The sequence below is a fragment of the Pyrus communis genome, chromosome 13 (genome assembly GCF_041283825.1).
Source record: "Pyrus communis isolate YQ-2024b chromosome 13, ASM4128382v1, whole genome shotgun sequence".
In the NCBI taxonomy this organism is placed as follows: Eukaryota; Viridiplantae; Streptophyta; class Magnoliopsida; order Rosales; family Rosaceae; genus Pyrus; species Pyrus communis.
Window position 1 is genome coordinate 19,314,153 of NC_142577.1, and position 117,973 is coordinate 19,432,125.

Consider the following 117,973-nt stretch of genomic DNA (forward strand, 5'->3'; position numbering starts at 1 on the left):
CAAGGCACGGCCCTACGCGCCCCCCACGCGCGGCCACGTGCCATGCACACTGACGGCGTCAACTGACGCTGTTAGGAATATTCCGTTAAAATTGACATATTCCGTTAACGGCGTCAGGAATATTCCGTCAGATTTGACGGAATATTCTGTCACCTTCTCCGGCGAGACTCCGGCTCCGGCGACGGCGCCGGAAAACTGGGAAAGTTTCAAATCGTGTTTTCTCACTCGTTTCTCAACCGTTTTTCATGATTCAAACGCCAAAATGAAACTTAGGACTAGTAGAATAACGTTAGACTAGTTTTAAGGCCTAAAAATCACACGATCATACCTGTCTTCAAACTCAAAACTCAGCCAACTTTGAACCCAGCTTTCCCGACGTCCAAACTCGTCCAACGAAACACTCCGAGGTTCCTTGGGACCTCACTAAGACATCTACAAGCTTAGAAATTCCAAAAACACACTAGTTTAAGGTTTGCATGAATAGTAACTAAAACGGACCTCGTCGAAACGACGTGAAAACGTTAGAATTCTCACCTGAATTTGGTATGGTTGTGCTCCTCACAACCTCACGAGTTCAACGGTGTAATTGGTTTCTTGATTTGTGAAGGTTTGAGTATATGTGTGTGTTGTCCGTATGTTGAAGAAAGAAGAAGAAGAACTCGGGGAGAGAGAGAGAGAGACAGAGAAGACAGAGAAGAGACAGGGAATGAAGGAATCCTGGGAGAAAAAGAGAGGGTATGAGTGTGTGTGGTCCTACAACACCACACAACACAAAACTACACGTAAAGTAACGAACTAGGGGGTAAAATCGTAAATTCATACGTACGTTTCGCTAGTTTCGGGACGGGATGTTACAACCTACCCACCTTAATAGAATTTCGTCCCGAAATTCAAAATAACTAAATACACCCCTAATGGTCAAAGAACAATCTAGGATACAAATCCCTCATCCTATTTTCTGTCTCCCATGTCGCTTCCTCGACTGAATGATTCCTCCACAGAACTTTCACTAAATTCACCGTCTTGTTCCTCAGAACCTTCTCTTTCCAATCTAAGATCGTTAACGGTTCCTCGTCATACGTCAAATCTGGATTTATCTCCAACGGTTGAGGAGGTATCACATGCAACGGATCAGCAACATAATGTCGGAGCATAGACACGTGAAAAACGTTATGCACTTTAGCCAACTCTGGAGGCAACTTCAATCTGTAAGCTACCTCACCAACTCGTTCTGTGACCAAGTACGGTCCGATGTACCTGGGACTCAACTTTCCCTTCTTTCCAAACCGCACGACACCTCTCTATGGTGAAAGCTTCAGAAACACCCAATCTCCGACCTCATACACTCTGTCCGTAGCATGCCGATCTGCTAAACTTTTCTGCCTGTCATGAGCTGCTTTCAGGTTAGACCTAATTACCTGAACATTTTGAGTAGTCTCCTCGACAATCTCCGGACTTACTAAGACTCTTTCTCCAACCTCTGACCAACATAACGGAGTGCGACAAGATCTACCATCCAAGGCCTCAAATGGCGCCATGCCAATGCTCGAATGGAAACTGTTGTTGTAAGCAAATTCCATCAAATCTAACCGCTGGTGCCAAGCATCACTGAACTGTAACACCAATACTCGCAGCATATCTTCCAAGGTCTAAATAGTTCTCTCGGATTGTCCGTCTGTCTGTGGATGATATGCCGTACTGTAAAGTAGTCTCGTACCCAAAGCTTCCTGAAAAGCTACCCAAAACTTCGATGTGAATCGTGGGTCACGATCCGAGACAATACTCACAGGGACACCATGATACTTCACAACCTTCGAGATAAACAATTCTGCTAACCGGCTCAAAGAGTACTTCTCTCTCACTGGAATAAACTGTGCTGATTTAGTGAGCCGATCAACGATCACCCAAATGCCGTCAAAGCCATTATGTGTACGCGGCAACTTGTACACAAAATTCATAGTGATATTTTCCCATTTCCACTCTGGAACGGGAAGCGGCTGTAACAATCCAAACGGCTTCTTTCTTTCTGCTTTAACCTGCTGACAAACAGCACAATTGCTCACATACTCGGCTATCTCCCTTTTTATACCCGGCCAATAATAAAATGGTCGAATGCTATGATACATTTTGGTTGCCCCTGGGTGCATGGCATAAGCCGAGATATGTGCTTCATCAAGAATTTCCTTCTTCAAATCCGCATTACTAGGCACGAACATTCTACCCTCTAACATCAACATGCCATCAGAATCACGAACTCTGAGATCTCGCCTTCTTCCGTGATCTCGAGCTCGAATTAGTTCTTGAATCTGCTCATCAGCTACTTGAGCTTCAAGCACCCGATCAACCAAGATTGGCCTAACTTGAAAATTAGCAAGTAACGCCACTTCTCGATCTTCTGCTTCTAACCTTACTCCAGTAGTACGCAAGTCCACCAAAAGAGGAATACAACTAGCGTACAACGCATTAATACGGCCCTGTGACTTCCTGCTAAGTGCATCAGCCACTACGTTCGCACGACCAGGGTGATAATCAATCGTGCAATCGTAATCGCTGAGCAACTCCAACCACCTCCGTTGACGAAGATTAAGTTCCTTCTGAGTGAAGAGATACTGAAGACTCTTGTGATCCGCAAAGATCCTACACTTCTCTCCGTAAAGATAATGTCTCCACAACTTCAACGCAAAGATGATAGCAGCCAACTCCAAATCATGTGTAGGGTAATTCATCTCATGGGGTTTCAACTGCCGCGAAGCATAAGCAATCACCCTACCATGCTGCATCAATACACATCCCAGACCATTCAAGGAAGCATCGCTATAAACCTCGAAATCACCACTATCGTCCGGGAGTGCCAAAACAGGTGCATGAGTGAGACAATGCTTCAACTGCTGGAAACTTTGCTCACACTTATCATTCCACTCAAACTTAACATCTTTCCTTGTTAACCTCGTCAGTGGCAAGGCAATTACCGAAAAATCCTTAACGAATCTCCGATAATATCCCGCCAAACCAATGAAACTTCTCACCTCAGTGACGGTTCGTGGTTGCTCCCAACTCTCCACAGTTGCAACCTTCTGAGGATCAACCAGAATACCTTGAGCAGAAATGATGTGCCCCAAAAACGCGACTTGATCTAACCAGAACTGGCACTTGTTAAACTTAGCATACAATTGGTGTTCCCTCAACCTCTTCAACACCAAAGTAAGATGTCGGACATGCTCCGCTTTGGACTCAGAATACACCAGAATATCGTCAATGAAGACAATAACAAATCTATCCAAGTAAGGCTGGAATACCCGGTTTATTAAATCCATAAAAGCTGCTGGTGCATTCGTCAACCCAAACGGCATAACCAGAAACTCGTAATGACCGTAACGAGTCCTGAACGCCGTCTTAGGAACATCATCCCTACTAATCTTCAGCTGATAGTACCCAGACCTCAAGTCTATCTTAGAAAATACACAAGCACCTCTCAGCTGATCAAACAAATCATCAATACGAGGCAATGGATAACGGTTTTTAATCGTCACCCGATTCAATTGTCTGTAGTCGATACATAGCCTCAAAGTCCCATCTTTCTTTTTCACAAACAACACTGGAGCGCCCCAAGGCGAAGTACTAGGCTGAATAAATCCCTTATCCACTAATTCCTGTAGCTGCACTTTCAATTCCCTTAACTCAGCGGGAGCCATACGATAAGGAGTTAATGAAATAGGATTAGTACCTGGAAGTAACTCAATAGTGAAATCCACTTCTCGATCTGGGGGTAAACCAGGTAAATCCTCAGGAAAAACATCAGGGAAGTGTCTGACCACTCTCACATCCTCAATTCTGCTAGGAACGGTCTCATCTAACACCACATGAGCTAGATACCCCTAACAACCTTTAGACAACAACTTCTTCGCTCGCAAGGTCGAAATAACGCCGTGTCTCACCCCACTCTGCTCACCCACAAAAGTAACCTCAGGTAATCCAGGACGGTGAAACGTAACTACTTTCCCGTAACAATCAATGTTGGCACGATAGAAATGCAACCAATCTGTGCCCAAAATCACATCAAAATCGACAATATCTAACGGGATAAGATCAGCGGGCATAACAACACCCTCTACTATCACTGGACATCCTGAGTACATACAATCTACAACACATCTCTCTCCTCTAGGCATAGCGAACTCTAAATCGTACCCTAGAGGTGTGGGGCGAGGTTGCGTCACTTGAGCAAATGTATGAGAAATAACGGAATGTGTAGCTCCACAATCAATTAAGACTCTAGCAAAATAACCAAGAATGTTTAACGTACCCATAATTAGATCCGGGTTGTTCTGAGCATCCTGCAGGGAAATATTGTGAATACGCCACTGGCCCTGCTGTCGTCCGCCGCGACCTCTGCTCGCTTGAACACCGCGACCTTGAGCTCCACGCCCTTGACTGGACTGACCCATCTGTCTCGAAGACCCTGCACTACTAGTGGCAATCTCACCCTACTGATACTGTCCTCCTTGGTACCACTAAGAACCATCTACCGGAGTTGGAGGATACGGCATGTAGCTGCCAGGATACGAGGGATAACCACCCTGTGAATACGGGTGTGAACACGAAAGATTCCTTGAAACAAGAAACCAGAATAACGTGTACAAAATAATATTTTTGTGTTTATGATTTTGGGGTTACGATCTCTCTCAAATTTGGTCCTCTGATTCTATCTTCGTAGGGTGTAGGTTTGTGGATGAGTTGTTGATCCAAAGGGCCGTCGGGGCTTGATCTAAGGATGAACAGTTGATGAACGGATCTTCAAGGGGCGTTGGGCTTGATCTTGAAGAATGGGTGTATGGCTTTCTTCAAGGGTTTTTGGGCTTGATCTTGAAGGTTGATGGATGAGCAGATCTTCAAGGGCTTTTGGGCTTAATCTTGAAGAATGATCGGATGTGTGGATTTGTTTGTGCTGTTGATCCAAGGGGCCGTTGGGGCTTGATCTTAGGATGAACGATGAACACTTTCTTCAAGGGCCGTCGGGACTTGATCTTGAATAATGGTTGTGGGGATTTCTTCAAGGGCTTTTGGGCTTGATCTTGAAGGTTGATGGATGAACACTTTCTTCAAGGGCCGTCGGGGCTTGATCCTGAAAGAGGATTTAACGAAGAACGAAGAGAGCTTTCTTGATCCTTCGGAATTCTTGGGAATTTGGATGGTTGGAAGCTTTGGAGTTTCAAAGCTTCAAGGATTGGGGGAATTCTGTTCCAATTTGGGAGTAGAGAAATGTATTTGTGAATTCCTTGATGATTGATACCTTGATGGAGAAGCCTATTTATAGGCTTTGAGAATGAATCACCACCACAAAATATTTTTTTCCTTTCCAAGCACCATTGCCTAATTTTCCCACTTAATGCAATATTGAAATTGAAGTGGTGTAACTTATGGCCTAATTTCCCACTTAATACCATTTTAAACTTGAAGTGGTCTAACTTATGGCCTAATTTCCCACTTAACACCATTTTAAACTTGAAATGTGTATGCTTTGTCATTGCCCAAATGAGAAAAACTTGTTTTGATCCTCAATGGATTGAAATGTGCTTACCTTGTCATTGCCCAAATTGAGAAGAAAAAAACTTGTTTAATCATCCAAGGGTATTTCTTCCTATTTTGTTGAGTCACATGCCATGTGTACAATTTGTACGACACGTGGCGTATGCCATGTATGCCCTGACATGTCAAAACTTTAATGCGTTGGTGAACATTTGTTTTACTGAAATTTCGATGTCTACAACGGGTCCTGGGGGTATTGATATTGTCCCGGGGTATAGGGAACAGCATCACCCTGATAGTGGTAGGCACCACCTCTACCTGCTTGACCATAATTACTCGGACCCTGAATTTGCCGAATCGGTGCAGGTGGTGGCATAAAGGTCTGCTGCGGCTTCTGCTGCTGACCCTGGGGACAATTCATTGCTCTATGTCCCACTTGTCCACACGTGAAACAACCACCGCTGCCATGCCTGCACTCGCCGAAATGTCGGTTATTACACCTACGGCAAAATGAAACTTGGCTTCGGCCACCATCACCTTGTCTCTAGCCTCGAGCGTCTCCATAAAACCTACCTCCTCGTCCCTGTCCAGAGGTACTGAAACCACCACTAGACGAACTTGAACTAATACCACCCCTCTTGAAATTCTGAGTCTGGCGAGGCCCAAGCGACATTTGACCTTTCCCTTTGTCATCTTTCTTTTCATCACTGTCGCTCGACATATTCTCAGAGTCCTCTATCCTCAATAGTATTTCATAGAAATCCTGATAGGACTCACAGTGAGTAGTAGTCGCCATAGAACGCCATCTCTTCCTAGTGCCTAAGCGGAAACGACGAAGCATCTCCGCCGGATTACCAGCAACGTCAGGATAGTAACGAGACAAATCAGTGAACTTACGATAATACTCGTTAGCCGTCATTTTTCGCTGTTTCAACTCGGTGAATTCCTGTTTCTTACGATCAATATACTCAGGGGGCACAAACCTTCTCTGAAACACATCCTTGAAAACATTCCAATCAGTCCTCTGAGCTGGAGTCAACCTACGAAGCTCCTGTTCCCACCAGGCTGCAGACTCCATCTCCAGAAACCATGAGGTTGTCTCGACCCACCTCTCCATAGGAAGGTTCCCCTGATTATGCAACACACGGAAAGTCTTCTCTATGTGTTCCAACCACTGTTCTGCGCCTTCGTGACCCTCACTACCTTTAAACTTATCCAACTTCAGATTATACATAGTCTCCAGAGGAGTCCTCTGGGGAGGGCGCATCACTGACTGAATGGCTGTAGCAATAACTTCCCCCAACTGAGCAACATCGGGGAAGCTAGACTCAGAAGAACGACGTGGTTCCCGACGAGGCGGCATGATTCTGACAGAAGACACCAACTATTAGAATACTCACCAAGACACAGGACTGCCAAACCTAGGCTCTGATACCAAGCTGACACACCCCGACCGAGATCAGGGAGTGCTGGCCGTCACACGAAGGTAACGTAGCCATGTGCGCGTGCGGAAGCTATTAAGATAGTAATATAAAAGTACGAATAATTAAAAACTAGCATACAAGTACTAAAACAAGTGCTAGCGTATGTGAGACACACTTTCAGAGCAAGTCTACAGCAGTCAAAAAGGAAAGATGCGACATAAATACACCCGAAGGTGACCCTACAATGGTGAGTGTCTGTCAGAAATGCCGGGACGCCCTCTGGGAAAAACCACCGAACTTGCTAGACCACTAGAACCTGGAGGGGCGCAAAAACAAAAGCGTGAGTGGGCAAAAACAAAGCTCTTTGAAAACTCTTTAGCAAAATACATTCTAACCCCTCGCTGTAAAACCTGTATACTTCCCAGAAAATGAACATATATACGTATGTATAGATATGCCAATCATGCTCCAAAATATGCCATTCATGCTCGAGAATATGCCACATCAGAATCTCATAACAAATGTAAATGCTCAAGCGTAATTCACATCAATAACATATAATCTGGCAGCCGGGAGTCACCTAACGTGACCTGTACGGCTGTATATATAGAGCTCCAATCTCAACTCAATAACTGAATCTGCACACGAGTCGGAACCACCTAACGTGGTCTGTACGACAGGCTTGGTGTAATATATAGATATGCTCTAGTGCTACGATCACGTGAAGCTGTGCGATAAATCGTGGGTCACCTACGAGTTGGAACCACCTAATGTGGTATGTACGACAGGCTGTGCACCTAACTTGGATCCAAGGCGAGCATGCGGTGCGGGAGGTGAACATACACGTGAAGGCTATGCCCCTAACTCTGGGCGGGAGCACTAACACCGGGGGTGCAGATTATGAGCTCTCTAAGCATCTCAAACTACTACTGCATACAAACATGAATACCACTTACCTGGCACTTACCTGTGCGTCCACAGCACCAATACACATATATAAATTTATGCCGCTACTAATGCATGTGATGATGCATAAGTGATAATAACAAAGTGCATGGCATAAATCAATTACTCTTTTTAATCTATTTCTGGGAATTTAAATGTATATAAGTATATACGGAAAACAAAAGCCCACTCACTGATAAGTGGAAGGGTCGTAGCCCCCCTGCCTCGAGTGTGTACGCTCGTCCTCGGAATACGTATCACCTATACGCGCAAAAGCTACGAAAACGTTAATTTAAAAGCACTTAACCAACTTCTCGTAATAACTTCTCATACATTGCTCAAAATGGACAATTGAATATACCAACGTGCTCTACACAACCTCAGGATCACAACCATATTTTTAGAATATTTTTCCTCCGCCGCACGCGCCCCCACGCGCCGGCCAAGGCACGGCCCTACGCGCCCCCCACGCGCGGCCACGTGCCATGCACACTGACGGCGTCAACTGACGCCGTTAGGAATATTCCGTTAAAACTGACAGATTCCGTTAACGGCGTCAGGAATATTCCGTCACCTTCTCCGGCGAGACTCCGGCGCCGGCGACGGCGCCGGAAAACTGGGAAAGTTTCAAATCGTGTTTTCTCACTCGTTTCTCAACCGTTTTTCATGATTCAAATGCCAAAATGAAGCTTAGGACTAGTAGAATAACGTTAGACTAGTTTTAAGGCCTAAAAATCACATGATCATACCTGTCTTCAAACTCAAAACTCGGCCAACTTTGAACCCAGCTTTCCCGACGTCCAAACTCGTCCAACGAAACACTCCGAGGTTCCTTGGGACCTCACTAAGACATCTACAAGCTTAGAAATTCCAAAAACACACTAGTTTAAGGTTTGCATGAATAGTAACTAAAACGGACCTCGTCGAAACGACGTGAAAACGTTAGAATTCTCACCTGAATTTGGTATGGTTGTGCTCCTCACAACCTCACGAGTTCAATGGTGTAATTGGTTTCTTGATTTGTGAAGGTTTGAGTATATGTGTGTGTTGTCCGTATGTTGAAGAAAGAAGAAGAAGAACTCGGGGAGAGAGAGAGAGAGAGACAGAGAAGACAGAGAAGAGACAGGGAATGAGGGAATCCCGGGAGAAAAAGAGAGGGTATGAGTGTGTGTGGTCCTACAACACCACACAACACAAAACTACACGTAAAGTAACGAACTAGGGGATAAAATCGTAAATTCATACGTACGTTTCGCTAGTTTCGGGACGGGATGTTACACCCACCCCCTTCCCCTTAGCGTAGATAATATCGTTTGTTAAAAAAAAAAAAAATCATTTGACAACTAATTTAATCACATTATTATCCGTGTGCGAATGACTTTTTAATAACCGGCATTACACGTCTCTTAAGATATTTTGAACATGTTTAAAATAGAGAAATTGAATCACATTATTACTAGCTTATTGTGAGGTACTAATTAACAAAAAAAAAAAAAAAAAAACAAACAAACAAACAAACAAACCACAAAAAAAAAAAAAAAATATTAAAATGATGAAAATGCCGCTGCCTTATTTGATGCATTATTTTAGAATGCCTTTGAAGTTTTTTTTGTTTTGGTGGCATTTTTGTCCAAATATTTTTGTTGAAGCTTGGTGACACCAAAATCACTATTCACCTTTTTCATTGGCTTTATATATAGATTAGCAACTAAATTAGGTTTATGAAAGTTCAAGGGACATAAATAACTGATTTGTGTACAATCATTTAACATTACACAAATACAAAGTTGTATAAATTTTTGTAATCACTTAGATCCGACAAATGCTTGGCCCTCAAAACTTTTGTAACTTTACATGTGACGTAGTTGACATGTTATCTCAAAACGGTCTTGATGCACTTAATACATCCTGTTATGAACAAGCAATTCTCTGAGTTAGGACAACTGTATTTTATCTATCCTCTGTCCTTCATCTATTAGCCAATCGATTATATGTGCTTGATGATGATGTTTCATGTGTCCCAAGTTGATACTGGCTCTCCAATATCACATTTTGGAACCATGTAATCTTAGCTCATCACTAGTTGCTCGAGTTATATTAATATTAGCCTCTTTGCACGCACTAACGTGCTTGCGAGAGGCATTTTTGCATCATGGGCGCTACGTGCCCTAAATGTGTTTTGTGTTAGTTTTTTTCCATTGTACTTGTCAATGTATATGCTTTAGAAAGTATGATACCAAGTATGGAGGTGAGGGATGAAATCTAGAAGATGGCTGCACATAATTGGAAGCAATAAATTTGAAGTTGTTGACGTGGATACTCTCTCACACCCAGCAGTGCCTATTATGGTGTTCTCACGCGCGTGCGAAAAGAAACTTTTTTAATCACGGCGCACTACGCACGACTTACACATTTTAGATGTATTTATATGCGAGGATTGGTTCAATGTATAGAAATATAAAATAAAGGCAATTATCATCTCTAATAATACAGGCATGAATTTAAAGTATTTTGTCTAGAATATCTAAAAATAAAAGTAATAAATAACAAAGAAGATCCTTATAATTTAGTTGCAAAAAGCTAAATAAAAAGTATAAAAACAATCCAAGAACTTCAATTGACCTTGATACACTTGACGGCAAAACATATCATGAACTCATATCGTTCAACATGATTGCTACTGCCTTCATCTAATTGCACTATGTTAGGGTGTTGAACTTGATCAGTATTGCCACCAAATAACATTATGTTTGAGCGATGGATTTGTTGAACACGATAATTGGATCGTTGCCGTGCTAAATAATCGTGTCTTTGTCTTGAACTCATTGAATTCTGCCTCATACGTTGTTGATCCCGCCATTTATCTCGTTGGCTTTGTCTCTCATTTGTAACATATACATTTTGTTGCTCTAAACCAAGAAACGTAATGGTGCACGAAAAATATTAGTAAGCATAGAATATTATAAAAGTACCTACATACAAAATTAATTTTTTCCTTTTGTTTTGTAATTGAATCAATGGTATACATTTCGTTTTTTTTCTTTTTCTTTTCATTTGATTGAGAAGTTCTATTTTTGAGAAAAGGGGCTTTTCGCAATTTTTAAGATTTGGGCTAGAAGGAGAGGCCAAAAAAATTTCCGACTTATAATTGTGAAATTCGAGGTCTTCGTTAAAAATTCAAATTTTTGGAGCTCAATTGGAACTGATTGAGTTAGATCCGTGGATGAGATTTATGATTTCATTTCTCTGATTTGGGTTGTGCTTTTTATTTCCATTGATTTTGCATCTGTGTAATTATGTGCTGCATGTTTTTTTTTTCCTTCACAATTTTTGCCCTTTAGTATTGATGTACTATATCTTTATGTGATGTTCTTTTTATATTTTTCTCTTGACTATTGTAGTTGAATTGTTATTCCAAGTTTACATAAATTTTTTATCTCCTATCGTTCTAGACATATTCCTTTCCTTTTTTTTTTTTTCATTTTTTTTTCTTTTGTTTGGAGTACTTGTTAAAACGTTGGTCACTATGGTAAATATATACAATCCAAATATTGAAATTGTTATAGACATAACAGAATGATTAAATGGATGTTTGCATTGATAGTACAAAAAGGCAATGACAATGTAAAATCACTTATTCGTTCAATCTTACTATATTTGTCTTAATAATTCGTACAAAAATATTCATACAACGTACGGATTTAATAGAGACAAAAAAAAAAAAATCATAATTACCCGCAGATGTTGGTCCTATGTTTTCTTGGTTTACTTCCGTTTGATTTTGTACTATATTGACCGAGTTCAATCGAGTTTGATAATTGGGATGTTGTTGTATTGAATTTCGAGCCCGCTATGATGAATTCATAGATTGTCGTCTTTGCCCTTGTTGATTGCTCCCATGATACCTTTGGTCTGGTTGTTGAGAATCATGAACATTTGTTTGTCCGAAGTGAACTTCTTCATTGCTGACCTACATTGAGAAATTGCTAAACTGAATGAATTTTATTTTATTTTATTTTATTTTTGAAAAAGAAGAAAAAATAAATCATATGTACATAAGAGGAATAATGCAGATAAGGTAACAACCTCTGACATATCGCTTCTATCAATTCCCTTCATACTTGATATGTTGAAGTCCTCTAAAAATCTTAAAACATAGCATTGAAATTCAACAATGGAAAATGAAATGAGGCAACACACATAAAATGAAATGAAGCAACACTGACATTTGAAACATTGACAATTTAGACATGGTGTTAAAAAAATTACAAAGAAAGTTAATTTGCTGTAAGAAGTCCATAAAATTATTTAAAAAATTAATTGAGTGCAAATGTGATCAAAACTGAGAGAGAACGAAAATTGAGAACATGAATTACTAACCCAATGAAAAATCTATTTGACCATGGTAGCTTATGCAGATGAAAATGGCTTCGACAGTCACATGAATCTTGCTCAGGGCACCTCTTAATCTTTTCAATCTCTTCCTGAAAAAACAATCACATTAGAGGACAAAAAGGCATTATGTTTACAGAAGTCAATAGCTCTTAAAGAAAGGAATAAGAACCTCGAGGGCCACAGAAGGAGAAATGCGACAATGAAAAAAGCAAAACTGAAAAGAAGTGGTTGGATTAATTGGAACACTACGTCTGCAATTTCATTGATCCTTCTGCCCTTTGTGAAGGAAAAATCAGAGTAGTTATAGCTTGAAATACAAACAAAAGGTTTGGAAAAATCTGGTTTCTGTATTTTTTTCTTCTTTATTTCTGCATTTGGAACTGAAAAGAACCCGATCAAACACTAAAAAGAGAGCCAACAGAATGAAAAAAGCAAAACTGAAGAGAAGTGGTTGGATTAATTGGAACACAACGTTTGCAATTTCATTGATCCTTCTTCCTATGCAACCAACTCTCACGACCTGCTAAAAAACAATAACAAAACGAAATAATTTTTTGAGAGAAATTGAAGCTAAAACTTCATAAATATTGGGAATTTGCATGATTCCGTACCTTTCAATTGCATCATGGATGAAACGCTGAAAGCCTTTGATTCGTGGAGAAAGGAAACAAAATTAAAGATACTTTGCGATGCTGCACATAGAGTTCTATTGGAGTAAAGCCAAGCCAAATCGATAGAACACCAATGGAAATATAATAACGTAGGAAATTTCAGGGAGGCTATCAATATTAGAGGCGAAAAGAAGTTATGATAAAAGGGTGATGGAGTGATATCGTGAACAAATGCAACAGAGAAGTTTGAAAACTGTATGGAAACTGCTATGCAGTTTGAAAACTAAACATGCTAATCCTGAAATTTTTTCTCCCCACGTTGGTTGTTCTCTCTCCTAAAATGGAGGAGGAGTTATCTGTTTCTTTTTCTTTTTCTGTTAATAAAACAAATTTTATATTTCTGTATTCTGACAAAAATGCCCATGAGTTTTTTAATGTATTATATATTATGTCAGTTTTAGTTTTTTTTTTGTTTGAGGGTTATTTTAGTCCAGAAATTTTTGATGAAACCTTAAGACACCAAAGTTGATTGCTAGCTTTCTAATATTAATTAAAGATTGGTCACAACTTAACCCCTAAATCGAATACATGGTTGAGCCCCAATCTCATGGACCTCCAGATGTGATGTTTTATCTCAAAAATTGCGGATACAATTTAAAGAAAATGTTATCTTAACCAATTAAGCCAGAAACTTCTATCATTCTGTTCGTACGCATGATTAGTTTAATACAACAATAATTTTTGCACACTCATTTTTAATTTGCCTTTGAACAGTTTCATTCCATAAACAGAAAGAAAAAGAAAGGAAAGCACCGACCTTTTTAAAGCTGAAAAAACAGTATTGGGACGACAAAATGGGCCTAGTGGTAGAGTAAGCCCAAAGCAAAGTGTGACACTTCTAAAAATTTGCCCGAAACTTGATTGTGTTGGTCCATGTAATCATCATCGGATTCTCTAATTCTCTACGGCTGCATTCTGCAACTATTGTTTTCCCTCGGATAATGAAAATTGGGTGGACCTCAAATTTTGACTCACCAGCAAGATAAATTTTTTATTGAGATTAGAACACGAGTGATACGTTACATGAAAACTAAAAGGATGTGCTATCCACACACCTCTTGATAATTTTTATCCGTTGATCTTCTTCAATTTATCCAATTCGACGGTTGAAAATTAAAAAGGTATGTGAGAAGTAAAATAAGGTGTGTGGATATCACATCCCAAACTAAAACCATCGTAATCAACATCTTGTGTGTCAAAAACCACTTATTCCTCAGAGAACGAGTTCCCTATCACCGTTATTATATGAAATGACTGTATTAGAGTAGGAACATCTTTACTACCATTGTGATTTTGCAATATAAATTTATATAAGTGAATCGAATTGTCACAGTAACAGCGAATTTAAACTCGTTATCATAATTGAGTCAATGACCTTGTATTAAAAACTCGAACGATAATTGTGTTCTGAAAACGTTCCACGTCGTTTTGGTTAGTCGGGGACTCAGGTGGGTGGCAAATTCATGAGACCTTGTGTTTTTTCCCAAGACGTCACTTTGCTAATTTTCCGTGCTCGTTTATTCACATCCGGGTCGACCCGACCCAACAACTCGAACGAAAATCAGTCCCACTGGCTGGTTTGGTATTGCTGTGCTTTGAAAAAAAGCTGCTTCTGTTGTGCTGTGAAAAAAAGCGGCTGTGAAAAAAAGCCAGCAGAGTGTTTGGTAAACTTTTTTGTGAAAGTGCTTTTGGAAAAAAAAGCAGTATGATAGTGTTTGGTAAACTTTTATGTAAAACAGCTGTGACTGTGTAAAATGACCAAAAAGGGTATAATACTAGATGTGCCATTAATTTAATTTTCTTAACCAATAAAGGTGAATTACTAAATATACTTTATTTGTAAAACAAACATATTTATAAACTTTATCTTAAATATTAATTAGTATGACAAACTACTTCAATTGAAATATTTTAGACTGAATAGTTAGAATTCATTAGTACAATATTGTTAATGTACTTAAAAGTAATCTAATTAGATGCATTCATCAAACTTGCCGCTATTCTATTTCTTAATAACGAGCTCAACTCGCAAATACAAATAACGAGCTCAACTCGCAAATACAAATCATCCAAAATTACAGGGGAATAAAGAGAAACTGAAACAAGTGTGGCTTCCATCTGCACTGCTTTGGCTGTAGAGGCACAAGGACGATCCCTCTCTCTCCCTATCTACAAATAAATATATCTTATAACCGCTGTTCAATGCTTGGTAAACTTCCTGAGGACTTCAAAGTAATCGGGGAATGTTTTTCTGGTACAACCGGGATCCTTGAGAGTAACTGGAACGTCTCCACAGGCAGCAAGAGAGAAAGCCATGGCCATTCGGTGGTCATCATACGTGTCTATTGCTGTCACGTTTAATTTTTCTGGCGGTGTGATTATGCAGTAATCTGGTCCCTCTTCAACAGTTGCTCCCAGCTGAAATTTAGGTCCGAAAAATGTTAGAGAAGTAATAAGCATATGAAGGTGTGGGACTATCAAGTGTGAGGGCAGCCAACTAAAACGAACCTTTCTTAGTTCAGTGCAAAGGAGCTGCCATAAGCAAAGCAGTCAATTACTGACTACTAATTGATCCAGAGAGCTTCACCTGAAAACAACAGATAAAGTGTGGATTGAATTGATTAAGTGCATCAAAACTGCAGGCATTACAGAACAACCATAAATATACAAGACAATGCAAACCACACCTTCCCCCCTGGAAGGCCTCCCTTTCCAATCACACGGACAGGAGGGCAGTTTGTTCCAAGAAAACAATCAGCATCCACACCAAGCTGCTTAAGACCATCAACTAATTTCCTTCTTTAGCTCAAAGAAAATAACGAACCTGAGCCTTCAACACAATCCGTCCATCTTCGCCATCCAACTTCGAGACAACAGTAGAGGTGCTTATGCCTGTTCCAGTATTATCGCCAAAGGATTAACCATTATGTTCATTAAAACAGTATTGGAAATCAAACACTAGTCAAATATCGACTTACTCTTCTCGACAGCAACTCCATTGCTCTTGAGACTCTCAGCACAGCAATTGTGATCAGAGTAGGAATGGCTGTACCAAATAACTTTCACAAATTAGAACAAAATGTTGAAACTTGATGCAAATTAAAACCATGGCTGCTCTAATTAACACTAAGAAATCTGCAGCCAATATTGTCGATGACGGAAAAATAACATAAACAAATATACATGGGAAGGAGGAAGATCGAACAAGTTGTCGGTACCCATTCCCAATGCAGAGAGCTCAACTGCATTGTACTGCTTGATGTACCTCTGCAACCGAATAACAGATTCAAGAAAGCTCATTTAGAAACATCCAATAACCAACAAACGTCGATTAAAATTCTTTCCCACAGTTTCTAGGCAACCAAACACGCAATAACCAAGAAAGATAGAGAAAATGTAAGGACATTTTAGTGAATAATGAACAGAATCTATGTTAATCAGATCAAGAATCAACAAAAAAGTGCAAGAAAGAACCAAAACCTTAACAGACGACGATCAATTTTATTTCCCGGGGTTTTTACTTTCTAGGCAACCAAACACGAATTACAGCCCAGAAAGCGAGATAAAATGTAAACGCATTTCCGTAGTCCTTTCGTGTGTGTGTACATACCTTGGCAAGATTGCAGTAGAAGAAGAATGGACGCTTGGTGTGCGAAACGTGAATCCGATTCTTGTTCTTCAGCTTCTTCGTCTTCTTATCCCAGCATTCTAAATCACCAAATTTGACTAAAAATTGAAACAATATCCTAAAAGAAATTGAATCCAGACATCACCAACCCATAAAAGTAAGAGATTTTCAATAATCAACAGAGTCAACAACAAAAGAAACATTAAATTAACAAATAAATGAATAATTAATCAGTTATGTACGAAATCGGAAGTGTAAAACACACCTTGAGGGGTGGGTGGGGGGAGGAGAATCGACGAATGGGAGGAGAAGAAGAAGAAGGAAGAGGAGAACAGGGAAATGAAGAAGAGAACACAGGCGAGAAAAGGGCAAAATCGAAAAAATGGAAAAACCAAAATAAGGGTATGAAATTTTACGAGAAACAAAATCTGGGATAAGAAGAATTGCAACGCAGCAAAAGAAAAGAGCAGCCAAACCCTAACCTAAAAATTTAATTAATTAATTATAGCAAAAATTGAAAGCAAGTCCAGTAGTTGGTACCTGGAAGGCGACGGCGGTGTGGCGTTGAGAGTGACGGAGAGAAACGAAAAGGAGGAGGAGGAAGAGGTGCAGCGGCGGGAGGGAAGAGGGGTGTAGAGTGCAGCGGCGGGAGTTTTTTGCAACAGAGAAGGAGAGGGTGCAGAGTGTAGGATCGGGAGAAGGAGAAAGGAGAAAGGAGGGGGCAGTTTTGGTAAATTGAAAAAATTAATTAATTGGGTACTGTAGCTCTGCGTTTTGGAAAAATAAGCGGCTTCTCAAAGCTGCAAAATGCAGCTTCCACTTTTTGGCTTTTTTTCATGTGAAACTTTGAAATAAAGCTGTTTTGGGATGTTTACCAAACACCAAAATCCTTATCAGCTTTTTTTCATGGCAGCTTTTTAAAAAATCACCTCAACCCCAAACTGGGGCTTCATCAACTACCTGCAAGCACGACGGCTCTAGCATGGCAGTTGGCGGGTCCCCTGGATTCTGGCGGGCCCATCCATAACGCACCACGCGCACGTTAGCTTATATCGCCGTCCTCACTTTGTACTCTCTCCGAGCGGGAGCGCACGTTAAATATTTTATATTTACTAAAAAATATTAAATAAATGGATATGTAGATGTACCGGAAATCATGTGGCCGGTTTTGACTTTTGACCCGACACAGCCCACCGGAAAAGAAAAGAAAAGGAAAAAGCAACAAAACAGAAAAGAAAAAGCTTTTACTTCTTTTTTGTTAATCCTGAAATTTCGAAAATACCCTTGGATCTTCCTCTCTCACGTGTCTGTTTCTCTGTCTCTTACCTGTTCAAATCCAAAGTTTGTTCTTCCAATTCGGATCAGCTTCTTCTTCTTCTTCTTCTTCTTCTTTTTCTTCGCTTCCGTCGCTGTTGATGGAATTGCAGAGGGACCAGGATCGTCCGGAGCGGAAGGGGCAGAAGCGGAAGCTGGAGGAGGAAACCGGTGGCGAGCGGGAGATCTCGGTGAAGTCCTGCGAAGCAAGAAAGGCGCTGCTGAGCGAGGTCAGCGAGCAGGTGAAGGTCCTCAACTCCACCTTCTCTTGGAGCGAAGCCGATCGAGCTTCGGCCAAGCGCGCCACGCACGTCCTCGCCGAGATCGCCAAGAACGGTTGGTTAAAACAAAATCCCCAAATAACCCTCCGATCTCGCCTCAATTTCATTTTCTTTCCTCATTTCTCATCGGTTATGGAGTTTTCGAGGTTCTTGAATTGTTCGGAATTGACGATTTTGTGTGTTTGTGTTGGAGCAGAGGAGGTAGTGAACGTGATCGTCGAAGGCGGCGCGGTTCCGTCTCTGGTAAAGCATCTTCAAGCGCCGCCGTTAAGCGACGGCGACCGGAGTTCGAAGCCTTTCGAACACGAGGTCGAGAAGGGAAGTGCCTTTGCCCTGGGCCTTCTCGCAGTTAAGGTCACTTTACTCTTACTGTTTTTCAAATTTTCAGTCCACTGTGGTCAAATTTTCTGTGGACTTGGAACTTTCCTTTTCATGAATAGATTATTCGTTTTAATATTTTCAGTGATTGTACAATTGAGCGTGTAATTTACTCACAGAGGTTCTAGAATTGGAATTTATGTTAGTTGGTTTGGATACTAACTGAAGTTGCAAAAATTCAAACTTTTGTATATAAGTACAATTAGTGTTGGGGAAATTACAATTCGAAAATCCGAAATAATATTCTCTCCCGAAAAGCACACAGACAGTGCGGCTTTATGAACTATGAATCTAAGATTTCCAAATAGCGTGCGAGTTGCGGTAAAAGTTATATTTTTTGTCTGTGGTACATGTAAGGAGGTTTACTGCGATTATTTTTTGTTGGGGTGTTTGGTAGTTTCTTAGTTGCTGGTATGTTATAGCAAGTCAACGTGTCATGGTTGCCGATATGTCTGCTTGCTTTTGATTCTTGGTGTATCCAGTATTACTCTTGACCTTCTTTATGTTGCACGGAGATTTATTTGAGACAGTCTTGGATAGGATATAATTCACCATCACACTGACAGTACGTGTAATTGCTGAACATCTTCTTTCTTGCTGTCTTATGTGTCAACAGCCTGAGCATCAACAACTCATTGTTGACACTGGTGCATTGGCTCATCTTGTGGATTTGTTAAAGAGGCACAAGGATAGTCCTGTATCTCGGGCTCTGTATAGCGTCATTCGTAGAGCTGCTGATGCCATCACCAACCTTGCTCATGAGAATAGCAGCATTAAGACCCGTGTCAGGTTCGCTTATGTCTGAAGTACCTTCTTTCAAATGAAAATTTTGACGGTAGCAACACTATTCTAATGATCATCAGGACTGCTTATACAGAATAGAAGGTGGAATTCCACCTCTAGTTGAGTTGCTTGAATTTGCTGATACCAAGGTGCAAAGAGCAGCTGCTGGAGCACTACGAACTCTGGCATTTAAAAATGACGAGAATAAGAATCAGGTAATAGATCTTTTTTTTTTTTTTTTTTTTTTTTTTTTTAAGTTGCTTATGGGAAAAGGTTGGTTTGAACAGGAACCTGATGGTGTCAATTTATGGCCTTGCAGATTGTTGAATGCAATGCGCTTCCTACTCTCATTCTAATGCTTCGGTCTGAGGATGCTGCAATACATTACGAAGCGGTAGGATCTTATTTTACTTGAATTTATATTATGCACTATTGGACATATATTGGTCAGAATTAGGTTGTCGCACTTCATGTTTCTCATCATCAGATTATTTATAATGTGATGCAGGTTGGTGTTATTGGAAATCTGGTACACTCATCTCCGAACATAAAGAAAGAAGTTCTTCTTGCGGGAGCTTTACAACCTGTTATTGGATTGCTTAGGTGTGTCCCAGTAGTGTCATGTCACGTGATATAGCTAAACTTTTCTTGTGTCATGTCCATTATTTTGTACATTGAAGAAGTTTCTGAAGTCTTTTTTGTTGGGTTACAGTTCCTGCTGCTCTGAGAGCCAAAGAGAGGCAGCTTTATTAATTGGACAATTTGCTGCAACTGATTCAGATTGCAAGGTGGGTTAGATATATTTCTTTCTTTCAATATATTTCCATGACTTGAGTCAATTTCTCACCCATGTTTTGCGTTTGGCACCACAAAAATGTTAGGAATCAAAACACCATTAAGCTTCTTTTTCTTTGTTCAAATAATGATCCTATTACTTGCTATCTTTGCTTTATCCTTGTAGATAGAGCTTTGTTCCTTCCCTATTGATTCCTTGCTTTTGGGGACATTGCCCTTGCCCTTCCACTGAAATAGTCAGGTTTTTTTGTAGGTTCACATTGTACAGAGGGGTGCTGTTCGGCCTCTGATTGAAATGCTTCAGTCCCCTGACGTACAACTAAGGGAGATGTCAGCTTTTGCGTTGGGGAGACTCGCACAGGTTATTATTTCTTCACATATGTTGTTTCTTTTGTGTAAATTACATTTCTTTGGTCAATATTGTCTTCATCTCAGTGGATGTATTCTACCTTTCAAGGATGGATTTTGATTTTGCGCTGAGAATTTACTTAACCATTGATGGACTTATTTCATGTTCCGCTAGAAATGAAGATGAATTTATGGGTCATATGTTTTTACAGTTGAGCAGTAGTTCTAGAATTCAACTCCTGAGGAGTTTCTTCTAGTCACTAATATCATTACTAGTCTCAGGTTTCCTGACAGAGATCTGATGAATTAATTTTCATGCATTATTGAAATAATGCTTTTTCTATCTTTTGGTGCTATGTGATATGCACCTTGGTAATAATGAATAATGATTCAAGTTTTTGTTAATTTAGGACACAAACAACCAAGCTGGTATTGCTCATAACGGTGGTTTAGTGCCATTGCTGAAGCTTCTTGATTCGAAAAATGGTTCTTTACAACATAATGCTGCATTTACTCTTTATGGTCTTGCAGATAACGAGGTATGGTATAATTAATGAATTTTCATGAAAATTGGGTCAAGGTAGACATTTAACACCATTTTACTCTGATGTAATTTATTGATTCGTTTTCTCTGCTAGGATAATGTCTCCGATTATATTAGGATTGGAGGTGTTCAGAAGCTGCAAGATGGAGAATTTATTTTTCAAGTATCTCTCTCTCTCTCTCTCTCTCTAAAGATTTTATTTATATTTGTAGTTCCTTAAATATATAATGGATGTTTTCAGTTCTTCCATTTTTCTTCTCTCTTTGCTACATATTATAATTGTAACCTGCAAGAATTGATGAGTCATATTATCAGGCAACAAAGGATTGTGTGACCAAAACATTGAAAAGATTAGAGGAGAAGATTCATGGACGAGTGAGCATTGTCATGTCTATTTTTAGTTTTTATTTTATTTTGTAATTTCTATCATTTGGTATGCTTAAAGTATTAAATCCATTAGATTGTAATTTCTTATTTTCTTAATGTAGGTTTTGTCCCATTTGCTATATTTGATGCGTGTAGCGGAGAGGGCAGTCCAAAGACGAGTTGCTTTGGCTTTTGCTCATCTTTGTTCACCAGATGATCTGAGAACAATATTCATTGACAACAATGGCATGTCACATCCTCTGTTTATATCATGTTTTTCATGGTTGCTTTTGCATAGGAACTTATATTCTTTATATACTTCTGCTCGTTTTGGATTTTCTGATATTGATATTATTAAGCAGGTCTGGAGTTGCTTCTTGGGCTTCTTGGTTCCAGTACCCATAAACAGCAACTTGATGGTGCTACGGCTTTATATAAGTTGGCTAACAAAGCCATGACTCTTTCTCCTGTGGATGCAGCTCCCCCATCTCCAACACCACAGGTTGGGGTGTTGTTCAATAATGGCTGGTTTTTTCATGCTTGCGGAATGAATTCTTTAAGTTTTTGAACATAATATAAAGTCAATGTGGTAGCAAAATATATTTTTTTTGTTTTCCAATTTATTCACATTTTTGTTGGCCATTTTGGACCTCGAAAACAAAAGGGAAGATAACCACACTGCTCATTATCATTTCACTTCTCTAAACAGTTCCTGAACTTTTTGAAATTGCAATTAGATTCCTTCTTAAGGCATGTTATACAACACTTTGCTTATACTTTATGATAGTACTGTAAGATTCTCTGTCCTTAAAAGAATACAATTCAAATAGTGATTTCTGATGTATTTGAAGTACCGATTAAAATATAACAAAACGTATCAAAGCGTAAGTTGTCAAACTGGAATCTTTTCTTTTGAAGTTCACATACCGATTGCAATCTAAAAGAATTTTCCAGAAAGAATTGAATTCTAAATGCCCATTCAATGGTTGCTTTCTTGCAATTAAAAGAACTGTCATCTTAAGCATTAAGTATTTATTTGGCATGAATTGCGTGTGATGGTGGATAAATCTTAATGCAGGTGTATCTGGGGGAACAGTATGTAAACAATCCTACGCTGTCTGATGTTATTTTCTTAGTTGAAGGTTTAAATCTTTTATCTTTATTTAAGCACTTTCTACTTATGCTATATTAGCTGACATAACAGAATATTTAATTAGCATGGGTGATTGTGTTGTTAACATAAATGACCTCTTTAAACGTTTGATTGTTTACCGACCAATTGCAGGTAGACGGTTCTATGCTCACAGAATTTGCCTGCTTGCTTCTTCAGATGCGTTCCGGGCAATGTTTGATGGTGGTTACCGGGTGGGTATCTGCATATAGTGATTTCATCCTAGATCACAATGTACCTAAAATTAAACACTGTAGTGCAAGTAACAGAGTAAAAATGATGTCTTCATGTTCGGTAGTGTGCAATATCTTTATAATTTCCAGTTAACCTATTACAGGAGAAGGATGCGAGGGACATAGAGATACCAAATATTAGATGGGAAGTTTTCGAGTTGATGATGAGGTAAAGTGAAGATTGTGTTTTCTTTGTCCTTCACAAAAGCTGTCGGGCGAGCTTTGATAACTCAGAAACTTCCGACTTTACACAGATTTATATACACTGGATCAGTCGACATTACTCTTGATATTGCTCAAGATCTCCTCAGAGCTGCAGATCAGTATCTTTTGGAGGGACTCAAGCGGCTTTGCGAGTACACAATAGCACAGGTGACCTGACAGACTCTCTCTCTCTCTCTCTGTGCTCATGTCTTGCTCTGAGTTGAAAAAGGCAGCCACCTAATTACAATTCTACTCTTTTTTGACTTAGGACATATCGTTGGAGAACGTTTCAAACATGTATGAACTTTCAGAAGCCTTCCATGCAATGTCATTAAGGCACGCATGCATTCTGTTTATTTTGGAGCAGTTCGAAAAATTGAGTGCCAGACCAGGGTATGTGCTCCCTCCAACCTTTCGTTCGTATTCAAAAAGATTATTTACGTATAGTCCACCTGAGTTCCTAGATTTAGTCTTGTTTTTTCTTAGTGAAAAGTAGTATCGCCTTTGCCTATTTTGGCCGAATCCTCATTTTTTGTTTTCATCTACTGAAATTGTGTCGATGCTGCAACACTGCAGGCACTCTCATCTGATCATGCGTATAGTACCCGAGATCTGCACTTACTTTACTAAAGCGCTTACGAAGCCTAACCCACATAGCTTGCGGCTATAAGTCGCTGCCTTCAACCCTTGAGTTCTAACACCCCGATGTACAGAAAACGGTACTAGATGCTCTTGCTGTTGTCGAGCCATGAGATTTTTCTAATTCTTTGATTGTAGTTTGCTTACAATCCGTCCTGATTCAATTACTTGTAAAAACGACGCCCCCTTTGTAGTACAATTCTGACATTTCTCGGAATATTTATGACCTTCGCCCGCATGGTCTCTTCAACAATCTCAAAAGTTTCTGTGCCGTTGGATGTAGCAGTGCAGTCGAAGCTAGAATGATTGAAACTCTGTTCGTATAGGAAATGAAATAGGCTGAATCTAAAATCATCTAAAAGTTATTAAAATTGCTTGTGAGTTGTGTGCTATTAACACTTTATAGCTGTAATACATGGATTCGAATAGAATGACGAGATCCACTAGACTTCTTGTCACACAAGAAACTCATTCAGAATTTGGCCGAATGAAGCCTGTAATTGATGAAAACGGGATTATATTATTTTAGTACAATTTTCATATTTTGTTATTTTTCTATTTCCTTTCTTATTTAGATACATAAGGTTACTAGGTTTAGAAACATTATAAATAGGTCATCTTGGTCTTAGCCTTCTTGTTAATTCATATTATTATGTAAGGAGGATCATTTGAATTTGAATACAAAACGGCCAACTAGCTGCCTCAAAACATCTCTAAAGAAGATGTCAAAATTGCCACATAGACATACAATAGTAAAAAATGGCAGTAAACTCTCTCCAACCTTGTCTTTAATTTCTTATGTGGGGCTGAGTCAATTGACGAGGAATTCTTATGACGTCAAATTTGACAGCTACTATCAAATTGATTTAATAATGTTTTAATAGGCGTGATGCCTCTTTACTTGTAAGTGAAAGGTTTTAGGTTCGATTCTCGTCAAATGTAAATTTGAACCATGTTGTTATGGCTAGCCCAGTGTTAGGTTTAGTCCACTCTCCCTCCTTCTCTCTTAGTCTAGATAATATCGTTTATTCCAAGTATAACAAATGTTGCTGTGTGTTCTAAGTATTTGATTGGTTGTCTTAATAATTAAAACCACAAATGTTGCTATGTGTGATGCAATATATAACAGATGTTGCTGTGTGTTCTAATTATTTTATTGGTTGGTTCAATAATTAAACCCACAAAGAGATGAAATAAAAATAATAGAATGACAGTTTTGTTTAACATATCGAGTGGAGTGGAGCAAAAGATTATACAAAATTTCAAATCACTACCAAAGTCATCAAATATTATATTGATGCTTTATTTTTGGCGGTTCTTTTGAAAATATGTTCCAACAAACTGACGCGACAACATCTAAACATAATCAAATGTTTTAGGTGCACCTACTCCAACATTTACAAATTTAGAAGTAGTTTGCGGGCTCAAAGTGCCCACAATATTTTAATTGAAAACGGCAAAGATTCACACTTTTTAAATCAAAGGCACCTCGTTTTAAAAGCCTCGGGATTCCAGGATTCACACTTCAATTCCGTATTTTTTCTGTATCTTTTACCTAAGTCTCTGCAATGTCTTCCAGCACCAAAGAAATAGCCTCGGAGTTCCTTCCCTTCATCAGATTCTACAAAGATGGCTCGGTGGAACGCCTTTTGGACTCTCCATACGTGCCCCCATCTCCAAATCAAAACCCTGAAACTGGTGTCTCCTCCAAAGATATCACCATCTCAGACAACCCCAATATCTCCGCTCGCCTTTACCTCCCAAACCTCCCTCAAAACCAATCCCAAAAGCTTCCCATCTTGGTCTACTTCCATGGTGGTGGGTTTTGCATTGAATCCGCCTTCTCATTTCTTGACACCCGCTATCTCAACAGCTTGGTCTCAGAAGCCCGAGTCCTAGCCATCTCTGTTGACTACAGACTCGCCCCGGAGAACCCACTTCCTATTGCTTATGAAGATTGTTGGGATGCTCTTCGATGGGTTGCTTCTCACTCAAGCAACAATGACTCAGGCGGTGACAAAGAGCCATGGTTAGTCAGGTATGGAGATTTTGATAGGCTTTACATTGGTGGTGATAGTGCAGGTGGAAACATTGCACATAATATGGCTATGAAGGCAGGAGTTGAGAGCTTGTGTGGTGGTGTCAAAATTTTGGGCGCACTTTTATCCCACCCTTATTTTTGGAGTTCCAAGCCAATTGGGTCAGAGCCTAAAGGTGAAGACTTTGAGAAAGCTGTCCCTTATTTGATTTGGGACTACGTTTATCCATCAGCTCCCGGTGGGGTCGACAATCCAATGTTAAATCCGGCGGGTGAGGGTAAACCGAGCCTGGCTGGACTTGCGTGCTCTCGGCTGCTCGTGTGTGTTGCTGGAAAAGATCCGCTGAGGGACCGAGGTGTTTGGTATTACGATTTGGTGAAGGAGAGTGGGTGGAAAGGAGAAGTGGAGCTGTTTGAAGTGGAAGGAGAGGACCATTGCTATCATATCTTCTGTGTGAGTGAAACTGAGAATGTTAAGAAAATGATCAAACGCTTGGCTTCTTTTCTTGTCTAGTAACTATCATGTCAAGATAGTATGATCAAATTTGTTAAATAAGTTTTTAATAGATTAATATTTATATGTAATAAATATTGTTATGTTTTCAAGTATTTGATTGGTTGTCTCAATATTGTTGTGTTTTTTAAGTATTTGATTAACCTTAAGGGTTAAACTTTATTTACTACTCTGAAGTTTTGTGGTTTTCAACATTTAGTACATCAAGGTTTTTTCGTCCTAGAGTCATACCTAAAGTGTAAATTTTGGGACAGTCCTATACATCCGTTAGTCAAACTGTTAAGTCTCCCGTTAACTGTGACGTGGCGCCCATGTGGACAATGACTGGGTGCCATGTGTCATCCACGTGGAAATTAAAAATAAATTATTTTATTTTATAAATAAAAAAATTATATAATAAAAAAAATTTAAAAAAAAAAAAAAAACCTTCATCTTCCCCAAATCCCACCTGTGCCCACCCTCCCATCACCCACCCATCTTCTAGCTTCCCCCAACCCTCTCCCTTCCTTCTTCCCTCTGCAACTCGCACCCTCTCCCCCAAAACCTCTCCCAAGCTCACTCCAACCACCAAAACCAGTTTCCCCCAACCTTCCTTCTTCCCTTAATAACCCACACCTTCTCCCCCAACCTTCCTTCACCACCAAAACTAGTCTCCCCCAACCCGCACCCTCTCTTCCTTCTTCCCACAGATCCAAGCTCACTCCCGAAACGATAACCCACGGCTAAAGATATCTTCGGTGCTCTTTTCCACAACTGATTTTCAACTATCTCGACACATCTCCCTCCCCTGATCCCTCTGTACTCAACCTACTTCATCTCCACCTTCTTCACCTCCCCTCCTTTCTTTCTCCCCACTATTTCGACCTTTGCAAAAACCTAATCCCCAAAAAATTTCAATTTTCAAAAAAATTGAGCAAACCCAGCATGAAAAACCCTAATCCCCAAAATATTTTCGACCCATTCGGCTTCGACTTCGATTTCTTGCCGTCGTGGCTGAACTCCAAACCAAATGGCGACGACAGATTCCGATGATGTAGGGGTGCTCGGAGAGGTGGCAGCGTCATTGTGTTAGGGGTGCGACTCGTTTGGTTGAAAACTTGAAGAATTTGGTGGGTTTTGATTTGAGGATAAGCTGGGATTGAATATGCGTGTTGGATTCAAAATTTGGTCATTTTTTGGGTGTTTGATGGTTTCAAAAATCCAAAACCCAAAAAGCAGAGTAGAGCACTATAGGGAAGGACAAAAATGACCACGGGTTAGGGGGTCGGGTTTTGGCAATAGATGGAGAAGTATGGGTCGATGGAAGTTCCAAAAGCATAGTGAAAGAGCTAGCGCGAAGAAGCGGTAGCGTCGTGGGTCGATGTCGGTTTTTGGCAGGAGTAGTGAGCGGAGTGGGACCCGGAGGTGCTGTTTTGTTGGGGCTTCGACGGGGAGGTAGGTGCAGGGAAGAGAATGAGGGAGGGAGAAGGACGGAGGGGGTCGGGAAGGGAGGGTGGCGGGGAGGGTGCATGAAGTTTTTAGTTGCAGATTGGACATTTTGGGGGGTTTGATTGAGGCTGGCTAAGTGCGAATGAGGGTGGGATTTAGGAAGACGAAGAGGTGAGTGATGCGAGGGTGGGCACGGGTGGGATTTGGGGAAGATGAAGGTTTTTTTTTTTTTTTTTTTATTTTTAATTATATAAATTTTTTATTTTATTTTATAAAATAATTTATTTTTAATTTCCACGTGGATGACACGTGGCACCCAGTCATTGTCCACATGGGCATCACGTCACAGTTAACGGGAGACTTAATAGTTTGACTAACGAATGTATGAGACTGTCCCAAAATTTACACTTTAGGTAGGACTCTGGGACGAAAAAAACTTGATGTACTAAATGTTGAAAACCACGAAACATGAGGGTAGTAAACAGTCTTTTGCCCTAATATTAATATATAATAAATATTTTTGTAATTGTTCTCCCTTCTATCGATCGAGAAGAGCATTTGTAGCATTCATGACTAACTACTAAATCTTGGATCTTAAAGCTGCGACTGTTAAAATGCTTGAAATAAACATGTTGGAATAATGGTAGGCTAGTCAATTTTCTTGTTCAAAGTTAGGCAAGTTACCATAGTCAAGCAAGTTAGGTAAGTTAGGCAAAATTAGGTTTATGTTCTTTTTCTTCCCTATATATATGTTTCATCTTGTAATTGTTTCATCAAGCAATTCATCTTGTAATTGTTTCATCAAGCAAATATACAAAGCCATCTTCAACACTTGTCTCTCATGGGTTAAGTTCATATTTTATCATGGTATCAGAGCACCGTTTCTGGTGACTCTGAATACCCCACCTATCTTCAATGCTTCCGCACCACAACCAACAATATCGTCATCATGAGTGATTCAGGAACCAACACAAAACCACTAGAGACGGCTACTGATCTCTCGAACCCGTTTTTACTCCACCACTCGGATCAACCTGGTGCAATCCTCGTACCACAACCATTGGTGGAAGACAACTACAACACATGGGTTTAATCCATGAGTATGGCCTTAACGGTCAAGAACAAACTTGGTTTTGTTGACGGGACGATCAACAAACCAAGTGAGGATAATTTTGAGGAGCTGCAGCAAGGGAATCTACTGCACAACGAGGTATCTCTCACTCGTCATAACAACAGTTTGCAAGTGATGCATTTGACAAGCCATAGGCTGCACAACGAGGTAACTCCTCTATTAAATGCTCATATTGTGATAAAAAAAAAAAATATCATACCGGAGATCGGTATTTCTATCTCAATGGTTTTCCACCGGGGGACAAATACCATGGCAAAAAGACGATTCTTCCTAACAAGAAGATACCTGCGGCTAATCAAACAAAGACTAGCAGTGAAGTCGCCACAGTCACGGATCAGCACCGTCATGAAACCAACGGTGACAGCCCCAAGTTCACTCCTGAAAAGTACAACCAAATCATGGCCATGCTCAAGGAAAACAACTTGGATGGTAATCCTCACCATTTTGCAAACGTCACAGGACATGGCTACGAGGAGGACGATTGGCCTGGGCAAGCGATATAATGGGCTCTATTACTTGTCGTCAACACAAAATCCTCATTTAGCTCACAATGTCAACCGTCATTCAAACCTTTGGCACCCACTAAGCTCGGCACAATTTGAGGTCTTAATTAGCAAGTTGAGTGTCATCGACATTCACACTCCAACTTGAGGGGGAGTGTTAAAATGCTTGAAATAAACATGTTGGAATAATGGTAGGCTAGTCAATTTTCTTGTTCAAAGTTAGGCAAGTTACCATAGTCAAGCAAGTTAGGTAAGTTAGGCAAAATTAGGTTTATGTTCTTTTTCTTCCCTATATATATGTTTCATCTTGTAATTGTTTCATCAAGCAATTCATCTTGTAATTGTTTCATCAAGCAAATATACAAAGCCATCTTCAACACTTGTCTCTCATGGGTTAAGTTCATATTTTATCAATTGTCAAATTTGAGGTGGTGGTTTTGTGGTTATTTTGCTCTTAGCAAATGACTATGAGGAGGAAGCTTGGTGTTTTGACTCATACGAAGATTTTTATGTTGACGATTACAAGGTTATCAAAGGGTGGTGCAGTCTTACCTCGTGGTGCTATTGCAGTGGCCTGAGGGGTTGTCTCAAATCAAGGTTTCATTATATAATGAGCATTGTCTTTTGCAAGGGTTCTTTGCCGAATGAGCATTGTTTATTGCAAGTTCATCATAAAGTGATGCAAAGTTTTGTGCTCACAATTGTTACTTTTCCGTATGATTGGATGTGGTTAATTAAGATGTTGTACTCTCTTTCAGTTGCATTGTGTAATCGAGGAGTTGAATTTCATGTGAATCGCGTTCTTCATTTTTCTGTTGCTATGGAGATTTTGATAGACTTTACATATATAGGTGGTGACAGTGCAGGTGGAAATATTGCACATAACCTAGCTATGAAAGCAGGAGTTGAGAGCTTGTATTGTGGTGGGAAAATTTTGGGTGCGTATTTGTCCCTCTTATTTTTTTAGTTCCAAGCCAACTGGGGGAGAACCCAAAGGTGAAAACTATGCCTTATATGATTTGGGACATTATGTGTCCATCGGCTCCCGGAGGTATTAACAATCCAATGGTGAATCCGGTGGGTGGGGGTGCACCAAGCCATGCTGGACTTGCGTGCTCTCGGCTGCTCGTGTGTATTGCTGAAAAAGGATGAGCTGAGGGATCGAGGTGTTTGGTATTACAATTTGGTGAAGGAAAGTGGGTGGAAAGGAGAAGTGGAGCTGTTTGTAGTGGAAGGAGAGGACCATTGCTTTTATTTCTGGCTCGAGACCGAGACTGAGAATATTAAAAAAATGTTTAAACGCTTGGCTTCTTTTCTTGTTTAATTAATAATTATCTTGCTAAGTTTCCTCATGAAAGTATGAAACAGAGAATGACTGTCTTTGGTTCTACAAATCAATAAATCAATAAGACTAAATATATACCTTGTTAGCATGCATGAAGTATCCTAACTCCCTTTTTTGGTCAAAGTAAAATAAAAAGTGACCAAATTCTGGTGCACTCTCCTAATTCTTTATGAAATATTACTGAAGCGAGCGGATTCTTTCAATCCTAACTGCTCAATCAGCAATTCAACTTAATTCTGGAGGCGATAATTTTTTTTTTTTTTTTTTTCCTTTAGTAGGGTTTAGAAGGAGGACTTGGAATTGGCTAATCCCAAAGGACCAAAAAATCCAGCCAAAAAAAAAAAAAAAAAATCCAGCAGATTGAGTTATCCTTGAGGGCGGCAGGAAGAAAACCATGGACCATTAGGGTTTTTTTGTTTGGAAGAAACGAGAAATTTGGAGTGGTTTTAAGAGAGGTTACCCGCCACCGCGAACACTGCTGGTGCGAATTTGTCTTTTTCTCCCGTTTTTATGCATTAATTTGCTTCATTGACCTTGTACAATGTTTTTTTCACACCATCAATCCGATGTATCACCCACATAATATTTGAGGGACTAATTTTTTCTTCATTATTATTGCTAATCTCGATTTTCTTTGTGTAAAATTATAAATAGTTTACACATGGTCGGAGATGGAGAGGTCGTTTTGTTTTTTTTTATTTTTTATTTTTTATTTTTTTTAATTCAAAGTTTGAATGGGTTGCGGTGATGGAGAAAGGAGGAGATGGAAATGGGGGTAGTTGCTCGATCGGGTGGGAAGGAAAGAAGAAGATGAACAACTTCTTTTTTTTTAATAAAATATTATTCTCAAAGTAATAATTAAATTTTTGTTCTTAATTTGTTTTTGTCCACTTGGTCTTCTTCTTGTCCTTTTTTAATGATTTATAATTTTTTATTGTTGTAGGCATAATATATTAAACAATTATGGAGGCCGTAAAGAGAGAGAAAGGTGTGGCAATAGTAGAGAGAAAGACATAGATGTGTAATTGTGGGTGTGTATTATTCCACCCCATTGTGCCTTTATTTATAGTAGTAGGGAAGGTTAATTCCTTACCCTTTAGGATTACAACATTTAATAGGTAATCTACTCCTAATAGGAATATAAGATACATTCACATATCTAATAGGTTTTACACAACCACATTCCTATTCCAATAGGACTACAACATTTATATAATTATAAAGTTTTTCTTTATTAGTTTCAAGTAATTAATAAGGGTAAATTACTAAATTTATAAGCAAAATTTTGACTCAAGGAGTTATATGAAGGAGAATTAAAACATGAGGAGGTCTTTGTGTAATGTATCAAACGTGAGGGGGTTTGTGAAAACTCGATAAACCTCAGGAGTGTTAGTGTAATTACCAGGGTTAAAAACATTATAAATAGGTCATCTTGGTCTTAGCTTTGTTATTAGTTCATATTATTATGTCAGGAGGATTATTTGAATTTGAATACAAAATGGCCAACTCGCTGCCTAGCTAAGAACATCTCTAGCGAAGATGTATTAAAACTGCCACATATACATGCAACAGTACAACATGGTAGCAAACTTCCCAACATTGCCTTTAATTTCTTACATGGAATTGGGTCAATTGAAGGCAAATCCTTTTGGCATCAAATTCGGACGGTTGTTGTAAAATTGATTTTAATAATGTTTTAATAGGTGTGATGCAATTTATAATAAATGTTGCTATGTGTTCTCAGTATTTGATTAGTTATCTTAATAATTGAACCCACAAAAAAAAATGCAAAAAAAAAATTATAGAGCGACATTTTTATTTAACATATCGGATTGAGCAAAATTTTTTACAAATATTAAATTATCACATAAGCCATCAAATATTGTTTTAGTATTTTACATTTGACATTTCTTTTGAAAGGATGTTCTAGGAAACTGACGCGACCACATCTACCTAAGAGTGACATCGACATCCCCCTGGCCACGCGCCGCCGCCGTGGGTGGCGGTTGGCCGCCCCATCTTGCCGGAAAAATCCAACTATTTCCAAAAATTACCAAAATTTATAGAAATGAAGATCTCAAAGAGAGGAACAACTTTCATACCTGCCACAAAGTCCAAAAGTGGACAGAAGGGGGTCAATTTTGCCCACAAAGACGACGGGTGCCTAAAACTTTCCGATGTCGATTCGTCGTCTACAGTGGTCCAACGGGGTCAAGGTTGGTTAGTATTTTCTCTTGGGATGATGGGCTACAAATCCCAAGTGGTGACATCAGCCATCGCTTTGCCGATTTGCCGGAAAATTGAAAAAGGTGGTCGGAGTAGTATTGATTTTCGTCGACTTTCGTGGCCTCAAACTGCCATATACCGTTGTTAATCAAGGTGGTTCATGGATGGGTTTTGTAGAGGGGAATGAGAGCTTCAAGATGGTCGTGGTGGCATCGAAAATCTCCACCGGAATTGGCCTTGGAAAATGGGAGCTCGCGATAGGTGTGGGTTGACGGGAAGACTACTCCCCCTTCTCTTCTTCTTCTTCTTCTTTTTTTTTTTTTTTTTGTTTTTTTTTTGTTCTTCTTTTCTGATTTCTCATTGGTCCTCCATCCCCTTTTTATTTGATTGGTCCCTTTCTTTCTTTACTTAAGGCTGATTAGTCAGTCTTCCCACAAGGTGGGAGTTCAAATAATTTAACTACCTTTAAATAACCAACTTCAAACGTCCATAATTATACCGTTATAATCCGGACTCGCAAACGGATTTCATCTATGCGTTCGTGGGATCAAGCTCTATTTAGAAATATAAATTGTGACCTTGAAAGATCTACGGATTTTAAATAATTAATTTCCAAACTTCAAACTTCGCAACTGGTTTAATTAAAATTAAAATTCAAATAAATTAATATAAATTCCCGAAAATAACATAAAATTTCAATAATAACAATGCGTAGATTATAACAATGAAATCCGGGAACGAGATTTCACAAGATATCCATGTTAACATATGTTATGTGTAACCTTGGAGTATAAATATTAATGATATAGTGTAATATTCTTACCTTGTAATTCATACATTGAATGTTAACGTCATGTTTTAACGATGTTATATGTAAAGGTAGGAAGCAAACCAAAAAGGTGGACAATGATAATGTATAATTCCATGACATCCACTAATATATCATTCTTTATTCCTCTTTCCCCCCACATACTTGTTGGTTGATGGATGAACAGAGAAAGGTTAATTTGTAGATATATAGAGCTCCTAGGTAGACTTTATTTTCTAATTTGATCTAATGACTTGTTTCCTTCAGAATCAACAACCAACTGAAACATTGTGCAGCTACTTAATACTATAGTCTAGCAGTATTTCTCTTCACTTGTAAGTAAGATGTCTTAAGTTTGATTCTCTCCAAAAGAGAATTTGAACCACATTACTAACCCATTGTGAGACTTAGCCTTTCTCTTGTTAGGAGTATTAAGATGCAATGATTATGGAATTGACATGTGTCAAGAGATTAAGAAGCTAGTTAAGTTTGTTGAGAATGTAGCTTAGAGTGCAAGTTACTATAGCTTGTAATAAACAGTTGTGACTAACAAGAAATATCAATACATTTTACAAAGATTCACTTTCTCTAAACCCTCTCAATCTTCTTCTTCCCTTCTGCATAACAATTCTTATCAAATTCTTCAATGGTTTATATGGTATATCGCCGGAACAAGCATAGAAGCTTGACAGTTCTTCGATCTTGGTTTAATTTGCTTCCGCTATATCTCAAAGTTTTCTCTACAACTCTGTGATTCTCTCTGATAAATTTGGGTGCTTCTTCTTCACCCATTCTTCTGATTATGCGTTCTACAAAGTGTGCACAATAAGTGTTTGTTATTTGTTATCTGTCATTATTACTTCAAGATTTTGTCACAAGCTACAACAATGGTAATAGCTTCTCAGTTACAAATTCTCCAATATCCTATCACTTAATTGATTTCATCTGTTTCCAGCTTGGTAAACATGAAATTAGATGATACGAATTATCTAGCATGACATTTCCAGATGCAGTTGCTTCTTGAAGGCCATAGTATTAAGAATCTTTTGATGATTCTGCAGTTTTCTTTGGTGAATCATCTACACGAGTACCATTAGATGAATACAAGATTTGAAATATGCATGATAAAGCATTGATGCAGTTAATCACTGCAACTTTGTCTTCTGCTACAATTTCCAGTGCAATTGGTAGTACCAGGAGTGCCATTAGATGAATAAAAGATTTGGAATATGCATAATAAAGCATTGATGCAATTAATCACTGCAACTCTGTCTTCTACTGCAATTTCCTGTGCAATTAGCAATACCAGTTCTAAAGATTTGTGGACTCGGCTCAAAGAACAGTTCTCTACAATCACAAGAACAAGCATTTTTCAACTCAAATCCGAGCCTTAGACCATAAAGAATGGTAATGATTCCATCACATTATATTTGCAAAAAATTAAAGAAGCAAAAGATTTTTTTATTGCTGCTGGTGTAATCTTTGAGGATGATGATATTGTGATTCTTACACTAAATAGTTTACCTGCTGAATTCAATATAATAAGATCTATGATTAGGGGTTGTGAAACTGTTATATCTTTGAAAGATCTTCGATCTCAATTACTTGCTGAAGAAACTTTGCTTGAAAATGCATTTGCATCACCTGTGTTATTTGCACTTATGGCACAAAATAATGGATTCACCCCTAAGAATCAATCTTTTTCCAACTCTGGTGGTTAATGCATACAAGTCTTTCAACAACAACAACAACAAAGGTAGAAATCAGTTCAATTCCAATTTCAACTCGAAATTTGGTAACAACAAGAACTTTCATTCAATTCCTACTCTTTGAATTCTTGGTACATCACCACCAAGATCACACAACTATGGCTTTCGGGCTCAAATTGCCAAATCTGTGGAAAACACAATTATCTGGCTTCTACTTGTCGATTCAGGAATACAGATTCATCACGGGGATGTCAAATTTGTGGTAAGAACAACCATTTTGCTGATACTTATAGATATATAAATGTAGTAGTTTCTTTAGGCTATCAAATATATGGGAATCCCTATCACAGTTCAAAAACATGTTTTCAAATAATACCACTTCTCTAATGAATGCCATGCATGCTGCCACAACTAATGGTCAATTTTCTTAATTCTCAATGTCATATGCACCACCACAACAATTAGTTTGGCTCACTCATTCAAGTGCTAATAACCACATGACTTCATAATTGAGTAATATCTCATTGGCAACCCTATACCCATTAAATGAGACAATCCAGACAACTAATGGTGAAGGTTTAGCTATCTCTCACATGGGTTCATCTCTTGTCACAACTCCAATGAAGCTTATTAAGCTCAATTCTATTCTTTATGTACCAAAACTATCACAAAATCTATTGTCCGTGTATAGGATTTGTTTAGATAATAATAGTTAGTTGATTTTCAATGCATTTTCATTTTGGATTCATGACAAAGTCACATAGAGGATACTTTATAAAGGGCTGTGAAATAATGGATTGTACCCCCATCATCTCACCAAGTTCTCATGCAGTCATCAATAAAGGGCAACCTGTAACTTTTCCTGGAAAACAAATTACAATCAGTATTTGGCATAAGAGACTAGGTCATCCCTCTAATCCAATAGTCTCTCAAGTTTTAAGAACTTCAAATGTGTCTTGTGTTGCTAATAGTATACATTCATTGTGTCAAACATGTGTAGAGGGTAAATTTAATAAACTGTCATTTTATCTTTCAGCTACTAAGTGTGTAAAACCATTTGATATTGTACATAGTGATATGTGGGGCCCTGCTCCTTGTGTATCTTTACAAGGATTCAAATACCATATGACCTTCAATGATCATTGTATCAAGTATTGTTGGATTTTTCCCATATGCAATAAAAGTAATGTTTCTGCAACATTTGTTTTCTTTTACAATTTCATTTTAATACAGTTTCATACATCCATAAAAAACTATCTAAAGTGATGATGGTGGTGAATATATATAAGTAAAGTATTTCAAAAATTTCTTTCTGATAAAGGAGTGAGCCATCAAATGTTTTGTCCCCATACACCAAAACAAAATAGGATAGTAGAGAGAAAACACAGACATATCATTGAAACATCCATCACTTTGTTACAATCTGCTTCATTACCATCCTTCTTTTGGTCATTTGCTTATCAAACCTCAGTATACTTAATCAACAAAACGCCATCCCCTACATTAGGCAATAAATCACCATTTGAATTGTTGTATAATTCATTACCTGAGATTCAACATTTGAATGTCTTCGGTTGTTCTTGTTACCCTTTGGTTAAGACCATACAACAACACCAAATTAGAATCCAGAACAACAAAGTGTGTCTTTTAGGGGTATGCATCCAAGTATAAGGGGTGTCTATGCTATGATGTATCTAGAAAGAAAATTTATATCTCTAGACATGTGATATTTGATGAGGTAGAATTTATTTACCAGTCTTTGGTTCCCAAACAACACTCTGTCACTACTTCACCACTACCATCACTCATACAAACACCAATTCCAACACCAGATCACAATAATGTCCTTGTTTTACCAGAAACACAAAATAGAAGATTCCACTTCAATATTGTTACAGTTCCAAGTTCAAATTCAGAAGATTCAAGTTACAGTCAATCCATTGTTGCACCAACAACACATCCCTTGTCTCCTACACTTTCTGTGGTACCTAAATTCTAACCAGAACAACTACAAGTGGTTTTATCTATTCCTCTAATCAATCTCCATCCCATGCAGACAAGGTCAAAGAGTGGCATCTCAAAGAAAATTACTCTACTAGCTGCCATACATGAAAATGGAGGAGTTGATTTGAATCAAGTAGAACCTGCAACATATAAATCTGCATTAAAATTCCCAGTGTGGTATGAGGCTATGAAAGATGAGATTTCAGCTTTACACAACCAAGGTACATGGTTATTGGTTCATCTACCACAACACAAGAACTTAGTAGGTTGTAAATGGGTCTTTAAGATCAAGAAGAATGCTGATGGTTCAATTGGGAGGTATAAGGCAAAATTGGTGGCTAAAGGACTTAATCAAGAAGAAGGTATTGATTATGGAGAGACTTTTAGCCCAACTGTTAAACATACAATAACGAGATTAGTTATAGCTTTATCTGCACATTTTGGCTGGACATTAAGACAATTGGATATGAAAAATGCCTTTCTACATGTCATCTTGCAAGAAAAGGTGTACATGGCACAACCACCTAGATTTGTGGATACCAAACATGGAGACTATGTTTGCAGATTACATAAATCCTTATATGGATTGAAACAGGCACCAAGGGCCTAGAATGAGAGATTCACTAGTTTTCCGCCAACTTTGGGGTTCAAATCCACATATGCAGATTTATCATTGTTTGTGAAACTGTTGGCAATTATGTGGTGATCTTGCTATTATATGTTGATGACATCATTATAACAGGAAGTGTAACACAAGCAGTCACTAAGGTTATTCAATCTCTCATTCAGTAGGTATGTCACATATTTGTTAACCAAGTCTGAAATGTTGCTGTCTAAATCATGTGTTCCTCTATGCTTGACTATAATAGATTGCTAAAAAATGATGGAAAACCTTATAATAACCCTGCATTATATAGAGGTTTGGTTGGTGCCCTCTAATACTTGACATTCACTAGACTTGACATTATTTTTGCAGTGCATCAGGTATGTCAATCTATGCAATGTCCTATGGAGTCACACTTTATGGCTGTTAAAAGAATTCTCAAATACTTAAGAGCTACTCAAGGTTGTGGAATTCATTATATCAATGGTTCACTGGATGTCACTACCTATAATGATGCAGATTGAGCAGAGGACCCTAATGATAGAAGATCAACTACTGGAATGGTTGTGTTTCTGAGGTCTAATCCTATTTCATAGTCATCTAAGAAACATAACATTGTTTCTCAATCATCAATTGAAGCTGAATATCAGGCTTTGTTAAATATAGCAACTAAAATTGATTGGATCAAACAACTGTTGGTTTGTCTGCAGGTTCCAATTTTTTATAAACCACTCCTTTTTTGTGACAATTTATCAGCAATAGCTTTTACTTGCAATCCAATTCAACATCAACGCACTAAGCACATTGAGATTGATGTGCATTTTGTTCGAGAAAGGGTAGCCAAACAGCAACTGCAGCTGCATTTTGTGTCTTTAATGAACAATTTGTTGATATACTTACAAAATGACTCTCTGCACCACTATTTCAGACACATTGTGCCAATCTGAGGCTCAATTCTATGCTCCTGAGCTTGCAGGGGGATGTTAGGAGTATTAAGATCCAATGGTTATGGAATTGACATGTATCAAGAGACTAAGAAGTTAGTTAAGTGTGTTGAAAATGTAGCTTATAGTGCAAGCTACTATAGCTATTATATATAGCTTGTAATAAACAATTGTAACTAACAAGAAATATCAATACATTTTACAAAGATTCCTTCTCTCTCTAAACCCTCTTAATCTTCTTCTTCCCTTCTACATAACAGTTCTTATCAAATCCTTCATTGGTTTACCCCTCCCCACCACTTAATCTATATAATATCGTTTGTTAAAAAATAAAAAATAAAAAAAAAAGGTCCAAACTATCACCCTTCTTTGGTCAATGGGAGAAAACTAGAGCATTAGAGAAATAAATAGAATGTTTGTAAGAGGAATGTTGATTGATAGGTAGAAATAATTGTATGAAAAGAATCCACTGTTATGGTGATGTCATGGATTATTGATAAAAAGAGGGTGTGGAGCAAATATAATGAATGACCTTGTATTAATAAATTGAGACATCACATTAAAGTGAGCCTGTTTTATGTAACCCGGCCTCTCTCTAAATCGACAGAAGAATGTACAGATTATTTGTTTTCCCTGCACTACATTGTGTGCATATTGTACGCTTTCATTACCAATGCCATTAAAACTAATTAATATTAGTATGTAGAGAATGTGCAAACAAAAATTTTAAATCTCTTCTGTGCTAACTTTATTGGTCAATCGAAATATTCGTTACAAATTTGACTACACCCTTTTTCCTCCAATTTATCGAGACAATGGATATATGATTATGCAATAAAGACCACTTGCCATGTCAATGCAATGTCTATATGGATAGAGTACCGACCAGGGCTGCTCCATATGATCGTTGCACTCTTGCAAGAGTGTGAGACCAAATTAATGAAATCTGCACTGGAGGCCTCCAAGTCAATCGGTGCGTCTTTCCTTTTTCATTGTCTTCGTCTGCCCAAGACTTCCTCTATATATATGTAAATTAGTTATGTATTCAATTTTCTCATGCTGTTGGTCTACTCCTCTTTCTGGATTTGGAGCAGATTGGGTGTAATCTTTTGTGCATCTACTGAAAAAAAAAGAAAAAGAGAGAGCGTTACGGAAAAAAAAAAAAATCGAAAAGCTAATAATAATTCTCAATGTTAGTTTAAAGATATTTATATATATACACACACACAAGAGATTTTTCTATGTGATCAAAATTCGAGTTAATACACTACATGTCATAATAATAAGTGAAAAAGTAAAGGTTTTTTTCATTTTTTTTTTTCATATGTTCTTCCACTTGTATTTTAACATGTAGTGTACCGACTCCTCAAAAATCTTTCTACATGCACTGTATATTTACGAGGAGCCATGACGTACGTATAGTTTGACTCACCGCGCGGAAGGTCATATGGCGGCTACTTTGGTTGCCATTGCTACTTGCTGCATTAGCTGTCAGCCTTGAGCTCCTCTCTTTCTCATTTTCCTATTGAAATTATAAACAAACAATCTGTATTCCATTATAAATTTCAATTGCAGTTTCTCTGCCCTCATCAATTCCTCAAAAGATTCACACTTCAACACTTCTCAAAAAGTCTCTAATGGCTTCCGCCACCGCAAAAGAAATAGCTTCAGAGCTCCTCCCTCTAATCAGAATATACAAAGACAGCACGGTGGAACGCCTCATGGGCTCTCCCTATGTGCCCCCATCTCCTCGTGATCCAGAAACCAACGTCTCCTCCAAAGACATCACCATCTCACAAAACCCTAGCATCTCCGCTCGCCTTTACCTCCCTCTTCAAAACCAAAATTACCAACACCCCCAAAATCCTATCCCCGTCTTGGTTTACTTCCACGGTGGTGGATTTTGCTTCGAATCCGCCTTCTCATCTGACCACCACCGTTTCCTCAACCGCTTGGTCTCGCAAGCCCAAGTCCTCGCCGTCTCAGTTGAGTACAGGCTCGCCCCAGAAAACCCAATTCCCATGTGTTACCAAGATTGCTGGGATGCTCTTCAATGGGTCTCTTCCCACAAACCCCACAAAGAATCAGATGCTAGCAATGCTGACAAAGAGCCATGGTTGGTCCAGTATGGTAATTCTGGTAAATTGTACATTGGTGGTGATAGTGCAGGTGGAAACATAGTGCATAACGTGGCTATGAAGGCAGGGTTTGAGAGTTTGTGTGGTGGGGTGAAAATTGTGGGGGCATTCATGTCACACCCTTACTTTTTAGGGTCAAGGCCAATTGGGTCAGAGCCTAAAGGAGAAAACTTTGAGAAGTGGCTGCCTTGTAAAGTTTGGAAGTTTTTGTTCCCATGATCAGCTCCTGGGGGTAACGATAATCAAATGGTCAATCCGGCAGGTGAAGGTGCACCGAGCCTGGCTGGACTCAGGTGCTCCCGACTGCTCGTGTGCGTTTCTGGGAAGGATGAGCTGAGGGATCGAGGCATTTGGTATTACGATTTGGTGAGGAAAAGTGGGTGGGAGGGAGAGTTGGAGGTGTTTGAAATGAAAGGTGAGGAACATGCTTTTCATATCTTGTGTGAGGGTAAGGCTGAGAATGTGAAGATTATGATCAAACACTTGGCTTCTTTTCTTGTCTAGCTAGTAGTTTTATTAAGCACTGTGTAAACACGAAAATTTTGCCACAAATGACAAGAGAACACGTGCACAAAGTAATTGTATTGTATTAATGAATTTGTAGGGTTACAATCTCTGTTTACAAGTTTCTTCTTATTTGATTTCCAGAAGATATGTAGATGTGTAGGTTATTAATCCAAGGGTCGCGATGACTTGATCTAGAATGAACGATTACTGCGAGGTTTTCGCTCTTGGCCATATGAAGGATCGACACGGGTAGTAGTGCTTGATGATTCTTCGAAAGTTTAGTGAAGAACGCAAAGAGCTTTCTGAATTCTTCTAAGTATTTTGGGGATTTGGGTGCTTGAGCTTTAGCAGCGTATGGGTGCTTGAATGATTTCTGAACCCCTTTTCTTTGCCTTGGGGGCCTTGTAGTCATGAACTTTCCAAGTCTTGCCTATGGATGGATTTGTACTTGATTCGTGACTTGGTTCATCATTTATTTCCATCAATCAATTATTTAATTTAAATAAAATCAAATAATCAATCTTACCCAATTTGGCATTTGTATTTGCTTTAATTTAAATTAATTAATTTGTTTAATCTAAATTAAAATCAAATATTAATTTCCCCCAATCATGACATGTATCCTTGTGACTTATCTGGTATTGATGAGTCATATGCCACGTAAGCCCTCACATGTCAAAATTTAATGTGTTTGGGACACAGTTATTTCATCGAAATTTCGAGGTCTACACACTGTTTTCAAATTCAATAAGACTACTCACACCTACAACGATGATTCTTGGACACCCTAATCCTATCTCTCATGACACTTGCTATTAAAACAAAGGGTCCTTTAGATATAGACCCTTACAACTCTTGTGCATTAGAATTTAAGAGTTAATCGCGATAAGAAAAATATCAAATGCAAGAAACTTTTAACTGAAGTGATTAAGATTCTTCATTTCTAGCAAAATGCATAAATACATATGTAGCGCTTATAAAAAAATAAGATAAGCATATTATACTTGTGATTGTAAAAAGAGGATTACTGGAAAACCTGCAATTTTCCAGTTTCTTACTTGTATGTAAATACAATGGAAAAATGAATGAATTGGAAAGTTTGAAAATAAGAGAAGGAAAGGGAGTAAGAATAAGTAGTTCCCGTAGACGATCCGTTTCCTTATTTTATTTTATTTTGTATTTGATTATAGATTTTAAGGGAAAATTTATACTTTTTTTTATTTTTTATGTGTAAAAAACGCATGAAAAATTAAGGAGTAAAATAATTCACTTACTCATATTTTAGTAAACACATCAAATTTAAGAATCAAAATGATTCAATTCTTAATCCTTGTAAATAAACATACCCTCAACTGAATCTTTCTTCAGTCTATTGAATATGTTGTACTGCTTATGATCGTTTTATTTTTTGGGTTCTTCAACCCTTACCGTTCCATCAGTTGATTTTTTGAGCCTTTGATGATTTTATTTATGTTCTTCAAGAGACTTTTGAATGAAAGTTTTACACCTCATGTTTTAGGACATAATTGTTGTAATCAGGCAAAATTTGTAGCCAAGGGATAGTCCGAGGAGAGCTCAACTACATTACTACATTACCACTTAATATTACGGTCTAATGATATTTCTTTTCATTTATAAATGAAAGGTATTACGTTGAATTCTTACCAGAGGCAAATTCGAACCAAATTATTGTGGTCATCCCATTGTAAGGTTTATCCCACTTCCAATTATAAATAATATCAAATGTATTAAGAAAAATATTACTACATTTAGAGCCGGCTCAAATGCAAGGCAAACAAGTCATATGTTTTCGGGCTCACTTTTTATTTTTTATTTTTTATTTTTTTTTAAATGTCTTTAGCCTTCCAGAACTCATATTTTTTTATTTCCCTTACTGTACATATGTATCTTTTTCTTATTCATCGTATTCTCAACGAAAGAGAGAAGGAAAAAAAAATTCAATTATTTTCCTTAATTTAATCTAATGTGCTTCAAATTCTTATTGTTTTTTAGATGGTTAGTAGATTGGATTGGAAATTGTAGTCTTTGTCCTTAATTTGCATTGAGAAGGCCCCATCTATATATCATCGAGGAGTGAGTGATTGCAGACGCTTACCATATATCATTCAAAATACTTAAGTATTACTTAATATTAATGAAAGATTGAAAGTCAATCATTAAACTTTTTACTTACAAGTAAAAAAAAAATATCAATATATCGTCGTATTAGTAAGTAGTGGCAATGAACATGGAACTTCAGAACATTTAATCATTCGAATTCTATACAGTGCCCTAAAGTGTGCATAGATCTTAATCATTCGAATTTTTACATTCTAACACAAAGTATGGGCCTCTACCATGGGCCGGACCGAAACAATGTAATGGCATGGTCCAAAAAAAGCCCATTTTCCACCGGATGGGTAACCATCGTACTGTTGTTTAACAGAACAATCTCAGCCGTCCAATCCACCCTAAACCCTAAACCCTCTCTCATATAACATTTCCTCCCACACTCTGTCTCGCCGCGCGCACAGACACACAGAGCCCCTCGAAAACCCTGAAGGAGACCCAAACCCCAGAGCACCAACCATGGCGGCCCCAGCTATCGAGTCCGTACAATGCTTCGGGCGGAAGAAGACGGCGGTGGCAGTGACCTACTGCAAGCGCGGACGCGGCCTGATCAAGATCAACGGCTGCCCAATCGAGCTCGTCGAGCCGGAGATCCTCCGATTCAAGGCCTACGAGCCGATCCTGCTGCTCGGACGACAGCGCTTCGCCGGCGTGGACATGAGGATCCGAGTGAAAGGCGGAGGCCACACCTCCCAGATCTACGCGATCCGCCAGAGCATTGCGAAGGCCCTCGTGGCGTTTTACCAGAAGTACGTGGACGAGCAAAGCAAGAAGGAGATCAAGGACATCCTGATCAGGTACGACAGGACTCTGCTGGTGGCTGACCCGAGGCGCTGCGAGCCCAAGAAGTTCGGCGGTCGCGGTGCCAGATCCAGGTTCCAGAAGTCGTACCGTTAAGAGGATTGCCTCTTTTCAGTTTATGTTATTTACTATCTCGATCGGTGTTTTGTTTGAATTCCTAGTTTGAGTTTTTGGTGCGGATTTTGAAAGTGTTTTGGTGAGACCTTGTTCTGGATATTTTATGCTTAGTTTTAATTTGATGCTGTTTTGAAGAATGATTGAATCAAATCCGTTGGAGTTTTGATAGCATGTGCCTAATCAAGTTGTTCTGAAATTTCTGATCAATCTTCGTTGGACCTTTTTACTACTTGTTAGCAATATTTAGTCTCCTGCACTGGAATTCGATGAACAACTGGGTCACGCACGCAAGCCCAAAGTTGCCCAGCTCTTCCCCCTTCTCCTGCACCAACCTCCCTTGCCTCTCCCCCATCATCGCCAAACCTGCCTCAACCCCAATCCGCCCAAACACCTCCACCCAACAATATAACCCACTGGCCGATGTACCTCTGTGAAGAGCGAGCATCCCAGTCGATCGAGGGTGCAGATTTCCAAACCAATCTTTTCCCCTTGACTTGAATAGCAGAGTTCAATTAGCAACAGTTTTCTGTGCACAAAAGATGTAGAGGGAACAGGGCATTCCTTTATTCATCCCTCATTTTACAATGCTAATGACCGCTTTGCCAAAACATGAAATACATTTCACTCTGCAGACAATGGCTGAAAATTCGTTTAACCAATTCAACTACAACTTTCGATCACTTGTAAACACAAAATTTGTAATCAGAACCCAATCCATGTGGACGATATCCCCTCTCGATCATAGCATGTGTCCTTTAGATCACTGAAACCCCCTTTCGTTTCTTACACAAACAATTGATTGCCTTTTGATACGTAATGTGCAGGAGTTTGGTGCAATGAAATAGGGTTTACGCCTCCTAGAAGTCTATTAGGATCTCACTTTGCCCTATTAATTTAAAAGTTACTACTTCACTACTTGAAACTTAAAATTCATTCTACTTCAACTTAAAACTTAATTTTAATATTTTTGTAAAAACATGTGAAACCCACCCTTTTCCTCTCTCCCCTCTCTCACATCCGATCTCTCTCTCCTATCTCTCTCTCATATCCCTTCTTTCTCTCCTCTCTTTCTCTCTTCTTTCTTCCTCCATTCTTTCAGCTTCATCTTTCCCAGAAATTTAAATCAGCTAAGAGAAAAGAAAAAAATTTCACCACTCCCCTCCCCAGAAAAAAGAATAAATTTTGGACCAAAAAAAACCCAGTTTTTTTTTTTTTTTTTTTTTTTTTTTTTTTTTTTATTAATAGGCGGGTCTGTTGGGTCTGGGGATGGGGTCGAATTTGGGGATCTGGAAGAAATGAGGTAGAAGGCCGAGATACAGTTGTCGAAGTAGAGGTAGAAGATGTTGTCGGCAAGGGCGAAGTAGAGGGAGTGTCTAGAGAGTGAAGTCAGAATCTTGGTGCCAGCGGGGAGGGATTTGAGGTTTTGAGGTTTTGGATTGGGGAAGATGGATGAGAGTGATGGGTTTATAGGGGGTGGGTTCAGTGGTAGGGATTTGGTGGAAGAGGAGGAGGGGAAGAGCTCCATGAGAGGGAGGTGTAGATGGACAAGGGCATTGGAACGGATCAGAAGAAAGGGGGAGAAAGAGAGCGAATTATAGGGTGGTTCCCACATTTTTTATAATAATATTTAAATCATTTATCTTTAATTTATTAATATTTAATTAATATTTTTATCCAATTGGACAAGAGAATGGGTTCCACTCCAAGCCACGTCAGCATTTAACAGAAAAATTAACAAACAAATTGACGGAAGTCTGACATTGCAATAAATTCGTAAGATGAGGTATGATATTGTAATTTTAAAAGCATGAGATATGAGATCGTGGTTTGACTTATAGTTGAAGTAGTTTTGTGTAATTTATCCTAAATTATAGTTGTTGAGGATTTCCAAATTTATTGAAATTTCTAGATCGAGAAAAGAGGGGGGGGGGGAGAGAGAGAGAGATTATGGTTCGAGAAGATTCCTAAAGAATGGGCATTAAATTTGTTGAAATTTCCAAATCAAGAGGAGATAGAGATTATGGTTGAGAGCTTTGAGATTTGAGAACCTAGAAAAAGGCTCTAGGTTGGAGAAGAAGATGAGGAACCAAACGAAGAGTTAAGGTGATAGGGAAAATAGAACCGACAAGAGAAGGAGATGAGCACAACAGAGCCGGCGAGAGAAAGAGATGAGGAGAATGACGGCATCAGGGGACGACGAGGAAGGCGAGAGAGAACCCAGTTTGCACAAGATAGAGACGAAAGAGAACCGACTAATAATACGCCCATTTTGGACAGTTTTCTTAGGCAGGTGTACGCTGTATAAAATAAGTGGATTGGACTAAATTAATTTGGTCCAATTTAATATGAGAGGGCGCCAAACGAGCGGGTCTATATTATTAGTCATATCTGATCCCTTATACGACATGCCAAATAAGGCCTTAAAAGTTAAACTCTTTATGGATTTTCTGCCACCTTATAGTTTAACGTCAATTCTCGTGCTCACATTATAAAATATTATGTCAAAAACATGAGGTGGTAGAGAATATATAGAGTCTCACTTTTGAGAGGGTCCCCTTAGCATTTCTCCTTTTTCTTTAGACGGAACACATGCATATCCAAGTGCCGACATGAGCACCAATCTTATTTCTAAGCCCCTTTTGGAGAAAACTAATTTGGAAACCTACTTCTTTTATTACCAATTTAGTATACAAAAATTAATATCTTACATCAATCTTTTTTAGACCATCTCCAAGGAGATATCAAAGTATAAATATAAGAAAGCTCATGTGACAAATATGGGTTTTGGGTTGAAAAGTACATAAACAAATATGTTCATGATTGGCCCAAAGCAAACACTATGACAACCCATCCCGAAATATGGAATATTTTATCCTTGATAGTGTGGAATTACTTTTGTACCCTTGAATGTTGAGTTGTGATGGTGTAAATGAGCTTAGGTTTTGGACCAATTCATTTTCTTCCTAAGTATTTGGACCCAATTGGAACTTAAGATTTTGTTTGTTTTGTTTGGTTGCCCAAACTTGGACCACACACACCCACACACATACATTGACCTCTCTCTCTCTCTTCCTCTCGATCCTTTTTCCATTTTCTGTACAACCCATATGGTCATTCCCTCAACCCACCTCATCACTTGCGGATCGGGGTTGTGGATGTTATTTTTGCGCTTCTTTTAAGCTCAGGAGTCGAGCTATAGCTTTGGTTGGACGTGACGATTTTGGAAAACCGAGAATCCATATTCTCCGGTGATGTGCTTTACTTTTTATAGCGTAATCGTGGATGTTTTAAGGTGTTTTAAGGCTCAAGGAAGTCTCTAACCAACTCCATAAGGATCCTAGGTAAATTTTGGAGTGATTTTGGACGTCAGAATACTCGAGTCCATTAAGTTGCAGGGTTGGCCGGTTTTCACAAAATTTCTCGGCGAGATTCCATTGGTTTTAGGTCTCCAAAGTGGTAAGATCTTACTCTCCTAGTTGAGAGCTTCATTTTGGTGAAAATTTCATGAATTTTGGTTGAGAAATGGATGAGATATTGAAGTTCTAAGATTTTCCAGAAACCGACGATAGCAGCGGTGGCCAGCGCTAGACTCCGGCAAATTAACGAAGAAGGAGAATAATATTCCGTCAATTTTGACGGAATATGCTAACAGCGTCAGGTAAATTAAACGGTATATTCCATTATTTAACGGAACATTCCCTAAAACCATTTTGGAATCCGTCAGTGTGCCAGGCACGTGCCTGCGCATGGGCGGCGCATATGACCGTGCCTTGGTTGGCGCGTGGGAACTTAGATTTTTTTTCTAAGTGAGACTCAAGAGGATGAACATAGTCAAGTGAGACTCAAGAGTTACGACCCAATCACATACCAGTGAGTGGGCTTTTGGTTTTCTATATAAGTATATATATGCTTTACGTTTTTTTTTCCCTAGAAAACGTGTTTTAAATGACGTTATATTTTGGAATTGCCATGTCAAATGTGTTATGCTTAGAATATGCATTTAGTACTTACATATGTTATGGTTGATGCTGCAGATGCTTAGGTAAGTTCCAGGTGAGTTGTAGATTGTGGATATGAGTTGCATGGTTATAATTATATTTGATGCATTTAGAGCTCATAAACCTGCACCCCGGTGTTAGTGCTTCTGCCCGTGGCCAGGGCACAATCCTTCACGTGATGTTCACCTCCCGCACCGCACGCTCACCTTGGATCCAAGTTAGGTGCACAGTCCTGTCGTACAGACCACAATAGGAGGTTCTGACTCGTAGGTGACCCGCGATTATTCGCATAGTCTTCATATGATCGTAACACTTGAGCGTACTTATTTACACCCAGTCCTATCATACAGACCACAATAGGTGGTTCCGACTCGTGTGCAGGAATATTTGATGAGCTATAGGTTCAGCCGTACATGCCACAATAGGTGGATCCGGCTGACATATTACTTTTCGTTGATTTACTTCACCTGGCTTACTTATTTCATTATGTTGAGATATTTGGCATGGCATACTTATGGATTTGGCTATTACGAGTATGGTTTCGATATAGATATGTATTCTATTTTCTGGGAAATTATACGGGTTTTATAGTGAGGGGTTACTACTTTTGATAAGTGAAATGGCTTTGAAAAGCTTTGTTTTTGCCCACTCACACTTTCTGTTTTGCGCCCCTCCAAGTTTTAGGTAGGCGTGCTTGTTGGTGGCTTGTAAGGAGACTTCGGCTGTTCTGACAGATTGTATTTAATGTAGGATCATCCTTCTGGTATTGTATAATTAGTATTTATCCTGCTAGACTGCACTTAGGCTACCTATGCTCTGATTAGGTGTGTTTACACTTAAATCTCATCACTTGCACCTATTTTCGTCTAGTATAAATTAGTTAGCTTGGTTTTTCATTACTCACATTTTTATATCTTTATCACTTCTGCACTGCGTACATGACTACGTCACCTTCACGTGATGGCCAACACGCCTTGATTTTAGGTCGGGGTGTGTCAAACACTATAACAAACTCATTTTTGCTTCTTTGCAAAAGAAAAAGAGATTGCCAAATCCCAAATGATATTGGGTAAATTACACAAAACTACCTCAATTGTGGGTCGAACGACACTATAATATCTCATCTTTTAAAATTGACAATGTCATACCTTATCTTTAGAATTTGTTCCAATGTTATACCTCCATTAGTTTGTCTGTGAATTTCTCAGTTAAATGTTGACATGGCTTGATCCGAGACCCAGGTCCTTACCTAGATGGATTCCACGTGGCACCACATCTAATGCTTTCCCGCCAAATGGCATCCACGTAAGAAAAAATATTTGATTTTTTTTTTTTTTGGTAATTTGACATTTGCTTTCCCGCCAAAAAGTGAGAAAAATGTGATCTAACATTTTAAGCACATATTATCATCCTTAACCTCAAATTTGAAAAATCTCACCCAAAAATAATGATATAACCATAACAAAACTAGTGTATTCAAGCACAAACTACTCATCATTTCCAAAGAAAAATATGAAATAGACCAAATTATGCATAAAACCTGCTTAATTATCCAAAAATTCATAAACCTATTAAAAAAACTAATTGAATTCATCTAGCACTTCCAACCAACATTACAAAACCTACTAAATTCATAAAAACATGCTACATCATCCATTCAATTCACAAAAGACCTACTGGATGCATAACTTTGCAATTCCTTTACAAAAAACAACCATCTGTGCAAAAAACTAGTGACTAGATTGCTTGGTATTTCTGTGCTTGGTGTTTTTGGATGATTCAGTTATTGGTTTGCTTGGTCTTTCTCTGCTTGGTGCTTCTAGGTGATTCAACTACTGATTGTGATGCCTAAATCCAAAGTTCATTAAGAGACAAAGCAAGCTTTTTAACTAAATCCAAATGTTTTACAACTAAAGAAATGGTTAAAGTTTCTTCGTTTTCCTTGTCCTCTTTTTAGGTGCAATTTCAGCTGAATTTGTTGATGGTAATTGTCCTTGAATTTTGGATTCCTCCAACTTCTTTTTGATTTTAGGACAGAGATCTCCAACTTTTTTCACCATTATATCCATTCTCATATGAATTCTCTTCATCAAGAGTGTGTGAATAAGGAGTAGTATGGTGACAATAGGTTTTTGTCTTGGCACAAGTATGACAGCATTGAAACTTTCATAGAGATCGTTCAACAACATGTCACACTTGGGATATGTTTCAAAATGGGACTTGCTCCAATGATGTGCAGGTTTCTTCACTAACCAATTGTAGGCCTTTTCATCCAGCTTCTTTATATCGTCAATTACTTTTTTGAAGTGGGGAACTATTGTTGTTCTGGCTATTGACCATAAAGCATTCTTCAAAATTTTCCCCTTCAACAAATTTCTGAAGTTGGTATACAAATATCCCACACAAAATCTGTGGTGGGAATTAGGAAGGACTTTTTGAAAAGCCAGAATTAACCCCTTTTGCTTATCACTGATAAATGTCCATCCCTGTTAATTGAGAATCCCAACATCAACGACCAGTAACTCTAAGAACCAAATCCAACTAGACTTATTCTCCATTTCTACCATTGCATACGCTATAACCCATGTTTCATCATTTGGGACAATGCCAACAGCATAAAGTAGCCGACCTCCATGTACACTCTTTAAATCCTATCAATGGTCTACACCCTGACTTAAACCCCTCTTTGTAAGCCCCCAAGCACACATATATCATTTGGAACCTCTGCTTATCCAACTTCACCTTCACTATGCTTCCACGGTTAGTCTTCTTCACTTATTCAGCAAAATCCCACAACTTTGTGTATTGCTCTGCATGTTTTCCCTCAATGATCTTCAAAGCCATATCTAAAACCCTGTAAGCCTTCCTTTTTGTACAACCGTGATTCCACTCTGATTTAACAGTTGCTAAAAGGGAATCCACATGCCATATGGGATTAAATTTTATCATGTCCATGTAAAAATCCGTCAGTAAAGGGGACTTCAAGTTCTTGTTTGCCCAAGTTCTCCCACATGTATGTTCATCAAGTATGGTCTTGATCTCTATGTTGTTTGAGCCATACATTTTTCCAGCATAACATTTCCCAGGGCAGTTTTTTTGCACACTTTGCTATGACTTTCAACTTCTCATTCCTAGGAAAATGGATTCCCCCATATCCATTCACTAGGGAGTACATGATGACAGCTCGCTTGAATTGCACATGATCCCTGAAAACAAGCCCTAGTGTAAGAATGAGATTCTTCATGTATGTTTTCTCATTGAACTATGGAAAGCGCTCATGTTTTTTGCCTCATTCATCTTCAGAGTGTACACTTTCCAGGACATCAGAGTTATAGTCTGGATCATCAACCACATTTTGTTCCAGAGTTGCAGTATCAAATTCTTCTTCCTTTTGCTCTTTTTCTCTTTCCCAGCTTTGCTCAGATTACCTTGCACTTCTTTGCTCAAAATCCCTTTTATATGTTTGCTTAGAGTTCCCTTCTTTTCTGTGCTCAGATTCCCTTGCATTTTCTTCCACAATACCATCAAACTTGGAAAACACTGGGTTATCAACATCACTCATATATTCACTCTCTTCAAACTCACTATCATCTTCTTCAACAACTTCTTCATTCTTTTCTTCAATATTCCCCTCAAAACTAATAGGTACATCAAAGAAGACTTCAACGTCCCCCTCTTCTACATCCCTTTCTCCTACCTTAGTATCCTCTTCTTCTACCTCAGTATCCTCTTCTCATACCTTAGCCACAGATTTCCCTTTGTTCTCTTCTGGCCCTTCACCATTTTTCTCTTTCTGAACATTCCCAGAATCAACATTTCTCTCTCCTACCTCAGTCACACATGTTTGCATGAGATGTGCAACAATCATCCACTTCTAGCCCTTCAATAGCTAGCAAGCCCCTATATCTTATTGGTTTAAGTGGTGTTGGCCCAACATCCCCCTCTGAACTACTTATCTTCTCAATTACCAATGTACTTGGACCACTAACTTCCATGGACTTCAGAAATTGCCCTTGGGTAACGGCTTCTTCTGTCGTCAATTCTTCGATGTACATCTCAATCCCTTTATTTTGGAACAAAATTGCACATCGCATGAACATCGAAATCACTTTGAATTGGCTTCAAACCATTGAAAAGGTACATGTTGGGAATCTTGTAATAGTAGTTCATGAAGCACTCACTGTATCCAACTGCCTTCACCATATCATTTATCACCGGCAGTGACATGAGGTCTTTATCACAGTTATTTATATATGTCACTTTTCCCCCAACTTAGAGGTCATAACTTATCTCCCCACCATGATGCAATTCAATAGAGAATAATTCTGGATATACTGAAATTCACAAAAACAAATCCTAATTAAAAGCCAACAACAAACAAAAGCAATTGCATTTTAACCTAATCAAAAGCCACCAAAAACCAATGCACAAGAATAAACAAAGCAATAAAGCAACAAGAATAAACAAAGTAATAAAGCAACAAACCACCTTATCCGACACACTATATGCAAACAGCCAAAGCACATTAACCATTTCTCGATAAGAAAGCAACAAACCACAACAAACCACCTTATCTTGACAAGAATAAACAAAGCAACAAACCACGTTATATCGACAAGAATAAACAAAGCAACAAACCCATTATCCAACAACTCAGTAACCATTTCGAATTAAGAAAGCATAAAACCACCTTTTTAAATGAGAATAAATAAAGCTACAAACCCATTATCCGACACCTCAGGAATCATTTCGAATTAACAAAACATAAATCCACCTTTTCAAACAAAAATAAACAAAGCTTCAAACCCTTGATCCAACACCTCGGGTACCATTTCGAATTCACAAAGTATAAATCCACATTTTCAAACAAGAATAAACAAAACTCACATTCAACTCATTCCAATAAATAAGTTCAGTATGCATTTGGAATCATCAAAAGCACAAAAAAAACTTACAATAGGTAGGTGTCGTTTCGTCGGGATCCTCGCGCACGTACCACCCCATGTCGAATCCTTCGATTTTTCTTCGAAGCCATTGGAACCCAAATGAAACCCCCTTCCAACACCAACGAAGTCAAGGAAGCGAGTCGACAAGATGATTTAGGGATTTTCGCTGAATTTCTAATTTGATTGTTCGATATTTGAAACCGCTGGTATAAGAACTAGGGTTAAGGGTTTTTTATTATTTTTATTTTTATTTTTTTTTATTTTTTTGGAATTGAGAATGGAATTGGATCGATAGGGTTTGGATGTACCGAGGGGAAAAACAATTCGAATGGCACAATTTACAATGTACTCTTACTTTTTAAATTTTAATTTAAATATATTTTTTTAATTTTAATGAAATATCCACATGACATCCAGTGAGAAAAGCCACATGTATTGGGAATCTCACGTGGATGCCATTTGGTGGGAAAATATTGGGTGTGGTGCCACGTGGAAATCATTTGGGCGAGGAACTGGGTCTCGGATCAAGTCACGTCAGCATTTAACTAAAAAATTCACAGACAAACTAACAGAGGTATAACATTGGAACAAATTCTAAAGATGAGGTATAACATTGTCAATTTAAAAAAATGTGGTATGATAGTATCGTTCGACTCATAGTTAACGTAATTTTGTGTAATTTTCCCAATTCAGTTTTGGAACGGTACCCTGTTCGGATAAGGTCACATTGCTTTTCCTTTCCAAACATCGAAAGTGGCCGCCGGAAACGCACATGATAATTGACGCAATGTTCCCCCAAGTATAAATACAAAAAACCTACACGCACTCTGCTGCCCTTAATTTCAGTTTTTCCCTCCACTCTCTTTTCCCTCACTGCTTTCTTCCATTTCTGAGTTCCGTTTGAATCTCAGATAAGTCCCAAAGTACGCAGAAATCCGGAGTGGAAAAGAAAGGTACCCATCTCTTTTTCTTCGACTTTTGCTTCGTTTTTACTTCTTTTTCCAGTTTTAGGGTAACTTTTTGTGCTTGATAATCTGGCTTTAATTTGAAATCTTTGAAGGTGTTAAACCCCATATGGTTTTGTTTCATTGATTATCTGTTCTGGGTTGTTTTGTGTTTTGCTTGGTGGGTTCAGATTCATTTGGGTTTATATTTGATTTCGAGTTGATTAATTTTTTATTAGTTGCAGATCATATTGACTGCAGAAGTTTGAATCTTTGTGGGTTTTTTATAATGGTAGTTTTTGGGTACCTTGACATTTACCTAATAAATAAGTTCATGACATTGGTCATTTGACAATTTTATCTTTAGTTTAGGAGAATGGGGTTGGTTCAATGAGATGAGCCAAATTTAAGAATCTGATTTTTTTTTTTTTTTTTTTTTTTTGTCTTAATATGTGTGAGTGTGCGTTGGTGATAAGAACCGAGAGAATGAACGAGATGGTTTGCAGTGGAATCAACCCCATGGTTGGGGACGGAAGGGATGCAAAATGTTGGATCTGTTATGAATTGGATAGTTGAGCAGCCCAGTGAGGTTATCTCTTTGGTTTTTCTGAGAGAGCATATCTGTTGCGAATGTGCTGTACTGACCGCTTTAATTTTTTATGATCCTTAAAGATGGACTGTTGTAGGGTGAAAAGTTATCCAAAAATAGTGGAAGGGTAATTTTCCGCATGGTGATTCTTTAATTGTATGATAAAATTTCCAATGTTTTAGATTATAAGAAGCGAAAGTCACTGCTTCACTCTATCGTTTTCATTTGTTGATGATACCTTTTACCAAATGGAACTGTGAAATTTCCTCTGACCTCTTTTTGATTGCTAGAAAGGGGGGAAAGAGAAGAAACTTGATTGGTAATAAAGGGCAACATGGCATATTGGGAATCTATATATATGGGGAAACAATTGCTTCAAAGTTAAAAAATGAAGGAATTGCATGATAGTAGTTTAGAAGGTTTTAGTTTAGTGCTTTTAATTTTGTTTACGTTACAAATTTTCTCCTCCCCGGAAGACGAAGAGAAGTTTTGTTGCATCATTGTTATTTTCTATATTCCAAGTTTCTTCGCAGTTTCTACTTTCTAGGTCAACGGTTATAATCGTGCATATATTAACTTAATTTTTTCTGTTGTCAAGAATTATGTTGGGTAAAGGATGTTTCTGATGTTATAAGAGCTTTATCTCATATCCTGAAACGTTCATTTGGTAAATTCATAATGGTTATCATTTAATATTTTGGAACTTTATATGTATGGCATAAGTAGGCTGCTTATCACTTTATTAAAGTGTTTATGATTGCCATTTGTAGGTTTTGTTGCAATGGATGCCACAACTCTGAATTCAGAACGCCGTCCATTTTCAATTAAACTATGGCCTCCTAGCCAAAATACAAGGAAAGTGCTTGTGGAGCGGATGATAAACAATCTTAGCTCTAAATCCCTTTTCACTGAGAAGTATGGCTGTCTGAGTAAGGAAGAGGCTGAGGAAAATGCAAAACGAATTGAGGATGTCGCTTTTGCTACTGCAGATCAAAACTATGAAAATGAACCAGATGGGGATGGAAGTTCCGCAGTGCAGCTTTATGCCCGGGAATGCAGTAAGCTCCTGCTGGAAGTTCTTAAAAAGGGACCTAGAAGCAAGGAGGACGGCGAGGTGACATCTGGTACCACACCCACTGAGACTTTGTTTGATATATCGAAAGGCCAACGGGCTTTTATTGAGGCTGAGGAAGCTGAGGAGCTTTTGAAGCCACTGAAGGAGCCAGGGAACACTTACACCAAAATATGCTTCAGCAATAGAAGCTTTGGTCTTGGAGCAGCCCGTGTTGCTGAGCCCATATTGGTTTCTCTTAAGAACCAGTTGAAAGAAGTTGACCTCTCAGATTTTATAGCAGGAAGACCGGAGGCAGAAGCTCTTGAAGTCATGAATATATTTGCAGCTGCCTTAGAAGGTAGTATCTTGAAGTATCTGAATCTCTCCAACAATGCCTTGGGTGAGAAAGGTGTTCGGGCTTTTGGGGCACTCCTGAAATCACAAAGTTACTTGGAGGAACTCTATTTGATGAATGATGGCATTTCAGAAGAAGCTGCTCGAGCAGTTTGTGAGTTGATTCCTTCTACAGAGAAGCTTAGAGTCCTCCATTTTCATAATAATATGACAGGAGATGAAGGGGCAATTGCTATTGCTGAGGTTGTCAAGCGTTCTCCCCTTTTGGAGAATTTCCGTTGCTCCTCCACGAGGGTAGGCTCCGAGGGAGGAGTTGCCTTATCTGAAGCACTTGGGACTTGTACCCATTTGGAAAAGCTGGACTTGCGGGACAACATGTTTGGTGTAGAAGGTGGAGTCGCATTGAGTAAAGCTCTTTCCAAGCATAACAATTTGACAGAGATTTACCTTAGTTACTTGAACCTTGAAGACGAGGGCGCAGTTGCAATTGCCAATGTTCTCAAGGAATCAGCCCCTGCACTCGAAGTCTTTGACATTGCTGGAAATGACATAACAGCTAAAGCTGCTTCTGCCATAGCAGCTTGTATAACAGCTAAACCACATCTGGCCAAGCTGAATTTGGGTGAGAATAGCCTTAAGGATGATGGCACTATTCAGATCAGCAAGGTGTTGGAAGGCCATGCTGAGTTGCAGGAAGTTGATTTCAACACCAACCAAATCAGAAGAGCAGGGGCTCGTGCGTTGGCACATGCTGTGGTTCAGAAGCCCAGTTTTAAGCTGCTCAACATCAATGCAAATTTCATTTCTGATGAAGGAATTGACGAGCTGAAGGATGCATTCAGGAAATCTCCCGACGCGCTTGGATCTTTGGACGAGAATGACCCTGAAGGAGAAGATGACGATGACGAAGATGAAGATGACGACAAAGAATCTGGAGAGGGCAAAGGCAGTGAGGATGAATTGGAATCCAAACTGAAAAACCTTGAAGTTGGCCAAGAGGAATAGAGGTCCTCTCTCGTATGTCTAGGTGTTTTTCTCTTTCCTGATTAGGTTTCGCAGAGTTAATACCCTCTTTAACATCAATTACTGGTGAGGGTATTTGCAGCTTTTAGGAAGACTATTGAATCTTATTATGCATCAGTTGGCACCAGCCGTTTCTTAAAGCTGTGTGATGACGGGTGTTCGTAGAATTGGGTTTAATTGTTTCTTTTATTGTCATGTTAGTCGGTTTATCTTTCTTTGTTTCAAACCTTAGGAGTGCAGTAAGCATCACCCCTGTTGTTGTGATAGATGTGGCTTTAGTAGATTTCGGATGTTTGCTATGTATGACTATGAGGGTTATTCTGGATATTATTTTATGAAACGCAGCAAAAGCATTGCTGCTGGTGTTAGAATAGAATATGTCGTTCCAGTTTCATCGGATGTTCCCTAGAGGGACGTTAGAAGGAAATGTGTGATATTACTGACTGTTAAATGACGTGATTTGATGATTCTGATTTGGCTTTGTTCCATGAGTGAAAAAGGCTTTGTTCTCTGAGAGGCTTTTACTCATGGAACACAGCCTCGATGCGCCTCCAAGGTTGTTCTTGCCCTCATTGTGTCTGCTGGTCGTTGTAGATTAGCAAATCTCTAGACGCAGGCCTTTACTGTTTAATAGAATTGTTCGCTCGTTTGGGACTACTATTGGAAGCACTTTTTCTCTAAAGTGCTTTGCTCGAATTTATTTTGTTAAAAAAAGGTTACGCATCTGACAGGTCCTCCAAACAAACGTTTCCGACCTACAAGCATTTTTAACCGTATCAGCTGTAAAAGCCATCAGAAGCATTTTCTTTTGTAAAAACGCTTTTAACACTTCTAGAAGCAGTCACAATTTCAAGAAATCCATACAAAAAGAAAAAAAGTTTACGAACTTTACGAGCAAGAACTTTCTTGTTAAATAACTTCAAGAAACAGATGCAATCTTGTTCTTAAAAACACTCCAAATAATTGCAAACCAAAAGATTATTAATTTATACATTTCCCTACCGTTATTCTTCTTTGATACAAGTGGTGCAGACATCTTAGATTCATTATCCTACCACAATGCCTACTGAGCCCGACAATGAGATCGGAAGGTGCTATCGATAAAGTTCGCGTTGCTGCTCTAACTGCCAGACTTCGCACAACCAGCAGAATGTACGGAGGTTAAGTCAACATCAAGCATTTGCTGCGCTGAGATGTAAAAGATCAGCAGAAAGCTGATCAATGCTGAAGACCATGTACAAGACCAGCAGCCACAATCATGCTCAGGTAAGAAGTCATGAGGGGTTCGCTGCTGAGCTAATTTGATTAAGCCCATCCATTACCTCTTACATTGGAATTTTGCCCTCTACCATCGGAGGAGGAACCTGGGTTAACATAGCTTGATCTCTTTTTTCGATGTATCTTGAATGTCAAGATAGGCCCATTCAAACCACTTCCTCCAGCTGCATGACTTTCATGTTTCTCTACTTCCAGCTCTTCAGACTTCTGTCTCTTCAAGCCTGGGGTCAACTCATAGGTATCTTCACTTGCTCCCTCTTTTGCCAACGGAACATTGTGAATCAATTTCGCAACTTTTTCCTCTGTTCCTGCATTACCACTAACTAATTCAACGCTATCTGATTGAACATGATTTCTCTTTGTTCCTCTTCCTGAAAGCTTCGATATGTCTGCTCCATTTTCTACAGCTTTCATCCACTGTAAATCACTAAGGCCATCAGAATAAGACTGTACTGCCTTTCTCCTGCGCTTTCCCGTGATGCTGCCACTATGAAAGCCTTTGGTAGCAGTTTGCTTATCAGGTGTTGAATATGCCCACTCGGGAACCTCATGGTCTTCCATAAGGCGAGATCTGTAGTTCTCCTTTCGCCTTCTCTCCTCATCCATTTTCTCAAACATCCAGAACTCTTCTTCTGATCTGGCAGCAAGGCGGTTGATCTCTCGCTCGCTTGGTACATCTGTCCCAAGTGATCTTGTACCCTTGCGCATGATTTCCTCCAACAGCTCTCTTCTGTCCTGAGCTGCAAACACAACGTATATCTTTTGTCAGAATACAGCCGTAGTGGAGCGCAAAATAAAGAAAATGTGTTCATCTTAACCATGCAAGATACAAGACATCTCTTCCATTCAATCTCTGATGTAGACGTGGTGTTACTTTACTGTGAGTGGGGGGAAAAGTTTTGATCTTGTGGTTTATGCAGGGTCAATAGCAAGCCCAAGATCGATAATAGTTGTGACTCAATGCAGCACTTCTAATTTGCTTCTATCATTGACTTGGGAACGACATGCATGCGTATTAAGAAACCAGATTTGTATGAACGTGATGCATGTGTAGAGAGCATGTGCAGGCAAAGTAATGAAGCAGTGAATAAAACCTCATTCTTACTAGAAGTAATGACATCATAACAAAAAAAAATAATAATGGCATGAAACTGAAGTGCAACCAACCTGTGGAAGTTGTATTAAATAGTCCGGCCTGGATGACCTTGGCATCTATGCCCATCTTCTCTTTAGCACGCTCTAAAATTACTTCTTCGATTGATCCAACACTAACCAACACAAATACCCTAACTTCTTTCTTTTGACCTATACGATGGGCCCGGTCCTCCGCCTGTTGGTCCATTTGTGGATTCCAATCACTGTCGAAAATTATTACCGTATCAGCAGTTTGTAAGTTCAAACCAAGGCCTCCAGCACGAGTGCTCAAGAGAAACATGAAGAAAGGAGAATCTGGAGCGTTGAATTTCTTTAGCAGAGTCCCCCTTTCCTCAGTTTTTGTTGAACCATCCAGTCGAAGATACTTAAAGTCGTGAAGTTGCAAATAAATTTCAAGAATGTCCATGAGACGAGTCATTTGTGAAAAAAGCAGGATTCTGTGCCCCGCTTTGTGGAGTTTTGGGAGTAGACGATCAAGTAGTTCAAACTTTCCTGATGCTCTGATGATCTCCTCCCTGCGCCACATGTTATAATCTCCCACAAAAAGGTATGGGTGGTTACAACACTTCCTGAGCTGCATTGTCAGGTTCTGCAAGCTCTTTGATTTTCCAGAACCTAAAAACAAGTTCTCATCAATAAATTATGACAGAACAAATAATCATTGCAATTTTAGACTGCTTTTTAAGGACGTTAACTGTCACAATGTTTCAACTAATTTCAGGTAAGAAGAATGGTGAACTGCATGAACAGTAATGCAATATAGAAGATTTCCAGGAAAAGTAAGGGGGAGAGGGTTGATATCAGATATGCAGATCTATCATGGAGGAAAGGAACAAACCATTATCGAGCCCAACTCTGCCCACATCTGTAACTTGTTGATAATATACTTTCTGCCATGCTGACATGTCACTTTTCAGTATGACTTGAGATTTTCCAGGAAGGAACTTCTCCACCTCATCTTTTTTCCTCCTCAGTATGAAGGGCCGTATAACCTACATCAAAAAGAAATTTTAATCTTTTTTTTTTTTTTTAAAGTCCACAACCAAAATAAACAGAAACTGCGAGCAAGACCCACTTGATGTAGACGGCGAATGATCAATAGCTGTTCTTCATCAGTAAGGGTAATACTGCCCCGATCCGCAAAAGGTGCATTAAACCATTCCTCAAAATTTTGAACTGAATTAAAAATGTGTGGGAGAAGGAAATTAAGCAGGGACCACAACTCCTGCAAGCTATTCTGTATTGGGGTACCAGTCAACAGAAGTCTTCGTCGCATATCATAACTGTGTCCAATTAAAAAAATTAATACAGCCTTCATATTATAAAAAATAAAAACTAGGAAAAAAAGAAACCAGCAAATGCTGACCCAAAACACCTTTCAAAAACTCAAGGATAATCGACCATAAAAATTATGGACCACAATTCGTTTATGTGTTTGATAAATAGGCAATAACTTGCAGTTAATCTTCATAAAAACTCAAACACTATTGAAACTATATGCAAACTTGAAACACAGAAACAGAATTTTGAAACTCCATGGACCTTTATAACTAATCAGTGTATCAAGACTTAGTTCAAAACTTCAAATATTGGACTGACTTTCTTTTACCTCTGAACAGAGAAAAGTCCTTTGCAAAGTAAGCAGTCTCAATCTTCACATTTCATCGGTGTAAGGAGCCTAGGAAGTGGGGACAAAAACCTAGGAAAGACCCTCGGAGAAAATTCGCATTGGTATTATTAGATTTGCTCATTAAAATCATATGGTGACATAACAGAGGGCAATCACCAATTTAGAGAGGTTTAGGACTGCTCTGGCTGGCTGCCATCAGATACATTTAAGATTCTTACGTGATCTGCAAGATAAACTCGTTCCTTTCTTTGTTTCTTCAGAAGTACATTGAATGATCTAAATCTAATTTTACAACCAACCTTTGACCTTAAGCACAAATGTATTATTACAGAGTTAAGAAGATTTTTTGGGTTTCCTATTCATCTTTAAAGTTTGTTCACCCAAAGGTAGGAAATAAACAGCTTTTTCTGGTCATAGCAGGAAATAAACAGCTATACTGCAGCTTTCTGCCTATCCAAAAACAAAAATTAATAAATCCTACTTATAAAACTATTAAACTACACAAGGAGTGAACAAGATAACCACAACTTGGAAAGCAAAAACATAAAATGAAGCATTAAAGCAAGTGTTCTCTCACACTTAAAGAGGGATGATAACAAGGTTAAAAAGAAGCCCTATTGAATTCGCTAAAAATGGAAAGAAGAAACATAGACCTATAATAAAACATCAAAAGAAAATAGGCCTCTATTGGCATGTAGCACATACCCTGCAAGTGTTTGTGCAAGAGCACACTCATGATTCTTCAACCTATGCCCTTCATCAACAATCAAGTAGTACCAGTTGATTTTTTTCAAAAATTGTTTATCCCTCATGATAAGGTCATAATGTGTGATCAACACATTAAATTTTCCTTCCCCTGATAATTCTTCCCTCATTGCCTTTCTTTCATCTTGACGTCCATCATAAAGAATAGCAGCAATACTGGTCAAGAAGAAAATACATAAAATGATCTGTCATAATTCTTCTTTCATGCTATTACGTATGTAGGTAGGTACATATTACATATATACATGGGGGAAGAGAGAGGGAGAGAGAGACAGAGAGAGATGTTTAAAGACCCTGTACATGTACCTAGGAGCCCATGTTGCGAATTCATTAACCCAATTTGGTAATACGGCCTTCGGAGCCACTATCAAGTGGGGTCCAGTGACACCCTTGTTTTCAATGAGATATGCAATCAATGATATAGTTTGTATGGTTTTACCCAATCCCATCTCGTCAGCCAAAATACCATTTAGATTGTTATTGAACAAGGAAACCATCCATTGTAGGCCCTCAACCTGGTAAGACCTTAGTTCTCCACCTTGAAGCATGGAGGGTTGCTCAGTCACCTGTCGGATTTAATTATTAGTAAATCCTCTGCTCCAGAGCACTCAGCAATTCCAACACTGTCACAAATAAGCTTTAAAAAGCTTTCAAACAGATCACATAGAATATGAGGCAAATGGACCCACCCCTTACACTGGAATTAATTCATACGCATAATCCACCCACCTGTATACCTATATGTATAATAGCCAAGAAAAGAATAATAAAAGCATGTTTGAAGGCCAAGGAAATTCCCAAAGAAGGCTCAATCCCCTTAAGACAAAGAACGCAAATGCCAGTCTTATAGAATAAGTAACACAAGGTATTGTGCTCATTTGATTAACACGAGCTTTCTTAAATTCATAAATTTCACAAAAAGAACTTCCACATGAGTGATTTGTGGCTTAATTTAATGCTAAGACCTAGGAAGCCCAAATTTTAGCTGTCAAGGTCTGATACCAATACCATTCAAGGAAGTAGTTAAAACAAATAAATCATAAATGTCAAATTGTACAACAGAATATAAATGGAGTGAAAAAATAAAACTATGATGGCATAGAATAACACTTTATCTTTTACCTGTTCCTCAATAGAATGGATGGCTGAGTTATACTGCCGCTGACCTTTAAGCAAGTCACTACTGTCATCATTACAATCAGAATCAATGAGGTCCACATCTTCTTCCAACTCTGTCAAATCACCTTCAGAGTCTTTCATTTCTTCAGTACCCTCTGAATGCTTAAAATCTTTCTGCCGCTGAACAGCAGCTCCCAAATTAACGAGGAGTTTATTTGTTTCTTCAAGAAGTATTGTTAGCCTTTCATTCTTACTCTCCTTTACCATTCTCATGTATGCTTCCTGATCATCAGCCTTTAAGGCCTGGAACCTCAATTTCTCAGCCCTTGTGGCTCGTTGTCTTTGCTTTCCATGCCAACTCTGTCAAAATAAGATAATGATAAAATGATTGGGCTCACACGTGACCCCTTTTGCTTATGGAATCCTCCTTTAAAGCATCTCTGATACATATGTATACATATAATATGGGTGTGTGTGTGTGTACAGTCATTGTCACCTACTCCTCAGGGAGCATGAAAATTTATGCCTGCGAACTATTGGATCACAATCCAACGGCTAACATACATTCAAAAAAGAAAAGTACTTTATCAGGATTCAATTATCAGTCGCCCGATCTCAATCAAATGGTGTTATGGTGAGCATGGATATTGTGCCTCGTCATCATTGAGTAGGAGACCAAGATTGTGTGAGCAATATGGACTGATCCTTGGTCTCTTCCAAATTAAGTATGAACATCTTTGATGAGTTTATCCCATACATTTAAACAGAGACATTACAGGTGAAGAGAAAAAAAGTAATAGTTATGAAAAGACAAAAAGCATACCAGGATATGATCATTCCTCTGTTTCCGACGTTTCATAGAAGCCTGAATTTGCAATTGGTATTCACGAACAGCATTAAGTATTTCTGTAAAGAATTTTCTTTTCCTAGTCTCAATGTTGTTCTTCTCCTCCTCTTCTAACCTTGACAAGCGCTGCATCAAAGATATGTTACTGTATCAGCAGCTTTCAGGATGCACTGATGCATTTAACACGTATTCACTTAGATCGTCCCACTGATTATTAGTCTCTTTCAAGAACATATAAAAATTATGATATGCCTCAGATTTTATAGCCTTTCTTCTCTATAAAACAAAAACCCCACATTTACTCGTTATCAACACCAAAAGAAGGTAGCCTAAAAAACAAGGATAGCAATTTTGGGAGTTCTCTTTTAGCCATATGCACTCCTAACTGATTAATTTAAAATTCTTCTGCACTCGCAGGAGGAGTGCTGAAGGCTAAAAGAGGAGTGTCAAAATTACTAGCCAAATACAATCAATCAAAGAATTCCACTGTGCCACCCCATTCTGTCAATACAAGTTACTCTAAAACCCCAGATTTTCATCATCCCCCTTGTAAGTGTGACCATTTCAAATAAGTAACGCATGTGTTAGTATATAACCTCAGCATCTCGTTTCTTCCTGAACTGATCATCAGCCTCCATGGCAAAAGCATCTCCAACACCGTACAGTGGACTGCGCAATCGCATCATGCCCCAGTCAAACAATGTTTTGTCAGGATGCTCACAATGCATACGGAGTGAGTATTCTGAACTCACTTCAGAGCGGACCTTCTTTTGCAATTCTGCAAGCTGCTAGAAAGAAGTCCTTGCCAACAAGGACATGCATGTCATCCATCGGTACCAGAACATATAAAACATAAAACTCTCCATAACAATCACAATAATAACTCTTTTTGTTGTATATTTTTAGAAAATGGCAAATGCTACTGAGTACATAAAAGTGTGACTCAAAGGCAAAAACGGAAAAGTGTCTTTCTGAAAGGGAATTTTCAAAACAATATCAGTACATCAAGTTTACCTTTAGCCCATAGAGTTCGAGCAAGCACTTTGTCTGCAGGTCCTCTCCTCTACTTGAAGGTAATTCTGATTCAAAATCAGTGGTAAGTAAGGCTAGACAATAATTGTACAACATAAAAACACTAACGAGACTCCAAAAGCAGTTGACAACACTATTCATAGTGTTGAAATAATAAATTCTGGCTGACCATTGAATTAAGTAATTACAGATTAAAACATGGCCCAAGGATGCAAAAACGATGTGGTCTTCAAATTAAGAGCAATACAGATTAGAAGACATGACCACTATGGTTCTTTTGCAAGAAAAAAATGCAGAGCAAAGACCTAGTCAAACCTGACCTTGATCCTCTTCAGCAAAGGTGGTGAGGACTAAAGGTCACATTATAATCAAATCCGTAACTTTTGCACCTACTCTAAAATGAGGGTGAGAGGACAGAAGACAACCAGACCAATCATTAAAAAAAAAAAAAAAAAATTAGCTTTGCCTTCTCTTTTTTTCTCTCTTTCCTTCACGTTGTTTGAACATAGTTGAATGTGCAGAAATTTCCGATACAACAACTGGGAGCCTATTGATAACATTATATCTCCGCTCTACCAAACATACAAAAGTGTTCTTGGACGCTGAATATATTCATAAAGTTTAGCAGGAATGGCAAATGAGCAAAAGAATGTGAAACACTAGGTGATTAGTTCTCATGAAATTGTAAAAGTTAGTCACCTTCAAGTTCGGTTAACCGATGCTGAATGTGGCTTTCATAACGTTTTTCTTTCGATTCTATTAATGCAGCACCCGACGTGAAATTTTGACGTTGTTCCAAAAGTGCAACTCCAAGGTCTGCTAATAAATCTTCTCCTGCAGCAGAACTATCAGGGCCATCCTGCAAGCATTACGTATCTCAAAGTCAATAAATTTCGAATCAACAAAGCAAAACTATAAAAGACAAACAAAAAAGCTGCAACAAACCCCCTTACACCTCCAGTGAAGAAATTCAATTGAATTAAAACATAAAGGTCGAAACTTTTCCTACCAAATCTCATACTCCACAACCTTCACCAAAGTCCCAAAATCGAAATGAAGCCAAACCGCCAATTCACACAAAGAACCAACCCAGGATGCCAAATTGACAAGAACCCAAGAACCAAAACCGACCCAAAACCCCAAAACTCAAAACTAGGAAAAACCAAAAGGGAGTGGGAAGAAACCGTACCAAACCCTCGTCACCGTCGAGAGGGGCATCCGGGGCGGCGGCGTAGATGTTGGAAACGACGTTGAATAAGTCGGGGGGGAGGGGGAGGTTGCGGAAGAGGAAGTTGAGGGCGCAGATCAGGGACTTGGTCTTGTGGACGTGGTCGAGGCTGGCGCTGCTGCTGTCCAGCTCGGCCATTGGAGACCTTGGCGGGAGAGAAAGACCGCACAGAACCCCTCCCAAAACGATCTGATTTCAAACGGTCACTTTTTGAATTGAATTATTTTTGGGTTTAATCTGTGATGTTGCTTTACAAATATCACACGCTCTCTCACTCTCTCTCTCTCTCTCTCTCTCTCTCTCTCTCTCTCTCTCTCTCTGTTTATCGGATCACTTGGGTGATTGCCTTCGTTTCGGCGTTCGGGTGGGTTTTGTCGCCCTCTTTTTTTCTCTTTGCGTTTTATTGGAAAAATCAGGACCGAATTATTATATTTGTGGTGTTGCCTAACAGGGCTCTATTTTTCGTGAATGACGAAATTACCCCTGTGCGGATAAGAAATAGGGACCGTCCACTGTTATACCGGTTGTGCCCTTTGCTACTCTCTTTTGTTGGTCTTTTTATTTCATAGGATTGTATTGGGTTAAGTATATTTGCATCCAACTAATTTTTTTTCATAGGATTGTTTTTTCACTTAAAGGACTTGGAGATTTAATTTTGACAATTGGAGTCACGTAGATTGCTTGACATTTCAATTAAGGATGATGCATTTAAATCACAAACATGAATTCAACGTTTTTATCATGTGATAAACACGTAAAGTGGCAAAATCAACCTATTTAATTTTCTTTGTGTTGCATAGAGTGTGTATGGATCTGTTTTAGTTCTTTATGCACCTATACTGTTAACTAAAACGACTTTCCCCATAACGATTATTTTTCCAAATTGTAACCATCCAAATTGATCGGTTTTGTTCAGTATGATAGGTTAGTCGTTTTGGTTTTTATTCGATAAATTTTTTTAATATTTTCCATTTCCATATCCGAACTAATAAGCCAAGTCACCTCTATTTGGTAGATGTGAATTAGTTTTGGCTACGACAACTTCATTTGCACTCAAATTCGAATCTCAATAGTCTATAGATTAGACTAATTCAAAGAATCGTATCGTTAACCAAAAAACCCATCCATATTTGGTTATTGGCTTTCTAAAGTTTTCAATACAGTTTTTTCATATATGTTTTCAGCCCCATAAAAAATTGTCTACCTTACATGTTTACAAGAAGAAAACAATGAGCTCGTGCTCCGAAATTTACCAGCTGCGCTCGATCCACCTACTCAAGGCGCCAATACAAAAAACTCTTCAATATTCACCCGGATTACAACATCAATTAAGTTTTTTAGCAGACTTTCCTTCCAACCTTGCAGCTTCATTTAGATCACAAATTGTCCGCTTAATCACGCAGCTTAAGGTTGAGCAGCTTGTGGACTAGTTGGGCAGAAACAAATGAACAAAAAGGACGAGGATAATCTTCTGCCGCATAATTGCTATTCCCGCCTTCAATGATGTTAGAAGCAAAGTTATGAATCGGAAGAATCATGACTTGATTTCGGATTCCCAGTGATCTTGGCAACTGTGGAAGTTCCTAATGTCCTCCAATTAGTGAACTTTGATGCTAAATTCTCTTCAATGCTCGGCGGATTGGTTCTTGGAAATACTGAAGAGATATGAGAATGGCTTCCTGCCCATGAAGAAGCAAATTAAGCAAATAATAACACAGTTTTTTTTCAATAAGAAGTTTTCATAAATGCATAGAAGAGCAAAGAGTATGCCATAAGTACCTCAGTTCGAATTGTTCGACTCCCCTGATGTGGGCATGTGTTCAAATACAAATCAAATACCTCTCGCACATTTTTTGCCTTCAAAAAGATCCAACAAAAATTGAATACAACCCCCCTAAGTTGTGAAAACCAAAGCCCTGATCAATTCACAATATCACGCCAAAGCCCTAGGAACAATACCTTTAAGTTAGCATCCTCTTCAACGCTCTCTTCCAACCCAGCAAGTCCACCGAAAGCAATCAATAGATGCCTGCCAAAATATTCATTCAGTCAATTAACAAGTATCTAATTTCACATTTGCCTCATGCTCAAAAAGTTTCATAATATAGTTGGAAGTAGTAAATACTAGAAAGATATTAAGTGTCGAAAACTAAAAATCAAAGGAAATCTGATATATTTCTCAAAAAACTGAAGGTTAAAAAAGGGTGGTGCTATCCACACACACCCCTTTTTACCTTTCACACGCCCTTCCCGGTTTCCGGCCATCAAATCGAATGAATTGAAGAAGATCAATGGACAAAAATTAACAAGTGTGTGAGGGGTAAAAAGGGGTGTGTGAATAGCATTACCCTAAAAAAAAGTCAAAATACCCATGATGTTTTAAACACAACTGAATACAGTCAACTATTCAAATAAAAAAAAATATGACTGGAAGCTTGTCAGTAATTGTCTTACGTACAATTTTCATTTTCTGTTTAATGCAACTTTACGGATAAAATATTGTAATAGAGATGAAATGGTTGTCCTCGGGCCAATCTCTGAGAAGGGCGCCAGGCAACCTTACTTAACCAGAAAACTAAAGAACCCACATAAGGTAACAATTTAAGCATCTACAGAAAAGAAATGGAAGGAGGAAGGGGGCGGAAGGGCATCGTGTTATATTCTACATATCCCTAAAAAGAATGTGCATCTAGAATGAGGTTAACAGATTGAAAGAAGTTGAAATTCCATCCCGGGTACATAAAGAGCCTGCCCAATAACTAAGCAATCTAGTCAATGAATACAAACTACAAAAGGCATCTATCAAATTACAACATACAGAAACACAGCTGCCTTCAGTAGCTACCAGTTACCCAGAGAATGCAAAATGCACAGCATCTAATGAACACAATGTTATTAATGGTTAGTACGTTCAGAGAAAAGTACCTGAAAGTAGGTACAGTGAGCTCAGAGGAATTAATAATCTGACCGTGCTCTGAGGTACCAATTGAATGGTCATAGCCACCCTGTGATTTTATAACAAAGTTGATAAAGAAACACCATATCTGAATGATTAACAAGAAACCATGTATTTACAGGAAGGGGTCCGGGATGGAGAGAGAGAGAGAGAGAGAGAGAGAGAGAGAGAGAGAGAGAGAGGATCATAGGGTCAATGCATGAGTACCTTGTATGGGCATTCATTCATGACTGAAGTAATATTAGAAGCATAGCGCACTTTGTACCCCCAATATGTTCCTGCTTCTTCCCTAGGCTTGGAGGATGAGACAACCTGGCGTGATATATCTAGATCAATGCAATAGAAAGAAGCCAATACCCACGTAAGATTCATAGTCAATAGTAAAGCCTCCATTAATGGTTGAGAAAGAAAACAGAAAAGGCCAGAAAACAAATTCAGGACAGATTCATTACCAGCATCCAAGTTCCAACTGGCTCCCATAGCCACAGTAACTCTTGTTCCAGGATCAAGTACTTGATCAACAATGACATTCTGCATATTTCATCACTAAATCAACCAATGGCCAAGTCTTGAGAGGTGAAGGCGAGGAAGAAACTATCAAGCAATAACCCTTGTTACTGTAAACTAGAATTGGAGGAAGTACCTTACTCAAGCCCACATCAACTAGTGTTCCCACAAGGTTGGGAGGTCTTTCTTTCAATGTGACACCTATACATTTATCGCACACTCTCAAAGTTATGGCCATATGTCTAAAGACTCGGAACAGAAAGCACAAACAACCAAACAAAACTACATAGTACAATCCCATCATCCCATGTATAGTCGGAAGTCTGAACCATTTCATTTATCATGTTGGTTCTTGTTTAATATCTTGAAAATTGTCATTGTGGGTATACACAAATATAGTCAGACAAGTTTTTGTCTTCCAGAAAAGTCATTATTTCAATATCACAAGAAGTCTTAAAATCCACCCATTGCACCTTACCTTCCCGAAACAGACCCCATTCATGTTTGCGCAGATGGTGCGGAGCATCAAGCGGGGGTAACATGCCCTGTCAAAGCAATGTAAGTCGAGGTATAAGCTGAAAATCAACAACAACAACATCGTATGACATATGATCGAGGAACTCACCACAAATCTTAGGCTGTTGTGTTTTGGAAATAGAGCTTTTCTCAAATACTGAGGTGTCTCAAGGTACCTCAAGATTCGTACAAGAAAAGCAGCACCGCTTTCATTCTCATCTGAATCAGCTTGTGGCAATGAGCCAGACTCACTCTTATTGTCAAATATCACCACCTGTTTATACAATAATCAACTACAAAGTAAACAAATATGCTCATTTATACATCAAATGATATAACTAGGGGCCCGTTTGGGATTGCTTCTATAGAAACCGCTAATGCTCACGAGCGCTTTTGTTAAAAGTGCTTTCATTTATAAACAAGTTGAAATTTTTGTTAAAAATCCAAGTGAATTTCCACCTCGAAAGTGCTCCTGAAGAAGCATTTCACAGGTACTTCTCCAGAAAGCGTCCTCTGAGCCACAAGCACTTCTAAATTTTTCCACCAAACGTATACAGAAGCACTTTTGGCAGTCAAGAAGCGCTTGTATCCCTTACCGAAGCAATCCAAACAGAAACCTCAAATTTTGATAATCACATAGTTCAAATAAACAAGTATTAAAGATAGAAACCTCGTCGATTCGGAAAATCGTCGCGGCACGAGCAATCTGACTGGCCAACTGAGAAGTATTTGGTAATAAACATAATTAATTAATTAGAAAAAAAGAAGAGGAAGTGAAACGAGAGCAATTATCTGTTTGGATGGAGAGAAAATATACTCGGGTGGCGAGTTCGAGGGATTGAGTGTTGTCAATGATTGAACCGGGGACGGCTACGCTCACGGAAGGTATCACGGCGGGTCGGTCGAATTTGTGCTTCTTCTTCTTCTTATCTTTCTGATGAGGGTCGCCATTCACAGCGTCGACTTTGTTCTCTTCTGGTTGTGCTTCTGATTCGGCTCTCTTCTTCTTCCCCATTCCTGTTCGACGTGGTCCTTACCAAAGCCTTTACGAGGGTTTTTGAGAGTTTAGGGTTTTTGGTCCAGAAAAAATAAATTTGTAAAAAGAGTTTGGGTAAATGGGAAATTCATAAATCTCGTTTGGACTACTGTAACCCCTTTTAGAGAATGTTTGATTAGTAGTACTTTTAAAATTGCTGAAACAGTTCTAGTGAAAATATTTTTTGAATCAATTCTTATTAAAAATACGAGTGAATCATAAAAAAAACACTTGAATAGCTTTCTACAAGAAGCACATAATTGGTGTTTTTTTACAGGAAGCACTTCAAGTGCTTTTGAAAGTCAAAATATTTTTCTCAAAAACGTTTTCAATTATTTAAGTGCACTTCCAGATGAATTTAAGAGCATTCCCACCGTTGGGTTTTGCTCGGGGAACGGGCTCCAAAACAAGGGCTCGAGGGCCGGTGGCGTCGCTCCAGCGTGGGCTGGCCAGAGGGAAGGGGGAGGCCCGAGCACCGGGGCCGTGAGGGATTGCCAGCCTTTGAGCCCGAGGTGGGCGTGACATCAGGCTGACGTCAGGGTGGCGTCAGCGCAATATTTTATTTTTTTTGTGTCAGGCGCGTGCACCCCACCCGCGCGTGGGGGCGCGTCGCCGACACAAAAGTCAGAAAAAAAAGCATGCGTCAGTTACCGTTGGGAAGCCACGTGGCTTCCCACGGTGCGTTAGATCGTAACGGTCACTAAATGTGGACCGTTCGATCTCAACGGTAAAAAAAAAAAATTAAGTCAGCTTTAATATCCACCGTTCGATCTGAGATCAACGGTGGATATTAAAATGCTTTATAAATTAAAAAATAAATGAAAAAATAGTTTTAAAAATCTGAAAAGTTACCGTTGTGACACGTGGCACAATCTGGAGTGTTGGAATTCAAATTTTTTTATATCCAACGGCAGAGATTAATTAATTGAATAAAAATTTAAAATAAATTGTAAAAAAATTTAAAAAAAATCAAAAAAAAATCTGAAAAATCTGAAAAAAATTGTAAAAAAAATTGTTTTTACTTTTCTATAAATACCTTCTCATTATCATCTACCTTACACAACAATTTCATATTTTCTCAACTACTTTCAATCACATTCCTTTCTTTGTCTCAAAGTTTGAATCCATTTTTTTTTTCAACAAAATGACCACTGGTGCAGGGACGAATTGGTCGCTTATTGAAGATGTTGCGTTGTGTACTAGCTGGGTTGAAGTTACTCATAGTTCGCTTACGGGTAATGAGATGCAGTTGCGAGAAATGTGGAGTCTTATTCATACCAATTTTCTTGAGAAAATTGGTGGGAAAAGAACCAAAGAATCGATGTCCAGTCGTTGGAAATTACTTAGCCAATCGTTTAGTACGTGGAGAGACGCTTTGGCACAAGCTAGTAGTAATATTCGATCTGGGGAAAATTACTCGGATCAGGTAATAATATATTATTTATTTGATACCCAAATTTACTAAATAATTATTTGTTTGTATTATTTATTTGTTATCTACATAATTTATTATTTATTGTTTGTATTATTTATTTGTTACGTACAAAATTTATTATTTATTGTTACTTATTTGTTACATTATAATTATGTTGTTTGTATTATTTATTTATTTGTTTGTTTGTATTATTTATTTACTAAACTTGGAACTCTAGCCCCATGTTATGATTAACATGACATATAAATATATATATATATATATATATATATATATATTTGCTAGTTACTTATTTTCATTAAAATTATTTATTTGTTACTTATTTTCATTATTTACTAAACTTGAAGCCTTCTTACTTATTTTCATTATATTTGTTACTTATATATATATATGTATATATTTGCTAGTTACTTATTTTCATTATAATTATTTATTTGTTACTTATTTTATTATTTACTAAACTTGAAGCCTTCTTACTTATTTTCATTATATTTGTTACTTATATATATATATATATATATGTATATATTTGCTAGTTACTTATTTTCATTATAATTATTTATTTGTTACTTATTTTTATTGTGTAGGAACTTCAAGCACAAGCTTGGTACGCTGCCAAAACCAAAAGCAAAAATAAATCATTCAACCGGTTGGAATGTTGGAATATTGTCAAAGATTGTCCTAAATTTAGAGTTGTGCCAGTCGGTCCAGAAGTGCACATGAACAGCACCCCTCTACACTCTACACCCGATCATGTTCATGAAGATGATGCAGAAGAAGTGCCTGAAACGCCCCTCCCTGAACGCGCGTCGGGTTCGACCCGTTTTCCAATTAGGCCTCAAGGTAAGAAGGCTTCAAAGAGAAAAGGGAGTGCTTCCAAGAACGATTATGCAAAGTTCATGGAAGAACTTACTCGCCAAGGTGAATTGACTTTGGCGAGGGACCTGGCGAAAGATGAGGCTGATAAGGCTAGAGAGGCATCAAAACAAGCAGCTGTTGAGAGAGAATTTTATGCTAATGAGAGAGAAAGAGAGCTACTTAGGCAAGAAAGGGAACATGTTAGAGAAGAAAGACGGGCTCAACAAGATCGTGAGATTATGAACATGTCTTTAGAAGGGAAGTCTCCAAATTCTAAATTTTTTTGGAAGTCAGAGAAAGCGGACGTTGTGCGAAGGAGGCGTGCAAGAGAAGCAATAGCAAGCCAAGGTGGTTCTAGCACCGCAAGAGAAGATCATCCTAGCACCACAAATTGGTTAGGTGATGATGAATAGAGTACTTTTTGTAATCGGAGCCCATAATTTTCCAATCACTTTGGGTTGTAATTTATTATTTATTGTTTGTATTATTTATGTTGTTTCCAATTTCTTGAATATTTATTCAAATTAATTTGGTAAGTTATTTATTAAAAGTCCATTGTTCTAATTAAAAGTCCTTGTATAAAATAATTAAAAGTCCATCGTTCTAATTAAAAGTCCATCGTTCTAATTAAAAGTCATTTACATAAACATAAACATAAAAAAATTACATATACTAAGAATTACATAAACATAAACATAAAAAAAATACATAAACATAAACATAAACATACTAAGAATTACATAAACATAAACATAAAAAAATTACATAAACATACCAAATAATAAAACACACCAAATAAAATAACATAAACATACCAAATTCAAAAAAAACACACTAAATGAACTTAATTATCTTTAGCTTGTTTCAATGCCCACTGGTGCTCTATCAAGTCAATTTGTCGGGCATTGTGCATGTCTGGCATTTGAAATGCAGTATATCGTTGAATGAGCCTTTCATTGTAACGTCCATCCCTTTGTAATGGCTCATGTTGCACGGGCTCATCGGTGGCGTCATGAGCACAATATATACGTGTTCTTGAATTGTTCATCGGGTCTGGCTCATATTCATCAACAACTTCATAATCGTACTCATCTTCCACAATCATGTTGTGAAGAATGATGCACGTCATCATGATGGATCGAAGCGACTCTACATCAAACAATCTGGCAGCACCCTTGACGATCGCCCAGCGAGCTTGGAGGATACCGAAACAACGCTCCACATCCTTCATGCACCCCTCTTGACAGCTTGCAAAGTGTTTTTCCTTTGCACTCCGCGGACGTGGCACTGTTTTGACAAAGGTTGACCAGCGCGGGTAGATGCCGTCAGCTAGGTAGTATGGCTCGTCGTACATACGTCCGTTGACCTCATACGTAACTTTTGGTGCCTTTCCTTGCAGGACATCGTTGAACACTGGGGATTGGGCAAGGACGTTGATGTCATTTTGAGCTTCCGGGACCCCGAAAAAGGCGTGCCAAATCCATGTATCAAAAGATGCCACCGCCTCCAGAATGATACTTTTTGCTCCTTTTCTGTCCCCGTAAGCGCCCTGCCATGCACTTGGACAGTTTTTCCACGTCCAGTGCATACAATCAATGCTTCCATTCATCCCAGGAAAGCCACGCATCTCCGCCTTCTTCAACAGCCGCTCCAAGTCCATGTGTGTAGGTTTACGGAGGTACTCAGCGGTGTAGATAGATTCGATTGCTCCGCAAAACCTCATCAGGGACTCAAGAATGGTTGATTGCCCCATCCTCGTTATCTCATCCACTTGGTCTGCAGATGCTCCATATGCAAGCATCCGTAAGGCAGCAGTAATTTTTTGCTCAGGCAGTAGACCCATAGCACCAAAAACATCTTTTTTTTGCACAAAATAAGAATCATGGTTGCAAACAGCAATCATGATTTTGTTGAACAAATGTCGTTCCATTCTAAAACGACGTCTAAAGTACGTATCAGGGAATGCACTATTAGGAACAAAATAATCATCCAAGAGTTCCATACCTCGTCGTTGCCTGCTTCTATCAAGGTTTCCGGAACGGCTGGGCCTGCAGATCTGAGCCGCAACTTGGATGACTCGACGGGAATGTGAGGCTCTGCCCTTTCTTACTTCGTCATTTCTCATTTGACGCTCCTCATCCTCTTCCCTCTCATTTCTTACCCCCTGGTGATTGAAGATTGCTTCAGATTCGTTAAACAATTCTTCCTCTTCCTGATTGTATTCCCACATCATCCTTGAGGAAGAAGAAGAAGACATTGAAAGAAAGAAACAGAAACTATGAATAATGATACAGATTTTTGTGAATAAGGAAGCAGAAACTATGAATAATGATAGAGATCTTGAGAATTTTGGTGTGAGATTTGTTAGGATGGATGGTGGATTATATAGAGGATTCAGAAAGGATTAGGTTCTGCATAATGCCACGTGGCATGCCGTCATTCGTTACAAATCTGATGGAAATCTATCCTCAAAGATTGTGAACAGATTATGACACGTGGCATGCCGTCATTCGTTAAAAATCTGATGGAAATCTATCCTCAAAGATTGTGAACCGATTATGACACGTGGCGCGACGTGATTGGTTAATAATCTTATCAGAAATCTATCACCAATAATTGTATTATTTTGTATTATTTAATAATACTTCGGATAATGACACGTGGCGCAACGAGAACGATTAAAAATCTTATCCGATATTACAATTAAAATTATTTTGTATTATTTTATAAATAAAAAAAATACTAATATTTTATTGCCTATTGCCAGGGCTATTGAAGTGTAACGGTGGAGATGTAAATTCTATTGCCAGGGCTACTTACTGTTCATTAAGGGCAGTTACTGTTCATTAGGTGGATTGAATAGTGTATTGCCAGGGGGGAGGGCTCCAACGCTGGAGTTGCTCTAAGTGATTTTGGAGTAGGTGGTGTGATTAAGAATTTCTTTGGTTCTTGGCAAGTGCAAGGGCAGTTTTAGCATTGTAGAAATTATTTTAAAAGCAGTTTTTTGTAAAAGCTGAGGCTAAAACAGAAACCTTTACCTCTGCTTTTAAAAACAACGTTTTTTCACAGCACAACAACCTCAAATTAGATCTTTAAGTGCTAACCTTAGCCGTGTTGAGGTTCTCCTTGTAAAATTTGGGGCATATTCTTGGGTCTGCAACTAGTTTGGAACAAAGGGATTCTTTTGACTTTTGGTGGAATCTGATTAAGTTCTCGTTGTCTACTTGATCTTGCGAGGTGTGAGTGACAACCATCTTCTTGGTAAATCGGTGTAGGCTTGCCATGAGTTGTTATGCACAAATTAAACTGCGTATCGGTCTTGTTTATCGTAAAATAAATTTTGTAGTTGATAAACGGGCTAACTTGAGTTTATCATATTCTCTTAGTCCGATTTGTTTTGAACAAGCTCTTATCTCTTGCCGACACCTTCTAGTGACAAATGTTGTTGAACCTCTAGGCCTCATGATGTTTTATTATAGTTTATCTTTGTTGGTCATTTAGCCTCATTGTTAACCCAAAAACAAAGCCAGAGTTTAAGTGCTAGTTTGGGATTGCTATGCTTAGGAAAGGAAAAAAAAAATTGTTTTTGTGGTGTTTTAAACTGTGAAATGAAATAGGTAAGTGTTTGATAAATGATAGTTATAAAAATGCTTTTAGTAAAAAAACAGTGTTTTAGTGTGTGTTGAACTTTTATGTAAACTTATGTGCCTTCATAAAATGGCAAAAAAAGGCATGATAAAAACAAGAATGGTGAACAAAATATATGTGATGTCACGACCCCTAGTGTAACAACAAACCCACATTTAACTTTGAAATTGCACATTAGTGGCAATGAGCGTTTATACTTTTATTCACGGATATGTTTTTCTTGTAAACTTAAAGAAGAAATGTTGAATCCCACGTTGAAAACTATAACATTATGTTTGGATGAAAAAATTTAAGATTACTTAAGAATTTTAAAATGATGGTAATTGAAATAACAAGATTTTATTTTTTAGAATTTGTGAATTTTCTTGTTTGGTTAACCTAAAAAAACAACGGAATTGAATATGGAATTTGTTATTTTTAAACTCTCAATCATAGAAATTGGGAAATGATACCTATTTACATGGAATTTAAACTTGGAAATTGGAGGTCCCAAATTCCAAGTTTTTTTCCTATGCAGAAATTCTAAATTTTTATGTTTATGAAGTCAAACAAAAGAATTGGTGCATGTCAATTTGTAAATTTAGACTTTTATCCAAATTCTAAGTTTATTTCACTCGTCCAAACATAGTGTAAGCGTCAAAAGCGTCACATAACAGTATATAATTAGACTTTTGCTCGTGTACTCGTTGATATTAGATTTAGGTTAAATACTCTAACTATAATATATATTTATATAAACTGATTAACTAATTTTAATTTTTTTTATACATTAATATTTTACCAAATATCAATGGATGCAAAATATCTCTATCATTTAAAATTAAATCTAAAATATTAGCATGTAAATAATATTGGCGATGTACCTTTCTATATAAAGGCCATATTACACCTTAGGTACATTTTCCATCTATATTCAATTTTCTTTTTATAAATTATAACCATTTTATTTATTTTTTATAAATTAAAATCATTTTTTGCATTTCTGTCCACATCTCACCACCAAGCTTTCATCTTAAAATTACTTGTTCTTGCTTAATCCAGTTTGGAAGAAGAAACGTTGTGTTTCTTAATACATTCAAGAATGTCTAAGGCAGCTGCATCTTTCACCACAAATCCTCCCAATTCGGTAATAAACAAATTACAACTATTCAGAATACAATATTACTTCTCAGATAATACTTAGTACTCGCTAATGAGTACTTTATGTACTCACTTTTAAATCCAATCAAAAGAAACCACATGTTTCTTGTTTTTCAAAGCTCAAGAAAAATAAAAAATGTGTCCATTATTTTTTAAAATAATAAAATATGTGGTACAATATCATTGGCCAAATCAAAAGTTGAGTAGTCACCAAGTGAGTGCCTAAGTATTATCCTTACTTCTCATAGTTAATAGATGTAGATTTTTTTTTTTTTTTTTTTGATTTCTTAATGAAAGCGAAGAGTGCATGCATATTGCATATATAAATTTGGCATTTGAGGCACATGATAAATGTTTTGGAGGCTCTCTCAGAAGTTGGATTATTCATAGATTATTTGTCACTTCATATTTTTTACATAATGTTTTATAAAGTTGGCATGAAAATTGACGTTAATTGTGAAATAACAAAGAGTCCTTAGAGAGTCACACTTTAAAAGTCTCCTTAGCATTTCTTTATATGCAAATGTTTTTCTCGCAATATTTACGTAGATATCATTGTTATACATTAAGTTTTATGTAAACATTGCGAGACGTAAAATTTAATTTAATGTTTATTACTATATATATATGATTTAAATATCTGATTTAAAAGAACACACGTAGCTCCCACATATTTTTATTTTTCAGTACTCATGTCAGTGTGATAACACTTTATTAACTTGACCTACCCGACCACGTAGCAACTCTGTCAACAATCAATTGTCTTGTGATTTAGGTTGAAAATACTTTTAGTTGAACCCAAATTGGTCCAAAGCTGGCAAGTGGTGGGTGTGAAAAAAGGAGGCTTGGTAAACTGACACCTCTGCCAGTTATCCCCCACGGGCCCTTCCCACTCACATTCCTTTCCGTGTGACAAAATTAAAACTATGCACATGCATTCTTTATTTTAACTATTATTTATTTGCCACTCAAGATTAATGTTCTAAAAAACGGTCTAGGCAGCTGTTTAGGCGCTGAACGGTGGTAACTCGAGACAATTTCTTGCAATCGGTTGGGCTCTAGGCGGCCCTAGACGGCTCTAGGCGGCGCCTAGGCGGGCTTGGTGGCCAGGAGGTTTTTTTTTTTTTTTTTTTTTTTTTGAAATTAAAAAAAAAAATCCTATCTACGTTACTAAATTTCCTTATTTTCCTCCTATTTTGCATTTTATGTGGTTTTAAATTGTAAACTTATTTTACATGTGTCATCTATAATACTCCTCACTATGATTCTATAGCATATATACTTAATGTGTTTTTAAATTTTGGACTTGTTGGATACTCTTTTTGCATTTTATTATTCTTTTATTATCTTATCCATGAATTTCATACAAGTTTAATTTTTTGTAAGTGTCAATATGCACTTATTTACAAGATATACAAGAAATTTACATAAATCCGCTTAAGCCCCCGCCTAGCTGCCTATGCGCTAGGCGCTATCCCGCAACCCGACTAGCGCTTAGCGTTTTTTAGAACTTTGCTCAATATTATATATTGGTATTTTTCTTTATTTGTAATTGAGATGTTTTAAGTTCAAATCTCGTAGATGGTGAATTCGACATCAAATTAGATTACCCATTGTGTGGTATAGCCAAAATCCCTATTCCCTTAGTGTAAAACATATCGTTTTACTACAAAAAAAAAAAAAAAACTATTATTTATTTGTTAATTTGTTTTTGGATTGGATCGGTTTTCTGCACTTAGCTTTTGATTTTTTATTTTGTTAGCTTTTTTTTATCATTAATTATATTCTAACAATAGTTTTTTTCAATTCAAAGCAATGCCTCCAGACATTTGAAGTAGGAGGGTAGTAGTGTGGAACTATAATGTTTGTTTAATAATCATCGATAATCGTTTAATTTAAGCTTAATGATTGTTTAACTTATGATCATTTTGTCTAATGAAAACAAATCTAATTTTTAACCAAAAAAACTACACTTAATATTATCAAAACTATTTTTTATAGTTAATGGTAACGTTAGTAAATTAGTAAGCTATATTGTTAATTGATAAAAAAAAAAAAAAAAAAAAAAGACATCAATAAAGATTAAACCAGCAAAAAGATTTAGAGAAATATAAATATTTTTCGCTTATACGGTAAATTGTCCTTTTGAAAAACCGAATACCTTTTTTATATGAACAAGTAAATAATAAAAAGAAAATGGAAAAGTGAAAAAAAAAGAAGGTAAAAATGTGCGACCATTTCAAAGCGAGCTTCTCGCAAACTCGAAGACAATCTCTATCTGGTGGAGAGGAGAGAGATCGATGACGATGACGATGCTAGTGAGCATTGTCGGTCTTCTTCTCCTTATGCTTCTTCTGATCCTCCTCCTCATCTTCCTCGCCTGCAAACCATGGCGCTTCTTTTCCTCCTCCTCTCGTTCTCGCACTATCAAGGTATTCTCGTCCTCCCCTCTTTTCTTTCAACTATTTCCCCCAATGTTTTTTTTTTCAATTGCGAAATTCTCAGAGGTTCGATTTCGATCCTCCTCTCCGTTCGAGAGAACGCCTATAGTGCAATGTTCTGTTTGGTTGCCGAGAAAACGTAGGAAAGACGGAAGGAAAATTTGAATGTTTTGACGCATCGGGTTTGACCTTGTTTGATCACTGGATTTTTAATGGGAATTTCTGGTGTGTTTCGGATTGCTAGTTAGCTTACAGCCTAAGACTTGTAGCTTTGTTCCACTTTGATCAGTTTAGCTCGGAATGTGCAAGTAGCATTTGTGGTGATTCGAGTGTGATCAATGATTTGATGCGCATAATTAGTTTCGTTTCGTGTTTCAATCGGTTCCCTCGAGTTTTTTTGGTTTTGATATTTTGTTTCGGGGTAAAGTTGAAGACTTTGAAGCTGGGAGTTCGAGCTTTTGTGGGTTAATGTTACAGCTTAGTTGTTGTTTTGTGTTTATGCTGATGTATGTATGTGACTCTGTTAAGCTGTTTCTTCATTTCACATTCGAGCGGGGGCTGATTTCTATTGTTGAAGGTTCTATCATTATATGTTTTCTATTGTTTAGTTTTCTGCGTTGCGTTTGTTATCTCTGAGAAAGCAATGAAATCAGAAGCCTACATTGATAAAAGAGTAATTGAAACAGTGCCAAGGTGTGGTGCCCGAGTGCACGAGCTTTATACAAGAGACTACAAAGTAACAAAACTACACACTCTGACAAAGTGTGAAAAGGGCAGGCGTTATGTGACCATTCAAAAAGTCAAGCCATCTCACTAGATGATTGTTGTCTCGCATCTCTATTAATATTCTCAATGATTACCTGAATACCAAGTGCTTCCCTTTGGATATATGATTTATCATTTGGTTTACCCAGTAATTATTAAGCTGTTTCACACCTTGTGTTTCTTCGTTTAGGTTGGTGAGCTTGAGAGACCCCTTGTTTCGGATGATGCTGATTTGGTCCGGAACCAGGGCAATGAGCTTCCAAGAGGTTATGATCTAGAGGGAGCATGCTTTCCAAGTGAAGGGAATTTTCGCTCACCCCGACCACAAGGACTTGTGCATAAGCCGAGGCTTCCCACTGCACCTCCCATTTTGACTCAAAGTAATTAAGTTCATCAAGTGGAATAACTTTTAAATAATTCTTGTACTAGTTGCATTTAAGTGCAATTTCAATCCTTAGCAAGATCAGACATTTATGCTTCACTTTATTTCAGGTGATAGCTTTGTCCTGGATGTGATTTCTGATGCTCCAGAGGATATTTTGGTTGGTCAGACCCTGAAGCGTCCATTGGCAATCCAGCAGTTACTGGAAGAGCAGAAGAACAGTAGACAGAGTTTAGAACAAGAGAGATTTCAAGAGTTTCTGCCCAAGGATACCTTGAATCAAAGTAATTTCTTATCCCTTTCACATGTTTGAAGTGTTTTTTCTTCTAATGGTTTTATACAGTTGACTGTAAAACACGTGATCATATTCTTCTTTTAGACGTGCAGGAACCTGCCTCAACCTGGAGGTCATATCCGGTCCTTCCCATGGACTTCGTTGTTCAGTACAGTCAACAAATTCCTCCAGGCTTCCTATGACCCTGGGAAGGGTTCCTCCAAGTGATTTATTATTGAAGGACTCGGAGGTATCAGGAAAGCATGCATTGATAAACTGGAATTCAAACGTAAGCATAACAACTACTACCTCTTTGAATTTCTTGGCATTGCATCTGTGTGTTTGTGGTATAATAATAATGTTAATCCTGATCATTGGCTGCAGAAAATGAAATGGGAGCTGGTCGACATGGGCAGCCTGAATGGAACACTTCTGAACTCTCAACCAATCAATAATCCTGATTCTGGAGGTAGACATTGGGGTAACCCCGTGGAGCTTGCAAGTGGAGACGTAATAACACTCGGGACGACCTCAAAAGTGTTCGTAAGTCAATGTGCCTTTATATCCGAGTGAAGAAAAAAAAATGTACATATGCATTCTGTTGTAATATAACATTACTGGTTTTGCGTAATAGTAATCGTTTTCATGCTAGTTAAATTATATTTATGCAGAACATACACAAAATAGAGAAACGCTGACATTCTGGCTGGGCGACATAGATACACTTTTAGGACTCTGAATTTCTCACATTAATCTGATTTTACTTTGGCTGTCTGTTGCTTCTGCTACTGAGAAGAATTTATATTAGACAATATACGTTTCAATGAATACAAGTACTTGGATTCATATGATATGCAAAATAGTTGCAAGACCCAAGACTGATGTTCTAACTTGCCTGTGTAAATATAATAGGACAAACCTACCATTATACCATAATGTTCTATGATAAAGAGACTTAAATTATATGCTTCTTAGATGCCCCCTTTAATGATTCTATGTATGTAGTACCCTTTTCCATGGTTGACTAAGCAAAGAGAAAAGGTGAAAAGAATAAACATATATGGTTCCAAAATAATTTGGGGTAGCATTGTAGTATTTATGACTAAGTACCTTTAATTTTGTTGGTCTGCAGTTCCTTTTGTCTGTACAAGCGCCTCTTTTATTGAACATAACAAACAGATTTCTAATAGAAAACCGATCTAAAGTCTTGATGTTATACATTATGTTATGTTGTGGTAAGGCTTTGATTGATCATGGTAGTTGTTTATTCTATATTTATTATCCTGATTCACTTAGTTGTTGGCTTTATAGTGAGGATATCTAGTGTTCACAAATTGTATTGTATAGGTGACATAACATTTGCTAATTTCCTATCCTTTGTGGCAGGTTCATGTTGCATCTGAAACTGGGAGTCAGATCCCCTTTGGAGTTGGCGTGGCTTCAGATCCCATGGCTCTGCGTCGTGGAGGGAAGAAGCTTCCAATGGAAGATGTGTGCTACTATCAATGGCCGCTTCCCGGGGTTGATCAGGTTTCAGAGCTTATGTCGTTGTGTTTGCTTCCATTGAAATACTTTTGCTAGTTTCTGAAAGAGCTAATATCACCTAAGTTCTTGCCTTTCAGTTTGGACTTTTTGGTATCTGTGATGGACATGGTGGAGCAGAGGCAGCCAGATCTGCTAGCAAGTTAGTATTTCTTTTACTATTTAAGTGTCCTATGTTTCTAATGGATGCTTTTGTAGTTATCTAATAGTCCTTTTATTTTACAGGCTTCTTCCTCAGATCGTTGCTAACATTTTATCGGATTCGCTGAAAAGGGAGAGGGTCTTGTCACTATGTGATGCTTCAGATGTTCTCAGGGATGCATTTTTTCAGACAGAAACAAGCATGAATCACCATTACGAGGTTTTCCCTTTCACTCGATTTACCTTGGTCCATTAGTTGCACTTTTTGTGTTATTAGAAACTGAAGCAGTTGACTCGCACATCTAAAATTGATTCCTTTTCATATACATTTCAGATGCTTCTTTTACTAGCAATTAAAGTTTGTGGTTTGCATAATATGATGGACCATCTTTTGCAGGGCTGTACTGCCACTCTGCTTTTGGTTTGGACTGACGGTGGTGACAATTTCTTTGTGCAATGTGCAAATCTTGGAGATTCAGCTTGTGTTATGAAGTATGTTTTCATCAATTCGTCTTTCCATTAGGATAAAAGTAAACCTGCCTTTCCCTGTTTTAAACCAAGTATGATTTAATTGTGGAAGTGTTGATGGGAAGCTGATTAAGATGACCGAGGACCATAGAATTAGTAGTTATGGTGAAAGACTCCGAATCCAGGAAACAGGAGCCCCGTTGAAAGAGGGGGAAACACGCCTATGTGGTAATGATCACTTCCATTTGTTTGTGAATTACATGATTAGATGTTGGTAATCCCTCACGCTTTGCTCCAATTATTCAGGTTTGAACCTTGCTCGGATGCTTGGAGACAAATTTCTTAAACAGCAGGATTCCCGCTTCAGTTGTGAACCATACATTAGCCAAGTAGTTCATATCAATCGAACGAGCAATGCCTTTGCGATAATGGCCAGGTTATTGTGCCTTTTGATTTGACTTTGTTAAAATTTTACGTTCTGAACTTCAATACTGCACAAGAGAATAATACAATGCTTATGCTTAATGGAGGATTAACTCTGGAATTTGGGTTTGCAGTGATGGCTTATGGGATGTAATTAGTGCGAAGAAGGCGATTCAGCTAGTTCTTCAGGTAGTATCTTTATTTCATTTCCTTTACTTAATTTTCTGTGAGAAGGATCGATATTTTATAATTACTCGCTTAACGTTATTCTTTCTGGCTCTTTTGACTTGGTGTTGTACAGACGAAAGAGAGATATTCGATGGACGGGGAGAATTTGGCAGAGAAGATTGCTAATATTTTGTTGAGTGAGGCTAGAACAGTGCGAACAAAGGATAATACCTCTATAATTTTCTTAGATTTTGATGCTTCTAGGATCTCGTGTAAAGCTGAATCTTGATATGAATTTAGATATATAAGTTATAGTTTCAACACAGAAATAGGTTTCTCTTTTCTTTTTTTTATTCTTTTTTTATTTTTTATTTTTAGTTCACTTCAGCAAACTCTCTCTCTCTCTCTCTCTCTCTCTCTCTCTCTCTCTCTCTCTCTCTCTCAGGTTTGAAAGCAAGTATGCTCCTTTGTCTCCTATATGCTGAGATTTTTAGCCACTATATCTCGATCATTGGATCCTAGGATGAGGATTTGATGTAAAAAATCTTGGTATATAGGAATGGGATACACCGGGACATTTTATTCAGTACTAAATGTCGCATTAAGGGCTAGTTTGATACGTAGGATTGGATTGGAGTTGATAACTCTTTAAACTCAATGCATGTTGAGGAGAGTGATGACAGAATTATCAACTACAGGGTAGAAGATGGATTACTCATAAATGGAGCTTACCCGTTCCAATCCTTCCCAAAATGAAGGTTTCGAAGGGATCAGTTTTCTCGATGTTTAATCCTCTTCTAATCACCTCTAAATAAAAAATCGTTCACTTCTACTTTCAATTTGTCCAGAAAATGGAGACCTATCCATTCCGATCCAGTTTTGCTTATCAAACGAGTCTAATGCAAGGCCTACATATTCTTCAAGTAAGACATGTTTATCAAGAAGCAAAAATGAAGGATGATGATCTAACAACAATTGGCATGATAAATATCATACTTGTATTGGTTTTACTAATTTTGTAATTTTCCAGTGTCGATCTGTTTCCTTAAAGTTAATGTTTTATTTTTGTTTTTCGTTACGAAAATTATTTTCCATCCCTTGATACAGTTTTTTATGGATGGATAAATTTTTTTTATAAAATTGTTCTCTTATTGACTTTTCAAAAATATCACACATTTTTTATACAAATTTTTTCTTATATTTTTATAAATTTAAAATGCATGATAACATTTTTGAATCGTTCTAAATAACGTTTTCACCCTTTTCTGTACATGGCGAGACCAAGTCCCTTCAAGGGATTCTCAAGGATCTGTAGACAAGAAGTAGCACATCATACTATTTTGATTCTTTATGCAAGAGCCTATATTTGGCTAGATTCATTTTATCTGTTTTTTTTTTTTTTTTTTTGAAGAAGGAAAGAAATAGGGTTCGGAGTTTAGACCGCTCACTGTAGTTCTACCCATAAAAAATAGGGTTCTCATGGCGGGGACTTATTTGCTGTCTTATCATTGGCTTCGTTGTCCTTGAACTGAAAGTGAAATATATGCATCAGCAAACATGCAAAAGAAAAGAAAAATTGGAAAGTGAAATATTATTAATAATTAATTCTGCTGCATATAGTATTATGGTGTGTCGCATGCATGTTAACTGACTCATATTTGTTCTTTATAAAATTTAATTAATAACAGGTTTAATGGGACAACGATCTTTCTTTATCTTTATTAGGTTTAACCATAAAATCGAACAAAACAAAAGAACATGATGCAGCTACCATTTACATGTATGTGTGTGTGTGTGTGTGTGTGTGTGTATTATATGTTTGACTTTCTTAATGCTAGCTACGTGCAATCTTTACAATGATTTAATATGTTTAATTATGATCGATCATGATTGAATAACATATGTTTAACTAATCCTCCAAGTTTATAATTTTTGGATAACTCGATGAGGGAAATTTTCAAATATAGTGGACTGTTATTCCTCATTATCACTGTCAGCTAGGCATGTGATTACGAACCTTACTTTTGTTCTGCTATTTTTAAGGCCAAATGCAGAAACTCTAGCTCAACTTTGCTCATCGAGAAATACGTATTATATACGGATAATGATTTAGTTCAACGATTACTACTAAAATATGGTAGTGGAAGAGTAAGTGACAAATCACGCATGCAATCGACTTCTTTTTTTCTTTGATATTCATAATCGATCTAAAAGGGTACATAAATTTAAATTGAATTATCCAAATTTTTATCATAACCTCACATCATACTTTCGTAAATTTCAAAATCATAATTCATGGACAATAATGAATTTCGATGCGATTCAAGTCATACAAAAAATGTAACAACGTCAGATTGTGCGTATGCTCATTGGAGTTCGGATTTGTAAACATCAACTTATAATCTGCATTAAGTTTTTTGCTTGTGATATTTTTATCATTATAACTTGGAATCACGATTTGTAAAATCCTTTAGAAATCTAACATCTGTAGCTTTTCAACGTTACCATAAAGAATATAAGGTTTTCCTCCAACCACCAGCAACAGGGGCATTCAAATTGGCCCTTAAAGTTAGTAGCACGGTTAAACCTAAACTAAATAAGCTCTGTGAACACAAAACAAAGTTAAAAGCTAAATACTACAAGCTCTCACAGTGAGAGAAAGGCATACGAGTTGAGATTAAAAGTTAAAAGCTTATTTAGTCACCATCAATAAAGACAAACCTTCGACTGCGGTGCTTACATATGTGTATTGCGTGCTTCTAAGAGCTTTTTTCATAGAGCTCGATGGTGGTTTACTGTTAACTTTGTAATTAGATTAGCAATAAAATAAACTAATGGCCATTACTTGCATGACATGTTTGCATGGATTACCTAGGCTTTCATTGCTTAGTCCGGCTGTTATTTAATTACAATTAAGTTGAAGAAAGGAGATTAATTTAAACGAATAATTCAAAATGGAAGGGAAAGGCAAGGCACTAACATCACAACATGGGTCAAAATTCTAAAAGGCAGGTGTGAGTGCTTTATTTATTTAGTTGCTTGTGTAAGCCATGAACTGGATCCTCTTGTCTTTCTCAGTAAAGTCTTAATTAAGAAACAAATGATGTTTATTGGAAAATAATTAAAGGCTTAACTTTAGGCTTTCATTTAAAGCCAAGGGGACATGACGTTTACTTTGTTAAAGATTCTCTCCAATACAAAATCTGTGATGGAATCTGATGCAGTTTATCTCTCTCTCTCTCTCTCTCTCTCTCTCTCTCTCTCTCTCTCTCTCTCTCTCTCTCTCTCTGTGTCTCTGTTTTTCTCTCAACCAAAATGATTAGGAGGAAAAATACAGATTCTGATGCATGCTTGATGCTCCCCTTGTAATTCAATTAGTTTGCTGATGTAGAAGATTTTTGTACTAATAGAGAGTAATAAAAAAGTATGATCAATTAGAGGTGCCAAAAGGTTGTTAATTAAATTTTCAGGTTTTTGCTTTGGCAGTGTTTACTTTGAGATCGAATTACTATGCCTACGCCCCCAAGCTAGAAATCTATGAAGTGCCATAAGATTCTTGTGAAATGTTGCACCGCGATTGGAATTGTTGTATTCGACAATAAATTTTGTTGCTAATGAAATTAGTCAATTTGAGCCTATCTTTTACAAGACGGTCTCCGTCTATTTTGAGCAACTTCTTGTTATAAATAATCTTTAATGGTTAATTCTGCTGATGTCTCTTGACATTGAGTAATGTTATTCATACCATATTTTTATACCACATTTCTATACTAGTTTAGGTGTCATCTGATGTGGACAACCACATCATTTGAAAAATTTGCAAAATCCAAGGAAATGAAGGAAAAAGACTTCTCGTATGCCACAATCATTATTTAATTAACTAGTTTTTCTTGATTATTAGTTTATTAAATAATGAACTAAATTTAAAAATCTGATTAATTCAAATGATGTGGCTGTACACATCAAATGACACCTAAGGTGGTATGAAAATATAATAGAAAAATATAGTATGAATAACATTACTCCTTGACCTTATGATATTGATTTGTAATTCTCTCTTTTTATGAGCTGTTAGTCCTATTGCGTAACAAAACAAGTAAGATAAAATTGAACGGACAGATGATAATAGACGGTCAAATTTTCCTTCTTGGATTAACAGCGTTCGAGGACCATAGTACATGGTATTTGACCTTAAATTGCCCTTTAGACGAAAATCCTGCACAAATGGTTCCGAGTTTTGTTCCAAAATATCTCAAAGATGATGAAAGCATCCATGAGTTCAATTTTTCTTTCCAAATTCTACTTGAACAGTAAATGCATGTTGTTATCGACAATTCTTTTAGTTGATTTTTAGGGTGAGAATCTGCAACATATATGGTCACTTTTAGTCTGTATCATAATCATAGATTCATATGCTCATTTTCTTATAAAATACGAGAAGAGATTGCTTTCATTACATCATGGACAATAGAGAAGAAGATATAAGTTTTTTTTTTTTTTTTTCTTCTCATCTTTTGTATTTTTATTTATATTTTGAAGGCAATGAAGTGATTCTACACTGCGCTGTCACCAACGCAAATTGGAAATTAACATAAATTAGATGAGCAAAAATTAATTGGATAATGTGAAAAAAGAAAGATGATTGAAATTAACTTCATGTAGAAAATGGAAATTATTAAAGACAAAAGCAAAACTAATGACGTTATAGAACATTTTCTTAGCAAAGAAACAAGACACTAAACAGATTGCATCATTGCATCTCTAGTGATTTAATTAATCCTCCCATTAGTAAATAAGGTTTATAAGCTTTACTTTAGTTTGGCGGAGTTCTCCATTTATCTGTCAACTGATAAGCCAGAAGAAAGTCACCCCAGCAGCTCAGCATGCACTCTCATGCAAATTCTTGGCCTTTTCAGCCTCTTAAACCCCTATTAGTATTAACTTAAATGTAAAATAAAATTACGAGAATGCATGTTTTAACAACATGCACTCGACCGACCAAAAGAGGTCGGTGATATATTAATATGAAACAAAATATTGTTTAAAAACAGTACACTTTTGACGTCAATACGAATTAATTCTGCTAATATTATACATATTTTCATTGGTCAGCATAAATTATAAAAACACAAGGCAACGTGCAAATGATACAATATTGTCAGCAGGTACACATAAAAAGAATTTGATTGCCGGATGCTCCTGCTGGTCTCCTTTTTACTTTTTCCTCCAATTGCTCAACTTTCTGCTCTAAAATTTCTATACTGGGAAACCCACATCACTCACCACCACAAAACGCCCTCCAGTAGGAGCAACCATTACTCCTAAAAGCAACATTTGTAGGATAGTGGTCCTAACTATTCTGGGCGTATGCTTTAGCATTTAGGGTAGGTCACTTGTTGTCTTCCCACATGCTTTAGTATTTAGGGGGGGGGGGCATATGCTTTTAGCATTTAGCTTGAGCTGGTTTAATTTCCATTTTTATCAATAAGCAAGCCTTTGATAAAAATGATCTTTTAGCTAAAGAGAGATCAAAGAACTTTCTTGGGGAACTTTGATATAAAGAAATTTCATGATGTCAAGTGGATGCAATATTTCCTTTGTGTCAAAATATCTGCAGTGTTTAGTTTGAATATATATGCTATGGAATGTGAACTATAACAAAAAATTTGAAACATGTGTATGTTATGTTTTAACTATAGGCAGCACTGATCGCTCTTGCAGTCTTGCTGATATTTCATTTTGATATAGTATTTGATAAATATGAATGATGAGATTTTAGAGAAAGAAAGAGAAAAGAACCAGCATGAGGACTTTCCTGTCACACGGAAAGATGAGTCACATGCATGCAATGTTCCGCTAAAACATATTTTGTTAAGAAGTTTGAATAAAAAAATAAAACTTAAAACATGCACATTATGTTTTAATTAGGTAGTACCAATCACTCTTGCTTAATTAGTGGCAAAGCTAGACTTCATGCTTAGGAGGGATGCTAGCTTGTGGCCTGTAAATAGCTCTGTCTCTCCTTATTTTTCCACTTGGCACAGAAGTCTTCACATGAATTTTTCTTTTGAGAGAGAGATACATTGAGATTTTGGGTGAGGAATTTCCCAAGTCTCAAAAAATTGAGTCCAATTTAGTACAAAATGGAACATAGAATGTACATAGAGTGAATTAACAACGTCCTCTATAAACATAGGCATGCAAGAGATATTTACAAATTTCTATTTAGAATGTGTCATTTATAATTCTCTCTCGCATGTCTTTATAATGCTCGGCATAGCCAATCTCCTCTAACTACATTTTTGGTCCATTATACCAATTTAGACTCAATACCTTAAAATTTAAAACTTTCTTAATCAAAGATATAGCCTTAATTAGGTTTGAATTAGTAAGGCACATAGCCGGCCGACATACAAAAGGGTAACCTAGTGGAGGATCACTTAGCTTTTAACATGTCTACCTAAGTGTCCGTACAATTAGTGCCGTGGCTCTACAGATAATTAACAGTCATAAAAAAGTTTGCATGGCCTTATGGGATTGGTGCAAAGTGACGGCAGGAACATAAATAATAATTGTTACCACAAACCAAACGTACAACCCACCAAGCTGGAGGGAACCACATCGATCGCCTTTCCAACGCACAAAATTGAAGAGGAAAAATAATAATAAAGGTACTGCTGTTCATATGCTAATTTTTATCTCTCAAACATTCTTATTAATTTTTGTATATTGATCTTCTTCATTCAAAGTTCGAGAAAATTGAAAGAATAATGTATGAAAAGTAAAAATATGTGTGTAAATAGCATCACCCAAACAAATTAAAAGCGTTACACGATTGAGAGATTCTTTCCAAGTTTCAAGTTTGTAATCAAAATTGAAAAATAATTTCCATGATTTCGAGTACATGTGTTGAGAAATATTCCGAGCAGGCAGGCATGAGGCATTATTATGACTATATTTGAACAAGATAGGCTAGTTTTTGCTGGATCATTTATTGGGGTGGGACTCAGCACTCCATCACCCATCCCTTGTTTCAAGGATCCATAGGAAAATATACCCATGGGATTCTGTCTCCCTGCTGAAGCTAACTAAGTTTTATTTCGCCGAACATAATTATTGATGCATGCTGCACGGACAGTCTCCCCCCCTATCCCCCTTCGATGCATGCAGCATGAATCTTCCCATCTTGGTCTGGTATATATAGAATAATACGTAGATTTCAATCTAGGTAATGTTTTTTTCGTTAGACTGATTGTTTAGAATTTTTTTTATTTATCAAACGATAAATTTTGTTAAATTAGATGTTAGATTAATTATCAACGATGTCTGAACCCACGTCATCATGCAAAGGCAGCTCCTTTTACCATTGTGGTAAATAACCACTTGTAATTGTTTAAAATTAACCAAACCAATAATCGAGCTTTACTTGTAGACATGATAATAGTGATGTATGCGTTTAGATCATCTATCAAGAAGAATAAATGTAGTAGACAACCATCTCACAATAAGGGGAATGACTTACATATCTTCACCCCCTTTAAAATATTACAATGACATTTTAAGTCAATATTACAGTGACATGTAGTTTAACTATCCTGCACAACATTATATTATTGCTTTAGAACATGATGATGGCATCCCAGAGGTGTCTACAAGTGACCACTCTCCACCACAAGAGCATCCAAGAAGTCTGGTATTTTATGTCATTCAATTTGGACTACACATTCAAATAGAACATAAGGTGGTAATATATTCCCCTCTATTCCTATGTTTACTATATGGAGGCTAATTAGTCGATTGTGTGTATAAAGTCTGTGGTCAGCATAATATATAAATAAATATGTGCAAAATCTAGTAATTCCACTTAGAAATTTCAAAGGGTGTGTGCTGATGTATATGTATTATATAATGGATTGCCAGACTCGTGTGGCATATGGATCATACGCAAAAACACTGGTCTCTAGCTACACAGTGTTGTAGTATTTAATTGATAAATCTTATATTTCAGAAACAGAAAAAGCAATATCACTGTCAAGAAATATTTGGCGGAATCCTTTTCTTCCTTGCCCTTTGTCGGCTTTCACTTGGAAAGGAATAGGAAAGCTGGTAATTTTAAAGAAATGATAAATGCCATGTGTCTCTCTGTTTAACTACATCCATGCATGCCCAGATGATGACATTTGGGAAACAGAGAAAAAAAGAAATTATTTTGCTTAAAATTTCGAATTCCTTATATTAACACGACATTTAAAGTTCTTTGAAGAGCTTACTGGTGAAGATTATTCTTTATAACTCTTTTTCTTGTCTAGTTGTAGTGTGTAGCATACTAAGAATTGTATAATTCAAGTGGTGTAAAAAAGGCCTCCTGCCCGCCCGGGCCACCTCTCCTTCTATGATCTATACCTTCCAGGCTTCCACCTTGGAGGACTACAAATACCCACCCCGCACCCTCTCTTTTCACCCATGCTCAATCCCCTCCCTCTCTCCTCTCCTCCCTCTCTCCCCCTCTCTCTCTCTCCAAACAACACAAATACCTCCCTTCATTCTAATTTCCTAACACCAGAAAAACAGAGTCCTCTGCTTTTACCCTGTTTCTCAGACACTACAAAACAACAAAACCCCTCTATCTGAATCCTTTATTTTCCCTGCACCCACCTTTTCATTTCGTTTTCCACCTCAAAATTTGATTGCCATTTTAAATTTCCTGGAAATTTCCAGCGTATATGGCGACAATCGTGTGCCAAGGTCTGCAGTCATGCCTGGAGTCTCCTCACCTTGTGGAGCCAAGAACCCTAAGGCTAAAGCTTTCTGCACCGGTAGCTCATCACTTTTCTCCAATTACCCCCCAAGAATTAGGAATCAAAGCTTGTTTCTCTGAAGAGAAATGCAATAATTATGAGGAAATCAACAGCAATAAGGCCACCTCCTGGAGTTTCCTCCAAGCTATCTCCAAGCCCTCACTAGAAAACCCTACTGCTGAGGTGGACAAAGAAAATACTTACACCCCTCCTAGGGTTTATAGGAGCTCATCAGTTACTAAGCTAAATGAGAAGAGCTTGGAGTTGTGCACTGAAGACTTGGGCTGCGAGACGGGCGCCATTATCACAGAAAGCTTCAGCATTTTCTCACCAATGTCTGAATCAGAATCGAATGCAGCGCCAAGGGAGCATCAAAATAAGCATAAATTTTCGGGTGCAAAGAAGGTGAATAATGTTCACAATTTTCCACCTCCATTGACAACAATAAGCGGCGAGGATTCTCTACACTTTAGGCCTCACAGGGAAGATGGGAGGCTGATCATCAAAGCTGTCAAGGCCCCTTTAAGTCATTCATGCTTCCAAGCTGAAAGAAGCAATGGCCGCCTTCGATTGTGCTTTTCAAACACCTTTACTCCCAGTTTTGACTCAGAAGAAGAAGCAGCAGCCATTCAAGAATACAATGAAGGGTGTGAAAATGACATAACTGAGGAGGAAGCAGAAGAGCAAGATCAAGAAGTGGTGGGAGAAAATACAGAAGAAGAATTGGTAGAACAATTAGGAGGCGATAAGGAGGATGAGGAGGAGGAGGAAGAAGAAGAAGAAGAAGAAGAAGGAGGCGGAGGGAAGAGATCAAATGTGTGTTTGATGGAGGGTGAGGAGGTCGATGGGAATAGTTTGAATGCTAGGGGTGAAGAGGGAATAGAAAAGTTTGAAAGGCCAAGCAGGTGCAAAGAAGGTGGCGGTGAGTGTGAGAAGAAAGGATTGTTAAAGTATTGGGAGCCCTTTTGGGTGGCTACTTAAGTTGGATTATTAATAATTAAAAGTTTATTAAGTGTAATATTGGATCTCTCAGCCGTGTAATCAAATTTTCACAATTTTGTGTTTGTCTTTTCTCTCGTTCTATCTATAAATTTCCTTTTTTAGTGTCTATAATGTATCTTTGTGGTAGTTGGTACTCTCTCTCTCTCTCTCTCTCTCTCTCTCTCTCTCTCTCTCTCTCTCTCTCTCTCTCTCAGAGACAACAGAAATGATCAGATTTTCTTCAAATGAATATCAATGACATTTGAGTATTTTCAATTGAATAAAGAGGTAAAACACTCATAAATGGGAGGTGGTTCTTATATTATTGCAGTAATTAACTTACGATTTCATTAAAACGAAAAACAAAAGTTTATAGTTGCTCTCCACCAAGACAACTAAATGGAATGACATAACTCATCCATACATGCATGCAAAATAATTCTGGCTCACTGCGTATCTCCTGCAGAAGGCATTTTGGCAATAATTAGGTGAGATCTAGGTGGACCCATTGGAAACTCTAATTAAGACACTATTTTTCTTATATGTAAGGAGTTTTTCATTCTTGACAAATACATGATGTTGTATCATTCTATTTCCGTACACAAATTATACTACGAAGAATTGTTCTCTTTAGGGTTTTTATCACTAATAGTTTCTGAAATTGACTAACACCATCAAGATGGTCCCTAAAATTAAAAATTGATCAATGTAATCCTGAAAATAGGTGTCACAAATCAATGTGGTCCTTCCATCACAATTTTGTCAAAAGTTCTGTTATATACTGATGCAACACATACATGGGTCCAATAAGATTTAAGGGTTTATATCACAATAGTCCTTGAAAGTGACCCATAATATCAAGATGGTTCATAAAATTGAAAATAGATTTATTAGTCTGAGAAAAACGTGTCTTAAATTAATGTGGTTGTTCGGTCACAATTCCATAAAAAAGTTTGTTATGTGCTGATCTGACACATAAATTGGTCTCACAAGTCTAATTAAATTAGAAATAGGTTTAATAATTTAATAATTAATTAAAAAAAGATGTCAACCCAGAAACCTAGTCTCGTAATCACCTCCGATCTCGACCCACACTCCTCTAACTCCATCTATGGTAGCCTTCACCGTCTTTTCTTTGAAAAAAAAAAAAAATCTTAAGACACTCATCTTTACAACCTTCGATACCCTTCACCAAATTGGATCAGGATTGATACCACATTTGGTGACGGCTTGGATTGATGGCGACTACTGTGACATCATGGTCAACATTTAGGCTCTCCCTCGATGATCTTAGTGACACGGAGAACGACGAGCTCTGACTTGAGATAATCTCACTATAGAAAAAGGTATTTTGACAAATTTTTTTAATTAGTTATTAAATCATTTAATCCACATCAGCACATAACATAATATTTGATAGAATTGTGATGGAATGACCATATTGATTTGCGACACCTATTTTCAGGGACTGCATTGATTGATTTTCAATTTCAGGGACTATTTTGATGGTGTGGATCAATTTCAGGGACTATTTGTGATAAAAACCTTCTCTTTATAATTACCTAAAGATCATATCTAAAAAATTATTCGATTTGAAGACCATTTAGTCATTTATATGAATCAAACAAATTGACAATTTATCACGAGGAGTCACTTGTTACCATAACCGTCAATTTGTGCGGCACATATGGATGACTAAAAGGTATTTGAGTTGACAGAATTACTCTAGAGAGGTTCTTTAAATGATGATGATAGAGATAATGAACGATTTTGATTGGGAGGTTTGCAAAATAAAATGTTGTCATTTCAACAATTGGAAATGAGTCAAATCCATGACAATCTATGGTAACTAATTAATGATGTTAATATATTATTATGACAAACTCTCCAATCCACAAGACTTATTATATGACAAATAAACTACATTACTATCACATGCAGTTTCAATGTATTTTATCTCTCTCGTCATATGGCCTATTGAATCCAAGATAGGGGAGTTATTCTCAAGCTGTCACAACTACATATATAGTGCAATACAAGTATGTATGATTTAGCATACCGAACATATGTGCAATGGCAGAGCTAATATGAGGTCATTGGTTGCCTTTGACCCCCAACAACTTAAAAAACTCCATGTATATTTGTTTGTGTATTATTTTTTATCCTTATAAACAGTTAAGGCAAACTAAATTACAATCTCCTTCTCCTACTTCTATTTTCTTCTAACATCTTTGTCTTCCTTTTCTCTCTTCTTGTGTGAGACTCTATTGTGGGCACCATGTGCTCGATGAAATACCTTAGTTGACAAACCTTGACAGTCTTCAACATTACTCCATAGTATCCCTCCAACCATCCTCGACAAGCCTCTACAAATAATAGTAGTTGTGGACATATGTTGACATAAACTTTGGGCATACGTTTGCAGAAATTAGTAGGTGCCTACTAGGCGCTCAACGAAATAGTCGAATGAAACTTTTTGATCGATATCATGAACAATTATTTAAAATCTTGACTCTGCCTACTGCAGATGTGTGGGACACATATTATTATCTCTAAAATAAGATGGATTCTGCACGATCTTATGTACCGTTCAAGCTTTTGGGACCAAACATATCTGTGACTCAGAACCAAAATCTTCCCACAAGGGCATCAGAAACGTGATGTATAGCAGCTAAAAGCACAAAAGGGTAAAAGGTTCCCTCGTATAACTGCCAGCCTGATAGTTGCAAGTGGGCACTGCAGTGTAGGGCTGGTATAGGTACCTTCCAGAGAACCCCTATTTATGGGGGATCTCATGCTAACTATCCCTATATGCGTATCCACCTTACATTGCTTCATCTTGCTTGATCTTTATTTACGTACGGTGTGCTCTCACCACCATTAAAACATGTTATCAACTTATCATCAACTACCCTATAGCCATGCGCACACAGAAGGACTAATCGTATCAGTTACCACATCCTTTTGGAAACATTCTTCAGTGTTTGATGGTTCAAGTTGCACTACAAGAAAAATAAGGTGGGAAACTTTATCTACTCGGAACACTTTCATGTGGTGTACAACTTTACGTATTATAATATACTGGGTTGGAAACATGGCTTTTATGTCCTACTTTTACAGTATATTAATTAAAAATAAAAATAAATAAACACATTATAATTATAATAGAAGTTTCTAATACTAGAAACACATTATTGTCCACACATGTTATAACACGTGTTTTGTTTATTTTGTTTATTAATACTAGAAAACTATGTGATGACAGTTACAAATAGTTAATAGCATAAAGAGAAATATAAGGTCGTGGGAGATGAAAAAAAGAGAGTGCATTTTAAGTGATATTGTCCTTAAAAGTTAATTCTATTATTCAACTTCTAAACTTAGAAATGCCATGAAAGTAACTTAATCTTCTTAGTTGGTCAGGATGGTTCTCTTAATATGTAGTGCATAGTTTAAATTAAACCTAAAATATAAGCACATCACCCACCCATGTCATACAAGATGTGGGTTAGTAACACAGGCCGAGATGAATTAATACCTGTTAATTTGCATGTTTTTCATAATAGCTAGTATTCATTGACGAGTGGCTTTCTATTTTGTTTTACAACAAGCGATTAACCAAACAAGAAAAATTTCAAGGGTTGTCACATGAATACATCTTTTACTAACTAATCCAATGATCTGGAGATAATTCAAACAAAAAAATATAAAAGTAATAGGACAGTACATCTAGTGGCATCTTTTGTGTTTAAGGAAGGTGGCCTTCATAGTTGGAATGAGTTTGAACGGGAGTGGTTGTACAACACTCTAGCATCTGATGTAAACGTTTCGATTCGAATTTAATCAAAGTTTCTACCGTTTTGGGGGGGGGGGGGGAAACCAAAGCACTACCGGTACTAGTCAGCTTAAGCACCCCTCGGTTTAGGTCCATTACAAATAGCTTTCTTTACTATTTGCTATGGTCCTAATCAGTTAAGTCTTTCAACAAGAGTGCCGACCGTACCTATTAACAAGAGCGAGGGTTAGAGCTGTTTTAGGGTAATGTGCATGCATGAATCCTTAACCTTTATCATTTAAAAAAGCAACTGGAAATTGATTTGTATGCAAGTGTGTTATGTGTGGAGAATGACCCTCTAGCTAGCCGATCACCCATCAATTAACCCAAATTCGTATCCCTTTACTGAGTTTTTGCAATTTGTTTGTTTAAGTTTTAAATTTGTCAAAAAACCCAATCCCCTTTACTTTGTTGTGTCAAATTAGTTAGAATCTATCCAAACTTGTGTTTTTAAGTGTTTTGAGTCAAGTTAAAATCAATTTTCGTCCAAATCAACCTTTAGTGTCTAGTTTGAGTCTATTTGAATATTTTGTGATGTTTTGAGTCTTTTTAGTTTGTTTTGAGTTCTTTGTGTCTAATTAAGTGTTTTTAAGCCGAGTTTTGTGTTTTAATGATCAATCTGTTTGAATTAGAGTAATGCCGACAGTATCTTTTATCCTTTTGTTACTCTAAAAGTATCACATGCAACAATGACAGTACATTCTCCATGCATATACAAACCAGAGGAAGGCAGTGCCTCATCGTGGAGTTAGGGTATCCATTCATTGGGAATTTTTGATAGGATAGCTCATCGATTGTCTGCATGTATTATATATCTCTTGAATTTTCAAACTTTCACTTTGGTTGATGTATTCTTAATCATATTAACACTGATAATTAATTTACTTAACGCTTTCATAAGTTGAGGAATGAGCTAATTAAGCACAGAAATAGTTTAAAAAGCAATAAATCAATAAAAAAAAAAAGTAATCAGTGAAGTGTTTGCTTATGGTGTCGACGAATTACTCTGAAAACAGTGTACATATAATGCTTCCAAATGTGAACCACGTGCGAGAAACGGAATTGTAGCGCAAAATCTTTCATATCCACATGAACTGGGGTCGTTGTGAAAAGGAAACCTAGTCCCCACTAAAAGGGACAGTGGAATTTGGAAGTTGGCCACATTACATTTTTGGTCCACGTAGATGTACGTTGTTAGGGGTTCCAATAGTTCTATAGTTCTTTTTTTGGTTGAACTCCCTCCCCATTTATAGTTAAGAATTCGAACTTATGCATCATTAGGTTTCAATAAGTCTCAATCCCTAACTGTCAATTGGTATGCACCAAAAATGGCATCTAAATTATGAGTCACATTTTCTAGATAAAAACCTTTCGACCATTCTTGTTTTTTTGCAAGGGTAATATCAGGGAGACTAAATTTGTAGACAAAATTTTGAAAACTAAAGAACATAAAAGTTGATGATTGATTTATTACTTAAGAGTTGATAAACGTGTTCATCCACTCCAGGAAGTTTTTCTCTCTTAAACTTGGGGCAATTTTCTTTTTCTTTTTAAAAGACATAGATGCTTACATTTCTTTTGTCGGTAAATCAGCTAGTATATATCACTTTACGCTCATGGAAGTAGGAGTATAGTTAGAACTAGAAGTTGGTAAAAATGGTTGACAAAGTGATCGTTTTCTTAAATAGTACCATGAGATTATAAAAATAAACTTATTGTATTAACTAATATCAAAATTTATCTAGGTAAAAAAGATGGTCATTACCTAATGTAACGATTAGTAGTTACCAATCTGCACCATTTGTTTAGAGTAATTTTCTCTTGTTTAATGGTGAGCTAAGTTCATGTTATATGAAATTTTCCTTTTGAAAGTCGTTTGGGATTAGGAGTAGCCCTCCTTGTATGGTACAGTAGTGGATTAATTATTTTGCAAGTTTGATTTGATCTGATCAATAGATGACCAATAATACTGCTCCACCTGTAAAATTTAATGAGTGGACATTTGGTGAAACGCCAAAGGTGCATTTCGATTGGTTCTTAATTTGTTGGTACTCTTTAAGAAAGGGAGCTTTACTTAATTTATTGGTAGTTAAGGACTCGAAAGTCGTTTGTATCATTCATGCAAAGCCACGATATACAAGTTCCACTATCTTCTTTTGGTAGAGAGCAGATCGAGCTTCGAAAAGCCAATTGTGATAGTACACCTTCGATCGTAACAACTTTTAAAACTTTTTCATACATTACTTAGGTGGGTTGGTTTCATGCATAAGCACTCTTCGCAATTCAAATATTGCCATTTTTATATTTAGAAAGTTCACTCATGCATCTGCTTTTCAAATTAATTTGCGCAATCTTTTTAACTTTATATCAAGACTGTCCTTTTGTTATCCAAGTGATGAGATCTAAAGCTCTAGAAATATATCATCGGTCTCATTTTCTTAGATTAGATGTCAAAGTGAATCGAAAATCAGATTGAAATGTGCATATTCAATAGTGAAGTTTTACATTACAAATTTTGGTTCGTGGTCCGTTATTTTGAAAAGAAAAAAAAAATCGCCATCAATACTCAATGCTTGGTTGACATATACGCATTTTTAGCCGAATTCTAATGTTTACTAGCCCAAAGCATCATTCTAAGTTTAGAGGACATGTTATGGTAGTTTGTTATTTTTTGTACTTTCTATTAGGATTCCTAGCAAGTTTAGGGTTGTGATAGACTATAAATCTTTTTGTGGTATTAGGGTTTCTTCTTTCATATTACTCAATAAACAACTTTAAAGTTTTCTCATATTCTCTTGTGAATTTTAATGTTATCGTTTAATTTCTTTCTCTTAATTTGTCACGTTGTGCCATCCAGACAAGAGTTTGCCCTTTCTCTTCTGAATGAGTAACAAATGATGGCGAATAAAGGATTGCAAGATAGGGGGTCCCAACATAAAAGTTTTTAAAAAAAATATTAGACTAATTTGGTTCCATATCACTATTTTCTATTGAATTTGGTTCATTGAATAAATCAAGATTAATCTCAAAGGTAATAAAACTAACAAATTCTCCTCAGCAACATAACGCAATTAGTGACTCTACAAAGTTAAAATTTGTTAATGTAACATATATATATACATTATTAATTGGGAGTTGAGTCTAGAGTCTAGGATTAAAAAATTTATATGAATTTGGAGGAAATAAAATTAGGCAGCTAAAGGTGGTAGAACGGCAAATGGTGGCGGGGAATAGGGTAACTTGGGTTTCAAGTTGGAAGGTTGCGACGATTGGGGCTGAGAGTTCTTAAATATAATTTGGGGATACTGGAAAAGACCGAAGTTCTTAGGCTCTGTAGAGAAAATAGGGATATTTTAGTTTTTAAAATTTTTATAATGACTTGGCTAAAAAACGTTGTCGTTTGGGCTAGGTCTTTTAAAACAAAACTTAAAAACCTCTCATTCTTCTTTGTTATAAGCACTGCTGCCTGCACATCCATGAAGGCAACAAACCTCTCCACTACACTTGCCCAAATTGTTGGAGGGTCCCAAAGGCTGATCACAAGTGTTTCTTCGAGCTTTCGAAGGGTCCCTATGTGGATCCGCCAGTGGTAACAAATAACATTTATGCATCAAGGTTGAGATGGAATTCTATGTATTTGCCAGTGGATTTAATAAAGGGAACTTTAACGAAAAGTTTCGGTACTGTTCACTTTAACGAAAAACCACATTTTTACACTAAAAGTCAATCCTGTTACTATTCACTTTACCCTTAATTTTATCCTTATCGTTAAAACTCAAAGTTTTCAAGCATTTTTCATTAGTTTTCCTTTTATTAAATCTTTGTTGGATAAGCATCAATATCCAAAACCCAAAACTCTATTTATAAGATTTTTTGTTCTTATAGACGAAATTTTTTTTATAACTAAATATTATATATTCAATAGTGCACTGTGTTAAGGATGGTATACCATTCCAACGTCCCATTTTCCTTAATTTCTCCTTTTCTTCTGAAAATATTCAATTTTAATCCTTGACACATCAATTCTCTTTCACTTTCATCATGTTTCACACCATCAACATATGATTTATAAGAGCAATATTCTAATATGAGTAAAATATTTATATTTAAAGGAAAGTCTCACTATTCATTGGTCCAAAGCCAGCAGCCATGGCGTCACCAACAAAAGGAACCACCACTGGTTCGAAAAAGCTTCCCATCATCCTTCACACCCCCACCACCATATCCACCCTAGCTACATTGGACCCCAAATGTATGCCAAGGCAAATAAAGCATCCCAAAAGGAGAAGACCACGCGAAAATTGACCACAATATATAGTCTTAATCTGCCTATGATAAAACCGTGTGTCCCCCCTCATCATAATAAACAATTCTAATGAAAATATATACAAGTTAAAGTCTGCAGACTGATTTTTTACTAATAAAAAACGAATATAAAAAAGTGTCAGAGACCAATAGTCTACGTACATTCACAAACTAGGGATATAAACATCTTAATCCATTGCAAGATTTGACAATTGACTTGAAATATAGACTCGGAGACATCTTTTCCTCTCATACTCTTTAACTTTCCACGCATATACGGATAAGCATGAACTCGCAGCTGCAATTGCCACACAGAAAAAAAAGAAAAAGAAAAAAAAAAGAAAAAAAAAAGAAAAAGAAAAAAAAAAAGAAAAAAAAAGAAAAAAAAAGAGGGAATATGACATATATTCATAGTTTATATACATTATAAATGCAGACGAAGTATGACCCTCTCACACGTGATATCAGACCTGGCAATTTTCGACACGACACAATACGAAATTAACAGGTGTTCGAATCGACACGATAACAAATCTGGTCATTATCGGGTAACACGATAAGCACTTATTAAGATAACGGGTTGGTTCAGGTATACACATGAGTAACACGATATACAATAAGCAAAATATTAATTTTATAATTTTATAATCCTAAAAAAATACTATATTAATTATATATATTAATTTAACAATTTTATACCCCAAAAAACTATAATAATTACATATATATTAAATTAAATATTAAAAATTGGTGACCATTGGATCGGCTTAAATATACATACCATTCAATTTCTTAAATGTTATACGTACAAAATAAATAAATTTAAATCTACTTAAAATATATATATATATGTATATATATATCATTCAACTTGATGAGATACGAATTCTACGAAACTAATTTCAACAATCCAACCGTCAAAGTTGTTTGTATATGCTTCCATATCGCATCAGCAAAAAATTGCAATAAAAAAAAAACATTCAGAGATCAAGTAAGGGGACAAAACTATTTGACGATTATCGTAACAGGACAAAAATGTTCGACGGTTATCAACGAAAAATCATGATTTAACGGTTATTTTAACTTTGATTTTGATGATTTTTTTATAGATACACTCCTTAACCCTGTATGAATACAATGAATGAACTCGATCTTTAATTTAAAATATTTACACTAATGGATACGACAAAATCTTATGTTATACTTAATGAAAGTATGAATAAACTCTTAAGTGTTAGTGAATCTATTGTTTTGATACGATACGCATTCTACGAAACTAGTTTCAACGATCCAACTGCCAAAAAATTGCAAAAAAAAAAAACATTCAGAAATGAAGTAACGGAACAAAACTTTTCAATGGTTATCAACGAAAAATCACGATTTAACGGTTATTTTAACTCTAATTTTGATGGTTTTTTACAGCTACACTCCTTGACCCTATATGAATACAATGAATGAATTCGATCTTCAATTTAAAATATTTACACTAGTAGATACCACAAAATCTTATGTCATGATGATCGATGAAAATTGAGGATTTTGTAAAAGGAATAACATGCAAGCTTTGAGTTCCTTTGGTAAGGTTTAAACTTTTGAGAAAAGTTTCACAACCTTGAAAACAAAAACTCTTTTATTTTGCTTATCCTTGCACATTTAATATTTTGTAATAAACTAATAGTGTATGGATGTTTGTTTATTAGACTCTTATTTTCGAATGTAGATGTAGTACTTAAATGACAAATGTGTTTTAATGTTTTGAAGTAATATTTATGTGGCAATGTGTGGTATGTGCAAATTTAAGAAGAAAAAAAATATTTTTCTTAACGGGTCATAACGGGTCGGGTCACTTTACCCAATGTGTGGTATGTGCAAATTTAAGATTTTTTTTTTTTTTCCTTAATAGGTCATAACGGGGGTAAAGTGATCCGACCTGTTAAGATAACAGATGTGACACGACACGACCTGTTAAGATAACAGATATTACACGAAAACGACACGAATACGACATACATGATCCATTTGCCAGGCCTACGTGACACGACATAAATTTACTCACAAATTATGATAAAGCATATATGCCTTTGTATTTATAGTACTGATCACGTAACATTACATGTTACTCTTCTCCCCGGTAGACAATCACAAACAAACAACAAGCTTTATTTTTTTTGTCAAACAAACAACAAACTCACACACACACACACACATGTATATTCTCCACCTCATTAATTAGAGAAACTTGAAGATCATCAAGTTGTCATAATTCTTATTGTTTACAAAACATAATGCCAAATCTCTTACTTGGGTATGTGAGTTGCTAAGTTCCACAAATAACAATTTGAACCACTTCATACCCTTGGACAAAGCTTGGTGCATGCCCCATTGTCTATTTCCCTTGTCCTTACAACTATTCCCACAACTATTCCCATGATAACAAGTGAGGGAGCTATTGTTTGGAGGTTGACGGGGACACCCACCCACCTCACCTATAATCTTTAGACTTGCAGTATATTCCTGAGAATCTTACGATATTCTCATAAAATATAAAATAGAGGCTGGTTGGTCCACCATTGTTCTTGTTAATAAAAACTATATGGTCCAAGTTCATCCATCGTAATTTGGGGGTACTTGGGGACATGACAAGTTTATTTTCCAATGGGTTTTTGACAATAAAAAAAGCAATAAACACGATTGTTTTCAATATAAAACTTGATTGAATGTAACAAGTACCAAACTCTTTTCGTTGGTTCCAGTCACTTGAAACTATAATTTGTTGGTGTTCTTCTTTATTAGTAAGTAGTAGTTTTTAATTTCGACTCTCATGAATAATGAGTTCGACGTCGAATTATTATGACTGACTCGTGTTTTTAAGCCCAAATCTTTCACTTCTTGACGTAAATATATCTTTGTATTCGAAAGAATTTTGTTTTCTTTGCCGGCAAGAATATCACATGATCTATGTAATCATCTTGTTGAGATCTCCAACAATCTTGGCCTTTCACAACCAAGAAGTCATCATTTTCTTTACCAACAAAAGAAAGAAGAAAGAATGCCCACCTCATACAAGACAACAATCTTTTTCATGCCTTCGTAATCATTCAAAAATTCAGCCACTTATTCAAGAATTTTGCTTTTCCGCCATACGCTCTTTCCGTGATCCATAAACTTTCTGCCATGCAATATTCAAAAGGTCGAAGAAAATGGAGACTTTCAAAAGCTTTCGTTTTTTGACTCACCTACTAAATTGCTCCATTTGCTCGATCACAGACTAAATTACTTGTCTGGGGAACAAAGGGAACTTTCAGAGATTTTTTTTATGATTTTTTGGGAGGGAAAATCATGGTGGGGGAGGGGTCCAATGGTCAATTTCATGCATAACTTGGGAAGCAATGGGGGACAATGCAGGGGATTAATTTTTTATGTTTCTATATTACCCACATTTATAATTTCTCACCAACCCATGCTTCTTGCATTTTCAATAACAGTAGTGCTGCTTTCTATCCACTTATTTTTACTTTTCACACATTTCTCTTAATGTTTAGTCATCGGCTTGAATGAATTGGAGATCAATGACAAAAAATTAACAACGGTGTGTGAAAAATAAAAATGAATGTGTGAATATCACTATCCCTTCAATAAATAGGATGCAACGATTTTCATCTAAAATTGAAGTTAACATTTTTAAAACGAGGTAAAAGTTTTCCACTTGGAACACTTTTCATCATTTGAAGATATTTGAACAAATATAGGTAAAGGATCGTTCTCGTGTACTACTTTTGAGTGGCAACATGTTTTTCATTTTCGAAAGCTTACAAACATATTTATTCTTTCTCTAAGAAAAAAAATCAAGAAGGCTCCTTGGGACAAATAAAGCTCTTATATGTCGGTAGCGAGCATGAGGAAATTGCAATTCGGACACTTGCTATTATAGTCGGAAAGGGATTCTCTCTGGATCTTTTCCTCCTAATCCATCAAGTTCGGGGATTCAGGACTTTGAAATTTGATCAAACAGCGAAAATGATTATAACTTTTAAAGTGGACCCCTGTTTGTAGCAGTTGGTTTAAATTTTAACGGCTCGGATTCTCGAACTTGGTGGATTAGAAGAAAGAGATTAGGAGGAAGGGATCTAGAGATGATCCCTTTCCATTATAGTCCCGCCATTACAAATTCTTCTTTTCCTACATTCAGATTTTTTGGGCATCTCACGTTGCAAGTTTGTCTCTCATTTTTGATATGTTGTTTTCTTTTATTTCCTAACCATTTGGATCCTTTGTTTTACATTTGAAGTTTTTAGAGGAATTAGGTTCATACTTTGACGAGTGGAAAGACCGTCCGGTGTGCGCCTATATTTGTGAGTTATTGCATACACACACAGACATAGACAACCCTATGCATGATGAATTTATAACCAATCAAGTAATAGATTGTGAAAGTTTCTCTTGGGGCCATACACTAACACACGTTGACAACCCTCTGTATTTGGTCCCACCCATCCAAATGAGTACTTAAGTCTTAATGGGTACACAATAGGTTTAATGTGTTGGTGAGTGAGTGTATCAAAATTATAATGGTGGGTGAGGTCACACTGAATGTATCCCTTAAGAATCTAATGGGTTAATTTGACGGGTCTAGTGGACTTGGATCAAAAGGACATGTGCAATTAAATGACTAATCCATATTAAAAGAATGGACTTAAGCGTTGTTCTAAGCGAAATGATTTTCAATTTCATTTTCTCCGTCTGCACTCCTTTATTTGTTCTATTCACAGTTGGATTATAAACCAAAGCCAGTCAAACTTGGGCCAATGATTTGTTTTATAAAATGATCCAAGTTGAGGTTTGGGCTCAGTTTGTTTATCTATACAAGCTGAGAACCTACATTCATTCATTGTTTCTTCCCCTTTCACAATCAAGACACATGAAATTTGAAATGCTGTGGCTTCAGCGTCGCCGATTTGATCCAAGAAATTTGAATTTCGTAAAATGTTCTGAAAAAATCATCCCACAGAGAGAGAGAGAGAGAGAGAGAGAGAGCAGAAAAGAATGCTGCATCTGCAGCATACAATATATTTCAAATTATATAATTCACACAAACTCAATACTTCATGTCTCATATCCCGCCGTAGGATACAAAGGCCACAAGAAATTAAATCAATACATATCACTGGTTACGTGACATTTTCTGGCTGAGCTGCTTGAGACAAAATGCAGCAGGCAAGAGGCTGCACGGCCTGCTATGGGCAAGGTGACCAATGTAATACTGGACAACACCCCTGCCAAGTGCATACTGAGCGCTCCCCGTCGAAAAGCATAACTTATTTCTATATCATGGTAAAATAGATACAAGTGAGGTACATACATACACTTCATTTTCCAGGAAAAACCATCCGTAGCGGCTCTCTTTGACGACCTAGAATTTTGGTTGGAGATGGCATTTTCGTTCCTACACCAGCCTGCCACATCATCTCTGCATCCAGCCGGTTCCAGTAAGATAAGATCATACTAATCAAGACCAAAATTTCGTGCATAAATGCCATCCCCAAAATAAAACTTCTTGAAAATACAAAATAAAACTTGCCTCGCTTCCTCTTGAGCTCTTCATCAAGCTCCTGTTTCCACTTTCTTTGCATATCAGAAAAGCTTGCACTGAAATTAAACCCATCTCCATTGAGTTACAGCAGAAGAGTGGACATTAGCCAACAGAATGGCATCAAACATCAAAGACAAACCTTAGACTAAATGATTCTTTCTGATCATGAGGGAGCTCTTTCCATTCACCAAGCTGAGGTGGCTGAATTTCCTGCAAAACTCGGTCATATACACCACTGGCATTTGATACATCTCTTGTATGTTTCCCAGGGCCTGCAGCATCAAATGCAGCAGAGAATCTTCTACTAGGCGCATGACTCGGTGACTTACTTTTCGGAGGTAAGTTCAGATGCTTTGAAACATGTTCACAGTCTGCATTTCCAAAACCAGCTGCATTGAATGAGCTACGGAACTCTTCATATAGAGGTGTTTGCATCTTCTTCAGATCTAAGGCCTGATTAGGTTCAAGGTGCAAGTTTAAAACATTAGAATCCTGCCACACATTCTGAGAAAACATAGCATCGTTGAATGATTTGACCACTACATGGCACAGGAAAGAACTTGGCAGACACATAGTACCTTTTCATCTAGGAAGGCTCTTATTTTTGACTCTGTAACTTCCTCATCATCCTCAACTGCTGATGGCCCGGAAGGAAATGTGAACTCTGTCTCCACCTTTTGAGATGCTCCAATGCTGCCCGAAGCCTCATGTATTGTTTGACAAGGGGAGAAGTTAATTCCATTTCTCTCCGGTTCCAGACTTTCATCAAACTTGCATGGCCAGTCATCAGTTGGTTCACACATGGGATTGAAACTCTATTTCAAACAAGCAAATCACTCATCATAATTAAAGTTTATTACTCTGAATGATCTAGAAGGACAAGAAAAAAGTTCATTACCTTGTTTAATTCGTCAGGTCCAACCACAGATCTCAATTTTGCAAATGAACCAAAGACAATGTCATTCGTATCATCAATCTGACACATGTCATCATCATAGTTATTAGTAGCTCCCCAGCGGGAGCTCCCTCCTGAAAAATTCCCTGGATATACAGTTGAGCACCTTACAGTGCCCATATCACAAATATCCTTCAAGCCGGCACAGGTAGACCTTCTGATCGAAGGGTTCACACTGTAGTGGTGATAAAGTTAGAAAGGCAACCAGAAAGAATTCCAAAACGATTAAATGAAAAGACTTACAAGTTCTTAAGATCTGTCCCAGGTGCTGCCTTCTCGTTTCCAGCTTCCTGATAAAACTAGTTATTAACTAATTGTATGGTTGTTATTAAGTAATAGTTGAGCCAGTAAATCTAAATCAATTATACCGACCATGAATGAAGAACGAACTACTGGACGAGGTTCCTGATAATCCCCAGTGACAAATGGATGCTGCACATGACCAACAGATAGTATCTCATTAGTGAAAAAGAAGAAGGAAAAAAAAAACAGGCATTCACATGCAACTGTACTTTTTGAAGAACAAGATTTCTTAATTTTACTGTCCAATTCTTGAGAAAACTAACTATGAAGTAAAATCTCTATTATTGAAAGCTATGACACGTCCGCATGTATGTAATGCAGCTAATGCCCCATGCCTAATTACACTATGAAATAATATGCAACGTTATATGCCATTAAAATTTACCTGCACCAACTCTGACGCAGAAGACCTTAGGTAAGGTTCCCTGCCACCAAATTATGGAGTGTAAGAGTAAAGGAAAATATAAATAGATGACATTTGTAAAAATTTAATATCTGCTGTTCTATCTACAGACTTAAGTATGTTTAGCCCATAAATATGAAAAAAAATTAGGGAAAAGTAGAATTCATAGTTGTACTTCTCTAGGCATTTTAACAGAAAATCCTTTGCCTCAGCAGAGAGATGCTCAGGGATGGGTGGATGAGATTTTGTTGTTCCAATATGGAAAAGAGCAGCAACCTGAAAAGGGAAACTCGTAATCTCAGTCTGCTACCTCTTGGGTGAAACCACACTAAATTAGAAAAATTCTAGTCACGTTAGACACAATAATCAAACTATTTGTTGGCAAAAGCAGCCTGAAGTGTTACCTCTTGATACTGTTGGCTCCATGGAGGCTTTCCTGTAGCCATCTCAATCACAGTACATCCAACACTCCATATGTCAGCAGAGCTAAAAAAAACATATTCAAACCAATGAGGTCCAAGCATCAGAAATAGGGAGTAGCTGAATCCAACTGTTGTCCCTCACTAACAAAAAGGGGACAACTCATGCAATACATGAGAACATGCTTCTAATTGGAGATTAGGATGAAATGTTCCCAACAGGTTGTATTATTTTTTGTGTAAACGGACTGAATACAAAAAATCAACGCTAGTGAACCTCATCTAGTTAATATAGCTGCTCAACTAGGAGAACTTCTAAGAGAGTATTCTTAAGGAGCATGTCCTGGAAGGAACACACAAGACTGCTAAAAAAAGTCTCAGAAAGACGTGAATTGTGATCCACCCTTGCCCCTTGACTGGTACTGGAAAAACCTTTGGCTAAAATTATAGGGTAATGCAGAGAGCATTAAAAGGTTGACAAACGATTACACAACCGTTATAATAGCAATGAAATTATCAAAAATAGTCAACTCTCTAAAAGTGAGTAGTAGTTCTTACAAGCTATGGCCAGTCTGGAGAATAACTTCAGGAGCCATCCAATATGGAGTACCCTTCATTGACTTGGCACCATTTATAGTAGCCTGTATCAACAAATGAACTCGCTATTGATGTGCATGAAAAAGATAATAAAGTCAGTTATCCATAGTACCTAATAAAACTGTCATTACCAGTTCAACAACTTTCTTTGATGCACCAAAGTCAGCAAGTTTAATACACCCCTTATTATCCACGAGGATGTTTGCACCCTGTATGAAGCATGCCCGTTATTAAATGAGAGAGAGAGAGAGAGAGAGAGAGAGAGAGAGAGAGAGGTCAATTCATACTCTTAAGTGAACATTAAACAATTGAAATGGGGAGATACCTTGATGTCCCTATGCATAATTTCATTCTTGTGAAGGTATTCAAGACCCAGTAACAGCTGCTTTGTGTACATTCTTATAACCTGCACATTCAACATAATGATACAATCAACCAATGAATTATGACTTAATTATTCCATCGCTAAGTTTCATCCAGTTAAACTAACTAGAACCCCGAATTGAAAGATGTAAAATTTATGTCCCCAAACACCCAAGGTCAATCACTTAGAAGTAACAAATACTTACAGACTCAGGAAAGGATCCAAATTTCCCCAAGAGGGACGATATCGATCCACCAGGCACAAACTCCAATAGAATATTCAAAGAATCCTCCTCTCTAGCGGTCCCTAAGTACCTCTAAAGAACAACATTGAAACAGTAAGAAAGTAAGTGATCACCTTCACCATCACTTCCATGAAATAACAAAGACAATCGTACTCACAACAATGTTTGGATGTGAAAGATTCTTAAGAAGCTTGACTTCCTCCTCCAACTCTCGAATGTGAGCCTGATTTAATTAAATTAGAAAAGGAAACTGCAGTCACTTAGTCTCAAACTGAAAATTAGTGCTCACAACTTAGTCTCAAACTGAAAAATAGTGTTCACCAGTGAAAACGCATCTCTAAAATACTTTTAACATTAGAATGAAGGTATTAATATGCAGTCAAACCAAGAATAAAAATGTATCGCTGAAATGCTTAGTTAATTCAATGAATCGCAACTTTTTGTACTCAGGAATGCAAACTAAGCAATGCCCAAGAAAAATTAAAACTTTGATTAAAAAAAAAAATGAAATGTATGCAAAATCAGAATCATGCCTGTGTCTTCTCCTTCGAAGCACTATTTGCCGCAATCAACACCTGTAACAAACACAAAAATGTCAAACTGCCAAATCCATTACTAAGAAACCAAATTCAATCTCGAAATTAAGAAGCAGGCAAACCTGTTTCACAGCGAAAAGCTCTCCGGAATCGAGGTTCATTCCCATGTAGACCCGGCCAAAGGCACCGGAACCAATCAACTCGCCTTTGCGCCACCGAATCGGCGGTGCGTCATCTCTCGAAGCAACCGGAGGAAGAGCACGAACAGGAGACTTGGATAACAGTCCGATTCGCGAATTACGGAGGCTGGAGCGGACCTTCCCCACCAGGCCCCCAAACCCTCCTCCTCCACCTCCTCCGTCGTCCCGGCGCGGGGGCAGAAGCGGTAGGGACTCGCGGATCAAGCCGACGAGGCCTTGCATCGGTGTTGAGGTTTTCTTTTTAGGTCGGTCGTTGGGGCTCATCGCCATGGGCGGTGGAGCTGTACGGACAAGGCTAGGGTTTTGTGAGGTTCATTCGTTTCTTGAAATTTGGTGGTGGGGCCGCGGAGGGGTTGCTCTGTGAGCGAGGGGGAAGGAGAGAGGAGAGTTAAAAATTTTGAATGGAGGGAAAAGGTGTTAAGGGGATCTGTTTCTGTACAATTCAAAAAATGTAAAAATAGATAACCTAACGGTCACCTTGGAACTGAACTTTGGCGGCGCTTCCGGTCTTGAACTATATAGCATGTGAGTATTTTTTTTATTATTATTATTATTGATAACTCTGTTGAAACTTTCGTTTAGGATAAAAGATTTTGCAGGAAATATATAGGACGTGTTGTAGGTTTATTTGATTGAACGATCTAGAGTTTAAAAAGAGAGAGAGAGAGGGGACCGACCATAATTAGGGAGAATAAGAGAGAGATGTGTAATTGTGAGGTGTGTTTGATTCACCCATTTGTTCCTTTATTTATAGTAATAGGATAGGTAAAAACATTTCTCTTTAGGATTACAACATTTAATAGGTAATAAATTCCTAATAAGAATATAAGATAGATTCGCATATTTATTAGGATTTACACAATCACATTCCTATTCTAAATATGACTGCAACACTCTCCCTTGAGTGTGTAAATACTCAACAAACCATCGCATCAGATCTTCAGCAGATAAAGTAGAATAGTTGATGAAGTCATCGGCACAACGAGTGATTGAGAGTCTCAAATTTAAGTGAAAGTGATTGAGAGTCTCAAATTTAAGTGAAGTATGCATTTGTAGTAAAACTCACAAAACCTCGGTATGGTAAAACCCAAGGCATGGGGAAACCCCATAGACTAAGGAGAAAAATGAGAAGTATGTATAATGTCTAAAACAAACGTCAAATAGGACGAAAGTAATGAACTCAACGGACTATGATCATCCCAGGATGGGTGCCTTGTTAAAACCTCGTTAGGTAGCAAAAACCCAGTGGGAAAAATGCTCCTAATCGTAGGAAAAAGAGTACATTAAGATCATGTGAGTACGCTTCTAGATACTCCCCCTAAGTTAGATATAACTTCTAAATAAGAGAACTATAAGCGATTCAACTCAGATAATTTACGTATATCGATTCCTTGGACGAGCTTCTGAAAAGTAAACTTGGGCAATGACTTGGTGCAGAGATCGGCCAGGTTGTCTTGGGAACATATTTGCTTGACTGCAATGTTTTGATGTTGCTGCTGCTGGTGTGAGTAAAAGAATTTGGGTAATATGTGTTTGGTGTTGTCTCCCTTGATGTATCCCTTCTTTAACTACTCGGTACATGCTGCATTGTCTTCAAAAATTGTTATAGGAAGGTCAACGACTGATGTAAGACCATTAGTGCTTTGAATATGTGCCATAACTTATCTCAGCCAAAAGCACTCGCTCGATGCTTCATGTAAGGCGAGAATCTCAGCATGGTTCGACGAAGTCGCAACTAGTGTTTACTTGGTAGACCTCCAAGATATAACAGTGTCTCCAACGATAAAGACATAGTTCGTTTGAGAATGTGCCTTATATGGTTAGACAAATATCTAGCATCTGCGTAACCAACAAGGCAAGAATCAATCCGAGGACCATAAAGGGCTGCAACACTCGGAGATTCGCCGATATAGAACAAGCCTAAATTCATTGAGGTAGCAGAAAATGTCTTTAACTCCATTCCAGTGCCTGCGTATGGGTGCATTGCTATATCTTGCCAAAAAATTAACAGCGAAAGAGATGTCGGGTCTAGTGTACTAAGCCAAGTATAATAAAGCCCCAATTGCAATTAGGTAAGGAACTTCGGGTTCCAAAATCTCTTCCTCATCCTCTTTTGGACGAAAGGGATCTCGTTTAGAATCTAGAGTCCGAACGACCATGGATGTACTCGAAGGCTTGCGCTTTATCCTCATTAAAATGACGCAACACCTTTTGGGTGTAGTTCGATTGATGTACTAGGATTCCATCCGAATAATGCTCGATCTCCAGGCCGAGACAGTATCGATTTTTCTCAAGATCCTTCATCTTAAATTCCGATTTCAAGCGTACATCAATTTCCTCAAGCTCTACGATAGTCCCAAAGAGGTTCATATCATTAACATAAATTGCAATGATTGCAAATCTGAAATGTGACTTATTTATGAACACCTATGGTCATAATTCGTTGTTCATATAACCCTGACTTGTCAAATATTCACTCAGACGGTTATACCACATCTGCCCGAATTGTTTTCAATCCGTAGAGTGACCTCCTCAACCTAATTAAGAGAGTGTTATGTGGTCTAAAACTATTTGATTCAGTCAATGGAAGTCTTTCTGGAACTTTCATGTAAATTTTCATATCTAGATCCTCATAGAGATACGTGGTTACCACGTCCATAAGCCGCATATTCAGTTTTTTGAAAACTACCAAACTGATTAAGTAGCAGAACGTTATAACGTCCATTACGGGAGAATACGTTTCCTCATAATCAATCACAGGGCGCTGAGAAAAGCCTTGCACTATAAGGTGTGCTTTGTATCGCACTATTTCATTATTCTCGTTACGTTTCAACACGAAAACCCACTTGTAGCCAAAGGGCTTCACGCGTGGTGGTGTAGGAACGATAAGTCCAAACACTTTACGTTTCGCGAGCAAAATGAGTTCAACCTGGATTGCTTGTTTCTAGTTTGACCAATCAGTTCTGCGTCGGCATTCATTGACGGAACGTGGTTCAATGTCATCGCTAAACATGATGTCAGTAGCTATTGAGTACGCAAATGCATCATCAACGACCACCTTATTCATATTCCAAACCTCATTTAATACTGCGTAATGAACCAAAATCTCGCGATTCTCGAGAGAGTCCCAATGAGGTTCATATCATTAACATAAACTACAACGATTGCAAATCCGAAATGTGACTTCTTTATGAACATGCATGGTCAGAATTCGTTGTTCATATAACCCTGACTTGTCAAATATTCAATCAGACGGTTATACCACATCCGCCCGGATTGTTTTCAATCAGTAGAGATACGTGGTTACCACGTCGATAAGCCGCATATTCAGTTTTTTGAAAACTACCAAACTGATTAAGTAGCAGAACATTATAGCGTCTATTATGGGGGAATACGTTTCCTCATAATCAATCACAGGGCGCTGAGAAAAGCCTTACGCTACGAGGCGTGCTTTATGTTGCACTATTTCATTATTCTCATTACGTTTCAACACGAAAACCCACTTGTAGCCAAAGGGCTTCACGCGTGGTGGTGTAGGAACGATAGGTTCAAACACTTTACATTTTACGAGCAAATTGAGTTCGACTTGGATTGCTTGTTTTTAGTTGGACCAATCAGTTCTACGTCGGCATTCATTGACAGAACATGGTTTAATGTCATCGCTAAACATGATGTCAGTAGCTATTGAGTACACAAATGCATCGTCGACGATCACCTCATTCATATTCCAAACCTCATTTAATATTGTGTAATGAACCAAAATCTCGCCATTCTCGGGAGGCCGACATGTTTCATCTGAAGCATCACCGTAATCTAGAATAACCTCATGCGTTGGAATGGATGAGTGAGCGATGGTCATATTCAAACACTAGTTGGTGCCATTTTCCTCTTCCGGGGTTGTGAATCCTTTGAACTAATGGGTCTGCCATGCTTCAGGGTTGAAGCAGATGATTGGCTAACCGCCAATGTACCTTACCGCGTGGAGGGTGCGGCTTCCCCACCTTCGAGGACTATCTAACTTTCCCATGCAGGTTGTTGATGTACATTAGGTACATCTATCCTTGCAGGTGTGTTTGCAGTGAGTATATGTGATTTTGTCACATTTGCTAGATCATTAAAAGTATCTGGCATGCTTTAAACAATGCTTTAAAGATCTATAATTTGTCGCACCTTAGTTTCAGACTGGGCAGTGCAGGGATCTAAATGAGACATAGTGGGAGCATACCACGACAATTCGCGACGTTTTATAGGAACGTTAGCATGTTTATCTCTCCCTAACGACAGGAAGACTGTCTCATCAAAGTGACAATCTGCAAAACGTGTTGTAAAGAGATATCATGTCAAGGGTTCTAAGTAACGAACAATTGATGGCGAATCATAATCGACATAGATTCTCATTTTTCTCTGAGGACCCATTTTGGTACGTAGCGGTGATGCTATTGGCATATAAATGATGCACCCAAACACCCGTAAATGCGAGACATCAGGCTTGTATCCAGTGACCAATTGTAACGGTGAATGTGGTTAAGTAGTGGTGGGCCTCAGGCGGACCACCATAGCTACATGCAATATTGCATAGTCCCAGGCAGATACTGGCAGTTTGTTTTGCATAACCATAGTCCGAGCGATCAATTGAAGTCACTTTATGAAAGCTTCTGTCAGGCCGTTTTGGGTGTGAACATGGGGTACATGATGTTCCACATCAATCCTTACTGACATGCAATAATCGTCAAAAGTTTGTGACGTAAACTCTCCAGCGTCATCTAGTTGAATCGACTTAATTGGATAATTAAAGTGGTGAGCCCTTAGCTTAATGATTTGAGCTAGGAGTTTAGCAAACACGACATTGCATGTGGACAACAAACAAACATGTGACCAACGTGTCGATGCGTCAACCAACACCATAAAATATCAAAATGGTCCGCATATTGGTTGGATAGGTTCACAAATGTCCCCTTGTATCCCCTGAAGAAATTTAGGGTAATAATCTTTGTATATGAGGGTTGAGTATTCAACTTCCCTAAAGAACATCTTTTATATGGTGGGAGTCTAACAAAGGGATGTAACTTATGCCGTGTGAAGATTTGAGGATACGGCGCATCATGTCACATCTAGGATGTCCCAAACGGCCATGCCAAAGCAACAAAGTGTCCTAGAACTCAGGCATAGGGCCAGCCACACTGTGGGC

At 37.6% G+C, this 117,973-nt stretch overlaps 9 protein-coding genes, 2 long non-coding RNA genes and 3 pseudogenes across 22 annotated transcripts; 9 read left to right on the top strand and 5 right to left on the bottom strand.

Annotated features, from left to right (window-relative positions):
• Positions 1-10,577: 10,577 nt before the first annotated feature.
• LOC137736491 (uncharacterized) lies at positions 10,578-13,153 on the bottom strand. Of its 9 annotated transcripts, XR_015955194.1 has the most exons (6): positions 12,902-13,153; positions 12,763-12,810; positions 12,276-12,379; positions 11,982-12,034; positions 11,631-11,865; positions 10,578-10,804 (listed from the first exon to the last, which is right to left on the bottom strand). It is a non-coding gene; the product is annotated as an uncharacterized LOC137736491 (long non-coding RNA). The 9 variants fall into 9 exon arrangements; XR_015955193.1 differs by lacking the exon at positions 10,578-10,804 and having other exon boundaries at positions 11,513-11,865; XR_015955198.1 differs by lacking the exon at positions 10,578-10,804 and having other exon boundaries at positions 11,513-11,865; positions 12,460-12,810.
• A 1,789-nt stretch (positions 13,154-14,942) lies between these two features.
• LOC137736580 (uncharacterized) lies at positions 14,943-17,309 on the bottom strand. Its single transcript, XR_015954724.1, has 6 exons — positions 16,572-17,309; positions 16,145-16,228; positions 15,940-16,007; positions 15,649-15,853; positions 15,470-15,548; positions 14,943-15,379 (listed from the first exon to the last, which is right to left on the bottom strand). It is a non-coding gene; the product is annotated as an uncharacterized LOC137736580 (long non-coding RNA).
• Positions 17,310-17,713: 404 nt separating this feature from the next.
• LOC137737554 (ARM REPEAT PROTEIN INTERACTING WITH ABF2) lies at positions 17,714-23,898 on the top strand. Of its 2 annotated transcripts, none has more exons than XM_068477072.2 (19): positions 17,714-18,239; positions 18,381-18,538; positions 19,179-19,351; positions 19,440-19,560; positions 19,665-19,739; positions 19,854-19,948; positions 20,058-20,133; positions 20,394-20,501; positions 20,899-21,027; positions 21,127-21,195; positions 21,348-21,407; positions 21,521-21,644; positions 21,761-21,900; positions 22,477-22,540; positions 22,684-22,763; positions 22,907-22,971; positions 23,057-23,174; positions 23,275-23,399; positions 23,583-23,898. In XM_068477072.2, exons 1-19 carry the CDS (start codon positions 18,005-18,007, stop codon positions 23,674-23,676), a joined length of 2,109 nt encoding a protein of 702 aa, XP_068333173.2. In that variant the 5' UTR covers positions 17,714-18,004; the 3' UTR covers positions 23,677-23,898. The 2 variants fall into 2 exon arrangements, with proteins under 2 accessions (XP_068333173.2, XP_068333176.2); XM_068477075.2 differs by having other exon boundaries at positions 17,900-18,239; positions 18,381-18,532.
• A 1,212-nt stretch (positions 23,899-25,110) lies between these two features.
• On the top strand, positions 25,111-26,417 carry LOC137735895 (2-hydroxyisoflavanone dehydratase-like). Its single transcript, XM_068475247.2, has one exon. It carries the CDS (start codon positions 25,214-25,216, stop codon positions 26,195-26,197), a length of 984 nt encoding a protein of 327 aa, XP_068331348.2. The 5' UTR covers positions 25,111-25,213; the 3' UTR covers positions 26,198-26,417.
• Positions 26,418-30,076: 3,659 nt separating this feature from the next.
• Positions 30,077-30,584, top strand: LOC148691900 (2-hydroxyisoflavanone dehydratase pseudogene; annotated as a pseudogene).
• A 4,716-nt stretch (positions 30,585-35,300) lies between these two features.
• On the top strand, positions 35,301-37,962 carry LOC148691901 (uncharacterized; annotated as a pseudogene).
• Positions 37,963-40,444: 2,482 nt separating this feature from the next.
• Positions 40,445-41,994, top strand: LOC137735894 (2-hydroxyisoflavanone dehydratase pseudogene; annotated as a pseudogene).
• A 2,058-nt stretch (positions 41,995-44,052) lies between these two features.
• LOC137737257 (small ribosomal subunit protein uS9) lies at positions 44,053-44,730 on the top strand. The gene has a single exon (XM_068476690.2). The coding sequence runs from the start codon at positions 44,135-44,137 to the stop codon at positions 44,570-44,572; it is 438 nt and encodes a 145-aa protein (XP_068332791.1). The 5' UTR covers positions 44,053-44,134; the 3' UTR covers positions 44,573-44,730.
• A 9,524-nt stretch (positions 44,731-54,254) lies between these two features.
• On the top strand, positions 54,255-57,895 carry LOC137736518 (RAN GTPase-activating protein 2-like). 2 transcript variants are annotated; one of them, XM_088683086.1, is made up of 3 exons: positions 54,370-54,490; positions 54,941-55,070; positions 55,841-57,895. In XM_088683086.1, the coding sequence occupies exon 3, from the start codon at positions 55,852-55,854 to the stop codon at positions 57,481-57,483; it is 1,632 nt and encodes a 543-aa protein (XP_088539212.1). In that variant the 5' UTR covers positions 54,370-54,490; positions 54,941-55,070; positions 55,841-55,851; the 3' UTR covers positions 57,484-57,895. The 2 variants fall into 2 exon arrangements, with proteins under 2 accessions (XP_068331879.2, XP_088539212.1); XM_068475778.2 differs by lacking the exon at positions 54,941-55,070 and having other exon boundaries at positions 54,255-54,490.
• A 493-nt stretch (positions 57,896-58,388) lies between these two features.
• LOC137736517 (putative ATP-dependent DNA helicase CHR12) lies at positions 58,389-66,985 on the bottom strand. Of its 2 annotated transcripts, none has more exons than XM_068475777.2 (12): positions 66,517-66,985; positions 66,027-66,186; positions 65,310-65,374; positions 64,892-65,080; positions 64,272-64,421; positions 63,452-63,808; positions 62,636-62,895; positions 62,270-62,485; positions 61,010-61,217; positions 60,773-60,926; positions 59,947-60,549; positions 58,389-59,519 (listed from the first exon to the last, which is right to left on the bottom strand). In XM_068475777.2, the coding sequence occupies exons 1-12, from the start codon at positions 66,691-66,693 to the stop codon at positions 58,807-58,809; spliced, it is 3,252 nt and encodes a 1,083-aa protein (XP_068331878.2). In that variant the 5' UTR covers positions 66,694-66,985; the 3' UTR covers positions 58,389-58,806. The 2 variants fall into 2 exon arrangements, with proteins under 2 accessions (XP_068331878.2, XP_088538688.1); XM_088682562.1 differs by having other exon boundaries at positions 64,892-65,083; positions 66,517-66,960.
• A 677-nt stretch (positions 66,986-67,662) lies between these two features.
• LOC137737747 (uncharacterized) lies at positions 67,663-71,662 on the bottom strand. The gene is made up of 11 exons (XM_068477300.2): positions 71,352-71,662; positions 71,205-71,252; positions 70,644-70,808; positions 70,497-70,563; positions 70,155-70,219; positions 69,964-70,042; positions 69,719-69,837; positions 69,481-69,560; positions 68,515-68,584; positions 68,335-68,412; positions 67,663-68,234 (listed from the first exon to the last, which is right to left on the bottom strand). The coding sequence occupies exons 1-11, from the start codon at positions 71,547-71,549 to the stop codon at positions 68,169-68,171; spliced, it is 1,035 nt and encodes a 344-aa protein (XP_068333401.2). The 5' UTR covers positions 71,550-71,662; the 3' UTR covers positions 67,663-68,168.
• A 9,190-nt stretch (positions 71,663-80,852) lies between these two features.
• LOC137736150 (protein phosphatase 2C 70) lies at positions 80,853-85,584 on the top strand. Its single transcript, XM_088683504.1, has 13 exons — positions 80,853-81,083; positions 82,048-82,237; positions 82,350-82,523; positions 82,627-82,802; positions 82,898-83,056; positions 83,900-84,043; positions 84,136-84,197; positions 84,281-84,416; positions 84,594-84,688; positions 84,777-84,892; positions 84,971-85,100; positions 85,222-85,276; positions 85,389-85,584. Exons 1-13 carry the CDS (start codon positions 80,952-80,954, stop codon positions 85,542-85,544), a joined length of 1,725 nt encoding a protein of 574 aa, XP_088539630.1. The 5' UTR covers positions 80,853-80,951; the 3' UTR covers positions 85,545-85,584.
• A 7,997-nt stretch (positions 85,585-93,581) lies between these two features.
• On the top strand, positions 93,582-95,166 carry LOC137736641 (protein FANTASTIC FOUR 3-like). The gene has a single exon (XM_068475877.2). The coding sequence runs from the start codon at positions 93,979-93,981 to the stop codon at positions 95,032-95,034; it is 1,056 nt and encodes a 351-aa protein (XP_068331978.2). The 5' UTR covers positions 93,582-93,978; the 3' UTR covers positions 95,035-95,166.
• A 13,037-nt stretch (positions 95,167-108,203) lies between these two features.
• Positions 108,204-113,271, bottom strand: LOC137737929 (mitogen-activated protein kinase kinase kinase NPK1). Its single transcript, XM_068477517.2, has 17 exons — positions 112,708-113,271; positions 112,583-112,624; positions 112,207-112,272; positions 112,011-112,121; positions 111,767-111,847; positions 111,573-111,650; positions 111,403-111,485; positions 110,830-110,911; positions 110,601-110,701; positions 110,408-110,447; positions 110,092-110,151; positions 109,963-110,009; positions 109,663-109,894; positions 109,343-109,579; positions 108,904-109,217; positions 108,753-108,820; positions 108,204-108,641 (listed from the first exon to the last, which is right to left on the bottom strand). The coding sequence occupies exons 1-17, from the start codon at positions 113,053-113,055 to the stop codon at positions 108,541-108,543; spliced, it is 2,091 nt and encodes a 696-aa protein (XP_068333618.2). The 5' UTR covers positions 113,056-113,271; the 3' UTR covers positions 108,204-108,540.
• Between the last annotated feature and the right edge of the window lie 4,702 nt (positions 113,272-117,973).

Bases quoted from the DNA above. Each gene is read 5' to 3' on its own strand.
- LOC137736517 (XM_088682562.1), bottom strand. From the start codon at position 66,693: ATGGCCGAGCTGGACAGCAGCAGCGCCAGCCTCGACCACGTCCACAAG. The intron at 65,375-66,026 runs GTGACTAACTTT...ATTTTGAATCAG, and splicing joins TCGGTTAACCGAACTTGAAG to AATTACCTTCAAGTAGAGGA. The intron at 60,550-60,772 runs GTTTGTTCCTTT...ACTTGTTTTTAG, and splicing joins CAGAGTTGGGCTCGATAATG to GTTCTGGAAAATCAAAGAGC.
- LOC137736150 (XM_088683504.1), top strand. From the start codon at position 80,952: ATGACGATGACGATGCTAGTGAGCATTGTCGGTCTTCTTCTCCTTATG. The intron at 84,198-84,280 runs GTTAGTATTTCT...TTTATTTTACAG, and splicing joins GCAGCCAGATCTGCTAGCAA to GCTTCTTCCTCAGATCGTTG. The intron at 84,893-84,970 runs GTAATGATCACT...CCAATTATTCAG, and splicing joins GGGGGAAACACGCCTATGTG to GTTTGAACCTTGCTCGGATG.
- LOC137736518 (XM_068475778.2), top strand. From the start codon at position 55,852: ATGGATGCCACAACTCTGAATTCAGAACGCCGTCCATTTTCAATTAAA.
- LOC137735895 (XM_068475247.2), top strand. From the start codon at position 25,214: ATGTCTTCCAGCACCAAAGAAATAGCCTCGGAGTTCCTTCCCTTCATC.
- LOC137737929 (XM_068477517.2), bottom strand. From the start codon at position 113,055: ATGGCGATGAGCCCCAACGACCGACCTAAAAAGAAAACCTCAACACCG. The intron at 109,895-109,962 runs GTAAGTCTTTTC...TCACCACTACAG, and splicing joins GGGACAGATCTTAAGAACTT to TGTGAACCCTTCGATCAGAA. The intron at 109,218-109,342 runs GTACTATGTGTC...GAACCTAATCAG, and splicing joins GAGCCTTCCTAGATGAAAAG to GCCTTAGATCTGAAGAAGAT.
- LOC137736641 (XM_068475877.2), top strand. From the start codon at position 93,979: ATGGCGACAATCGTGTGCCAAGGTCTGCAGTCATGCCTGGAGTCTCCT.
- LOC137737554 (XM_068477072.2), top strand. From the start codon at position 18,005: ATGGAATTGCAGAGGGACCAGGATCGTCCGGAGCGGAAGGGGCAGAAG. The intron at 23,175-23,274 runs GTGACCTGACAG...TTTTTGACTTAG, and splicing joins GCGAGTACACAATAGCACAG to GACATATCGTTGGAGAACGT. The intron at 23,400-23,582 runs GTATGTGCTCCC...GCAACACTGCAG, and splicing joins AAATTGAGTGCCAGACCAGG to GCACTCTCATCTGATCATGC.
- LOC137737747 (XM_068477300.2), bottom strand. From the start codon at position 71,549: ATGGGGAAGAAGAAGAGAGCCGAATCAGAAGCACAACCAGAAGAGAAC. The intron at 70,220-70,496 runs GTAAGGTGCAAT...ATAAATGTATAG, and splicing joins ATGGGGTCTGTTTCGGGAAG to GTGTCACATTGAAAGAAAGA. The intron at 68,235-68,334 runs GTACTTATGGCA...CTTCATGGGCAG, and splicing joins GTCGAACAATTCGAACTGAG to GAAGCCATTCTCATATCTCT.
- LOC137737257 (XM_068476690.2), top strand. From the start codon at position 44,135: ATGGCGGCCCCAGCTATCGAGTCCGTACAATGCTTCGGGCGGAAGAAG.